The sequence below is a fragment of the Pituophis catenifer genome, unplaced genomic scaffold, assembly GCF_029215685.1.
Source record: "Pituophis catenifer annectens isolate HBS135680 unplaced genomic scaffold, rPitCat1.0.hap2 SCAF_5, whole genome shotgun sequence".
NCBI lineage: Eukaryota > Metazoa > Chordata > Lepidosauria > Squamata > Colubridae > Pituophis > Pituophis catenifer.
The window spans coordinates 3,996,955-4,141,133 of NW_027256885.1; the positions used below are offsets into that span (position 1 = coordinate 3,996,955).

The following is a 144,179-nucleotide window of genomic DNA, read 5'->3' on the forward strand; positions in this document are numbered from 1 at the left end:
TATCTTAATATTTGTTTGGGGTTGGCTTTCTTCCCTTTCATCTTTTTTATTGTACAGCAATCTTTCTCCTCAAACCTACCACCTCTCTCTTTTCTTTCCTTCTTACTTTCTCTTCCTCCCCCTCTTCTTCTCCTCCCTACTTCCTCTTCCTTTCTCCTTCTCCTCCTCTCTTCCTCCCTCTCTTACCCTCACTCCTACTCTAATTTCCCTTCCCTTCCTTCATCCCTCTCAATTGCTGTATCCTTTTATGCATATGGACTACTCAAAGGGCTGAAAAAGTTATTTTTGACTGGTCCTCGCACTTTTGACCAGTCCTCGAATTTACGACTGTCCTCACATTTTACATTTTTTGCCCTATTTTATACCATGTTGAAGAGAAGCAGTTGTGAAATGAGTGACATGGTTGTTAAGAATGCTGCACAGGCATAAATGTGAGGATGGTCATAAGTGTGAGGACCAGTCAAAAGTGTGAGGACCTGTCAGAAATGACTTTTTTCAGCCCTCTGAGTAGTCCCTATACATATAGCCATGGCCACCTGGTCACATGACCAGCTAGCCATGCCCACCCAGTCACATGGCCTCCAAGCCACACCCACAAAATAAGCCACGCCCACAGAACCGGTAGTAAAAAAATTTAGAACCCACCCCTGGTTGGGGGTCACCACAACATGAGGAACTGTATTAAAGGGTCGCGGCATTAGGAAGGTTGAGAACCACTGCTCTAAGACATTCGTGACGCATCTCACTCGTGCCGCATCTGATAAGTAATCCTCCCCCCAGCCCTGCATGTGGTTCCACACTTGGGTCAAGAAAAGCCCCAAGGTCTTCGGGTTCCCATCATATTTTCCGGTTGGGGGGGAATTTTTGGCTTTTTGCATCTGCGGGGTGGGGCCTGCAAGGCTGGGGGTCCCTGGGCTGCTGCCTCCCTCGCTTGAGCTCCAGAAGCCTGAGATGTTTCTTCCCCAGCTTCCTATTCCTCTCCCCCACAGGCTGTCTCTTCTGGATCCAGTCTGGGGTAGTCTCCTCCCTTCCCCACAGGGAATACATAAGACTCACGGTTTTTCCGGCTTTCCTCGGCATCGCGGAGGAGTTGCATCGCCTGAGCAATCATGAGGCTCTCCTTTTGCTCTTGCAGCCACACCGCCTCTCCCTTACGAGGTCTGGAGCTGGTTACTCCTTGTGGGGTCCTCCCCAGGTCCAGCAACCTTCCTACTCCCCACGACCATCTAGCTTCCTCTGGCTCCTCTCAGCCGAATTTTTTCCATCCATTCTGCAGCTTCCTTCTCCGCTTGCAGTGAAGTTATAGTAGAGCCAGCAGCTCCCATCTGGTTTCCTTCACTCTCTTGGTCAGACATATCTTGGGTTCAGCCCCCTCGGTGTTTATCCAGGATGGCTGGAGCAGAGATTCTGCTTAGTGTCAGTTGTGCTTCCTTCAAAGTCCAGGAAAGAATGACCCAAACTCCATTGTTTATAGAGAAAGGTACTTTTACTAGAAGATGAAGTGAACGCAACCAAAGGAACGCAGAATCTAAGGCAATACGCGCAAAAATTGCATATAGAAAGCATCCCCTCCCACTGTCCACCGTAAATCATCCAATCCAAAGGTCTCCCAGGGGTCAGGTGGAAGCACATGTCTGGCAGCGTCATCAATCAGGAATGCCACGACCATTGGCCCGATGGCAGCTTCAAAGTTACAGTCCAGTGGCTTAACTATTGGTTTCGTTTTCCTCCAGCACGCTTCCCCCCCCATGCTACCTGCTCTCCCCCCTCCCGTTACTATGGCAGCCAAAGCAGAAAAGGCGGAGGCTGACAGATCATCCGTATCTCCGGGGGCAATTCATTCCAGAGGGCAGGTGCCCCCACAGAGAAGGCTGTGACCCTGGGGGTCGCCAGTCGACATTGTTTGACCGATGGCACCCTGAGGAGTCCCTCTCTGTGGGAGCGTATTGGCCGGTGGGAGGCTATCGGTAGCAGAAGGCGATCTCATAAGTACCCATGTCCTAAGCCACAGAGTGCTTTAAAGATGGTAACCAACACCTTGAATCGCACCCGGAAGACCACCGGGAGCCAGTGCAGCTCGCACAGGAGAGGTGTTACATGGGTGCGCCGTGTTGCTCCCATAATCACCCACGCGGCCAGATTCTGGACCAGTTGGAGCCTCCGGGTGCTCTTCAAGGGGAGCCCCATGTAGAGAGCATTACAGTAGTCCAGACAGGAGGTGACGAGGGCATGAGTGACTGTGCGCAAGGAGTCCCAGTCCAGAAAGGGACGCAACTGGTAAATCAGGCGAACCTGATAAAAAGCCCCCCTGGCCACAGCCATCACATGATCTTCTAGAGACAGCCGTGCATCCAGGAGGACACCTAAGTTGCGAGCCCTCTCTGAGGGGGCCAAGATCTCACCCCCAATAGTCTGCGATGGAACCAGCTGGCTATACCGGGACGCCGGAAACCACAGCCACTCGGTCTTGGAGGGGTTGAGTCTGAGCTTGTTTCTCCCCATCCAGATCCGCATGGCCTCCAGGGACCAGGACATCACATCAAGGGCATCATTGGGGTGGTCCGGGGTGGAGATGTACAGCTGAGTATCATCAGCGTACTGATGGAACTTCACCCCAAAACCACGGATGATCTCACCCAGCGGCTTCACATAAATGTTGAACAGGAGGGGCGAGAGGACTGACCCTTGTGGCACCCCACAAACAAGGCACCTCGAGGTTGACCTCTGTCCCCCTGCCAACACAAACTGCATACGGTCAGAGAGGAAGGAGGAGAACCACCGCAACACGGTGCCCCCCACTCCTAGCCCTTCCAACCGGTGCAGCATGATACCATGGTTGATGGTATCAAAAGCCGCTGAGAGGTCTAATAAGACCAGAACAGAGAAACAACCCCTGTCCTGAGCCCTCCAGAGATCATCAACCAATGCAACCAATGCCGTTTCCATGCTGTACCCCGGCCTGAAGCCCAACTGGTACGGATCTATATAGACAGCTTCATCCAGGTACCGGGGGAGCTGTCGCGCCACCACACTCTCAACAACCTTCGCCACAAAGCGAAGGTTGGAGACTGGACGATAGTTCACTAATATAGCCGGGTCCAGGGAGGGCTTCTTGAGGAGGAGCCTCACCACTGCCTCTTTCAAGGTGGAGGGGAAGAAACCCTCACTCAAAGAAGCATTAATAATCCTCTGGAGCCAGCCTCGTGTAACCTCCCGGGTGGCCAGCACCAACCAGGAGGGACACGGGTCCAATAAACATGTGGCCGCGTTCAGCCTACCCAGAACCCTGTCCATGTCCTCGGGAGTCACAAGGTCAAACTCCTCCCAGCTAACATTCTCAAGACCCACCTCCACCCCCCTCTCTGAACCTACCCAGTCGGAGTCCAAACCCTCTAGAATCTGAGTGATTTTGTCATGCACATATTGCACAAAGTCCTCAGCCCTACCCTGCAAGGGGTCTTCCCGCGCTCCCTGATGAAGTAGGGAGCAGGTCACCCTAAACAGGGCAGCTGGGTGGTTATCTGCAGATGCAATCAGAGTGTAAAAATAGTTGGATTTTGCCGCTCTAATCGCCACTAGGTAGGTCTTAATATGAGACCTCACCAGTGTTTGGTCAGCTTCGGAATGGCTTGCCCTCCAACCGCTCTCTAGGCATCTTTTCTGGTGCTTCATCTCTCTCAGCTCCTCAGAAAACCAGGGAGCCAATTGAGGTCAGCACCGAGTCAGAGGCCGCAAAGGCACGATGCGATCCAAAGCTCCAGTGGCCGCCCTATCCCAGGCGGCCACTAGTTCTTCAGTCGAGCCATGAGCCAGAGCCTCAGGGAATGGCCCAAGCTCCATCAGGAACCTATCAGGGTCCATCAGGCGCCTGGGACGGAACCATCTAGTCGGTTCTGTCTCCCTGCGGCGAGGGGTAGCAGTTTGAAAGTCCATACAAAGGAGAGAATGATCAGACCATGACAAGGGTTCAGCGACTAAATCCCCTATTTCTAGATCATTCTGCCACTGACCAGAGACAAAAATCAAATCCAGAGTGTGTCCCCCCATGTGGGTAGGGCCTTGAACTAACTGGGTCAGGTCCAAGGCCATCATGGAAGCCTTGAACTCCCGGGCTGCCATTGACGTTTCACCGACAGATGGCAGGTTGAAATCCCTCATAACCATAAGTCTGGGGGTATCAACCACCACCCCGGCTATCACATCAGGCAGTTCGGTCAGGGCCGCTGCCACGCAGCAGGGAGCCAAGTACGTAATCAGCAGGCCCATCTGCACCCCACGACCCCACTTCACAAGGAAGGACTCACATCTGGCTATCTGAGGTACAGTGGCCTCCCTTGGACATAGACTTTCTTTAATAATAACTGCCACCCCCCCCCGCCCCTACCCTGGGCCCTCGGCTGATGAAATGCCCGGAAACCTGGTGGTCACATTTCAACAAGGGGCACCCCCCCTTCCAGACCCAACCAGGTCTCCGTAATACCCTACACCGTATAGTTCAACAGCCGTATAAATTGGCATAGTCTGAGAAAACCCCAAGAGGGAAGCTTAACCGGCTGATGACAAAGTCCAGGGGAACAGTACCGAAGTGATGAAACAATAGCCCTCCCCCATTGCCATCTCACTGCAATGGGGGGATCCGTAGGTCAAGGTCTTCATGAACCGCTCTCTCACACCGGCCATGTTGGGAGCTCTAATATCCCAGTCCTTCAGCCAGGGCAGGCAAGTTCCATCAATCTGGCAACATCATCCCTGGTACCTCCTGGAGGAGGGCAAAACGGAGCGCCCAGAGGGTAGTAAGGGCAGTCCCACGTCAAACGACGGGTCCAGATGGGACTTCCGGTTGGCACCGCAGGCTCCGTGGACGGTCTTTCAAGACCGCCAGCCCTGCGTCTCCGTAAAAGCCGCTTTGACAGCGCAAATCGGCTGTCTAGCGGCTGAAAAACTCTCCTTCGGGAAAAGAAGGAGAGGAGAGCCGGTGGGCGAGAGTAGAGCTCCCCGAAAGTCCTCTGGAACATTTCCAGAGGCTTGGAGGGTGAGAGCTCCCCAGTCAGCCCGACAAGAAGCTCCGGAGCCAGGACGACTCTGCGAAGCAGAGTGAGAAGCCGCGATCCGATCCTGCTTTTAAAAGTGAGTTTGATTGATTGCAAGTGCAGGCAGAGCAGAAAACAGGAGAACAAGCCTTGAAAGTACAGAGCTTAACTCCGAAGTTACTTTGTTTCATCTTGAATCTTATTGAGCTGGAGGCGGAAGATGGCGTCTTTGTTATGGTTTTGAAAGTGAAAGCCAGAAATGAAAGTGCTTGAGAACTTTGCGCTGGGAGAGTGGATTAGCTGCCTATTAACTGCTGGGAACTGAGAGTTTGTGGAGGAAAGAGAAAAAAAAACTACCCTGTTTGGCATTAGAGACTATAAATTACAAACATCTTTAAAGACTTTGTGGCTTTTAAAGAAAAGAGAGGGGGGGAAAGGGAAAAAAATGGCTTCTAGACAAGTGAAACCAGGAGTTGTTAAAGGAGCGGGAGGTTCTCCAGTTGTGTCAGTGGTGACACAGAAAGCACAATTTCCGGCTGATTCACAGAGCCAGACTCAGAGTCAAGATGCAGCACTTAATAACCAAGCCACAGCAATGAATAATTTAACACTACTGGTGGAAGGGAAATTTAAGAAAATTGAGGAAGATATAAGTTCGATCAAGGAAGCGGTTGCAGAGGAACACGATAAAATAACAGATGATATTGTTTTTGCTGTATCAGGATTGTCAAACCTTGTTATCCAGCTTGATGGGAAAGTTGAAGAAATTAATGAAGCTAACTTAAATTTGGAAAGCAAAATGGGTGATGTCATGACCAGAACAGAGAAAGTGGATGATGAATTGGTAATGTTACAATACAGATCCATTGAGTTTGCTCTGAGATTGAGAGGCCTGAAGGAAAATAGTAAAGAAAATTTAAAAGACATTTGTGCTGATGCTATGGCAGAGATAATTAAATCTAAATTGATAAAATTTACAGGGTTAATTCCTGGTTGGCAAAACCAAGACAGCTGCCAAGAGATGTGGTGATTTATTTTACAACTAGGAGGATCAGAAATGAAATCCTACAAGCCTCTTACAAGAATAAAGTTCAGGTGGCTGGGCAAGAGGTGGTGGTTTTGAAAGAGATTCCTCCAAAGATGTTGAGTTGGGAAGAAACCAAGAGTGAAACTGAAAATTATACAGGATATACGTGAGATAGGAGGTCTTAAAATGCCTAATTTAAGATTGTATTATGAAGCAGCAGCTTTATCACAAATTAGTGATTGGTTTAACTTAACTGAAGAAAGAATGTTAAACATAGAAGGTTATGATTTGTTATATGGATGGAATGCTTATTTGTTATATGAAAAAAAAGTGGATAAAGTGTTTAAGGGTCATACACTCAGAAATGCATTGTTGAGGGTTTGGAAAAAGTACCAATATAAGTTGAACTATAAGATACCTATATGGGCAAATCCCAGACATGCAATAGAAAATATAAGTATAGAGCAAAAAATAGAGGTGATTACTTATAAATAGCTTCTTCTTTTGGAAAGGGGTAAGTTGCAACTGAAATCCCTAGATAAATTAAAAGAAGAAGGGATAATTTATACTTGGTTTCAGTATGGTCAGCTTCAAGCTAGATGGAGGGAGGATCAAAAAGTTGGTGTTATGCAAAATGAGGAAAATCTGGTGAAACAGATTAGAGATCAAAGTCAGATGCATATTAAAAGGTTGTATAATGCATTATTGGAAATAGATTCAGAAACGGAATTGGTTAAGGATTGTATGATAAAATGGGCACAAAACTTTCAGGAACCAGTGATGATGGAAACATGGGAAAAGATTTGGGTCAGAAATGTTAAATTTACACAAGCACAAAATTTGAGAGAGAATTTTTATAAAATGTTTTATAGATGGCACTTAGATCCTAAAAAATTATCATGTATGTACTCAAAATTTGCAAGCAAAATGTTGGAGATGTGAATGTAATGATGCAACCTATTATCATATATGGTGGACCTGTAAGAAAATCAAGGCACTTTGGATAAAAATTTGGTGGGTGATGCAGAACATTTTGAAAAGAAGGTTGAAATTTATTCCTCAATTGTTTCTATTGGGTATAACTACGGACTGTACAGTATTAGAGACTAAATTGATTTTGAACTTAATATCAGCAGCTAGGCTGTTGGTAGCTCAATATTGGAAGAAGGACTCTTTGCCTACTATTGAAGAGTGGATATTGAAAGTAACAAACCTAGCAGAAATGGCGAAAATCTTAGCGTACTTGAAGGACCACACGCAAGAAAGATACGTATCGGAATGGAGAAGATGGATTGATTATATTCAAAATAAGTATCAGACAAGAAAATATCAAATAGCTTATGAATGAATGTTAGTATTAGAAGTATTAGGTTATCTATAGTGGAGTTAAGGTTTCAGGGGGGGAGTTAGTACTTTGAGGATAAGTAGATTAATCTATTTTATGACTGATTAAGTGAAATACCTTGTATTTTGCTCTGGGAAGTCTGGGGGGAAGGGTGGGATGAGGGGGGAAAGGGTGGGGGGAACATGGGGGGAAACATTTTTTTGTATTTTTTTTTTGTAAAACTTTTCAATAAAAAAAAAAAAAAAGACGCGTCCAGATGGAACAAAGGTGGAGAACCGGCCTCTCCAACCCCAACCAGCCCCATCCCTGTATAAACACCTGGGTGGGGGTGGCGGGGAGCGGGGCATTGGGAAAGCTCCCCCTGCCATGCTGACCCCACTATCTGGCGGCCCCAACTCCTCAGGCCGCCAGAAGGTCGCACACAGTGTTGGTGGTATCGGCACGGTCTGGGGACGAAGAGGAAGCCACGGGATCTCAAAACGTGGCCCAGCGGGAGTCCAGCGAGTCCAGCGACATCCGCAGCGGCGGCTGCAGCAGCTTCGGCGGCAGCCTCGGAGGCGTCCCACCAGCACAACGAAGTCCTGGGGCAGCCCCATTCAACCACCCTCCAAAGGCCACAGCTTCCTCGGCGCATCCCGGTCCTCCTCACCGGTGTCTTCCCGGCTGCGCCAGCCACGCCGGCCGCACCCTTGCCGCCTATCAGCTGGCCCCCGCCAGCTCCTACCGCATCTCCCTCCGACGATGGCATACACTCCCAGGCAGCCCCATCAAGTCCTTGGGAGCTCCGGCACCCAAATCAGGGCCCCAGAATCAACAACGGGATCCTGAACCCCTCCAGGGAAGCCAGAAGCCTCCCCTCAGGGTAAGCTCAACGGCGTTTTGTGGCCATCTTCAGGCATGTGCAGAAGAGATGCCCCACGGCTTTGAAGCCCCACAGCAAGAGTTTAAACAGTTTTTTCCCCTCTAGTCGATCAGCTGGGACTCAGGAGGCAGCAATAGATTGGGGGTGGGGCCAAATAAAAGGTAAGAATAACGCGGGGGGGCCAGAACCAGTTCAGTGACGTCATATCGTCACCGCTACCGGCTCGGCCGAACCGGGCCGAACCGGGAGGAACCCACGACTGGAAGGCAGGCAAGAAACAAATTCAAGCACAGTGTTCCGAGGCTAGCCTGTTTGAGCTGTAAGAAAAACCCTTTTTATACCCTAAAAAGTATTTTGATTTTTCTATGTGACCGTTTAAAGTCTTTTGAAATTCTTTTGATTTGGCGTGTGAATCCTTTGATTTGTGTGTGTGATTGTTTTATGGTGTTTAAATCCTGCTTTTTTTGTGATTGGGTTCTTCTGTCCTGGATCTGGCAAATAAGTAATTGTTTTATAGTCCAATCTCTGTTTTTCCTAGCCCTTTCCAACTTAGGTGTCTCCCTCTGGCTAGTTCACCTTGCCCCTTCTGATGTCCCTTGCAATGCATCGCCGCTTCTGTCTTTGGTATCTTGACAGCGGCTATGAGCCTCTTGATTAGAAAGGGATGTTTATTTTCTTTTCCTGAGACTGTTGTGTCTTTTTCTATAACTTCGCCAAAATCTTTTAATACTTTTTCTCTCTTACTGTGAACAACTGTACTTTTAGTTTCCAACCCAGCAGGAAATACTCCTTGTAAATGTTGAATCTTTTCCATCAAAGCCTGGAGTTTAGTTTTATATTCAGCTTCATTCTTGTCCTTGCTTTCTTCTAAATCCAATTTTACTTTTAAAAGAGAAGTATAATTTTCTTGGAGTTCTTGGTAATTATGATTAAAATTTATTTCAGCAAGTGAAAAGGAGTTTTTTTGTGTATAAATCTCTTCTTTTTGTTTGATGTCTTGTTGTACAAGTTTTTCATTTTCAGCTATTAATTTGTCTAAGAACTTCTATCTCTTCCTTGAGGTTATTTACCAGAAGCATCATTTCTTCGGAGATAGTAATTACTGTAGGTAAATCTTTTAGTCTTTCTATTTCTAATGTAAGTTGATTCTGATTTTTTTATTTTTTAAGCTGTTTCGAATTGCATAGCTTCTAATTTTTTTTTTGTTCATTTCATTTTGCAAATCATATAATTGCTGTTCAGCTTGCATAGTCATATTATCTTTAAGATTTTCAATATTTATTTTGTGTCCTATTTGTAAATCATCTTTCACTTTTGATAATTCTTCTTCATGACTGAATAAAGGCTGAGTCCTCAATCTCTCTAGTTCTGCTTCCACAGATCTGAGTCATCCATGCAGGGCTAAAAGACATGAGAACGAGGTCCCCTCCCCCTTTCTGGGTGAGGAAAGGCATTGCAGGATTAGAAAAAAAAGAAAAAAGGGGGGATAGATAGCTTACAGGCAAAGTTTGAAAGAACACAACCCATCAGTATTGTAGTTAAGTGAATTTAAAACGTTTCCTCATAAATTTGAGCTTATCTTAAAAGCACATAGAAGGAAAAGTTGAACTCTGTTCTTCATCCCGTCTAGATGGCCAGACCAAACTGGGTGAGTCATTTTCCTTCCTCTTGGCGCCTTCAACTCTTTTCTAATAATTTAAAATTCATATCTCTAGAGATCAGGCATTTAACAATTGCAGTTACCTTGAAGGTACACAACGACTTAGACATACACACTAGGCATTATAGATGCACATCAACAAAATAATTTTTAACAGAAATCACATCAAATTAATCAATTCAAATTATCTGAGTCTTCCCATTTAGACAGGCTTTACCTTTTTATTACCTGCTAAACCCCGGGTGGGAAGAACAATAAACAATTTTCTTCTCTATTCTTTCAGAGTTCTCTGGCTCTTTTAAGAATGGTAAATTATCAGAATCTTTATAACGCTGCAGTATTTCTTTTCTCCCACTCTGGGGTCCTCCTACCGCACATAACAGCATAAACTAACCATATCTTCTTTGGTCAGCCCCAACATCTGAATCATCTTACTGTATGGTGGGGCTTCCCAACTTCTAAATATTTTTCCTTTAAGGACTAGTCGGGTCTTTTTACAGTTTGGGATTCTTTCTAATTGTTTTAGTGAACTTCTCACTTTTTACTCAAGTTACATCCATTGTTCTATCTCCTCAAGCCCTGGATTGTCTCTGCCCTGGGGATGTTCTGTCTAGTTCTTTCTAGCTTGGATCTCCCAGCCGACGCTGGCCTATTTTTAAAGATCCAAACTCTTCTCCATCTATTTTAGATCTCCCAGCAGGCACTGGCCTATTTTTAAAGATCCAAAATGTATAGAGACTTTTGTTTACACATCATTTGCACCTGGCCAGGGCTCTCATGAGCAAGTTTGAACTCCACTTTTTCTTTTAAGGACCTTTATTTATCCAAATTGGTTTTCCTGTGTCATCCCTCAGCAAAGTCCATTTCCTACATCTGTTTTCCTCTCTCTTCTTCAGGCTGGCCAGGACAGGCATCGGCCTCTCGTCCCATGCCTCAAACAAGTTTCCTGAAGAGGGTATCTACCACCCTTCTGGCTGCAACTTCCCATGTTTCTCCTTTCGATGTGGGGTTTTACACTTTGGTTCAGCCGGGCTACACAACATCAGCTCTCCCACTGATTTTCAGACCCCTCTTATAACGGAAATCTGGGAGGACCTGGTGCCCCCAACACAGACTACGGACACCTCCTACACTTCACAGCTTCACAATTTCCTAAAAATCCTGGGGTTTGCTTTTGGGATTTTCACAGGACTTCTTTAAGTCACCTGGATTGGCCTTGGAGTCTTCATAATCCCCACTAAAACCTTTCTTAAAATTCTTCAACATACATTGAAGAGGTGTTCAGGGAACACTCCCTTTTCCACCCATTTTCTAAGACACTGCCACTGACCTACGGTGCCGGATGTTCCAACGGTCACCAATAGGAACTGCAATGGCTTAACCACCCACACAATTCTAGAGTCTCATTAGGACACACCGGTTCCGTTAGGAAGGGACATTTCCTGGACCCAGGGAGGTGATCAGGCTCCCTCTTCCACTCTCAAGGAGTGGGCCTACAATTCCCACAATACTTGCCTGCAGGTGTCTTCTTTTCTCTCAGCCGGCGTTATTTGTTAGCTTGTCTTGATTTCGTCTAGTTCTTGGATCGGTGGAAGCCATCAAGTGTCCAGAGGGGCCATCTGCTTCCTTCCAGAGAAAAACTCTCAGTGGCGCCATAAGGTTGGGCAAGATGGTCTCACCTGGGCACTGACTGGTCCGTTCCGTCCCTTAGCAAAATCTCGCTTCATCTCCTGGCTGGCTCTCCAAAAATGTTTCAGAAAAATAAAAGAGATGAATTTTGAAATCAAGAGAAACTTTATTTTTGGCCAAAAAGGTTCAGACAGATTAATTAATCTGTTAGGTTCTGAACAAAGACTTTGTTTAAGACATGCGTTCTTATAGTTTTCTAAAGTAACAAAACAGGAAGTATGTGAAATCTGCCTCTTTAGCTAGGCCCCCTCCCCTTATTGCTCAGGCAGGAAAGCTGATTCATGCTGCTCTATGTGGTTTAGTTCTGCAAGAGAATTTAGCTAACTTTGCGGTTTGACTTTTTGAACCCAGCAACTGCCTCTTACAATAATAAGTCAAGGGGCCCTTCAGAGATCATTCAGGCCAACCCCGTATCATTTCACTCTTATATCCAAATTTCACTTTACGTCCTACTTTATGCTAGTCTACATTATGGAAAATTACAACTTATTATATTGTATTTATTACCTTATTGGGTCAAACTTTGCTAACTCTTTATAATTCTATTCTGATAATAACTTGAAACCATCCCCACAAGACTTTTATTAAAGAATTACTCATTAGAAAAGCTATTGTACCCCCGACCCTCTTTTCAACAATTATTATCAGCAAACACCTTCCTCCCTCTTCAGTGTTGCAAAAATCCTGCCCCTCCTTCCATCTTTTTTTCCATCCTCAAATATAGAAATCGCGATTTTCCTTTCTTTTTTTCTTCCCTCATTTTCAACCCAAAATCCAGACGGTGCAAAGGGTTTCCCAGCTCTAAAGGCACATATTGCTCAGCCACGTGGGTTTTGCAAAGCCGCTTGGCTTTTCCCTCCCGGAGCCATTTTAATCCCTCGGCGCCCCGGGCTGGCTTCCTTCCTCCTGCCCGCTCCCCCACACCGTAGCCCATGGCCTGCCTGCCTCTCTCCCCACGGCCAGTATATGGGGTCCGCTGGCGTTGCTTGGCCTCGCACGCAGGTTGCCTTTTCCTTCCTGCCTGGTTCCTGCCTTCCTCCAGCCCGTAAAGATGGACCCGCGGTGCCTCTAACAAAAGACCCCGCCAGGCACCCAGCTTTTGCCGCTGCTGCCGCCATTCCTCTTCCAGCTCCTGCTCGCCGGGGTTTGCACATCTGCCAGGGAAGTGGGGTGCTTGGCTCATCTGCGTCCCGGGAATCCCCTTTTGTCTCCGACCGCAACGCCCCCACCCTCGCCCCCATGCCTTGCTGAGACACTGCGAAGCCCACCCGGGTGGGCGGGTGGGGGAAAGACCCCCTTCCACACCATGGGTGCTCCCACCTTCCCCCCCGATGCAGGAGAGGGGCTGGCCTGTAGCTAGGACCCTTCTTGGGGTGAGGATTGGATCACTTTCCCTGCCGGGGAAACAAAAGTTAAGAGCACCCCAAGATCTGTCTCTCAAAGCACCTTTGGGCCTCCCTTTGCTCCTTCTTTATCCCCCCCCACACCTTGCAGTTCCTGAACCCCTAAACTTTACTTCCACTAATGTGGATAAAAGAAAGGAATCATACAGAGTCAGATATATGGGCTCTGGAGGACCCTCTCTATTCACATTATTATAAGATAGAAAAGTGCTTGTTGGAAATTACATTAACAAACAGTTAAACCTCATTAAGTGGTAATATATCTTCTGATGAGACCTAGATGTCATGAAAGGACAGCCATATGGAAAACATCTGAGTGACTTCACTGTGAATGACACAAAGACCTATATGTTACAAAGAGTTACTTAATCCAATAAACTTACCCAAGGACAGCAGTAACTCTCCCATTAACAACTACAAGCACTTAAGAAAAGTTGTGTGGCTAAGATAATTTTATAAACTAAAATTAATGGTTTAAGTAATTAGATGAACATATTATCCAATGTATGTAACCATATAGGGAAAATCGGATGTATGATCTCATGTTAACCATATATGGAAAATGTATGATCTCACTGAATCCTTTGTCTTAGAAATGTATAAAAACCATTGTATCAGAGTTCTTTCTTTGTTCAAAGCTTCAGGTACAAAACTGGCTCTGAACCTTGCGCAATAAAACTGTCTCTGGCTGACCCAGGAATGTTGTTTGGTCTCATCATTCCACAACATTTATGGCACCCCAGATGGGACTAAGGAACAAAGAACTTTTGTTCTGCCAGACAGGCTGCCCCAGCGGGAACCGATGCCTCCCCAAGGAAAATCCACTGGCCGGCCATTAGGACTCCTTTGAAGTCCACGGAATCTTTCGGTGGGGGATGCCGTGAAATCACTGGCGAGCAGACTAGTCAAGGATCCACAGGTTAGCCAGACACAGAGACCTCAACAAAAAATAAAAAGAAAGAAAAAGAAAAAGAAAAAGAAGGAAAACGCCTACAGGTAAGTATAAGTCAGGGAGTTCAAGTCTCTCTGTTAAGAAGTACCCACCAATTTAGTGGTGAAGAGGGGGCCTGATCACCCCCCTAGGAGACAAGGCGTCATCCTAAAGTCTCTAGTAAGGAATTAAGTATTGTGTGGGTGGTTAAACCCTTGCGGTTCTCATTGACGACTGTCGGAACGTCCAGCGTTGTGAGCCAAGGGTAGTGTTGTTAGGATGGGTGGTAGTATTGATCAATGGAAGACTAAAAGAGAGACCCCCCTTGATTACTCAAGTATCAGGCAGAGTTTGCTAGGGTCTGTTTGATGAAATCTAAAGAGAGGGGAGAAAGAAAACCTTATGCAATAAAAGTTAAAAAAAATGTGTGTGATCTTATGTGTGGTAAGAGAAAAGAACTAATTGCAGTGTTATAAACATTCTGATAAATTACCATTCTTAAAAAGCCAGAGAACTCTGAAAGAACTAAGAATAAAGAAGAAATTGTTTACTGTTCTTCCCACCCGGGGTTTAGCAGGTAGTAAAAAGGTAAAGCCTGTCTAAATGGGAAGACTCAGATAATTTGACTTGATCAATTTGGTGTGATTTCTGTTAAAAATTAAAAAAAAAACCAACCTCCACAGGTCTGGAAATGTTTGATGATATGTGTGCATGTGTATGTGTGTAATCATTTCCAAACCTGCAGGGAAGATGAAATCCTCTAATAATAGTGGCTTGTGAAAAAGCTCCCTGAAATAATTTGGTTTGCATGGAGGAAGCATTAAATGAAATTTTTGTATGGGAAATTGGTTTATACAAAAAGTCTGATTGCAGTACAAATGTGAATGTGTGTGTGTGTGAGGTGTCCCGAAGCTCATAAGGAGTGATAAAGTCTAGTGATCTTGAGCCCTGTGAATGCCTGTGTGTTGAGGATGTGGGAGACTAGAGAGAAATGCAGAACGTGTTGCTTTGTTGGAAGAATGCTGAGTGAAGGGGGGAGTGAGGCTTGTCTGCTTGCTTTAAAACATTTTTTTCCTCTCCCCCCACCCCCTTCCTTTGGAGGAGAGAAGCAGGAAAAGGGTGGGCTGAGGGCTTTTGTTTGAGAAAGGAGGGGGACGTGGGTGATCGGCTCATGCAGCTGTTTCGGTCTCTTTAATTTGCATATAAAAGCTATACAGATATATTTTCTTTACTGCTCTGAATACAATTTTGATCTTATATTTTTTCTGGAAATTTTTGAGGTTTAAAACGCTTAATTAAACCTATATATAAGAAATGATTTTGTAAGATTTTTTGAATCTGACTTGCATTTTACTAAAGGCAGAGAATTGATGCTAAAGTTTGATCCAAATATATTTCAGATTTGTTTGTTTGTTTGCTTGTTTGTTTGTTTGTTAGCAGCATAAGTGGTTGCCCTTTTAGAAATTGTTACAGAGATGGGTTACAATAGTAGAAGGGAGAGAGGAAGTTTTAGTGAAAGCCAGGAAGTTGCCTTTAAGTTGGTCTGCACAGACTTGTGCTGACTTGGAAGTCAGGATGGCAGTGGTAGGAGGAATTGAATGTTTTATAAGAAGAAGGAGTTAGAGAAAGTAGAATTGATGGAAGGGAGAAGGTATGTGATTTGTTTTTGGAAGGTTAGGGATGTTGTGGATTGCATAACCTTTGAACGGGGAAGGAAGAAAGGAATGTGAGAGTGGAACCAAGTGATAATGGGAAGAAGTGGTGATATGGGCAGGGAAGACAGCGTTAAAGATTGCCCGATCCAAAGAAGAGGAAGTGGTGTTTTTAATTGACAGAGATCAGATTAAGTGGACAAAGCATTAGAATACACTTAATTAGTGAAGGGAGTAGGGAAATCACTCCTGATAGAATAGAAGGGGTGGCGTCTCAGCCTCTATCTATAAACAAGCAAGAATTAAGGTAATTCTTTAAGTTTGGTTGGATATTACAGACTCTGGATTGATGGGTATGCTGATTTTACCAAACCCCTGTATGCAAAATTAATTGAATCTGGACCTTGGAGTTTGAAATGGGAGGGACATGAAAGAGGAAGCCTTGAAAATTCGAAACAAGCTTTAACCAAGGCTCCTGTATTAAGTTTACCAAATTTGGAAAAGCCATTCCATCTCTTTGTAAACGCAGAAAATTGAATTGCACAAGGGGTGTTGGCTCAGAAAGTAGGAAATTGACCTTTGGGGGAGCCCTTATTGTAAGCACCCCACATCAAGTCAGAACCATCCTTCAGCAAAAAGCGGGGCGGTGGTTAACTGATTCCAGAATTCTAAACAAAAATGAAACAATTTTAATGCAGCAGACAGACTTGATTTTAACTACAGATCACAATTTGAATCAAGCACAGTTCTTAGCCAACACCAGATCAATGGATCAGTTTGGATTAGAACATTATTGTGCTGAAGTAATTGATTTACAAACAAAAATAAGACCTGATTTGGAGGACCACCCCCTGGAGAAAGGAGAAGCAATTTTTCTAGATGGTTCCTCTAGGGTGGAGGAGGGAGTACAGAAAAACGGATATGCTATTATAAAAGGACACACTAAAGAGATCCTGGAAGCAAGGGGTTTGCCTCGAAATTGGTCTGCTCAAACCTTTGAATTGTATGCACTAAATTAAGCTCTATGGATAGGGAGCCTGGATAGCTCAGTAGACAAATGCATTGTAATTTAACTCCAGCTGTCTGTAATTAGTAAGTTCGAATCTCACCAGGCTCAAGGTTGACTCAGCCTTCCATCCTTTCTAAGGTAGGTAAATTGAGGACCCAGTTTGTGGGGACAATAAGCTGACTTTGTAAAATATACAAAAGTATGAAGGCTATTGCTTAACGCATTGTAACCCTGAGTCTCCGGAGAAGGGCGGCACATAAATCAAATTAAAAAAAAAAGGGGGGGGGTGCTCTATGCATCTTAGAAGGAAAAATAGGCAGATTCCAAGTATGCATTTGGGATAGTGCATACATTTGGCAAAATATGGGTGGAGTCATTGGGGAATTCAAGCTATTGTAGATGAACTTTTAAAATGCTATGGTTGTATTGGGATATATCCTTTAGTAACATCAATTATAAACAAATGTTTGATTTGTAAAAAGGTGAATGAACAAGCTGTCAGGGAACAACAGATGGGTGGGAGACCAACAGCTTTAAGACCATTTCAATGTATTCAAGTGGATTTTACAGAATTACCAAAAGTGGGGAGAGTAAAATATTTATTGGTCATAGTGGACCACCTCACAGGGTGGGTTGAAGCTTTTCCCTGCAGTAATGCTACAGCAACAGTGGTGTCAAGAGTTTTATTATACCCAACCTAGAAAGATTATCATCATATGAACTGTTGTTTGGAGTAGTTTTCACTACAGGAAGCATATGCATTGATTCCCTGGAAACCAGAGACAAAGTATTGAAACAATATGTGTATAAACTGTCCAGATATTTTGAAGTTCTTAGGAAACAAGGACTATTAGCCCAAACACCACCTTTGAAGTTTCCAGTCCACAAATTCCACCACGATGATTGGATGTTGATCCGGAGCTGGAAGGAAGTTAAACCCCAAGTGAAAGGGCCCGTGCCAGCCCCAAAGGAGTGGAAGGTGGAATCTCACCAAGGAGATCCATTGAAGTTGATGATCCAAAGAACCCAATGGACTGGTGGGCAGTAACCAGTGGGAATAGCGTTCTTCATCATCTGGACTATTTTTGTATTTTTCCTTCTTAGAACTGAGTGGTTGCCTATGCTGTTTCCCAACTGAAGAGGACTACAACTGATCAGATTCCATTGCACGCTCTCCCAGATGTATTGGTTTTGTAATTGTGCTTTTAAGACCTTAGAAGGAAGATCCTGGATCCACTGGACGAGACTGAAGCCCGCAGACCGGAGTGATCCGGTCACATACCAGGTAATAAAAACTGACAGGCCATTGGTGCTGAAGTTCAAGAAGAATACACCCTGCTGAGTCCTACCGGCAATGGACTCTCAACGCACGGTGGTGATCGTCAGCCTTGCTGAACCACCCCGGAAGCTGGTTCCCCGCGCACGGCCGAAGCTTGGAACGGAGGAAGACAACATTCCATGACTGTAGTTTGTAATGTAAAATCCATTAACTGTAATAGAATCCAGTGTGCACTACTTAAAGACACTCATGCTTGAGGAAGATTGGGTGTGGGGACTCTGGGCAACAGCTACTTTAGCCCTTATGTTGGTATTGTTTTAATACGATTGATATTGCCCTACCCCAAGTTACGCATACCCCTAACCCTCTTCCTGACGTGGTGAATTTATAAACTATGGGTCTTGCTCTCTTAAGGACTTGTGGGTGTAGGAATAAGGTCATTATGATTTATTTATGGCTTTGGGTACTATTAGCTAAAGGTCTAGTGAGTGATACTATCTTGAACAGTAGTTCCCAATGTCGCGTCAGTGTCCAAGAAATCCCCCTTGTCCCTGCAGAAGGATTTGAAGATGTCAAGAATCCCAGGGGACCTAGCAGCATCAGGACACTGAATGGGGACACTTTGGGTCAAGTCCACTCCCGCCAACAACGTGGCATCAGAAGGTGGAGTGGGTACCTTATTCCTAAACCAACCCCTAGACCTAAGGTTAAAAGTTTGACAATCCCAGTAAAGGGAGGAATAGAAAAAGAGAACGGACCCCTACAACAATTGAAAAGAGGAGATTGCATATCAGGGATACTGGAATTGGGTCGAAACCTTGTTAAATCATAGGGTCACCTTCCCTGTGTGTAAAGAGACATCAGAAACCTGGTAGGCCTATAGGATCCCTGACAAAAGAACAATGTCCATCAGAAGTGTACCTTGGTCCTAGAATGAACCTTAGGGATGTAAAACTAACCAAATATCTTTTTCCTTCTGCACACCACTCACTTTCTCATCACCACCAACTGCCATCATCACAAGATGGGGAGGATGGAAGAGGTCCTGGAATGTATCCAAGGAAAGGTGCCCCAGTCTATTCCAGCCCCCTTGCTTCACTATCTGGCTCTCCATTAGGTCCAACACAGGTTTATGTGTCTTCTTTCCCCCTGGGAATACTACCTCCCGGTATCTTTTTGAAGGTCCAATCCTCAGAGATAAGCAAAAGGACCCTTCACTAGAAGTCCCATTACAGCTGCTTGCTGGAATGTTTGTGGCAGGGACTTTGAGGGTCTGGACTAATGAAAAGAACCATCGGACCCATGCTTTCTCCATGAACATAGGCGTACGTGTAAGGAAAAAAGGAGTTTTCTTCTTCTGCGGGAAGGATGTGTATTTATGTTTGCCAACAAATTGGACCGGAACATGCACACTAGTACACCTTTTTCCTAAAATAGGTGTTGTCAGTGGAGAACATACCATCCCTGTTCCTCTCATGAGGCATGTTCAGAAATGGGCACCAATCCTAGTCCCACTATTAGTAATCATGGGGATAGGAACTGCAGATGGAACAGGTATAGGTGGAGTGACACACTCAGTAACACAGTTTCAGCAATTATCAGGGGAGCTCCAAGAAAGCCTGAACCAAATTGCTGGAACCCTGGTAGAAGTCCAAGACCAGATAGATTCATTGGCAGCAGTGGTCCTACAAAATCAACGTGACTTAGACCTCCTAACCGCAGAGAGAGGAGGTATGTGTGTATTTCTGGGAGAAGATTGTTGTTTCTATATGAATAAATCAGGTGTGGTCAGGAAAGTTGCCAAGGATTTGCAGGATAGGGCATCCAAGATAAGTCAGAGGTTACAAACAACTGACAGGTGGTTTTCTTGGTTGCCTGGATCCGGCTGGATTAAACAAATGTTATTCTTGTTGATATGGCTGTGGCAGGCCTAGCTTTTATTCCTTGTGCAATCCCTGTGCTGAAACAGCTATCTATCAGAGCAATGAAAGAGATACAGACTGAGAAGGAATTAGTTTTGACAGAGCGCTTTCTTGAAGATAAAGACTCTGAAACAGACACATATGTAGAAATGGAGTCTGGGAAAAGAATGGAGGGAGTACCTCCAAGGATTAATGGAGTGAAGATCAAGAAATACCTATCTCTTGCCTAGATTAGTCATATTTTGTTAGATATTATATATTAGCTTTGTTTATCCAAAGGAATGGAATAATATTTACTAAAGAGTTGAACATGTAAGGAATGGTGAAAGTTTCTGCATGGAAAAACTTTCAAAGTGGGGAATAATGTGGATAAAAGAAAGGAAACATACAGAGTCAGATATATGGGCTCTGGAGGACCCTCTCTATTCACATTATTATAAGATAGAAAAGTGCTTGTTGGAAATTACATTAACAAACAGTTAAACCTCATTAAGTGGTAATATAACTTCTGATGAGACCTAGATGTCATGAAATGACAGCCATATGGAAAACATCTGAGTGACCTCACTGTGAATGACACAAAGACCTATATGTTACAAAGAGTTACTTAATCCAATAAACTTACCCAAGGACAGCAGTAACTCTCCCATTAACAACTACAAGCACTTAAGAAAAGTTGTGTGGCTAAGATAATTTTATAAACTAAAATTAATGGTTTAAGTAATTAGATGAACATATTATCCAATGTATGTAACCATATAGGGAAAATCGGATGTATGATCTCATGTTAACCATATATGGAAAATGTATGATCTCACTGAATCCTTTGTCTTAGAAATGTATAAAAACCATTGTATCAGAGTTCTTTCTTTGTTCAAAGCTTCAGGTACAAAACTGGCTCTGAACCTTGCGCAATAAAACTGTCTCTGGCTGACCCAGGAATGTTGTTTGGTCTCATCATTCCACAACACCGCAGTTATCCGGGCATCCTTCTTCCAATCTGTTGCCCTTCTTGTTGTGGGTAGAAAGGGGGTTCTTTGATACTTCCAGATTTGATCACAGCTTCCTGAAGCCTAACAGGGCTGGTTGCCAAGATAGCTGCTTTCTCTGAACCCCTCCCTTTTTTTTATTGGGACTGCACCCCCTTTTTTTTATTGTTGAAAAACTTTCCCCAAAGTGCACCTGTGAGTTAAGGCTGTGTGGTTCAGATGGCAGCTCTTCTTGCGTAGTTACACCACATCCTCATTTGAGGTTTTCCATCCAGTTGGAAGGAGATATTTTCGGAACTTTGGGCCTTTTGGGTTACAGAACCCCTTCTAATATTTTGTGGGGAGCACCCCCCCCCCCCACTCACTATAAAGGCAATAGACCTCATTCTTCAATTTGTGAAGTGCTCTTCCCAAACTTACTTCCATTTTTCTTGTTCCAGAGTGCCTCCCTTGTGTCTTGGCCTCTAATTGTAGCTTGTATTTCCTAACGTGTGGATAAGATTCCCCATTTTTTTAGGCCTCTTTATATTTCAGTACAGCCTTCGATTTCCATCCTTATCTTGGTTATATGGTGAGAAAAAATCTCAGTGCTCTGTTCTCTATTCAATATTTTTTAAAATCAACATGATCCCAGAAACCCTGTTTAAATGTCTTGTGGTTCCACAAAGCTCACCTATTAAGAGAAAGATGTTATACAACATTTCTGCTCTTTTCCTATAGATTGTCGAGCCTTCACGTCTATTCTTTAGCCATTCTCCTCTTTTTTGTTTAATGTAAGTACAATATTCCAAATTTTTCTGTGCATTCTGTTGAAAATGCACCTTCTTAGAAATCTTCCCTGATGTCCCCCACATCAGAGATTTGGTTAGAGAACTGATTGTCATCAGTTGCTCAGTTGCTCTGTCCCTCCCACTTTCAGCCAGGGTGTATACAGTCCCTAAAATATATATATATCAAACTATCCCAAAATATAATTTACCCTTTATTGTAATAATCATTTTAAATTTAAAATAAGCCAAGATGCCTCTTTTCTTTTAAAGATTTTTTTAAAACCTTAAGTGGAAAAAAACCTACTGTACTCGTATAAAAACACTCCTTTGCATACAATTTTGCATTCATTTATTTTGCTTGTGAGATTTGCCCTAATAAGCCAGGTATTTTCTGCTGCATATTTCCCAAATCTCCCTTTTGCAAACCACAATTGATTTGAATTCCAGAGGGCTGTTTTGCTCCTCTTCCAATCTTCTTGTGCAAAATCAGTGTCTCTTTCATGCACCTCTGTCCTAATTTGTCAGATGGCTTTCCAAGACTCCAACCAGCCACTTCAAGCTCAGCTTTGTAGCAATGTTTTTGGGGCATTGACGGGGTTAATCCAGCCACCTTTAGCTGATGGGCTAGGTGCGGGCCAGAAATATTATTGCAATAATGGGGTACAGATAGCTCCCCCCCCAGCAACAGCAGACAATGCTTGGCAATGTGATGATGGTGGACCCAGTACCAGATCAACCCATCGGTTATGGTGCTTTTGGTGTGGTATCAGAGGTGGGTTTCAGCAGGTTCTGACCAGTTCTGGAGAACCGGTAGCGGAAATTTTGAGTAGTTCGGAGAACCGGTAGTAAAAATTCTGACTGGCCCCACCCCCATCTATTCTCTGCCTCCCAAGTCACAGCTGATCGGGAGGAAATGGGGATTTTGCAGTAACATTCCCCTGCCACGCCCACCAAGCCACACCCACCAAGCCATGCCACGCCACGCCCACCAAGCCACACCCACAGAACTGGTAGTAAAAAAATTTGAAACCCACCACTGTGTGGTATGGTGAGTGCCGAGTTATTTACTGCTGCATGATGGTAGAGAAAGGATGAAGGTGGAGGCAGGAAAAGGATTGGAAGTACAGGTAGTTATGATCCCAATTTGGACCAGGTTTTCCATTGCTAAGCAAGATGGTCGTTAAGTCAGTCACACCTGATTCAAAAGTTTTTTTGCCCTGGTTGTTAAGCGAATTGCTGCAGTTGTTCAGTGAATCGTGCAGTTGTTAAGCAAATCTGGTTTCCCGCATTGACTTTGCTTATCGGAAGTCAGCAGGGAAAGTTGCATAGGATGATCACATGACCCTGGGACACTGCAAACGTTGTAAATGCAAATTGGTTGCCAGGTGCCTAAAGTTTGATCACATGACCATGGGGATGCTGCAACACTCATAAGCGTGAGGATTGGTCATAAGTAACTTTTTTCAGTGCCCTTGTAACTTCGAAACGGTTCTAAATCGAGGACTAACTGTAAGTCATAATTGGGTGTTTAAAAATAATTTTTATTAAAGAGATTTTTAGGATAAAAACAGTACAGATTTTAGAGAAGAAATAGAGAAAAATTGTGAATCGTAAGAAATAGGGAAAAAAAGAAAATAGAAAAAAAAGTAAAATTATTTTCCAATCTTCTTAAGAGCAGGACTTAAAATGTATTTATCATTTGCCCTCTCTCTTTCTAAAATTACATTGTAATTGCCTCCTTTCTCTAGTCTACCCTTTCTAATCACCAAAAAGTAAATTGTAAATGAAAAGACATTTTTCTTCCTGCAGGTCTGTGACAGATCCTCGGGATGGGTTGCGAGTTGCACTCAAAAAGATGCCCAATGTTTTCCAGAACTTGGTCTCTTGCAAACGGGTCTTCAGAGAATTGAGAATGCTCTGTTACTTCAAGGATGACAATGTGAGTGTGGAACAATGTGCAGAGCTGCTTCGGGGCCAGAGGTGGTCCTTCCATAGCACCCTGGATTTGAGTTAGGTTTCCTCAGATTTTGGAATGTGCACTGTGGAAATATGTTGGCATATATTGATTTTTCAATCATTCTTGCCTCTTTTTAAAAATTTTAACTTTTATATATTGTATTTATCTTCTAATAATTTGTACACTGCCCAGAGTCCCTCTGTGAAGAAAATAGGTGGTTTCAAAATTGTGGGGTCCTTGGTGCTCTCTGAGCTTGGTTGTTTTCTTGCAGACACTTCATTCTGAAATGGTATAAGGTCTCTTGCCTTGGGGGATGGGGGGGGTGTTGGACTAAATGATCTCCAAGGTCCCTTCCAGCGTTATGATTCTAAGACTATGACATTACTCAACTAGGTAACATCATCAGAATGATCTGATAACATCTGATGACGTTACCTAGTTGGGTAATGAACCATCTGCAAGAAAGCATCCAAGCTCAGAGAGCACTATGGACCCCACAGTTCAAGCGTGAGCTACAAATATTTTCTATTGGTTTCAACATTTGATTAAATAAATATAAAATGGTGACTCCAGGCAGATTATAGTGGAGAGGCAGCAACAAGAGCAGTTGATCACACATGTAGTGACTCTGATCTAGAATAGGGTTCCCTGCTGGAATGATCAGATGGATGGATACATTTTTTATTCAAGTCAGTGAAACCATGTGGTTCAACTCATATCTCAAGAGCAACTCCAGAATGTTGGATTTCCACAGGCTTCTTTATTGAGCAATTGACAGGAATGGACAAGAAAGGACAAGAAGAAAAGCATTAGAGCCAGGGGTGAAATGCTCCCGGTTCAGACCGGCTTGGGCGAGTAGGTAGCGATGGCGGTGGGCAGTTCGGAGAACCGGTAGCAAAAATCCCTGCCCCTGCCCCCCATGCCCAGCTGAGCCGCGTGATCATCAGAGCCTTTTTTTTCTTTTAAATGGCTCTGACGAGCCAAGCTCTGATGATCCCAGCTGAGTTGCCTGCTAATCAGATAACTCAGCTTTGATCGCCAGAGCCATGTAAAAGAAAAAACTTTTTTCTTTTAAATGGCTCTGACGATCCAAGCTCTGACGACCCCAGCTGAGTTGCCTGCTAATCGGTAGCAAAAATCCCTCCCCCTCCCCCCCTCAGCTTGCTTACCTTAGCTGCTGGTCGCAACGCCTTGCTGTAATCCCTGCAATCCATTGCATCAGCAAGCAACTGAATCTCCCTGCCTGCAATCAAGCAGGCAGGGAGTTGTGGACTTCAACTCCCAGAATTCCTCAGCCAGCAAAGCAAAGCTGGCTGAGGAATTCTGGAAGTTGAAGTCTACAAGTCTTAAAGTTGCCAAGGTTGGAGAGCCCTGTTCTATTGGGTAAGTTTTTTTCCCCTTTGGGAGCTTTAAAAAAATAGTTAATTGGGTTTTTTTTTAGTTGTTCTTTTTTTAGACCTAGCCATTTAAAGTTTAGGAAGTTTTAAATTTAACTGCTTTTATATAAAAATAAAAATAAAATAAAATAATATTTGTGCAGCTTTCTGAGATTTAGTGTGTTTCTGTAGTGTTTCACTCTAACTACACAAACACACAAAATCTCACAAAGCTGTATGTGGAATTTTGTGTGTGTAAAGTGTGAAAGTTGTTTTTTTGGGCTTTTTGTGGCTGTGTGAGGTTCCTGCTTGTTGCAGGGGCCATTTTGGGTCTACAGTAGCACAGCTGCTTTTATATTGTGGGTGAGCCAGTTGTGTTGTGTTGTGTTTTGTAGGTTAAAAAAGGGCAAAGAAGTGACATTGACTTGGCCATGCCAACCTGACCAACAAGCCACGCCCTCCCAGTCACCTCACCACCAAGCCCCGCCCACTAATTAAGCCCCGCCCACAGAACCGGTAGCAAAAAATTGTAGATTTCACCCCTGATTAGAGCGATATAATTCGGTGCGAAGCAGTAGAAGGAGATGGCTTCTCATGGCCCTCCTGATCCAGGTGGAGGGTGTCACTGCGTTTTTGTATTTACCAGATGAGCTCATATTTTTGGACTTTCAGACTTTCTGTAGCTTGCCAAATTTCTTATCAGTAAGCTAACTACGCATGTCCGCATTCCTTCACTTTCTTACTTCTAACTTTCTTTGTTCTCCTGCCAAGAGGTCCGGCCGCAGAGAGGTGGCCGGCAGGAACGTTGCCAAAATGTAATTATTTAGATAGTGAGATGTTTTATTTTCTTTATAACAAATAAATGAGTTTTTCTTAGAAAAATATATCTTCGGGGTTTATTTTCTTAATGTATACTTCAAGGAAAAGTCTCGATCCATGTCTCTAAATCAAGGTGCGATTACCCAAAAGCAGAATGGGATTAATTAGCACCCTGACAGAGGGAGCCTTGCAACCCAAACTCTGAATGGAGTGGGCCAGAGTTAATGGTGACCTTGCTCCCTGGCACGAAGAAGCTGGTGAAGGGCAGTTTGACCTCAGGGACATTTGGAGGAGATGGGTACAAACTGATGATGTGTAGGCCAGAAGAAAGTTTGATGAAGGGTCTCTTGCATTGACAGAGTCATTGCAGGTGTGAGTGGCAGGGCCAACCGTATTATTAGACAAACTGTGCAGGCTGCTCCTACCAGCTAAGTTTCAGTCCTGTTTCCAAGTAGCTACATTATTAGTTGCTGTTGTCCTATTTTTATTACTAGGAGGGGGCGAGTGGTACATTAGGCTTGATAGGCCTGTCACGCCAAAACACCATATTACAGTATAGCTGTTGGGTTCCATCACTGGTTTCTTGTCTGTGAGGGTATACAGGTAGTCCTCAACTTATGACTACAATTGAGCCCAATATTTATGTCATTAAGTGAGTTTTGCCCCATTTTATGACTTTGCTTGCCACATTTGTTAAGTGAATCACTACAGATGCTAAATTAGTACCACAGTTGTTAAGTGAATCTGGCTTCCCCGTTGACTTTGCTTGTCAGAAGGTTGCAAAAGGCAATCACATGACTCTGGGACACTGCAACCATCATAAATATGAGTCAGTTGTCAAGCATCCGAATGTAAATCACATAACCATGATGATGCTACAAAGGTCGTAAGTGTGAAAAACGGTCATAAGTCACTTTTTTCAGTGATGATGTACCGTATTTTTCGGAGTATAAGATGCACCTTTTTCCCCCCTAAAAGGGGGTGAAAATTTAGGTGCGTCTTATACACTGAATGTAGCCCCGCCCACCCACTGGCCCCCACCCTTTGGCCTCTGCCTTGCAGCAGTTACCTCCTTGCAAGAAAACAGCAAGAAAAACAGCTCCTTTCAGCTTCAGCACAGCCTAATTAGCACAAGTTGATTGGATCGGCCTCCCGACTCTCAGCTGATTTGCTCTCAGCTGTTTTGCGCAGGGCTCTGCTGCTTGCTGCAAAGAGGTAAATTGCTGGAGCAGATTTTTTTTCCTTGTGCTAATCAAGCTATGCTGAAAACGAAAATGAAAGTAAAGCAGGCTGTTTGCTGTTTGCTGCAATGAGGCAAAATTGCGCAGAGGCAGAGGGAGATTTCTTTTTCTTCTTTTCCTCACCAAAAAAGGTAGGTGCATCTTATACTCCAAAAATATGGTAACTTTGAACGGTCACTAAACGAACTGTTTAGAATTGTATTTGCACAAAACTGGAAAAGCGAAGAGATCCCTAGAGATGAAAATGTGATTAAGAAAATATTAGAATGTGCATAAATTAACAGATTAACACTTGCAATTCAAGGAAAGGAAGAATCAGATTATTATATGGGAGTTATGGTTAGAGAATAAATATGAAAGCAATGTATTGTAAAAATAGATAAGTAGAGAAGAGAAATGATAGGTTTACGTTACTTTATCAGTATTATTATTATTTAGTATTAATATAAGAATGAATGTAAGAAATGAATATGGTGGTAAATTTAATTGTTAAGACACAACATTTTTTATACCCAGACGATACACTGTTTAATGAAAGATGGAATGTTTGTATTAAAAGAAAATTATTATTTTTTTAAAAAAAGTAAGTGTGAAAAACGGTCATAAGTCAATTTTTTCAGTGATGATGTAACTTTGAACGGTCACTAAATGAACTGTTGTAAATCGAGGACTACCTGTATTTTCAGAATTTGGTTTCTTTTTCTCCTCAGGTCCTCTCACCACTGGATATCTTCCAATCTCCACAGATTGACTGTTTTGAGGAAATGTATCCTTCATTCCACCTGTAGCTAAGTTATTTTCTTATTATTTCCCCTACTGTTCCAATGCTCCATTTTGTGCTATCTTTATCTTTTGTAGCTTTCCCCCCCTCTATACATGTTACATGTGAGGAGAGGAAGTGAAATATTTATTGATTATTCTTGCTTTTCTTAAGTCTGGTTTGATTCTTTTTTCCCCGTATATTTGTGTTCTGTTTGCTTTGATTTTTCTCTTCTCGCCTTTTTAAAATTTCCTTCTCCAGTGCGCTGCGGGAGACTCCAAGCAAGGGTTAACTCAAATCCTATTGCCAGAGACTGGGTTGATAAAATTCCTTGGCCATGCCTCTCTTGCCTGGCTGAGCTTCAGTTTTTCAACTCAGTCCAGCCAAGAGAGACATGTATTAATTTGCTCTATCAACTTTACTCTAGGACAATAGAATTTTTTGCTTGGAGTCTTCAATCATTGAATTTTTTGCCAAAGAGGGGCCAGCATGCTGCGGGTGAGTGAGCTGGTCTACTCTGGCAAGCCTGGACTGACCGCCACCACCCTGAAGAGATTTACTTTAGGTAAACAGCATATCCAAGGTCAACCCTTGCATGGGGATCCTCCGTGGTGCTGGCCCCTGGATTCTAACCCACCTAGCCGCTGGTGTGTGTGCTGGTGTCTCTGTGAGAGAGGTAAAATCGCCACCACCTATGCTTGTTTTTTCCCCGGGGGGGGGGAGCGGCTCTGGAGTCACTGTCCGGCTGGAGGGACATACTCCGTGTTTATTTGATTTGCGTGGTGCTGGGAGGGCTTTTATCATGCCCTCTCTCCCCTGGCAGCTTTGTTTTAGGTGGGGGGAGGCGTTTTGAGCTGCGACGTTGCTGGGCTCATAGCTCCCGTGTATTGGGCCCTCTGGTGGCCGCCATGTGGGATTTCGGAGCAGAGGCACTGGGAGACCTGGAATTTGCTCTTGCGACTCGTTTTTTTCTATCTGTGAGGCTCTTTGGCCAGCTGCAAGGGGGAGGGGCGCTAGGAGAGCTGAAATTCGCTCTTGCGCTGTTTATTATCAGCTGTGGAGCGGCAGAGCTGTAGGAGCAGCGGCGTTGCTGGGCTCAGCTTGTTTTTGATGATTTTGGAGGCTTGCAGACTTGCAGATTGCCGCGCAGCGCTGGGGGGCAGTTTTTGCCTTCGCTCAGTTTTTCTGATCAGCTGAGAGGCGCGGAGGCACCCCAGCGCATGCGCAGAGCAGCGGCTTGCCTAGGAGCTGCAATTGCGCAGCTGGGGGCTTGTAAGTGGAAACTTTCCACTCCAGCCCCATTTCTAGCCCAGTAGGAGGTGTGGCTGGGCTTTGGAGCAAAGGCATTGTTTCTATTGCTAGCTCCGGAGCTGGAAGTATTGTGCTGGCGCTGATCTCCCAGGGCATGCCACAAGGATCCAGCTTATCCTTTGAGGCTGCAGGGGGACCTGATCAGGTGGACATTCTTTGATCCGGTCTGTATAAATCGTGTGTAAGTGGCAGAATGGCTGACAGAGAGTTATCTCCACCTCTGGAACTCTCTGATCCCCCTAGGCTCCATAGAGCTGATGAATGCAGCCCCGGACTCACCAGGGCTGCCTCCAAAGGGGCATCTCACAAGGAAACCTCCAAGAGGCATCTGTCTAAGGAGGATTATGCTGCCTTGGAAAAAGATGCCAAAAGGCAACAAAAGGCACCTGAGAAGCACGCTTCTAAAAGCCTGAGGCAGGTACAAGAGCCCACTGGGTACCTTGCAGCAGAGGTTTTCCCTGCATCTCTGCAGCCTGATTTGTCTCCTCAATTAAGCGTGGAACAACAGGGCGTGCATTCCACAGAAGGTGCTGGGGAGATTAGGTCTGTTTTTCCTCCTGGACAGGAGGAAGAAAGTCTACCTTTGGCTGCTGTGCCTTCCACTAGTAGGCACTCAAGGCCAGTCCCTACTAGGACATCTGTTTCAGAGGCCACTTTTACTCCCACTGCGGCAGGGCTCCGCCCAGGGATCTGCACTGTCTATGGACATGAAAGCCTTCATTGCTGATGTTATTGCTCAAGGCATTGCTGCAGGTTTCCAGCATAGGGGCTTGTCAAGTATTTGCAAGCCATTGGCACATATATCATACAGACACTAGTGGAGGCAGAAAGTGCCCCCACCCCTATGTGGAGAGGAGGGGCTTACACTGAGTATAAAACCCCCTCTAACCTTTCCACCAAGCTCTCTTTTACGTTTGTTCTCCATGAGACATGATCTTTGATAGGGGTAGTCACACACGCTGTGTGCCCCCTATCCTAATGGATATTAAGACAGCCTTTGTATATAGTTAATATGTTTTGTTATATGAATAAATACATTTATCACATTTATTCATGCATCTGCCTTTGGACTCTTCTATGCTCCTGGGTGTTTCTACGATCCCAATTTCCACAGGGCTTGTCCCATCATCCCTCGCCCCATCAACAGACGCAGCTTCCAGAAGCTTACATTCCAGTGGTTGAGCCATCTGCATCATTCCATGCAGAGTGCGTCTTCCCTCGAGGGGGAGGAAGATCTGGGAGATCAAGAGCTCTCAGATGATGAGGGCATGACCCCTGAAAAGCCTTCCTTCTCAGGCCTGTTTCGCTCTGCCTTGTTTAAGTCTTTGTTGTTCAATATGAAGGCTACCATCAACATGGAGATAGTGGGCACCTCTTTGGAGCAGCCCCAGGCCCTCCAAGATCCTCATGAAGGTCTGTTTTCCGAACCTGTTCCGGAACAGGAGACCATTCCCTCGCCTCAGCTGTTTTTGGATGTTATGCAACGCCAATGGGCACAGCCTGGTGCGATTGCTGCACCTTCTGGCAATGACAGGCGACTTTACTGCACTGCACCAGACCTGGAAGAGCTCCTCCAGGTTCCCACGGTGGATGTTCCTGTGGCAACACTTACCTCCTCAGCCATTCTTCCGGCTGATATTGTGGAAGGTCTGAAGGCTCAGGACAAGAAAGCTGAGATGGCACTTCGCAAAACTCATCAAGCTGCAGCTTGGGCCATCAGATCGGCAAACGCAGCTTCCTTTTTCAATAGGGCCACATTGATCTGGTTGCGCCAGATGCAAGCCAGACTACCACCGGATGAGATCAGGTTGCATCAGGACCTGAATAAGCTCATGGCTGCCACTGAATATTCGGCTGATGCAACCTTAAATGCAACCAAGTTCACGTCCTGGGCATTGGCCTTTACTGTGACATCGCGACGCCTCCTGTGGCTTCACCATTGGCAGGTGGACATGCGATCCAAATGGAGGTTGGCTTCCGCCCCTTACAAAGGGGTACACTTGTTTGGGGAAGCCTTGGACCCCATACTTGTGGAAGGCAAGTACAAGAAGAAGGTCTTGCCCTCCTTGCACTGGAGAGCAGATCGTAGGGCCTTGCCTTACTACCATCAGAGGCCGCAGTTCTGGTCGGCGGACGCCGGGTCCATCTCCACCCAGTTCCAGAGGCGTTCCTACCAGGGGCATGAGCAGTTTCCGGATCGGTCATCTTTTTGTGACAGGGGCAGACGGGAGGCACAGATCAAGCGGCCATTTCGTGGGTCAGGAGGTCGCTCCTTTCGATGTGGGAAATGACTATCCCACCATGTTTCCCATTGGCAGCCGCTTACAACATTTCGTGGGACAATGGGGGGAGACCACGACGGATGCGTGGGTTCTCCAGACAGTGCGATTGGGCCTTGCACTGGAGTTCCTATCCAACCCCCCAAACTGGTTTATTTGTTGCAAAGTACCGGTGAACGCTGAAAAACGTCAGCTGATGGAAACCGAGATCCAGCATCTGTTGGAGATCAACGCCATCGAGCCGGTTCCGGATGGCCAGGAGGGCCAAGGATTTTACTCAATCCTTTTCCTGGTGCCCAAGAGTTTGGGGGGCTGGAGGGGGATTTTGGACTTAAAGAAGCTGAATGCCCACATGGTCTATCACCGATTCAAGATGCAGTCTCTGCAATCCATCCTGGGCTATATCAGGGTGGGCGACATGTTGACCTCCATAGACCTCAAAGAGGCCTATCTGCAAGTGCCAATCTGCCCCTGTCATTGCAGGTTCCTGCGGTTCTCATATGGAGGGCGCCACTTCCAATAACGGGCCCTGCCATTCGGCCTGTCATCGGCCCCAAGAGTCTTCACAAAGGTTCTGGCAGTGGTAGCAGCACACATCAGGGCGCTACCCATTCGTCTACAATGTTACCTGTACCATATTTTGATCCAGTCCAGATCAGCCTCACGGGCAGAACAGGAGGTCCAGACCATGATATGGCTACTCCATGACCATGGCTTCATGGTCAACTTCAAAAAGAGCCACCTGGTGCCATCTACCAGTCTTCTTCACCTGGGCGCGGTGATAGACTCTTCCTCTGGCCAAGTATTTCCTCACCAGACCAACTGGAAAGTCTGAAGTCCTTAGTGGCCGGGATAGTGGCTATGCAGTTGGTGCCTTTAAACCTTCTCTCCCAACTATTGGGGAAGATGATTTCATGCCTATCCATAGTCCCCTGGGCATGGTTGCATGCCCGGGCACTGCAGTGGTTCCTTCTACCACATCAGAAGGCCAGCAAGAGCGACTCACGTCTCAAAGTGAGACTCACCCAAAGGGTGTTGAGATCACTACACTGGTGGGCCTCCCCAGCACTGCGGCGGGGATGCACCTACAGGGTAAGCCAGTGCGTCACGCTAACTTCGGACGCAAGTCTCTTCGATTGGGGAGCCCACCTCCAATCCCAGGTGGTTCAGGGCAGGTGGTCCCTGATGGAGCTCCAGAACAGCATCAACTGGCTGGAGTTGAGGGCGGTTCACCTGGCCTTAGGCCACGTCTGGGAGGCAGTGTCAGGCCAGCACATTCTCATTCTGACGGACAATGTGGCCACAAAAGCCCACATAAATTGGGAGGGAGGCACCCGGTCCAGGTCCCTCATGGCAGAGGCGGAGAGGCTGGGTCTCTGGGCAGAGAGACACGTTCTCTCTGTCAGGGCAGAACACATCTCCGGAGTAATGAACGTGCAGGCGGACTGGCTGAGCAGGACGACCCTGGACCACTCAGAGTGGCGCCTGCACCCAGACCTCTTCAAAGAGGTGTGCGAGAGATTCGGTCAGCCAGTGGTAGATCTGTTTGCCCAGCCATCCAATGCCCAGCTACCGAGGTTCTTCTCCAGGTTCGCGACCCCGGGGGCAGAGGGAACCAATGCTCTCCGCAGTTCCTGGCCTCAGGGGCTGCTTTACGCTTCCCCCCTGATTCCCCTCATTCCGAGGGTCATCTGGAAAATATTGGAGGAGAGGGAAGAGGTCCTGCTTCTGGCTCCACATTGACCCAGGCGTCCCTGGTTCGTGGACCTAGTAAGCCTCTCGGTGTCCCGCCCCTGGCGGATTCCCTGGGACAGGATATCTCTCAGCCAGGGGGTCGTTCTATACCCAGAGCCACAGTGGCTCCAGCTGACCACCTGGCACTTGAGAGGTGTCTCCTGAGGAGAGACAAGCTGTTGGGGAAGGTCATCTGGACCATCCAGGAGTCCAGGTGACCTTCCACGAACCGGATTTATGATGCCACCTGGAGGGCATTTTGCCATTGGTGTTCCTTGCAGCACCTTGACCCCTTGGGAGCCTCAGTTCCTGAGGTGCTGGAATTTCTGCAAACCAGACTAGACAAGGGGCTATCTCCCAACACCCTTAGGAGACAGGTCACAGCACTGGCCACGGTGTTGGCTGGGGAGAACAGACAACCCCTTACCACCCCCGAATACGTAGTTTTCTGAAGGGAGCTGCTAACTTGAGGCCTCCGGTGCTGCATCGCTACCCCACCTGGGACCTGGCCTTAGTGCTTCAGGCTCTCACTTCTACACCTTTTGAGCCCTTAAAGACCTCTAGTCTCTGACATTTGACACTGAAGGTGGCGTTCCTCGTGGCAATAACATCTGCCAGGAGGATATCTGAATTGGCAGCTTTGTCTGTACAGGAGGACCTTTGCATTTTTCATGCAGATTGGGTGGTCCTTTGCTTGGACCCTTCATTCCTGTCAAAGGTGAATTCCTGGTTCCACCGAGCCCAGGAGCTCATCTTGCCTAATTTTTGCCCGGGTCCCCATCATCCTGCGGAGGAACGCTGGCATACCCTGGATGTCAGGAGAGCTCTCCGTAGGTACATCAAACGGACTTCTTCCTTTCGGAAGACAGAATCTCTTTTTGTATCCTTCCAGCCTGCAACCATGGGCAGGAAGGTGACTTCTTCTACCATTGGCCGTTGGTTGAAGGCCTGCATTTCCAAGGCCTATGAGATGCAGGCCTGTCCTGTCCTGAGACGAATTACGGCTCACTCCACTAGGAGTGTGGCCAACACTGCTGCTTGGGCCACACTGTCACTGCGTTATTTTATTTACCAGCTGAGCTCATTATTTCTGGACTGTCAGACTCTCCGTAGCTTTGCCAACTTCTTATCAGTAAGCTACGTGTTTCCGTATCCACCCACATTCCTTCACTTGCTCTTCACACTCTCTTTCCTTTGTTCTCTTGCCAGAGGTCCGGCTCACATAGCCGGCAAGAATTACTTTCAAAAATGTAACAATTAACTTTTCTTAGTTAGTGAGGTGTTTTATTTTCTTTATAACAAATAAATGAGTTTTATTAGAAACCTTCCTTCGCGTTTCTTTTCAGATTATTGCAACTTGGAATAAGCCACGATCCATCTCCTCCAAACCAGGGTAATTAGTCCCAGAGCCAAACATGGGATTAATAAATGCCCTGACATTCTGGTAGCACGAGGATGGTCTGATTTATGGTTTTTTCCTTGTTTTTGTTACTTCTGATAAGAGCGCATAGGCAATTAGTTTTTAGCTACTGAGGTACGCTAATTATATTGCTGAGATGCCGAAACAGAAGTAAAACAAATACAAAATGCATTTTGCTGAGAAGGTGGCAGAAAGGAGGTTTTCAGATTTCCAGCCCCTTACTACAGCCACACGCCTGGAACAAGAAAAAGCCGTGGGAACAGAAATGGAGACAGATAAGACAGAAGCTGTTTTTTGAAGATGATGATTTACGACTGAGGTCAGTAACATTTTCTTCTGGTCTTCCAAGCTCTGAAAAAGTCTCCCCAGAACCTTCTGAATTTGTAACGCTCGATGCAAGGCCAAAGCACACTGCTGAGCAAAATTCCTCCCACGCAGAGAGAGAAACAATTCATTATTCTCCTCGAAGCTCTAAGCTCACCCTGGATGAGCTGACCATGAAAGCTTTTCGTGACCGTATAAAACTCTATGAACAGCAGCTATCCCAGGCAAAAATGGCTATATCTATGCTTGAGCAAGATAAGGGAGATAACTTAAATTTTTCAAAAAGCGCCATATTGTCTTCTTGCTCAGAGCCAAAGACACTCCCCCTGGGGGATCCTGTGTCAGGCCAATTAAGGCAAAGAGCACTGCATACGTCACATGAAAATCTCCCTGATCAAGTTACACATGTCTTACATAACCACTCCTACTCAAAAGCATACAATGCCCCGTATGCAAAGCTGCCCGAAGCCAAAGGTGCAGCACCATCTGCTGGCGAAAGTAATTTACTACAAGAAGCTGAAATGCCACAAGTGTTTCCACAGGCCCAAACTCAAACACCCCCTGGCGGTGTTGGTGTCCTTTTAGATGGAACACAGCAAAGGCAAATGACTGCATCTCCAGCAGGTCATGCCAATATTGCAGATCAAGCACAAATGGCAACTGGAATACAGCAGATTCCAGTGCATCAGCCACAGCAGCTACAAATGCCTGCATATGTGCCCCAGCCACAAGTGCAAAGAGGGCCACCTCCTGGCCCACCTCCAATGGCACAACCAAGACCATTTTTAGGTCCACAACAGGCACAGCAAATACCACAGGCATTCCTGCCAGCACAGCCAGCATACCAAGTGCAGGCTCCTTACCAGGCATTCTCTGTCTCTCCACTAACTGGTGAGTCAAAACTAAAAATGTCAGGACACAATTACAAAGCCTGGGTCAGTGAGATTACACTATTGCTTCTTAGAGAAGGCAGTCACTGTATGGTATTTAACCCACCTGCTCAACCATGGGACTTTGCAATAAGAGATTTAGAGATAAGGGCTCGCACAACATTATTGATGTCCATGGATACGGAACTGCAGGTCACTTTTCCACCAAATACAATGGCCCGACAAATTTGGGCTGAATTGGAAAATTGCTACAGGCCTATCTCAATTGAATCTTCATGTTTACTCATGTCTGAACTCCACGGTTCGAGATTGAAACCTGGTGAACAAATTGGAGGACATTTGACCAAACTGAAAGGTCTGAGAACAGAATTGAGAGAAAGAGGCCATAACATTGAAGATATTCAAATGATCAGCATCATTATTAACTCTTTGAACTATGAATGGAAAGATGCTGTTACAAAGATTAACCAAGTCCCTATTGCTCAACGCACAGTGGACAATGTCTGTAGACTTTTAATTGAAGAAGAGGCATTCATGCTAGCCACACCACACTTGAGAGGACCACCCGCATCAAAAGCTCCAGCTAGGCGCCCCTTCCGAGGAAGGACCTACGCTCCAAGGATGCCAAGATGCAACACCTGCAATCGTGTGGGACATGCCACCCTGGATTGTCCCCAACGAGTTCCAGCTCCCGTCACATACCAGCCCAGAGGAACAGATTCCAGAGGCAGAGACAGAGGCGGAAGACAAGGTCGTCGTGGTCCCCGGCGTGATCCACAAACTCCACTCGCCACATTGGCTTTAACCAATGATCCACAACCTCAACCAGGGTACGACAGACGACTCCTGTGGACTTTGGACAGTGGTGCAGCATTGCATGTTACCTACAGAAAGGAACTTTTCACAGAAATGCACGAGCCTGAACCAGAACTACGTGAACTTTATTCTTTTTCCAATCATCCTTGTCAGGTCAAAGGAAAAGGAACTGTTTATGTTGAAGAGCTCGATGCATTCATTCCTGATGTTTATTACATACCAACAGCAACCAGTAATTTGCTTAGTCAGTATCACTTGTCTAGAATGTTAAAGTTCCAAGTTCACCACCTTGAAAAAGCAAGTTACATAGTTAAAGATGGAGATATTGTTGCTGAAACCATATTAATTGGTGGTGTTTATTACTTAAAGCCAAAGCCTAAAACACAAACACAGGCAAGTATGCAAACTCCAAAAAGGCAGAGCACAGGCCCAGAGAGAGATGCTCCAGTGAGAGATCCTGTTGCTATTCCTAAGGCTCCTAAAGCCAACAAAAATAGAATTGGTAAACAGGTTGCTCAGAGCAAGCCTGAGGTTCCGCATAAAAATGTTAATGTTGAGAATTCACTAACAGGTAAACCTTTGCATTCCAGGTGTATCCATAAATGGCATAGAAGATTGGGGCATGCCAGTTTCCGTGTTCTTAGGAAGATGCCGGAGTTCGCAAAAGGTGTGGATCTAAAGGGGTGTAAGGTGTTTTTGGACTGCGCTGTATGCAAGAAGGCCAAATCCAAAGCAGCAGCCATTCCCAAACACACTACACGCCTGTCAACACACATTTTTGATTTGGTTCACATTGACATAGTTGGTCCATTCCCGCCATCATTTGGTGGTAGAAAATATTTTCTAACAATTGTTGATAATTATTCTAGATATGGATATGTATATCCTATGAAAGAAAAATCAGAGACTTTTCAGATCTTTAAAGACTTTGCAACCCTTGTTTCTACCCAACACCAAGTTCGCATCGCCAGAATCCAGAGTGATCGTGGTGCCGAGTTCATGTCTCAGCGTTTCCAGGACTGGATGCGTAAGAATAGAATTATTCATCAGACTTCACCCCCTGACATACCGGCTCACAACGGAGAGGAACTGCAAACCATGATGCATTGTCTCCTAGAAGACGCCAACCTTGATATGATATACTGGGGTGAAGCTATCAAGTATGCAAATTACATTGTCAACCGTACTTGGAGCAGTGTAACAAATCAGACTCCTTTCTTCATGTTGTATGGCTACAAGCCCAATCTTAAAAACATCCATATTTTTGGTTCATATGCTATGGTGAATATTCCCTTAGCTCAAAGAAGAAAAGGAGGTCCAGCAGCAAAGAGACTGAGATTTATGGGTATTGATGATAACTCAAAGTGGAGCAAATTTATTGACTCTAAACATGTAATTGTGATTTCCCAATCTGCTAATTTTGAAGAAGACATTGACTGGTCCAGGATTCATTCCAATGATCCTGGAGTTTATTTTCCCAGAGATGATACTGCTGATGCCACGCAGATTGATGATCAAGATTCCACTGATTCTTCTCAACCCGATGTTCCGTCTTCGCAAGCCGCGGATGCTGACACTAGCGACGAAAGTGAGGACGAGGACGAAGAAGAAGAAGACTGGACAGTTGTCCCGAGACGTTCCAAGAGGGCCACAAAAGGAATCCCTCCACAACGATATTCTTGGCAACTGACAAAAGCACCCTTGCCTTTGATTTGCAATGTTACACTTCCACCTGATAATTTCACACAAATCAAGCAGCTCCCTGATTCAGAGCAAGACAAATGGTATGAGGCAATGCAGGCTGAAATGGACAGTCTAAAGAAACTTAAAGTATTTACACCTGCAAAACCTCCAGCAAACAAAAAGATCATTGGCACTCGATGGGTCTACAGAATCAAAAAGAAACCAAATGGTGAGTCATTGTACAAAGCCAGACTTGTAGCTCAGGGTTTCGCTCAACGTTATCCTGAGGACTACACAAATACCTACTCACCGACAGTCAGAACTGAGAGTGTAAAAATTGCTTTAGCAACTGCAACTATCCTTGGTTTAGAAGTTTTCCAGTTTGATGTTGACACGGCTTATCTACATGCAGACCTAGACAAAGAGATCTACGTGAGAAGTCCTCCAGGATTCCGACAGCAAGAAGGGGATACCTGGTTCCTAAACAAAAGTCTCTATGGTCTGAAACAATCTGGTTTAATGTGGTATTTATGTCTTATTGACAAACTAAATTCAATGGGCTTTATTAAGTCCGAAACTGATGAGTGCGTGTTCACAAAAAGATCTAACAATGCATATGAGATAGTTCTTGTTTATGTTGATGATATTGTTTATATTGGTCCAAATAAGCAAATGAGTGAAATTTTTGGCAAAGCTTTGCAGAGATACTTCACATTGAAATCATTAGGTCACATTAGCACTTATTTAGGTGTTCAGATTGAAAAAACACAGAAGGGGTTTAGTCTTTCACAAGAAGATAAAATTGAACAAATTTTGCATCATTGCAACATGAAAGATGCTAACACAACAAAGACGCCCATGCAAACAGATTTTCACAACTTGACACAAGAAGCAAGTCCTGAGTTCGAGGATCAAACACTTTATCGTTCAGTCATTGGGTCACTATTGTACATTAGTAGTTGGACCAGACCCGACATTGCACTTAGTGTTAATCTCTTATCACGACACGTAGGTAAGGCAAAACAGTTTCATTGGACATGCATTAAGAAATTATTGAGATACCTAAAATACACCAAACATTTGAAGTTATTGTTAGAACCAACACATACAGATTATGCAGAATTATGTTGTTATGCAGATTCTGATTGGGCAAGTGATAAGAAATCACGTAAAAGTACTTCAGGTTATATGATGTTCTTAAATGGATGTCCTGTTTATTGGCAAGTACGTAAACAGAATTTTGTTTCTTGTTCATCTACTGAAGCTGAATATGCTTGTGTTTCAGATGCATGTAATTCTCTAACTTGGTTTGATGCTTTAGTCACAGATATCTGGACACACCCGATCCGACCGATCACCGTGATGGAAGACAATGAATCGGTGGTTTATATTTCTGAATCTCATTTTACAGGTTCTAGGTCCAGACACATTGACATCCGTTATCAAAACATAAAACATTTAGTGAAAAAAGGTTTTGTCAAAATGCAGTATGTATCTACACATGATCAAATTGCTGATATGCTCAACAAACCACTTCCAGCAGCTCAACACGAGTATCTGCGTGAGAAGATGTGCCTTATTTGATGATGTACTGATATTCGCTCAACTGGCAAAGAAGGGGAATGTCACTGCGTTATTTTATTTACCAGCTGAGCTCATTATTTCTGGACTGTCAGACTCTCCGTAGCTTTGCCAACTTCTTATCAGTAATCTACGTGTTTCCATATCCACCCACATTCCTTCACTTGCTCTTCACACTCTCTTTCCTTTGTTCTCTTGCCAGAGGTCCGGCTCACATAGCCGGCAAGAATTACTTTCAAAAATGTAACAATTAACTTTTCTTAGTTAGTGAGGTGTTTTATTTTCTTTATAACAAATAAATGAGTTTTATTAGAAACCTTCCTTCGCGTTTCTTTTCAGATTATTGCAACTTGGAATAAGCCACGATCCATCTCCTCCAAACCAGGGTAATTAGTCCCAGAGCCAAACATGGGATTAATAAATGCCCTGACACACACAAGCTCCAATAGAAGACATTGCCATCGCCCTTTATTAGACATTATAAACTGGATGTGTATGCCTTGGCTGAGTCGTCCTTTGGGCGTAGAGTTCTGCAGAGAGTGCATGCCACTGCGGGGACCAGGGACCGGCTGGTCTCCCTCCCCTAGTTCAGGCTTGGGTATATCCAGGGGTGAAATCTAAAAATTTTCCCTACCAGTTCTGTGGGCGTGGCTTAATTGGTGGGCTTGGCTTGGTGGTCAGGTGACCCAGTGGGTGTGGCTTGGTGGTCAGGTGATCGGGTAGGCATGGCCAATAATAATAAATAATAAAAATAATAAACAAAGTACACAAAACAATAAGAGGTACCAAAAACCAACTTTCACACTTTACACACACACAACACAACACAACTGACTCACACACAATGTAAAAGCAGCTGCACTTCATCCAAAATGGCCTCTGCAACAAGCAGGAACCTCACACAGCCACAAAAAGCTCAAAAACCAACTTTCACACTTTTTCCACACAAAATGCCACATACCGCTTTGTGAGATTTTGTATGTTTGTGTAGTTAGAGTGAAACACTACAGAAACACACCAAATCTCAGAAAGCTGCACAAATATTTTATTTTATTATTTTATTTTATTTATATTTTTAGATAAAAGCAGCTAAATTTAAAACTTCCTTAACTTTAAATTGCTATGTCTAAAAAAAAAATAAAACTCCTAAAAAAACCCCAATTAGCTAACCCTAGTTAGTTACCAAATTGAAGGCACAAGGCAGGCAGATTCAGTTGCTAGCTGATGCAATCGATTGCAGCAGCCGAAGCAAGGCAGGAAAAGCGAGCGAGCCTGAAAGAAGCAGCAAGTGGCCAAGCAGGCAAGTGGGCGACCAGGCGATTGGGTGGGCATGGGGGGCGGGGACAGGGGTTTTTGCTACCGGTTCTCTGAACTACCCACCTCCATCGCTAACGGATCGGCTGATCTAGTCCGAACAGGGAGCATTTCACCCCTGGTTCAACCCCCGCGTGCATGCTCGCTTCGTGCGTGTCTGGTTCGTGTGCATGCCTGCCTTTTACACATGTGCCCGGTCTCAAAAACGTGCCTAAATAGGATGGCATAGAGATGGGGCAGGGGGGCAGGGGGGCAGGGGGGCAGGGGGGAGGGCCCACCCGCAATTTCCGCTACTGGTTCGGGTGAACCAGTCCAAACCAGCTGAATACCACCTCTGCCCATAAACCATGTTTCATCTCACATTTACACAGCTAGAAATGTGGTTGGTTGATTATCTAGATTAGAAGTTGTATAAAATACATCAGGACAGAAAAAGAGGTGTTCTGTTAATTTTTATTTCTGAATACAGACGGTTCTCAACTTACAACCAAAATTGAGTCCAAGATTTCCTTTGGTAAGCAAGGCAGTTGTTAAATGAGTTTTGCCTCATTTTACCTTTTTGCCACAGTTGTTAATTGTATCTGGATTCCCCCATTCACTTTGCTAATCAGAAGCTAGCTGCAAAGATGATAAATTGTTAGGTGTTTTGTGCCAGCCATGGCAGTCTCTTCAAAGGCCACCAGATGGGGGCAAAGAGGCACCTTTGATCCCACTGGTGGGTCAAGGGGCTCCAGCCCCTGCAGCCCCATTGGGGAGAGTTAATGGCCCTCCAGCCCCCTCACACACATGGGTAAGGGAGGGGCCAGGGGCCCCTATAAGAACCCCTGCACAGGGGCTGCTCCCTGACTTTTGCTTTTTCCTTTTCCCTTTTTCCCTGCTCTTGTTCTAGTCTCCTATGGGACTGACCCATGGGCTCAATCCAGGCATGGATGCCCCCATGCCTGGGAACTTATTTTACTCTACTTTTACTTCTAAATAAAGACTTAATTTGATTGCATCCTTGCGTGCTGACCTTTTCTTGGAAGCGCCCTCAACGAACCATCGTTCTTCGTGAGATCCCTCACATAAATGATGACCACATGACCTGGCATAGTGCAATTGTGGTAACAACATACCAGTTGCCTTGCCTGAATTTTAATCACATGACCATGGGGATGCTGCAAGTCTGAAAAATGGTCATAAATCACTGTTTTCAGTGCTATTTTAACTTCAAATGGTCACTGAACAAATGGTTATAAGTCAAGGACTACCTGTATTATATCACCATTGTTGTGACCATCTGCCTTTAAGGCTTGGGGCACTTTCTGTCCTTTGACATCCGCAAGGGCTGAAATATGACAATTTGCTCCAGAAACGCCATTGATTTCTATGCAACTTCAAGATATTAAGATCCTTACTCATCTCACAAGATACCTGCATCACAGGTAGCTAATCATGTCTGGGCTTCTATTATCTAGGCCAGGGTAAGGAGGAAGGACAGAATTAAAACCAAAAACCATAGTTTCAAAAGAAAAAAAAATATCGAGAGCTCTTGAATATGGCAAAGTCTGAATATGAATCAGGAAGAAGAGAACTGAATGAGGTTAGTAAGTACCTTGTGATGTTTAACTCTTTATCAACTTATTGCCAAGAGGCAATCAAGCACTGGACCACATCCGTACAAAATGTTCAAAGATGTTTAAAAGGAGAAAAACCATCTTATAACCTTCCTTGAACTTGGCCGCTGCTTTCTCTTTACAATTTGAGAAAAGATGCTGCGGAGAAATTGAAGGGAAATCTATTTTATGCAACAAAAGAACAAAAATAAAAATAAAAATAGAAAGAAAGAGTTTCTTTTCTGTTTGCCCTTTAATGATTCAACCTTGAGATATGACTATCCAATATAGGTAAGTTTAATATATATATTGCTTCGTGCCTTTCTAGTCTTTTATGTTAAAATGTCCTTCTTTTCTCTAAATGATTAAATATTTTTCAAGAGCAGGGACCACCTGGGTTTAATTCCTTTTCAAATAATGTTCCTTGGAGACTTCTCTTGGCTATGGAGAAATAGAATAACTTTGGAGCTTTTTATAAATGACAAGCTCTGTTCCAAACTTCTGATTTTTTTAATGGTTCTGATAGGAACAGTGATAATTGAATACAAGATATATAACATTAAAATGAATCCATGGGCCTAATTTAAAAATATGACAATGACACTTTGTCAGAGGAAAAGCCTCTGAGCATTTTACTGCAACTAATTGGTTGTTTAGTTTACGTGGTTTAAATGAACCAATCAGAGCACAGCTTCCTGGCTCTGAGTTTCCTGTGCTTTCCAACGGCCAGTTGGCCAGTTGGCCAGTATGTAAGTAGCAGCAGGAGCAGAGCTACGGCAGAGCTGCCACAGAGCTGAAGCAAGCAGAGAGCTGAGAGATCCTCAAAGAGAGCCTCTCATGCAGACTCTCTGAGAGACGCTGAGAAGCAGAGAGAGAGAGCAGCTGTGAGCTGAGCAGTTGAGAACAGCCGAGAGCCTCCAGAGCCGAGTCACTGCAAAGAGCTGAGTCATTGCCTTGCTCCTGAGGAGACTTGCAGGAGAGGACTGGCAAACAACACAGAGGACCTCCCAGTTTTTGGGAAGAAGACTAGAGCAAATGGACTTTGTTGCTAGTTTGGTTATCCTGGTTAGGCCCATATATAAGAGACTGTAGACTTTCTTGTAATAGTAATATTTATTTCTTTTCTTCCTCAGGGACACAATTAGACAAGCACTAATCTGGGAGGAGCGAGAACTTATATACAGAGAAGGCGGGGCTAATGGTAAATACTAACCAATGGTAAGTGACACAATGACATCACACAATGACATATACACAAGCACACATATTTACAGGTATCAGGTTAGGTATTTTCATCTGTAACAAATCCCCCTCTAAAATACCTAACTAATGGTGGGTTATTAAGATTATATATGTACATCAAGTTTGGAAGTCAAATACATATGTTGTTTGGTTGGCAATGGCTTAGTGAGGATATCAGCAATTTGTTCACTAGTATTGCAATGGACAGCTTTAATAAATCCTATACTTGACAGTTGTCTCACATGTTTATATTTTATATCGATATGTCGGGATCGTTGACCTATTGCTTCGGAAGCTGATATATCAATTGCTGCCTTATTGTCCTCATTGATAATAATTGGATAAACAGGTTCATCCCACACATTGGTTAACAAGTCATCGAACCAAGTTAGATTGTTGACCGCTTTGGATAAACAAACATATTCGGCTTCCGCTGTGGAAGTGGCAATTAAATTCTGTTTGCCTGTGTACCAGTGCACCGCACAGCCATTTATAAGAAAAACATATCCAGAAGTGCTTTTTCTGGTTTTTGAATCAGTAGCCCAATCAGCATCAGCGTAGCAGGTCAAAGTTGGTTTTTCAGAAATGAATGGTTCTAAGAATAAGCACATATCAATGCTAGACTTTAGATATTTTAGAATCCTCTTAATTCCTTCCCAGTGGTATGAGTTAGGATTGCTTACATGTCTTGACAACAAATTTACAGCAAGGGTGATATCAGGCCTGGTCCAATTAGATATGTATAATAAGGACCCAATAATTGATCGATATAACGTGTTATCCTTGAATGGTTCGTACTCATTATACACATTCCTATAAAAATCAGTTGACATAGGAGTATCACAAATTTTTGAGTTAATTAAGTTACATTTTTGTATGAGTTCCATAATCTTGTCTTTCTGAGATAATTTGAACCCCTTATCTGTTTTGTCAATTTGGACTCCTAGATACTTATTTACCTTTCCTAATATTTTTAAGTTGAAATTTTTGCCTAGTTGTTCAGCGAAATTATCACATTTAATTTTGTCGTGTCCAAAATACAATATATCATCAACATAAATCAAAACATATTCAATAGAATCATTATTTTTTTTGTGAAAAAACAAAAATCAGATGAAGTAGCTACAAAACCCATATTTTTAAGTATCTTTGATAAGCACTCATACCACCGCTTACCGGACTGTTTTAGTCCATAAAGGCTCTTGTTTAATAGCCAAATTTCTCCCTTTTTTGTATCCTTTCCTGGGGGTGCTTTCACATAAATTTCTTTATCTAGATCAGCGTGTAGATAGGCTGTCTGCACGTCAAATTGATATACTTCCAGATTTAAGATAGAAGCTAACACTAGTGCTGTCTTCACGCTTTCTGATCTAACGGTTGGGGAGTAAGTGTCTTCATAGTCATCCGGAAATCTTTGGGCAAAGCCTTGAGCCACCAACCTGGCTTTGTATAGGAATTTACCATCCTCTAGCTCCTTGATTTTATAGATCCACCTAGTGCCAATAGGGGATTTCTCAGTGGGCAGGTCTGTTGGTGTATATACATTTAGTTCTCTCAAACTGTCCATCTCTTTTTTCATTGCTTCCTCCCACTTACTTTTTTCTTCTAGGGGTAGCTTAAGTATGTCATCATATGTGTTAGGAGTCAGGTGTTTAGCTTGGATAGACAGTACGTAATCATCTAATCTTTTAGGAATTATGCCCCTATTGGATCTAATGGGCCTATTCTGGGGATGTTCATCGCTATGCATATACTTAGCTTCTTTTTCGGTTAATTGATCTACCTTCAAAGTGGGGTGTCCTTTTTTCCATTCATCATTAACTATTACTGGGCATTTGATTCTGTTAGTAGATGTGGATTTGGGGTTCGTATCTGATGTGTGATGTTTTGCGTGCGTGTGTGTAATATTTTTTGATTCTGGGTAAATTTCATTGAGATGTAATTTTGACCAGTTCATGTGTTCATGAAACACGGCAGATCTGGATACAATGAAGTGATTATTTTTATCAATGAAGCGATATCCCTTGGTTCCTGATTCGTACCCCATAAATATCAGTCTTTTGGATACTTTCTCTCCTTTGCGCCTTAACTGTGAGGGCACATATACATCAGCAGATACACCAAATACGTGTAAATGCCCAATTTTTGGTTTCCTTCCATACATGAGTTCGTATGGGGTCTTGTTGATTGTACTGGACCATAAGCGATTTATAGTGTAATTGGAATAATTAAGGGCTTCAGCCCAGAATGACTGGTTTAAGCCAGCATCATCTAACACACATTTAACCATGGTTTGTAGCAAACCATTTTTCCTTTCAGAAACTCCATTTTGGAATGGGGAAAATGGACAAGATTTAAAGTGCAATATTCCTTGTGATTTTAGCCAAGTTGAAAATTCGTTGGATAGGAATTCCGACCCCCTGTCGGTCATTATTTGTTTAATTTTGGTATTGTGTTGCGTTTCTACCATTTTAAAGAACTCCTTAAATTTTTTGAAAACCTCACTTTTGTGATTAAGGGTGTATACAAAACCAAATCTACTATAGTCATCGACTATGGTCAGGAAGTATCTTTTTTTATATTTAATTGAAGGTTTTAATGGGCCTACTACATCCATATGAATTAGTTGAAAGGTTGATTGTGTGGTGCGAGTGGCTTTTTTGGGTTTTGGCTTGTTTTTAATTTTGGATGAATTGCACACAGAGCATTCTAAGTAATTTTTACAGTTCTTTATTTTTAAATCTTCGGAACACTCTAACATTTTTCGTATGACTGGAAAGCTCGCGTGTCCTAGCTTTCTGTGGAGTAAGTGACTACAATTATCGTGAATAGGTTTTCCATTGTTTAAATTTTCAGACATATTAGTATCAGTGTTTGATGCATTCTTATCATTATTTTCATCATGGCTATCTGAATTTGGTTTTTCGTTTCTTAATTGATAGTTTGCATAGACTAGTTCGTTATCTTGTGGCAGTAGGTATGTTAGTCCATCATTTGTAAATAGTTTACCTATGTTTCTGTTATTCTTAGTCATGAATACCTTTCCACCTCTGAAAGTGGTTTCTATTGCATTCTCTATGCTTAATTTTAGGGTTGCCAATATGTTATTTGGAATTTCGGGCACAAATAGTACCCCCTCTATTTTTCCTATACCTTTTATATGCGTGTCTCCTATTCCTCTCACTAGGACTTTATTTTGGTTTGCTACTTTAATATAATATTTCTTTTCAGTGAAGTTACTTAATATTTCTCTATTATGAGTTGTATGGCATGTGGCTCCTGAATCTATGAGCCAGGTGTTGAGTGAATCAGATATCAAAGTGTTATTATTTCTTATTCCATATAGTGATCCTTTCTTATTTTCTTTAGGGTTATTTCTGTATGTTTGTCTTTCTCTAGAGTGTGGTGATTCTCTTCTCTTATACCTGTAATCTGGGGAAGTTCTGTCTAAAAAGTGTATTCTTCTATCCTTGTGTTTATATGAGTCACTGTATCCTATATTCTTGGGGCAGTCTCTACTCTGATGTCTTTCAGATCCACATGTGAGACATTCATGTGGGTATCTGTCTCTGGCCCTGAAATCAGTCCTTCTTTGATTTCTACCTTCTCTTTGTTGTGTATATCACTCTCTTCTAAGTCTATCTTCAGTAATAAGCTTATTGGTAAGGTTTTCTAAAGTAATTTGCTCTATACTTAGGTTATCTATTAAGGTAATGTAGTTATCCCAGCTGTGATCTAGTGAGTTAATTATAATGCTTTTCATGGTGTTGTCAGAAATGGTTTCTCCCCTTTGAATAAGGTCTGCTCTTACAGCGTTTAAATTCAAGATATGTTCACTCATGGATGTATCATGTTTTAGTTTGGCAGAATAGAATTCCCTAGAGATTTTTGTGGTGGTGGCTACATTTTTGCTATAGAACAGTCTGAATAATTTTTGATATACTTCAAATACAGTTAAATTATGCTCTATACTGGGGAGTATACTTGGGGAAATAGAAACAATTAATATATAGTATGCTTTGTGATGGAGGCAGTCTATTTCATAGGTCCAAGGCTTATTTGGTGGGTTATCAATAAAAAATAAAACATTTTCTTTCAAATATACAATCTGTAAACACTGATCCCATTCCATTAAGTTGCTTCCATCTAATTTCAATTTTATAAAGTCTGGAGGTATTGTCCCTGAGTGTAGTGAGGTGTTATTCATGTTTAGTAGCTGTCCATGGTTTAAGACCTTAGCATACTCACAATAAGGTCTGGGGATGGTAGATGTATGTCTGTATTTACTTATCTCTATGTTGTCTTGACTTGTATCTATGTTTCCTTTTTCCTTTTCTGCAGGCTCTTTCTGGGCATGCTCAGTCTTCATTTTCTTCCAGCAGTCGGCAAGGGAGGTTCCTTTGTTTGCAGCTTCCGGGGTGATGTCCCAGACGGCCTTCCGTTGTTCTGTTTTGTCTCCGGAGGGCCTCTGGTGGCTGGAAAATGCCTGGGATGCTGCTCTGCTCGTCGTGGAGTCTCCGGAGTCGCGAGGATCGGGGGAGAAGACACTGGAGGCTTGTCGGCCATTTTCTCTGCCGCTGTTGCCGATGGAGCCGGGTTGCTCTGCGAGTCGCTCTTCGGTAGGTGAGTATGATTGCCAGCGCGTCTTTCTTCGGGTGGCTAGGTCTTTGTTTAGGCAGTCTGTTTCTTTTTGGCTTTTTGCTGATGGTAGTTTAGAATTTTCTAATTTATTTTCTGATAGTTCGTTTGGTATTTTTAGTTTAGTCCCGAGTGCTGCAGTCAGCACTTGTATAGCGTTGTCTATTTCTACTTCAGTAGGTTGAGCTTTGCTTTGTTTAAATAATTGTTTTTTATTTGTTTTTGGGCTCAGGTAGTCATCTTCTTGGTAGTTTTTGTTTTTCATTTCGTATTTTGAGGTTTGGGATTCTTTTAGTAATTGGTCAGGCATTTTAGAGGTATTAGGTGGGTAAGATGGCTGCCATAAAAAAGGCGGGAAGCTGTCGCCATCTTTGGTGTCGTTTTTGAAGTTAGGGGTTGAGTTTCTTACCTCGTAGTTTTCTTGTTTGTTATTTTCGTTATCTGCTGCTGTTCCGTGGTCTTTTATCATGCTGCGGATTTTCACAAGCAGATTTGATTCAGTTGTAGTTGTTTCTATTAATTGTAGTATTTTTCTTTTTACTTCATCTTCTTTGTTTGGTGTTGAGAAGGGTTCTTCTGCTTCAGCTAGTGGTTGTTCATTTTGCGTTAGCTGTTCATATTCTTGTGATTGCGTTTGTTTCTTCATGTTTTCAATTGGTGTATATATGTCAGGAGTCAGCTGGGCTGCCATTCTTTTTGTTGTGTATCTGGTGGCAGGTCTTCTTTTTTCTTTTTGTGAGTCTTGCATCTTTATGTTTGGTTGGGCCTACCAAACCATCCTCTTGCTACCAATTTGTTGCTAGTTTGGTTATCCTGGTTAGGCCCATATATAAGAGACTGTAGACTTTCTTGTAATAGTAATATTTATTTCTTTTCTTCCTCAGGGACACAATTAGACAAGCACTAATCTGGGAGGAGCGAGAACTTATATACAGAGAAGGCGGGGCTAATGGTAAATACTAACCAATGGTAAGTGACACAATGACATCACACAATGACATATACACAAGCACACATATTTACAGGTATCAGGTTAGGTATTTTCATCTGTAACAGACTTTGCTAAGAGGAGAATCTTTTAGGCTGTTGATGCCTTTTTTGTAGGTTTGTTTTTATGTGTTTTTGTATTATTAAACTATTTACCTTTTTAAGACTCCTCTCTCAACTTGCATGCTTTTGTGCGTTTGTGTGCGTGGCCATGGTTCATTCGAACCCAGAACCTCCTTCACACACTTTACAGGTTGTTCTCTACTTATGACTGGTCACTTAGCAACTGATCAAAGTTGCAAAAGATGCCCTTTGCCCAAAGGTTATATTTATAAGTGTCAGCAGCTGTCCTATCCCCTGTGGTCAAGTGATCACATTTTGGGTGCTCAGTAACCGGCTTGTATTTATGGATATTTGCAGTGATATTTACTGCAATATCACTCATTGCTGACAATTAATTTAAAATATCACTCATTGCTGACAATTAATTTGCTTAATGACCATAGTGTTTGTTAACAACCATGGAGTTTGCTTTATGACCAAATAAGGTGTGTCTTATACTCCGGTGCATCTTATACTCCGAAAAATATGGTATGCTTGTGAGGGAAGAACAAGATTTAACAAGAATGAGTAGGAGAGAACTGGAAAGGAACAGAGAGACTGAACACAAGAATTTGAGTCTGATGTGGTTCTCAAGAGAGCTTCATACCCAGAGGCCACTGAATTCAAGCAGTGCTGTTGTCAGCCCTACAAGGTAGACCAAACTGAGAAATCAACATTATTTAAGTCAGAATTACTTTTACTGTTAACAGTTACCCGTATACTCACAGAATCTTACAAGTGTGCTTTCCATCTCCTTTTATCTCGTGATTGAAATAAGGAGGAACTTATCTGACATGTTTTCTCACATTACTTTCTTGATCTGGGCTCAGGCCTCTCTTATCTAACCATTGGCTTGATAGTGGTTCTTTTTTCCTTCTTTCAGCCATTCTCTGCCCTCTACATCTGTCTGGAATAGAAAAAGATATAAAGAATCAATTTGGTCTAGTGATTAAAGTACCAGTTTAGAAACCAGGAGATGGTGAGTTCTAATCCTACTTTAGGCATAAAAGCTGTCTGGGTGAACTTGGACTAATTACCAGGCGACAGTGAGTTCTAGTCCTTCCTTAGGCATGAAAACCAGCTGAGTGACTTTGGGCCAGTCACTCTCTCTCTCAGCCCAACCCACCTCACAGTTGTTGTTGTTGTGGGGAAAATAGGAGGAAGGAACATTACGTATATTTGGTGCTGCCTGGAGTTATTTACAAAAATAATAAAGGCTGGATATAAACAAATAAACAAAAATAAGAAGCTTTCAGTGGTAACTATCTTATGTCAATTGGCCTCTCAAGAGTAAAGCCCTTTGATGGAGCCTTGTAGAAGAAGAAGACAGAGCCTGGGGGCAGAGTTAAGAGAGTAATCAGTCTGGAGTCATTACATTGTCACAAACAATCCAAGTCAGCCTCTCTCTTGAATTATGTTCACTCTTTATCTACCATAGCACTCATTTAATATTGTTGACTAGAATCTTGCATAAAGGTTTGAGAAATAAATATTCTGAACTGGAACTTAGTGTGTAGTCCTGATTCCTTGTGCCAGACCAGGCTTTTTCTGACTCTGCTTTTAGTTTGACACCCCCAGTATCTGGAAAGAACCTACAGCTGTCCCGTAGCTTCCTCCAGTGCAAAGTCACACAAATGCTTGAAGAGAAAGAACATTAGCATCCTAGCAAAGTACGGTGAGGCTAAACCTAGAAAGTGGGTTTTCTCCTGTTCCTACATTCCCATTTTAGGTACCCCGAAACCAGTGGTGAAATCTAAAATTTGTTACTACCAGTTCTGTGGGCGTGGCTTGGTGGTGGTGGGGTAATGTGACTGGGTGGGTGTGGCCATTTTTTACAAGAGGTTGTAAAAAAATGCTTTAAAAAGGCTCTGACGATCCCAGCTGAGCTCGTCAGAGGCTTTTTTAAAAAGCCTCTGCCGATCAGGCAACTCAGCTTGGATCGTCAGAGGCATTTAAAAGAAAAAAAGTTTCTTTTAAATGCCTCTGACGATCCAAGCTGAGTTGCCTGATTGTGAGAAATATAAGAATTATTCCTGTAAAAGCATAACCTGAGTTACGCCATTTTAAAATCATGTTAAGGCTTTATTTTACTTTGTATAACCTGATTATATAATTTAGCTGACATTTACGAACATGAGAAAGGAACTGTGTAATTCCTGTGTTCTTGAGAATATGTTTATCTTGCAGGAAATATGCTCTTGGGTCAGCTTGCCCTCATTAATAAGGGGAAGTACACATATGCTGATATCACACGTATAAGCAATATTTTTAAGTGGGGTATTTTTATACTGTAAATATGGGGACTTTCCAAAAGGGGCAAAACATGTGTTTAACTTGTTATATAAGATCTGAAATTGTACTCAAGGGACATGCTTGTATCCTGTACGATGTAACCTGAAATTGTATAAAAGACGGTAAGAAAGAACCTATAATCCGCCCTTTCACTTTGAGAGGGACCTTTGCAAAGAATAAAATTATTCTTGTCTTGTCTATCAACTCTCTGTCATTATGTTTAAGGTAACAGGCATTTCCTGTGTATCACACTGATCATCAGAGGCTTTTTTTTTTTTACTTTTAAAAGCATTTTTTCTACAACCTCTTCGGCTGAAAAAATGCTTTTAAAAGTAAAAAAAAAAAAAAGCCTCTGATGATTGTGCAGCTCAGCTGGGCATGGGGGGGGGCCAGGGATTTTTGCTACCGGTTCTCCGAACCACCCGCCTCCATCGCTACCGGATCAGGCGATCCAGTCTGAACCAGGAGCATTTCACCCCTGGGTATATCCCTTGCTTGGAGTCTCCAAGCAGCACAGTGGAGAAAGGACGTTGGTCTTACCTGACACGTCTCTTCTCAGTGCGCTGCGGGAGACTCCAAGACCCGCCCTGCCGACTGTCCGGGTCCAGGGGGCATTTATCTCTCTACAGGTGCTGGTCTGCTGCTCTGACGTGACTTCGTCAAAAAATTGAAGCTCAGCTGGGCAAGAGAGGCGTGGCCAAGGAATTCTATCAACCCAGTCTCTGGCAATAGGATTTGAGTTAACCCTTGCTTGGAGTCTCCCGCAGCGCACTGAGAAGAGACGTGTCAAGTAAGACCAACGTCCTATTTACGGTACTGTTTTAGATTTTCCCCCATTATTTTTTCATGCAATTGTTTTGATCTTCGAGGTTGTCCTTGCCACCATTCCTTGCCACGTTTCTCAGCCTGTGTCAGTTATGTTCAAATGATCCAATTTGTATGCAAAATTTACTCACCTGAAAATTATTGAATCAGTCACTAGCTTTGCTCCAGTCTTTGGATTTTGAGATCAACTGCAGCATAGTATTCAAGATAGGTTCTCTATGAGATTGAGAATGCTAGGGAATCTGAATGCTCAATCCTCTAATCCAGATGTCCACAGCCTTTGGACACCAATAAGTACAGTTGCTATTTTAAGTCTTTCAATAGCTGGCATAGATGGCCCTCATTTACACAAAGGTAAGCTGGGGAAACTGCTCTCCATCATTCCTTCAAAACTCTGAAGAAGTTCTATACCAGTCTAAGTTCCCCTGTTGTTTCTGGGCAGCTGAACAATCTTCCCATAAAGCATTAGACTGAAGTCTTCCTCCACTATAAGGAATGGAAATTCAAAAGGAAGAATACAAATTGCAAGCATTTGCAGATGACCTGGTTTTTATTCTTGAAGATCCATTAGAATCAGCAATTAAATTGGTAGACAAGATAGGAGAATATGGAAAAGTAACAGGTTTGAAAATAAATAAAGACAAAACGAAGATTTTGCCAAAAAATATGTTAATAAAACAAAAAGAAGAATGGCGGAAGTATTGAAGATGCAGGTCACAAATAAGGTTAAGTACTTGGGGATATACTTGACAGCAAGATGTAGTACACTTAAAGAGAACAATTATAATAAACTCAAACAACAGATAGTGACAGACTTGGCAAAGTGGGAAAACTTACAACTATCATTAATAGGTAGAATATCAACGATCAAGATGAATATATTACCTAGAATCCTATATTTGTTCCAGACAATTCCAATTAGGTTAGGGAAAGAGTATTTTGAGGATTTAAATAAAATAATGTTGAAATACATTTGGCAGGGCAAAAAAGCAAGAATAAAACGAAAATTGTTGCAAGATGCTAGAATACGAGGAGGTTTTGGCTTGCCTAATTGGGAATTATACTATCAAGCGACAACTTTGATGTGGATCAAAGAATGGATAATGCTAAGAAATACTAAACTATTGACTTTAGAAGGACATGATTTGTTGTTGGGATGGCACGCTTTTTTATGGTATAAGGGAAGAAAAACGCAGGGGTATTTTAGAAGACATTTCATACAAGAGGCCTTGCTATTAAACTGGGAGAGGATCAAAAGACAACATTATTTAAAAATTCCAGTCTGGTTATCAACTATTGAAGCATTCTCATATTCAATAACATTTAGAAAGGAACAAATTGTTAGATATAGTGAATTATTGAATGAAAAGGGTGAACTTAAATCTATGCAAGAATTAGAAGAACAAGGTTTAAACATGAATTGGTTTTCTTATTTGCAAATACAATCTAGATACGATAAAGATTTTAAGACAGAAGGTTTTTATAATAATTTGACTAACTTAGATAAAATTTTAACAGGTACTGATGAAAACGTAATTTAAAAATTATATGGATATTTATTAGAGGTTAAGTTGGAAGAAGAACAAGTTAAAGAAACAATGATTGCTTGGGGGGAAAATTTTGGACATGGAATTGATTTAGAGAAATGGTAAAAATTGTGGTCGCAAAATTATAAAATGACAATGTCAACTGCATACAAAGAAAATTTGTATAAGATGTTTTACAGGTGGCATCTACCCCCGATGAGAATAGCCAGAATGTTCAAGAATAAATCCAAAAAATGTTGGAAATGTCATCAGATACCGGGTTCATATTACCATATGTGGGGGACATGTGCAGAAGCCAAAAGATACTGGACTAATATCCACACATGGTTGGAAAAAATGACAAAAAAACACATAGATTTTAAACCAGAGATTTTTTTATTGGGGATTATACCTGAAATATATAATAAAGAACTGAGATATTTGATTGTGAATGTATTAACAGCGGCCAGGATTGTGTTTGCTAAAAATTGGAAGAATGAGAAAATACCAACGCAGGATGAAGTTATTAAGAAAATAACGGCACAAAAGACTTGTAACCAACTGACACACTGTTTGCAATTGAAGATGGTTTTATGTATGTTTGTTTAAAAATAAAAAATCTTTTCAAAAAAAAATGTCTTCCTCCACTATGAGTTTCTTGGGGTCTGGTAGGACCCAGAGGCTTTCTTAAAAATTATGGTAGGACTTTGTTCTGGAGCCTGCTATTTATTTATTTATTGGTTCGATTTATTGGTTCGATTTATATGTGTTGTTTCGATGAAGAAAGACGCGTAGGCAGGATGATGGTTCACGGGAAGGCCCCTCGGGTGGAAGGCACCTTGATCAAGGCACCTCGGTGTGAGATACCTTGGGGAAGGCACCCTGACTCCATCCAGAAGGCTTCCTTTTATTGTCATTTTACAACTATCATGGCAAAACATCAATCAACGTTTACTTGTCCTGATTGGCTAAAGAAAGCTCGTGAAGTCCATATGGATCCCTCGTGTTTCCCTCATGTTATTTCCTGTGACAAACAATGCCTACGTGTTGGGCCCCCATGCCTTGTATATCTTGATATAGGGCAGTGGTTCTCAACCTTCCTAATGCCGCGACCCTTTAATACAGTTCCTCATGTTGTGGTGACCCCCAACCAGGTGTGGGTTCTAAATTTTTTTACTACCAGTTCTGTTGGTGTGGCTTATTTTGTGGGCGTGGCTTGGAGGTCATGTGACTGGGTGGGCGTGGCTAGCTGGTCATGTGACCGGGTGGCCATGGCTATGTGTATAGGGACTACTCAGAGGGCTGAAAAAAGTCATTTCTGACAGGTCCTCGCACTTTTGACTGGTCCTCACACTTATGACCATCCTCACATTTATGCCCGTGCAGCATTCTTAACAACCATGTCACTCATTTCACAACTGCTTCTTTTCACCATGGTGATAAGATAGGGCAAAAAACGTAAAATGTGAGGATAGTCGTAAATTTGAGATCTGGTCAAAAGTGCGAGGACCAGTCAAAAATAACTTTTTCAGCCCTCTGAGTAGTCCATGTGCACAAAAGGACTACCCAGAGGGCTGAAAAAAGTCATTTCTGACAGGTCCTCGCACTTTTGACCGGTCTTCGCACTTATGACTGGTCATCATTTATGCCCATTGTAGCATTCTTAACAACCGTGTCACTCATTTCACAACTGCTTCTCTTCACCATGGTGACAAGATAGGGCAAAAACGTAAAATGTGAGGACCGTCGTAAGTTCGAGGACTGGTCAAAAGTGCGAGGACCAGTCAGAAATAACTTTTTCAGCCCTCTGAGTAGTCCATATGCATAAAAGGATACAGCAATAGAGAGGGATGAAGGAAGGGAAGGGAAATTAGAGTAGGAGTGAGGGTAAGAGAGGGAGGAAGAGAGGAGGAGAAGGAGAAAGGAAGAGGAAGTAGGGAGGAGAAGAAGAGGGGGAGGAAGAGAAAGTAAGAAGGAAAGAAAAGAGAGAGGTGGTAGGTTTGAGGAGAAAGATTGCTGTACAATAAAAAAGATGAAAGGGAAGAAAGCCAACCCCAAACAAATATAAAGATATTAAGATAAAAAATGAATTGTTAAACTTTAAAGAATAAAAGAGAACAAATATGAATAAATAACAATAATTAGAAACACACATACAAACATACAATGTATTTTCTTTGAACAGAGTATTTGGCCGGTTGACAAATTTAAACAGTGTTTAGTCATTTCAATTAAATTTACAATTTCTATATTTCCTTTTTGCCATATTTATTCCTCATCTATTTTTGTAAAAAACCAATATTACCCTTCATCCTCATCTCTAATCTTAATCAAATTCAATTTTTCCCTTCTATTCTATTTTATACCCCTTCCCATTGTCATCTATTTTTATATCCATCCTCACATTGGTTAATTATGTAATATTACAGTTGTTTAATATAAATTCAACATTTTAATATAAATCAATTAGTTATATAACTACCTTTTTATATATTAATCAATATGAACATGAATATTCCAATTATTTCCATGCAATCCAATTTCTTACAAATCAATTAATTATATTTACCAATAATAATAAACCAAATAATTTCCCCCATATATTCCTCCAAACCACAACTTAACCATTTCTGCTTTCAACACAATATACAATTAATAGTATCTCAATTATTACAATTCCCTAGTTAAATAGAGCTTTTTTTCTTTTGTGTTTTAAAATCTTGAACTCTCCTCTTTTTCCCTAAATTTCCCATTGTTTGCACCTACCTTTTTTGGTGAGGAAAAAGAAAAGAAATCTGCCTGCCTAATTTTCCAACGTTGCAGCAACAGCAAAGCCAACAGCCTGCTTTACTTTCGGTTTCGTTTTTCAGCATAGCTAGGGGGAAAAAAAACTGCTCCAGCAAGCAAACAAGCAGCAGAGCCCTGAGCAAAACAGCTGAGAGCAAATCAGCTGAGAGTCGGGAGCCGATCTAATCAAGGGCTAATTAGCCTATGCTGAAGCTCCGCGGGCCAATAAAATTACAAAAAAACACCGAACCATTTGTTAAATTGCTGGCTCGCCCGCCCCTCGCCCACCACTATTTATTGGCAATAAATAGTGGTGCAGAGGGGCGGGGCAAGCCAGCAATTTAACAAACGGTTCGGCCAAACCCCCTAGAACCAGCAGAATCCCACCACTGGCTATAGGGCGGCCCTTTGAAGCCCCGCGGCAAGAATTTAAACAGTTTTTTTTCCTCTAGCCATCAGCTGGGACTCCGGAGGCAGCAATAGATTGGGAGTGGGTGGGGTAAGCGAACGGCCGGCGATCCAACAGAGCAGAGAGTGAGGGTGAGTGAAGGCGTGGGGGGGGGTGAGAGAGGGCTTTGGCGATCCCTGTGAAATGGCCATTCGACCCCCAAAGGGGTCGCGACCCCCAGGTTGAGAACCGCTGATATAGGGTCTCTGCCAGACATCCTGTTTCTACATTCCTGATAAGATTAGGACTTTGTGGTAATGTTGTTTACTCAGCACGGTTTGCCGATGACTGAGGTCACACCATCCCCACATGTCCTCCTTTTTTATTTTATTTTTTATTTTTTAATATTTTGCAAGCATACATAATTTCAGATTTGGAAGGCCGAATTCTTGGACGAAATATTGCTAATAACCCAGGCAAACACTGTATGCAACAGCAACAACAAATTAAAGCAATGATGACTATTATAACGATGGATACTATTTGTCGCACCCATCCAAAATCTGGGAGGCAAGACCATAACCATTCCCATGGGGATTGTAGAATAGTGAAGCCAATTGGATTATCTGCAATCATGTTTTCCATGTGCTCAATTGTAGCTGAAATATTTGCTTTATAATCAGTAATATACATACAACAATGTGAATGAATCAAAGCACATACACCACCCTTGGCTGCTAAAGTAACATCTAAAGCATAACTAAATAGGATAATTAACATTTTCATTTCGTAGCGTTCCAGGGATCCAAAGATGTTGATTCCATCCGATTTCATGAAAAGGAATAGCATGTATTAAAAGTCCTTCTCTTGCATGTGTGGGAACGTGCATGCAGATCCAACAGTCTGTCCTGTTTACTAATCAAGAGACATTTTGCATATCCCATATATAGGAATTTTGATCCCAAAGTCCTTGCTCTGGAATTCCATGTTGCAAAGTCACTGTAGCCATGCAAGGAGGGAAAATACACATAAAAATAATACACATTATAATAGTTACAAAATTAGCATTTAAACAAGCAAAAGCCGCTACTAAAAAGTTCTCTGGTGTTTGTGGTATGTTCTTTTCCTGTAGCAATTTTGTAGATTGAGTAGAGAAGCTTTAATCTGTCCCCAGGTCACTTGATGAGCCTGGCGAGGTGCTCGATCCCGATCCTGCTGAGGGTTCTGCAGGCTGAGTGAGAAGTTTAGGATTGGGTTTTTCAGTCCTTGGTGCCACGCCATCCTTCCACGGTTTCACACACCTAGCAGGGATCCACACCTGGACCTGTAGGCATAAGCACAGCAGCATATCCCCTTCCTGTCACAAGTAAATGCCCTACCTGCACCAGAGCCTGCAGAGGGTATAGTACTGCAGGGGTTAACACAAGCACACACACAACCAGCCCCCTTCCCAAACCACTCCTTACCTGAGACTCTGCCCCATGGGTATATAAGGACGCCCCTCACTATTCCAGTTGCTTCTCCCAGATGTTACTAGACTTGTATGGATAAACCTGTAAATAAAAGAGATTTAATTGAATGACTTGCTTATGTCCATTATTGGGCCTGATCCACGGATCCTGTAACAAGATGGTAGCAGAGGATGGTTTAATGGCCCAATAAATCCAGGACATACAAAGGAAATCTGATTGCACGCCAAAAAGATGGCGACACTGCAAAAGCAACGCGGTGACAGCACAACGGGATCGCCAGAGAGGGCAGAGGCCACGGTCGATCCCAAGACCAGCACGATGGAAGAAGGAAAGGAAACTGAGGAAGGAAGCAACTTAGACCCCGATGATCAAGAAGACGAGAGCCTGTGGCTCGACGTCCTACAACTGCTGAAAGAGCGGGCTAACGACAAGAACCTCCTCGCGGACCTCCAAAGCTTCATACTGGACCGCGAGGTGGCAATAAGTGAGGCCGACCCGGACCTGGAGCTCGAAGAACTGGACTCAGTGAGTGGATCACCCCAAACCGACCCCACAGCGACCACCGAGCCCCATGGCCCCGCGCAAAATTTCAAACGGTGGCCATCTTTGACCATGGGGCCGGCCAAAATGGCCGACTTCCGACCAATCGGAAGCCAGGATTTAAAATGGCCGGCGCGCGAAAAGTGCTCAGCCCTAAGTGACAGGGAAAGTGACCGGGGTGAGGGGCCAGGGTCCGATCCAGATTCCGAATGCCCCCCGACCGAGCGGCAAGTCGACAAGGCCATGAAGACCCTCGCCGCCGCTTTCGGCCCAGGCCTAAGGATCACCAGGGAGGAACCGAAGGGAATCAAGCGAGCAGGGAGCTGAGGAGGGGGACACCGGGACGCCCACCCAGGGGATGCCGACATCACCGCCAGCGTGTCAACCCTCCTGAGCATGCCAGGAACGCCGCGCCCTAGATCGACTAGGCCGCAAACCCCAGAGCGCAGAGACTGGAGCGGCTACTTACCACCATCGCCGGGCCTTCCAAGCCACCTGGATCTCCACGCCAACGAGATCGCCGCGAGCCAGCCCCGCCAGAGACACCGCTGGACTCCCAAGGTCGAGACCGAGGCCTACCTGACCATGAGAGACCTCTACGCGGGAGCAGCGATGAATAGGTCCTTCCACGATGACTTCAGGGCCGAAATGGACTTCGCGCATGCGCAGCTCCACCTAGAGGAAGAAAGAAAAAAAAAACACAGAGAGGGCTTTTTAAACTCCCAGCAAGCGTCCCCATGCCGTATTGCTGTTACAAGCACCTGCAGAACCATGGACAGCAGCCTGCTGTAAGTAACTTAGCAAATAGTGCTGGGAACTTACCAAAGGACTTTCCAAAGTTGAGGATGGATGGGGGTAACATCTTAGAGTGGTCACAGCAACTTCAGGTGGTGTTCCTAAAAGAAAATATGTCACACTTTATCAATGACCCCCCAGAAAAACCATGGACTTTAGAGTTGGACTGTATGCATCATAGGGCTTTTTACCTGTTAATCTCTAGCATATCACCAACCATATATCATAGCATTGGCCACCACCTCACAGTGTCAGAGATCATACAAAAAATGTTTGGGTTATTTTACAGTGAGAGTGTGGCCACCACCACCCAGATCTCTAAGGATTTTTTCTCTGCCAGAGTTAGGCCAGGGACTCCCATAAGCGAACACCTGGTGTCCCTGAATGCCACCAGGGCCGAACTACACCTTAGGGGGGAGGTCATATCAGACCAGACCATGAAGAGTGTAATAATTAACTCTTTAGACCACACATGGGATAGTTTCATCGCACACCTGGATACAATTAGCTTAGGACATCTATCCATCGAGAGACTGTCCAACAAACTGATAGCCAAAGATAATTTGAAAAGGAGCCGCCATGACACAGCTAGGGAACACAAACACATAAAGAAGGTAGCATTCCAAGACAGGCAACATGACACAACCGAATGCTACAACTGCGGATCTAGGGGGCACCACAAGCGAGATTGTCCCAAAGGCTACAGAGAGAGAAGCAGACCAGAACACAGACTCAGACAGGCAGAGAGACACACTCCCGAAGACAGATACAGGTGCAGGGATTCCCCCAATGCATGGGACAGAAGGGGAAATAGAGACAGCTCCCGTGACAGCAGGACAGGGCCACTATACGAGATAGGGGAACGCACACACTCAACATGTCAGGATAGGGAGGTCAACTCATGGCTCCTGGACTCTGGGGCCTCTAACCACACAACCTGTAACAGACAATTGCTCTCCTCTTTTACAGAGGAGAACTTCTTGATCAAGGTTGCCAACCAAAGTGAGGTTAAGGTAACTGGAAAGGGAGTAGTAATACTGCCGGGCATGGGGAAAATGGAGGGGGTACTGCTAGTCCCAGAGATACCCCACAACATTCTAGCTGCATTAAAACTTAGTAAGGACTCGGGAATCAAAGTGACTTTCGCCGAAGGGAAGGCCCACATAAGTAAGGACGGAGAAAGCATAGGGAGGGTGTTAGTCAAACAGGGGCTGCCCTACCTAACATTCAATGAGAGCAACACCCCCAGCGTAAACACCAGCTCGGCCCCCATAAGCAGCGCGAACCAAGACAAAAATGAGGAGAGTCATGAAAGTGAGAGGGGGACACAAAGCGAAGAAGACACTGCACAGGAAGCGAACGCAACCAAACACACACAGGGAAAGCTATCAATAGGCAGACCCATGCACGATGAATGTGCCCACCTGCTGCACCGAAAATTAGGGCACGCTAGTTTCCCCGTGATTCAAAAAATGTCCAATTGTACCGAGGGTATCAAAATAAAGAATTGCGAAAACTACCTTGAGTGCTCGGTGTGCAAATGTTCAAAGTTAAAGGTCAAGCCCAGGCCAAAGAAATCCTCACGCACTACCAGCCAAGCTTTCAACTTAGTACACATGGACTTGGTGGGGCCCCTAAGGCCATCCATCAAATACAAAAAGAGATACTTTCTCACCATCGTAGATGACTATAGTCGCTACGGCTTCGTCTATACACTAAGGCAAAAGAGCGAAGCTTTCCAAAAATTTAAGGAGTTCTATAAAAGGGTAGAGACTCAAAACAACACACAGATTAAACAAATTATGACAGATAGAGGGTCCGAATTCCTATCGAGGGAATTCTCCCATTGGCTCAAATCCAGGGGCGTGCTTCACTTTACGTCGACTCCGTTTTCGGCCTTCCAGAACGGTGTCGTAGAACGACGAAACTCCACCCTGCAGACCATGGTCAGGTGCGCACTAGAGGATGCAGGGATTGGCCAACACTTTTGGTCTGAGGCCTTAGTCTACTCCAATTACACGCTGAATAGAACCTGGTCCAGTGTAATAGATAAGACACCTTACAAACTCATGTATAATAAGAAACCACAAATAGCGCACCTGCACGTGTTTGGGGTCATTGCTGATGTACACATACCAAAGCAGCTGCGCAGGAAGGGGGACAAAATATCCAGAAGGTTAAGGTTTATGGGATACGAACCGGGCACCAAAGGGTTCAGGTTTGTAGACAATAATGACAAGTTTGTAGTATCTAGGACGGCAGTTTTCCATGAACAGGCCAACTGGTCCAGGATACACCTCAACGATGTATACTCTAGGCAGGAAACGAGACTAGACAATCAGGAACAAGACAAGCAAGGCATGCTAGACAGCGTAGAAAGGAAGGAACCCAAACCCAAACACCAGGAGGTCAGGGTCAGGGAATGGAAAGGAGACCACCCCAAGATAAGTGTAGACTCACTGACACAAAAGGAAGCCAGGTACCTACACGATAACGAACACACGACAGACAGGCCGGTTAGAACAACCAGAAACCAGTTACCCAAAAGATTTGATGACTACATAATGCACATACACACATCTCCCATCACACCCAACTCCTACGAAGAGGTATTGAGACTGCCACACGAGGAGAGGTCAAGGTGGGAGTCAGCCATGACTAAGGAGATGGACAGTCTAAAGGAACTAGAAGTTTTCACCCCAACCGAGGTCCCAGAAGGAAAAAACACAATAGGTACCAAGTGGATCTTCAAGATCAAGAACTTAGAGGGGGGCAAAAACCTATACAAGGCCAGGTTAGTTGCTCAAGGTTTCGCCCAGTGGTTCCCGGAAGATTACACCGACACATACTCCCCTACCGTGAGGGCAGAAAGCATCAAGAGCGCACTCGTAATTGCCTCCATACTAGGGCTAGAAGTACATCAATTCGACGTGCAGACGGCCTACTTACACGCCAAGCTAGATAAGGAAATATACGTCAGAGCGCCGCACAGTAAAGAGACCAACAAAGGGGACACCTGGCTGCTCAACAAGAGCCTCTATGGACTGAAACAATCCGGTAAACGCTGGTACGAGTGCTTAGTCGAAGTACTGAAGTCGATGGGATTTACTGCAACCACAGCTGACAACTGTTTCTTCACCAGAAGTGGAGAAGAATCCCCTGAATACATCCTAGTCTACGTGGACGACATTCTATATATCAGCAAACACAAGGACAAGCGTGAAGCATTTGCCCACAGGTTGAACACACACTTCACATTGAAATATTTAGGAAGAATAAACAAGTACTTAGGGGTGCAGATCGATAAAACCTCTAAGGGGTTCTGGCTGTCTCAGAAAGAGAAAATAAATGAACTATTGCACAAGTGCAACATGGCAGATGCCAAAGGGTGTGAGACCCCCATGCAACCAGACTTCTTAAAGAATACACATGGCGAGTCCCCTGAATTCAAGGACAATACCCTATACAGATCCACCATAGGCTCACTTCTGTACATCGCCAACTGGACAAGACCAGACATCACCCTGCCGGTTAATCTACTGTCCAGGCACGTAGGTAGACCCACAATGTACCACTGGGACGCTGTAAAGAGAGTGCTGAGATACCTAAAGTACAGCGCCGATGCCTGCCTGCTCCTAGAGCCAAGCACATCTAGCGAGCCAGTCCTCACCTGCTACGCCGATGCTGATTGGGCCGGAGACACCAAGAGCAGGAAAAGCACCTCGGGGTACGTATTCTACCTAAACGATAGCCCAGTGCACTGGTACACGGGCAAACAAAATTTGGTAGCCACCTCGACCACGGAGGCGGAGTACATATGCCTATCCAAGGCTGCCAACAATCTCATATGGCTCGATGACCTGCTCACCAGCATCTGGGCCGATCCCACGTATCCGATAACTATTCACGAAGACAACAGAGCTGCCATAGAAATATCCAAGGCCGATGCGGTGGGTCAAAGGTCCAGGCACATTGATATAAAACACAAGCATGTGAGGCAGCTCTCAAAAATTGGATTCATAAAAGCCGTCCACTGTGACACAGAAGAACAGACTGCTGACATCCTAACGAAACCACTACTAAGCAAACAACACTCATACCTGGTATCCAAATTATGCATCAGGCCTTATATTTCCCACGAAGAACCCAACTCGCAATCACAGGCTAGGCATTTAGAGGGGGATTTGTCACAAGTAAATGCCCTACCTGCACCAGAGCCTGCAGAGGGTATAGTACTGCAGGGGTTAACACAAGCACACACACAGCCAGCCCCCTTCCCAAACCACTCCTTACCTGAGACTCCGCCCCATGGGTATATAAGGTCGCCCCTCACTATTCCAGTTGCTTCTCCCAGATGTTACTAGACCTGTATGGATAAACCTGTAAATAAAAGAGATTTAATTGAATGACTTGCTTATGTCCATTATTGGGACTGATCCACGGATCCTGTAACACTTCCCCATGTCAATAAGGGAACAAGTCCATGCCATTCAGGATTAGGCAATAAACTATACATTACCTGTGGCTGGGGATGACTTATTCTACTTCCAAAATGATCATCTACTGGAGTTGATAAATTTGTGATATTAAGATGATTCAGAGTAAACAAAACTTTATTTAACCATTCCTGTTTACCAGGAAGACCTATAGGAATTCCCCCTGTTTGTTTTTGTTTATTCAAAGCAGACTTTAATGTAAAATGTGCATGCTCCACTATGGCTTGTCCTATAGAGTTAAAAAATATGCCAAAAAGATGTTTAATTTGCCATGTGCCACAACATTCAGCAAAGGAGCGACTACAATATGCAAGACCATTGTCTATTTTTAATGTAGAAGGTAGGCCTATGACAGCAAATGTTTGAATACAATGATTAACAACATGTTTAGTAGCTTCTCCTTTCTGAGGAGTAGCCCATATAAAATAAGAAAAAGTAGCCAAAGTTGTTTGCTTTAAGCCCTCTCAGATTCACCCCAATGGAAAGAGATGGGGTGATTTGAGAACATTGAGGACATTGTTGTATGATTGCTCTAGCATGATCTAGAGGAATGTGAAATTGTTTTATTTATTATTTATTTATTTATTAAATTTTTATACCGCCCCCTCTCCCGAAGGACTCGGGGCGGTGAACAGCCAAAATTAAAACACACAATACAAATATTAAAATGCAATTAAAAACAAAATTAAATTATCTTTGGCTTCTCCAATTTAAAACCCCTTACCCATAAAATACACCCAATTAAAATTTTTAACCCAGTCCGGCTTGCTGAAATAAAAAAGTCTTCAGGGCCCGGCGGAAGGTACGGAGGTCCGGGATTAGTCATATCCCTGGGGGTAGCTCATTCCAGAGGGCGGGTGCCCCCACAGAGAAGGCTCTTCCCCGGGGGGTCACCAGCCGACATTGCCTGACAGACGGCACCCTGAGGAGACCCTCTCTGTGGGAGCGTGTTGGCCGGTGGGAGGTTATCGGAGGCAGAAGGTGGTCTCGTAAATAACCGGGTCCTAAGCCATGGAGCGCTTTGAAGATGAGAACCAGCACCTTGAAGCGCACTCGGAAGACCACCGGAAGCCAATGCAGCTCGCGCAGGAGAGGTGTCACGTGGGAGCGCCATGCAAAAGCCTTGGCATTTTGATGAAACATAGAATTACTTCCCCATGGAGTAACAGATAAAACATGTTTCTTCGTTGTCTGCAACAGCATTTCCTTCTGATAACATACCTGGGAAAGACTGATGACTTCTAATATATGCAATGTAAATTTGATTCTTTCTAATTTGCAAAACTTGCTGTAATGTCAAAAAGAGACAGAAGATCCTTATTCAAAGAAAGTGTAACATATGCACTAGGGAGATTAAAAATCAGTTGACACACATACTGAGAGTCAGAGATCAGATTAAAAAGTTGTTTGAGAAAAAATGTGGAAAGCTAAAATAACAACAGACAATTCTGAACATTGAGAAGAAACTTTCCAGATGTTGTCATGAGGATCTTTATAAGCAATCACTCCTCTCGTTCCTCCCCCATCAGAAAAACAAAGAGCTTGTGATCAATAGATGAATAGAAAATGAGGAAATCATTAAGCAAATAAACCTAGGATCTGTAGACAGATGATATGAAATACATCCTACATAGTCAATTAAAACACATTGAAGAAATAAATTATTCTGAAAATAAAGTGAAAGTCAGATTTTAAGATAGAAAGAACAATATTTATTAAATCAGTTCCATTTCTTTGACAGGCTCAAGTACACCCCAAGGTTATAATTTTAGCAGTAGTTTAAATAAAAGTTGTTGAAAAGAAAAAGAAGCCTTTCCCTTTAAGGATTGCTGAGAGGCAGAGCTTTCCCTTCCTGAATTTAAAAACTCCCAGCTGTGAGATTGCTTCAAAATGATTGGAGGTCAGCTGCTTGAGACTGCAACATCAAATCTCTCCCCCACAGATTTACATGAATGGGGAGAATAACAGGCTTTAATTGGGCTGTGCGTTTGTCATCAAGAGCTGTTACCGTAAGCCATTTGGTGCTGCGTCGAGCTGCTTGAGAGTAGAATCAATTTATTGTTTATAGGAAAGCAGGCAAGAAATAAATCAAGCACAGTGTTTCGAGGATCGCCTGTTTAAACTGTAAGAGTAACCCTTTTTTATATCCTAAAATGTCTTTTGATTTTCTATGTGACCCTTTAAAGTCTTTTAAAATTCTTAATAAATAATTGTTTTATAGTCCACTCTCTGTTTTTCCTAGCCCTTTGTAGTTGTTCGTTCCCTATAATTATTCAGCTTGCTATTTCTGTGTTTTTCTCCTTTCCTCATGTGTTAAAAATTCTAGTTACTTTGACTTAATTTCTTTTCCTTCTTTGGTGTTTGCTTTTCTTTCCTGTGTCCCATATCTGCTTTAATGTTGCTGGCCCCTGTAATTTTTCCCTTCCTTTGTTGTGGAAAATAAGGTGGCTTCAGCTTCTTAATGACCCATTGAGAAAGGTGGGGGCTGAAACTCTGCCTAAGTTTCTGCTTTAGTCTCATATCTTTCAACAAGGGTAAAACATTTTTCTTGATGGTAATGAGGCAAATAAAGCCATTCAATACAATATACTTTTTGCTGTTCTAAAACGCCCAATATTTTTATATAGTTTACTGGTAGGAAATATTAAGAAATAATTGACAATCTCTATGAGAGATTCAATCCACAAATTAAATACTCAAGATGTTATTAATTTTCTCAACTGTAGCACATACTACAGATGAAACTATAATTAAATCTCCTGGCTTTTCTTTTTTTTTAGTCAATAATTCAAATAATGGATTAAGTAAATGCGTAGGTAACAAAAAATATGAGCAGACCCAATTAATAGTACCCAGCAATTGTTACAAATTTACTAAAGAAATAACTTTAGGTAACTTTAAATGAGGAAAAGCCGGAGTAGAAAAAAAACTTCAAAAGTTTTATGTCCTAAATACAGATAAGAAACGTGCAGATGTATTTATTCTGGGCAATTTACAATCCATAGACACATAAATCATTTTATATTTCAGAAAGCCAATTAAGTTATATTTTTTGAGCTCCAATTAAAATATCATCCATACGATGATATACCAAATAAAATTTAGCAATAGATCAAGGTAAGATAAGACCCACTAAACCAGAGCCTCCAAAGTAAATTTAAATTTCACAGACTCCTGAGTGATTAAATCAAGCCCAGCATTATCTGCTGTGCAAATAAGAGACTGGAAGAGGAGACATGACTATAGGAAAGAAACTCTTTTAGCTCTATCCCAAACAACATATTGCATTGAAGTCAAAATCATTAGAAAAACTTGCTTCCAATCTTCAGGAATCAAAATATATTCATTAGATATACCCTCCACCATCCCAGCATTATAGGTGAAACACAAGCCTGTCTCTGTGATACCTTTCCTCAGCTCTCTCAAAACTTTATATGGCAAAGGATTCCACTGATATTGATCTTGTCCCTGGGGATTAACCGTCTGTATGACAAGAAAAGCTTGGAAACCCTCTGTTATTTCTACCCCAGTGAGAGTTCCTTTTTGTTGCTTTTCCTGAAACCCTGCTCTGACAGCTGAAAGTGTCTCCTGTAAAGGAGGAACCAATAAGGGAGCTGTCGGGGAGCTAATTTCTACTGGCTGTATAGCCAGCAAAGTTAGCTGAAAATAAGAAGAAGGGGGAGCAGACCCCTGATCAGAAGACAGAGAGAGAGATGGAGATGGTGCCTTGAGTTTATGAGTCCCCATAACCTCTACTGCTTCCTTACATTTTTGCCACAGCAACAAATGCTTTATTTCTGCTTGTGGCGGTGAGTCTAACTCACTTAACTTAATTCCTGCCATTCCATTATCTCTAAGTATTGTCTGCAGCTTTTTTGCATGAAGCCTCTGCTGAGCTGAGAGTTCCCCCCCCCCCATACTCACGAATTTTTGGGAGCGAAGTTCGCTGAGGTGCACCTGGGCTCGTCCGGCCGAGTAAGCATAGGAGGAATCAGGTCGGGGTCACCAGATGTTGTTTCGATGAAGAAAGACGCGTAGGCAGGATGATGGTTCACGGGAAGGCCCCTCGGGTGGAAGGCACCTTGATCAAGGCACCTCGGTGTGAGATACCTTGGGGAAGGCACCCTGACTCCATCCAGAAGGCTTCCTTTTATTGTCATTTTACAACTATCATGGCAAAACATCAATCAACGTTTACTTGTCCTGATTGGCTAAAGAAAGCTCGTGAAGTCCATATGGATCCCTCGTGTTTCCCTCATGTTATTTCCTGTGACAAACAATGCCTACGTGTTGGGCCCCCATGCCTTGTATATCTTGATATAGGGTCTCTGCCAGACATCCTGTTTCTACATTCCTGATAAGATTAGGATTTTGTGGTAATGTTGTTTACTCAGCACGGTTTGCCGATGACTGAGGTCACACCATCCCCACAATATGCCACCCTTTTCCGGAGACTCAGGGTGGCTTACAATGCATTAAGCAATAGCCTTCATACTTTTGTACATACCTGCTTAGTAGGGCTTTTGCCCCCCGCCCCAAGCACCCCCCCCCAGCTTCCAGTTTAACTTCTTTGGACAATAAGTACATGAATCTAACAGAATATGAGGTGGCCATGGAACCTGGTGGACATCAGGATCTGTGGGGTCTGGATACCATATTGGAGACTGAGATGCCAGAGTCCTTGCTGGAGACAGTGGCTTTCTATATATGAAGAGTAATGAGAATGGATGGTCAGGGATGGTCTGACAGTGGAATCCTTGGTGTTGTTTGAGCTTGGTTATTTGCTCAGAGAGCACCAAGCTCTGTTTTCAAGCTCAGAGAGCATCAATGATTCCATGATTCAATTCTGAGCTACATATATTCTCTTTTAATGGTCTTATTATTCCTGCCTCTTCTCTTTATATGTCAATGTTGCAGCACCTAGATAGGGCTATCATATCTTACATGTAATGTTTCTGTCCAACTTCACCTCCTCTCTCCTTTGCTATTTATTACTAAAAGTTATGATACTATTCTTTTAACCTCAGCAGTCAACAACACAATTTTATTTATTAAAATTGTTTATTACTTTATATGCTGCCCATCTCATTAACAAGCAACTCTGGCTTACAAACATCAATGCTCACAGAAGCCACTGCATCAGATATCGCTGCTTGGTTGGTTTTTTTTTTAAATTGTTAAAAATACTCTTAATCTTTTCACAATCCCTCATTAGAGTATGTGGTAAGATTGTCAAAATTTCATGAAATTTGAGTGGCATTTGTGGGCAGGAAATACCTCATCTTGAGATTGTGCAGTGGTGTCTAATATTAGAAAAGATTGCTTACGCTTATTTTACCTTCATTTTTGTCTTCTTTTATTTTCCTTGCAACTAAGATAAAGAGTTTCCATACTGATTTTTTTAAATTCTTAGTAATAGTTACAGTTAGTCCATTCTCACATGCATTTCTTATCTCAATTACCTTAACTGCATTGTTCTGTTTTGGAGATGCTTTTCATGATCTATAGTTCTTTTTGATTTATGCCAGTCTTTCCTTAGTTTTGTGTCCTCCAAAATTGATGGAAGCTGGCATCCCAGCCCATGTACAGAGTATCAGGTTAGGGATGGCTGATCTGTATAATAGTTTTATTTCTAAGTTTTCTTGGTTTTTTTATCTTACTTTGTCCATGCCCTTTGATATTTGTGCCTCCTAATTCTGTTGGAACCTGTTGGTTTTACAAAATGGTGGAAAAGTAATTTTTCTTTTTACTTACAATGGGAAGAGCTGGGTATTCAGATGACCTCCATTCTTTGCTCCATTCCCCATCACCCTCCTTGACAATGACCATCAGTTATGTTATCACTGAATTGATGCAAAGTGACCTTCACAAAGTCATAGTTTCTCCACAACCGTTCAGTTCCGATCATATCAAGGACTTTTTGTATCATATCCTCAGGGGTAAGTCTGACACGCAAATGCCATAAATTGGGAACTATCCATTTAGGCAAAGTTCTTTATTTAGATTCTATATGAATGTAGAAGAGAGGAGCTATCTGGCTTGGCAGCCATATAACATGACAGGGATTGTAATCATTCAGAAGAAGAATGTGAACAAGTAGGACAATGTCTATATAGAGTTGACAGACTGATGCTTAGCCTGTAATTGTAGAATCACCGATTCCAAGTTGCAAGATTCCATAGCTCCACTGATGATAAAGTTGTGGGTGCCAGAACTTAATCAAGACTAGGAATAATTGAAGGGGATGAGAAGCGAGGATGAGAATAATCAGAAGTATGGAAGATAAGTCTTATGAAGAATCAAAGACAGTAAAGGGTATTCTACATTGTCTCAAAGGGGAGACTGGAACTCAGGGGCTTCAAGTCCCATGAAGAAGTAGGTACAATTCATTGATAGTAGGCTATCTAGCTAATGCTTTGACAGTTGAGTGGTTGGCCAAATGAAGTGGTTGGAGGAGTGTTGAGATCTTCCTTGCTGCATGTCCTTGAATTGGGATGGAGAGCCATGGGGGCGGACATTCAGCGGGGGTTTGATGAGATGACCAAACAAGTTGTATTTCTGTTGTCCCTCGTGAAGGATCTCTTCCATATGTCCTTTTATATTTTCTCCTGTCATGTTGACCCAATTTCTTATGCCCTTTTCTCCTGCCCCTTTCCTTTGCTGCCGTCCTTCTTAACTGTCCTGTTGTACTTCATTCACTTTAATAGTTTTCCTCCCCTTTTTCCTTCTTTTCTGACATTTCTGGCACAGTTGCAATTCCGTAAAATAAATCTGAGAAAGTTGATCATCTGAGTAATCTATCAAGGAGGAAACAGCAGTCAGGAATGGGTTAACTCCGTCTGTTAACTGCTTGGACTGAGTCTGCGAATTGTTAAGCCATACCTCTTCCTGTTGCTTGCCAGCTTTTTAGACTCAGTCTAACTGGACAGACGTGGTTTCTCTGAGCTGTCCATTCACTGACTGTTTTTTCCTTGGAAAAATTTTTTTTATTTGTATTTTCTACTTGCTGAGGTTTGACTTCCTATCAGGTAAACCTTTAGTTTCTTTCCAGCGTGAAGGGCAATTCAGCCTGAGTCCGCTGAGGGCTGTGGGGGTGGCAAGAGGTCACCCATAATTCTATGCGCCCTGCCCCCCCCCTCCTGGCACTCCTCTCTAGGAGTCTCTGGAGGCTGGGGACAGCAAAAAAGTCACTTCCTGTCCAACCGTTTCTGGCCTCTGGAGGGCCACCGAGAGGGTGGGGAAGGCTGTTTTCGCCCTCCATAGACTCATAGAGAGGATCTGGAGCCAGGTGAGAAAGAAAAACAGGCCTTCCCCACCCAACCCAGGCCCTCCGGAGGCAGGAAACAGCCTGTTTCCCTGCTTCTGGTAGGCCCAGAAGGCCTGAAAATCAGCTGGTGGAGCTAAGCTCACGTGCCCACTGATATGGCTACGTGTGCCACCGGTGGCACGCGTGCCATAGGTTCGCCATCATGGCCCTAGACCCTATTCTGGTGGAGTCTCAGGACAAACGCAAGATTATGCCTAATTTGACCAGACGGGCGGCGGTCCACCTGAGTCTGTATTTTCGTCCCTCTTCCTTTTGGGGAGAGGACAGTGATTTTGGGGGGCAATGATCGCAGAGACAATTTGCCTTCAGACAGGGTCAGGACAGGCAGGGCAGACAGGGACACTGTTTTCCACCAGAACGTTCCTTTCAGGGCGGGAGGGGGTTGCCCCTATCGACGGTCCAAATGACTGCTCTTCCAAGCCTCCCATAGGGGGCCGGCTCGCTCTCTTTGCCGACCAGTGGGAGGCTTCCACTTCAGACTCTTGGGTCAGGGAGACAGTAAGGTCAGGCCTCTCCCTGGAATTCCTGTCCAACCCTCTGAGGTTCTTCGTCCGCTGTCCCGTGTTGCAGGATCGAGTAAAGCGGTGCCTCATGGATTCGGCCATAACACACTTATTGGCCATTCAAGCCATTCAGCCAGTTCTGGAGGCGCACCACGGTCAGGGATTTTATTCCAGAATGTTCCTGGTTCCGAAGTCCTTGGGGGGTTGGAGGGCAATTCTCGATCTCAAGACCTTGAACCATTATATAATGTATCGCAGGTTCAAGATGCAGTCTCTTCACTCCATTCTGGAGGGCATCAGGAAAGGGTGATCTCCTCATGTTGGTGGATCTCATGGCGGCCTACCTGCATGTCCCCATTCATCCAGATTACAGACAATTTCTCCGTTTTCAATATGCGGGGAAACATTATCAGTACCAGGCGTTGCCTTTCGGCCTGTCCTCTGCCCCAAGGGTGTTTATCAAGTTGATGGCTGCCTTGGTGGGCCATCTCTGGACTCTACCTGTCCGTATACAGTTCTACCTGGATGACATCCTCATCCAGTCCAGTTCAGTATCCCGAGCCAGACAGGACCTAGATACCACCATACAGGTCCTCCAATGTTATGGCTTCTCAGTGAACTGTTCCAAAAGTCATCTGATCCCTACAACACGTTTGTTCCATCTAGGGGCAATAATAGACACAGTGGAGTCAAGGATGTATCTTTCACCGGACCATCAATCCAGCCTGAAGGACCTGGCAGTCAGAGTCCGGTCGGATTGTGCCTCTTCCCTGCTGCTTCTCTCTCAGCTGCTGGGAAAGATGGTGTCGTGTTTCGGCATCACACCTTGGGCTCGTCTCCACAGCAGGGCCCTGCAGTGGTTTCTCCTTCCAGTCCAACGAGCTTGGCGCAGCACATCTCCAGTACAAGTGGAGGTTCCACCAGTGGTCCGGTCTTCCCTCACATGGTCTTCTGATGCCATTGCCCAGGGTTGCAGTTTCCGGGAGCCTCATCATCTCACCCTGACGACCGACGCCAGCCTCTTCGGCTGGGGTGCTCATCTTGGATCCCACATGGCTCAAGGTCAGTGGTCCCCGGAGGATCTTCCACACAACATCAACTGGGTGGAACTGCGGGCCGTCCACCTGGCTCTCAAGAGTTTCAAGTCCCTTGTGTTGGGGTCGGACATATTAGTGCTGATGGACAACATGGCCGCCAAGGCTCACATAAATCGTCAAGGGGGGAACCCAATCCTTAGCTCTGATGCAAGAGTCAGAACAGCTGATTCTTTGGGCAGAGTCTCATCTGTCTTCCATCCAAGTGGACCACATATTGGGAGTGGCGAACGTCCAGGTGGATTGGCTCAGTCGAACTTCGGTCGACCAGGCGGAGTGGCGTTTGGATCTGTCTCTGTTCAGGGCTCTGACAGATCACTTCAGACTCCCAGTGGTGGATCTGTTCGCCACACGGGACAACCGTCAAGTACCGAGGTTCTTCTCCCGGTTCCCATCTCCGGAGGCGGAAGCAGTGGATGCCTTGCGGAGCCCGTGGCCGTCAGGGCTTCTGTATGCCTTTCCTACTCTTCCTCTGATTCCCAGAGTCATCTGGAAGCTCTTGGAGGAGAAGGCGGAACTTTTACTTCTGGCTCCTCATTGGCCCAGGAGACCTTGGTTTGCAGATCTAGTGGCTCTCTCAGTGGTCCGACCCTGGAGGTTGCCTTGGGACAGAATCTCCCTCAGCCGGGGGCGTTAGTACACCGAGACCCACAGTGGTTGCAACTAACCGCTTGGTGCTTGAGCGGGGCCTACTGAGGAAGGACAAATTCTCTTCCAAGGTTATCACTACTTTCCAGGCATCCTGCAGGGATTCCACCAACCGTATCTATAATGCTACATGGTCGTTTTGTACCTGGTGCAAGAAAGGGAATCTAGTTCCCACTGAAGTTTCTGTGGCTCAGGTTTTGGACTTTTTTCAAGTCGGTTTGGATGCTGGGTTGGCCCCTAATACTCTTTGGAGACAGGTGGCAGCCCTTTCTTCCATTCTTACTTGTGGAAACAGGGATTCCCTGTCGAGGCATCCAGTATTTTAACAGTTCCTCAGGGGGGCCTCCAACCTTTGACCACCCGTGGTTCACCGCTTTCCCACGTGGGACTTAAACAAAGTCTTAACTGCCTTTACCCGGGGTCCCTTTGAACCCCTACAGGAGGTTAGTTTGAAATTTCTTTCCTATAAAGTGGCATTTTTGGTGGCTATCACCTCTGATAGGTGCATATCTGAGCTGGCAGCTCTGTCCACTGGGGGGAATCTCTGTGTTTTCCACGCTGACAGAGTAGTTTTACGCCTCGACCCTATGTTCCTTCCAAAGGACAACAGTTGGTTTCATAGGGCTCAGGAGTTGATTCTGCCCAATTTTTGCCCTGAGCCTTCACACCGTTGGGAACGTATTTGGCATACATTGGATGTACGGAGGGCTCTCCGCATATATGTTAAACGGACCTCTTCTCTGCGGAGGACAGAGTCCCTTTTTGTTTCTTTTCAGCCTGCCACTCTCGGCGGCAGGGTCACTTCCTCCACCTTGGGTCATTGGATCAGGGCTTGTATATCTATGGCATATGAAGCCCAGGCCTTAGCTGTGCCCAGGCGTATCACAGCTCATTCAACCCGAAGTGCTGCGACTTCTGCAGCTTGGGCTACCCAGGCCTCTCTGGAGGAGGTCTGCAGAGCAGGTACTTGGTCTTCCCCTTCCCCTTTTATACATCATTACAAGCTTGACTCTTATGCCTTGGCTGAGGCTGCTTTTGGCAGACAGGTTCTCTAGTGGGTTCATTCAGACCTAGGACCACAGGCCCGGACTTCTCCCTCCCAATAGGACACGGCTTTGTTATGTCCCATTCCTGACTGCTGTTTCCTCCTTGATGGAGAATGGGTGTTGGTTATTACCTGATATGCCCTTTCTCAGCTTAGAGAAAAGAGCAGTCAGCCCTGCCCGGTTTATTCATCCAGCCCTGGCATTGGGAGGGTAGGGTTTTGTTCTTTTGTCTTTATAGCTCAACACATCAGTCTGCGTTGACGCCTTTGTCAAAAAGCTGGCAAGCAACAGGAAAAGGCGTGGCTTAACAATTCACAGACTCAGTCCAGGCAGTTAACAGATGGAGTTAACCCATTCCTGACTGCTGTTTCCTCTAAGATGAGAAAGGGCGTATCAGGTAATAACCAATGCCCATTCACTGTTGTTACAGAATTGGTAACAACAGCTCTGAAGCAAAGAGCTTCTTTTTGGGGTTTCAGAATCATGTGATTTAGCAGGCTAATCTCTTAGAAGTGATAAGGAGTGTCCCTTTTAAAATTTTGTCAGTTATCAAATGTTAAGGAAATGTATTTAGAGTCAAGCTTAACCCCAAGCTCAGCACTTTGGCAATAATACAGAACTTACATAGAAGTTTAATTTTGAAAACTATGTTGATAATGCATAGCTAAATGTCTATGGAGATTCTCAGTCATCCAGGTCATGGTTGTCCCAAAGGTGCTTTTTCAAGAGGCAGCTGGACTTTCAAGGCAGCTGGACTTTCTGTTTTTTCTTTGAAGACGTTTCACTTCTCATCCAAGAAGAAGCTTCTTGGATGAGAAGCGAAACATCTTCAAGGAAAAACAAAGAAAGTCCAGCTGCCTCTTGAAAAAGCACCTTTGGGATATGTTGATAATGGAAGGAAGGGTTTAATTTTAGTTTTAATTTTTATTTATTTTATTTATTTATTTAATAGTCCAATTTATATGCCGCCCTTCTCCGTAGACTCAGGGCGGCTTACAATGCATTATAGCAATAGCCTGCATACTTTTTTGTATATACCTGCTTATTAGGGCTTTCAGCCCCCCCTTCAATTAAGTTTGGGAATACCCAATGTGTTTTTTCTCTCTCCTCAATTCTGCAGGGCTAAAATATTTGCACTCTGCTGGTGTCCTTCATCGGGACATCAAGCCTGGGAATCTGCTGGTCAATAGCAACTGTGTCCTCAAGGTAATTCATCCTTGTAGACAACCCAGGAAGCTTTCAAGATAGCCACCTCTTGAAAGGTGACTCTGACGTCCAGCTGTTTTAGCTATGACAGCCAAAGATTAAATGTTTTCTTGCCCCCCCCTTTCCAGTCACTGATTCATACTACTACACTAAGAATAGAGATGCTGGGTGTATAAATATGTGTATGGGTGTGACAAATCTATAAGATGTTGGGTGTGGTGTTGTGCTCAAAGCCATCAGTGGTGACACTGCCCACCATGCTGCAGATTTTAACACATATCTTCAATAATTCCCTGTCTCAAAGTCTTGCAGCTGATACAGCCACAGCCACCAAATTGCTCTTTTTGATGTGACAAAAGAAGGAAATTATTAACCATGCAAAAAGAGATCAAATGGGTTATATTTAATTTAATGTGATGTGCTAGAATTTCAGATATAAAAACGTGTGTATAGGTAGTCTTTGACCTACAACTGCCTGCCCATTACAGTCATTGTCACTGCGTTATTTTATTTGCCAGCTGAGCTCATTATTTCTGGACTATCAGACTTTCTGTACCTTGCCAAGAATTGTTATCAAAAGTTACTACGCATGTCTGCATTCCTTCACTTGCTTCACACACTCTTTCCTTTGTTCTCTTGCCAGAAAGGTCCGGCTGAGAAATAGCCGGCAAAAGCTATTTCAAAATGTAACAATTACTTTTCTTAGTTAGTGAGGTGTTTTATTTTCTTTATAACAAATAAATGAGTTTTATTAGAGAACTTTTCTTCGCGTTTCTTTTCAGAATATTGCAACAAGGAGGAGCCACGATCCATCCTCTAATTAAATCAGGGTGATTTGTCCCAGAGCCAAACATGGGATTAATCAATGCCCTGAAGTTGTGATGGTCATTTAAATGAGGCAGCCATGTGATCTTGCTTAAAGATCCCACCTCTGCTCTCCTTCATGTAGTCATTAAATGGGTCACTGGGTGCCTCAGGTGGGGGAGACCTTGGGAAACCTAGCACAGGCCCAGGCCCACCTACCCCAGCCTTGTAGGTCCTCCCTCATCTTCTGAGACATCCTATGCTCTGCTTCCCACCCCTTGGTATCCCCGTAGGCCTTGGGCCTGCTTCCCCCACCCCTACTGGGCCTTACAGGCCTCTCCCCCCCCCCCCCGTTCCTCACAAGCATTGTGAGGTTCCCTATTGCTGGTCAGGGAATTCTGGGAGTTGAAGTTGCCAGGGTTGAGAAACATTAGCCTAGAGCCACCCACCCAGCTCCCATTTTAGAATGCACCTGAATTAATATCTGTGAGGGATCTCACGAAGAACAATGGTTCGTTGAGGGCGCTTCCAAGAAAGGGTCAGCACGCAAGGATGCAATCAAATTAAGTCTTTATTTAGAAGTAAAAGTAGAGTAAAATAAGTTCCCAGGCATGGAGGCATCCATGCCTGGATTGAGCCCATGGATCAGTCCCATAGGAGACTAGAACAAGAGCAGGGAAAAGGAAAAAGGAAAAAACAAAAAGGGCAAAAAGGGGCAAAAGGAAAAAGCAAAAGTCAGGGAGCAGCCCCTGTGCAGGGGTTCTTATAGGGGCCCCTGGCCCCTCCCTTACAAGGTGTGTGAGGGGGCCGGAGGGCCATTAACTCTTCCCAATGGGGCTGCAGGGGCTGGAGCCCCTTGACCCACCAGTGGGATCAAAGGTGCCTCTTTGCCCCCATCTGGTGGCCTTTGAAGAGACTGCCATGGCTGGCACAAAACACCTAACAATATCATTCAGTGGCATTAAAAGAATATTGATTCCCAGAAGGAGCAGCAGATAGTAGAGAAAGCTAGGTCTGAAAGTTTTGTTTCTCCAGAAGCTTCCTCTGGTTGACCACACCTTCTCATCTTTCTTTTGGATCTGCGATTTTGGTTTGGCTCGGGTAGAGGAACTGGATGAGTGAGTACATGAGCCACATGAGCACATGACTCAAGAGGTGGTTACTCAATATTACCAGGCCCCTGAAATCCTGATGGGCAGCAGGCATTATGGATGTCCAATTGATATTTGGTCTGTGGGCTGCATTTTCACCAAACTCCTTGGCAGGTGCATCCTCTTTCAGGCCCAGAGCCCAATTCAGCAGGTATCTCAGCAGGCTTTGAAGAAAGAGTTGTGAGAGTGTGCAGTTGCAGAAGGCATGAAGGAACGTTTCAGCTTGTGGTTTCACAAAATGTCCACTACTTGACACCGAAGAAGCAACTTACCTTTCTTCTTTTCCTTCTCTCTCTCTCTGCTTCTTCTTCTCTTCTTCCTTCGATTTACGGGGGGGGGGGGGGCAGTTGGACCTGATTATGGATCTCCTGGGGACTCCTCCTGTGGCTGCCCTCCATTCGGCCTGCAAGGGGGCCCATGCCCACATCCTGTGTGGCAGTTACAAGCCAGTGAGTACCACCAGGGCTGGCAAGGTAAGAGCCGTGGGAGTGAAGGAAGCCTCTTAACCACTTTGCATCTTTTTTCTAGCCATCGTTGTCTGTCCTTTACATGCTCTCTGGAGAAGCAACTCACGAAGCTGTGCATTTGCTCTGCCAGATGTTGGTCTTTGATCCAGTGAGTTGGCAATTTTTTGTATATCTAATTGTGAATACTTTGAAGTACTTTGTTTTGAGATTCGCTGGTGGAAAAGTGAAAAGCTTTTGTTTTTTCTTTCTCTTTTATGGATTTTTTTTTTCAAGATGCTTTTTTGTCACTGAACTTAATAGAATTAGATTGGCAAGAATTTGGATTATGACTTGAAGAGTCAGAAGATTTTTTTTTTCCTTTTGGTTGTTGCTGTTTGGATTTTTATTTTGAATTTTTACTTTTTTGTAGTTGAATTGTTTTTTTGTTTTTTTCCTCTCTTTTTCCTTCCTTTTTTTTGATGGGATATTTGGAGTTTTGATTTTTGAGGGAGGTGGTTGATTGGGATTTTTTTTTTTAACTAATCCAACCATCGGGTTGGATTAGATACTTGGATTATAAATAAATCATAAGTGGATTACAAATTATTTGAAAAGTGGAAATGAAGAAATTTACAGCTCATTTACATTCAACAGCAAATTCCTCATTGACAGAAACACAGAAAACCTCGGAGATGATGGAGTTAAAAAATTTGATGCAATCGCTTCATGGTGACTTGAAGAAGGATTTAAAAGAAATGAAAGATATGATGGGGAAAAATGAAGAGAGAATCCAGAAAGTAGAAGAAAAAGTGGAAATGACAGAAAAGAAAGTTGAAGAATTAGAAGAAAAACTTGTGTTAACTGACAAATTGCAAGAAAAAACAATTATCCTGTTGGAAATGGAACGTTCTGATTTTTACTTAAGATTTCAAAATGTAGAGGAAGAAAAAGGAGAAAATTTACCTGAGGTGATTGCTGAGATATTGACAGAAGTTTTGGAACAATCCAAGGAAAAGATTTTAAATGAGATTGATGAAGCTTTTAGAGTATACACAAGATATGCAACAAGAAATAAACTGCCGAGAGAAGTACATGTAAGATTTACGAAGAAGGCAGTGAAAACAGAGATATCACAAGCAGCAAGAAATACAGCATTGAAACATAAAGATAAAGAAATAGTGGTATTAAGACAAATACCTAGAAGAGTTAGGGATTTGAGGAGAGAATACCAGTTCCTAACAAAATTTTTAATATCCAAAGGAGTGAGTTTCAGATGGTTAATACCTGAAGGAATCTTGGTGACATAGCAAGAACAAAGATATAGACTTGATTCTATTGAAAAAGCAAAATTATTCTATGAACAATTTTGTGGACCATTAGAAGAAGATTTGGCAGCAGTAGGCGAGACAAAGCAAAAAGATGAAGAGAAAGACAAAGATGAAAGAGCAAAGGAAGAAAGAGCATTAAGAGAAGGAGCAACTTCCAAGGATCCAATGGAACAAAGAGAGACAAGGGCAATGAAGCTAAAAACTAGTAACAAGTAAAACATGGAAGAAGAAATCAAAGCAATATCAATAAATGTAAATGAACTAAATGTGGCGATAAAAAGAAACAGAACTTTAACCAAACTAAATAGTTTGAAGATGGACATTTTGTTTACAAGAAGTACATATTAGAAAACAACATTTAAAATTACTACAATACCCAAAATTAGGAGTCTTATTTACATCATTGATACAACAAAGTAAAAGAGGAATAGTGTTGTATATTAAAGAAAAATTAGAACCTAAATTACTTTTTGAGGATGAAGAAGGCAGGATTCTAATGGTGGAAATAAAAATGAACTTTAAACAAATACTTTTGATAGCAATATATGCACCAAATGAAAAGCAAGAAGAATTTTATGGGAGATTACACAGGAAAATTTTAGAACTGTATTATGAATACATATGTATAATGGGTGATTTCAATGCTGTAATAGATGTGGACTTGGACTATAAAACAATGAAGACAAACAAAAAATCTAGAAGAATACTGCTGAAATCCTTTTTTACAATGATAGAAGAATTGAGTATTCAAGATATTTGGAGACAAAAACACTTGAAAGAAAAACAATATACTTTCTATTCAAATAGACACTTATCGTGGTCAAGGATAGATATGATACGGATGTCAACAGAACTTATAGACAATATACAAGAAGTAAATATTGGTTCAAATATTTGGGCGGATCATAACCCAATGACAATAATATGGAAAGGACAAAAGAAAAAGGAAAGATGGACTTTGAATGCAACAATATTAAATGAAAAGGACTTTCAGCAGTTTATGGTAAAAGAATTAGAATTTTTCTTTAAAATAAATTTAAAAAAGGATACATCACTTCAGAATGTGTTATACGATGAATGCATATATTAGAGGTCTGGCAATAACGTATTTGGGAAAAAAGAATAAAAAGGAAAGGCAAAAACAGATAAGATTGGAAGAGGATTATAAGAATTTAGAGAAAGCGTTCCAAAAAGATATTCAAAATAAAAAAATTAAGAAGCTGATGGAATTGAAAAAACATGAAATAAATTTAAATGAACAGGAATCATTAGCAAATAAACTAAGAGCATCTAAACATAACTTTTTTGAAAATGCAAACAAACCAGGAAGGTGGTTAGCATATAAATTAAAAAAAGAGAAGGAGAAGAAAATAATAAAACACCTACAAGATGAAGAGGGGAAATTACATTATAGGAATGAAGAAAAGAAGATAATAATTCAAAAATACTATGAAAAACTTTACTCTCAAGAGAAAATTCCGGAGGAAGATATAACAAAATATTTGGAAAAATCAGATTTACCTAAAATAACAGAACAATATAAAGGAATGTTAGAAGAAAGAATAACAATGATGGAATTAACAGAAGTGATAAAAAGACAAAAAAATGGGAAAGCACCAGGACTGGATGGTTTACCAGCTGGATTATATAAAACTTTACAAGAAGTGATGAGCAATGCAATGTTGGAATTATTTAATGAACTTTTAATGAAGGCAAGAATGCCAGACTCATGGAGGGAGGCTTATGTAACACTTATACCTAAAGAAGACACAGATCCACAATTGATAAAAAATTATAGACCGATTTCGTTGTTAAATGTGGATTATAAGATTTTTGCCTCAATAATGGTGAATAGGTTAAAAAAAACTATTAAATGAATTTATTCATATGGACCAAAATGGATTTTTACCTAAAAGGCAAATTAGAGACAATATGAGGATAATTTTGAATACGTTGGAGTATTATGAGATACACTCAGAAAAACGAATGGCGATGATGTTTTTAGATTCTCAAAAAGCCTTTGATAACGTGAATTGGCAATTTATGATAGAACAATTGCAGAGAATGGATTTTGGGGAGAGATTTATAAACACTATAAAAACGATTTATGATAGACAATCTGCTAAGATAATGATGAATGGAGAAATGACAGAAAATGTTAGCATTATGAAGGGCACTAGACAAGGATGTCCTCTATCACCATTGCTGTTTATTTTGAACTTAGAAGTTTTAAATAGAAATATTAGGCGAAGTGAAGAGATAAAAGGGATGAAAATTAAAAAAGAAGATTATAAACTACAAGCTTTTGTGGATGATTTAGTATTCATCTTAGAGGAACCACAAACAACAGGCCCTAAATTACTAGAACAAATAGAGAGTTATGGAAAGGTGTCTGGCCTAAAAATAAAGAAAGAAAAAATGAAAATCTTGGTGAAAAATATCACAGAAAAACAAAAAAGAGAGATAAAAGAGAAATTAGACATACAAGTGGTGAAAAAAGTTAAATACTTAGGAGTATACTTAACTTCAAGATGTGTAACGATAAAAGAGGATAATTATTATAGATTAAAACAACAAATCGAGAAAGATTTGGAGAAATGGAAGAATCTTCAACTATCACTTATGGGAAGGATTGCAATAATAAAGATGAATATATTACCAAGTTTACTATTTCTATTCCAGACAGTACCGATAAAAATTGAAAAGACTTACTTTCAACATCTTAATAAGATAATAAGGAAATTTATTTGGCAAGGGAAAAAAGCAAGGATAAGTATAAAAATGTTACAGGATACGAGACTACGTGGAGGATTTGGACTGCCGAATTGGGAATTATATTACCAGGCAGTAGCATTGACTTTTGGATGAAGGAATGGGATGAATTAAGAAATATAAGACTATTAACACTGGAAGGTCATGATTTACAACTGGGATGGCATGCATTCTTATGGTATGGTAGAAATAAGATACATACGTACTTTCATAGACATTATATAAGGAATGCACTGTTATTGGTATGGGAGAAGGTTAGAGATAAATATTATGTGAAAATACCAATATGGTTATCAACAATGGAAGCTTTAATACACCCAAATGTTTTTAATTTTGGAAATATTGTTAGATACAAGGACTTATTAACAGATAAGGGGGAATTGAAAGGGAAACGAGAATTGGAAGAACAGGGGATTGAGATGGATTGGTATATGTACATGCAAATACAAACAAGATATGAGAAAGATGCTAAATTATATGGTTTTTACTCAGAAAAGACAGAGATGGATAGATGATAGATAGATAGATAGATAGATAGATAGATAGATAGATAGATAGATAGATAGATAGATAGATAGAATACTCACAGGAACAGAGAATAAATTAATTTTAAAAATTCTACAATTTCTTACTTGGCATTGAATTGGAGGAAGAGCAAGTAAAGGAAACAATGATAGCCTGGGCAAAGAATTTTGGACATTCAATTGATTTAGATAAATGGCAACAGTTATGGGAAAGGAATTATAAACTAACAATGTCCACTGCATATAAGGAAAATCAATATAAAATGTTTTACGGATGGCATATGCCCCCTGAGAAACTGGCAAAAATGTTTAAAGATAAATCAGCTAAATGTTGGAAATGTCACCAGTTACCAGGTTCTTATTATCATATGTGGTGAACATGCTCAGAAGCTAAAAACTATTGGAATAAAATTAAGATATGGTTGGAAGAAATGATACAACGTATTGATTTAAAACCAGAGCTGTTCCTACTGGGTATCCTTCCAGAGAAAATTAGTAAAGAAAATATCTATTTGATTATACATGTAATAACAGCTGCATGGATTGTTTATGCACAAAATTGGAAAGCAGAGAAAATACCTTTGGAAGGAGAAGTAATTAAAAATTTTTTAGATTGTACAGAAATGAATAGATTAACTTTGATGATTAAAGAAAGAGAAGATTCAGACTATTTTAAGATATGGAATCAATTTTACTATTGGTTAGAAAAGAGATACAAATAAGTAAATTAATAGTTATGTATAAAAATGTTACAATTAGAATATTGTGTTAGTGATGAATTGTTGTAATGGACTTGGTGAGAATGAAGATAGAAGAAATAACAAAAAGAAGAAGTTTTGGAGACAACACCGAGATGTCACATGGAAGGAATGACTGATCTATTAGATGTTTGTTTGTCTATAAAATAAAAAACTTTTATAAAAAAAAATAAAAATTCAGACGCTTGGCAACTGACTCATACCTGATGTTTGCAGTGTTCCAGGGTTATGTGATCCCCTTTTGCAACCTTCTGACAAGCAAAGTCAATGGGGAAGCCAGATTCACTTAAAAAAACTGTGTTACCAACTTAACTTCAGTGATTCACTTAACAAATGTGGCAAGAAAGGTCGTAAAATGGGGCAAAATTCACTTAACAAATGTCTCACTTAGCAACAGAGATGTTGGGTTCAATTGTGTTCGTAAATGGAGGACTACCTGTATATCTACTCCTCATTTAGTGGCATTCTCAGTTAGCAACCTTTTGCCAATATGATAGCATTAAAAATTTCAGACCATCTCACGCATTTATGATCAAATTTTGTGTGCCTTAGGATAGAGTACACTGAAATGAGAGTAACACTGGCTATCTCTCTCTTTATAAATGTAAATAATTACTTTGTTTGCTGAAGATGTTGCGCCGGCTGGAGGGACTGGGAGTGGGGGGCACCGTTTTGCGGTGGTTCTCCTCCTATCTCTCCGACCGGTCGCAATCCGTGTTGACAGGGGGGCAGCGGTCGACCCTGAGGCGCCTTGTTTGTGGGGTGCCACAAGGGTCGGTCCTCTCACCCCTCCTGTTCAACATTTATGTGAAGCCGCTGGGTGAGATCATCCGTGGTTTTGGGGTGGAGTTCCATCAGTACGCTGATGATACTCAGCTGTACATCTCCACCCCAGACCATCCCAACGATGCCTTGGAAGTGATGTCCCAGTGCCTGGAGGCCATGCGGGTCTGGATGGGGAGAAACAGGCTTCGACTCAACCCTTCCAAGACCGAGTGGCTGTGGCTGCCGGCGTCCCGGTATAGCCAGCTGACGCCATCGCTGGTTATTGGGGGCGAATCATTGGCCCCCACGGAAAGGGCCCGCAACTTGGGCATCCTCCTGGATGCACGGCTGTCTTTAGAAGGGCATATGATGGCCGTGGCCAGGGGGGCTTTTTATCAGGTTCGCCTGATACGCCAGTTGCGCCCCTTTCTGGATCGGGACTCCCTATGCACAGTCACTCAAGCACTCGTCACCTCTCGTCTGGACTATTGTAACGCTCTCTACATGGGGCTCCCCTTGGGGTACACCCAGAGGCTCCAACTGGTGCAGAATGCGGCCGCGCGGGAGATTATGGGAGCGACTGGGCGCTCCCATGTGACTCCTCTCCTGCGTGAGCTGCATTGGCTTTCGGTGGACTTCCGGGTGTGCTTCAAGGTGTTGGTGATCACCTTTAAAGCGCTCCATGGCTTAGGGCCAGGGTACTTATGGGACCGCCTTCTGCCACCAATAGCCTCCCACCGGCCAGTTCGCTCCCACAGAGAGGGCCTCCTCAGGGTGCCGTCGGCTAGACAATGCCGGCTGGCGACCCCCAGGAGGAGAGCCTTCTCTGTGGTGGCACCTACCCTTTGGAACAATCTACCCCCAGAGATACGAGTGATCTCCGACCTCCGGACTTTTCGTCGGGCCCTAAAAACTCATCTCTTTCAGTTAGCCGGTCTGTCTTGATTTTATGATTTTATGGTTGGTTTTAAATTTTGATATGGATTTTAAATTGATAAATTTTAAACTATGGGCCAAATTTAATTATTTTAAATCTATTTTTAATCGTACTTTATGTATAAATGTTTTTATTTTGGCTGTTCACCGCCCTGAGTCCGAAAGGAGAAGGGCGGTATAGAAATTCGAATAATAAATAAATAAATAAATAAATAAATAAATAAATAAATAAATAAATAAATAAATAAATAAATAAATAAAGAAGCTTCTTGGATGAGAAGCAAAATGTCTTCAAAGAAAAACAAAGTCCAGTTGCCTCTTTAAAAAGCACCTTTGGGATAACCATGACCTGGATGACTGAGAATCTCTACAAACTTTTAGGACCAGTCACTTAGCAACCGTTCAAAGCTATGACCTACCAGAAAAAGGGGACTTAGGACCCGGATCTGAAATTCCGATGGTTCCTCACTGCCACCACTGTCATGTGACTGCACTTTGGGCACTCAGCAACATGGCCACATTTACCGCCGTTTGCATTGTCCCATGGTCACATGACTGCACATTATTATGGTTTTGTCACGGCACTTGCTTTTCAGTTTTCTGCACAGCCATGCCATACTGAACAATGGATTCACTCAAAGATCATGGTGTTCGCTTAATAACTGCCACAAAACGTTGTAAAAGGCTGGTCAGGTGATTGGCCCATTTTAAAACCGTTAAGACTTATGACTGTAATTGGAAGGCTCCAATAACAGTCATAACTCGAGGACTACCTGTATACAAGAGTTCTCTCAGCGGGACTTTTTGGGTGATGCTTCCTTTCCTTCCTTCCGCAGGCCAAGCGAATCTCTGCCAAGGATGCCCTTTCTCATCCTTACTTAGATGATCATGATCAGATCATGAGGGGCGACTGAGATACCACACCTGTATGTGCACTTGCTGCTTTTCAGTCTCCTCCGGCTGCATTTATACCAGTGACTTTGAACCCCGGGCTGACCCCAAATTTGATGGCTCTTACGAAAAGAACCTTGCTTCTGTCTGGCAGGTCAAAGGTAATAGATTGAGTCCAAACCTCCTCACAAATCCTGGGGTTTTCAGAAAGCTCCATTCTTAACATAGTGGTGGCGCACTGGTTAGAACGCAACATTGTAGGCTAATTCTGCCGACTGTCAACAGTTTGATCCTGACTGGCTCAAGGTTGACTCAACCTTCCATCCTTCCAAGGTCAGTAAAATGAGGACCCAGATTGTTGGGGGCAATATGCTGACTCTGTAAACTGCTGTTCTGTCCCCGTACCACGCACACACACCCACAGACAGCCCGGAGTTAATAAGCCACATGACAAAACTCTTTGATGATAAAGCTGGCAGCAACCCAGTGGCTAGCTGCCAATTCAGAATTTACTCACACAAAACAAAGATTAATCCAAATGCAGTCCGATAAAGCAGGCAAAGTCCAGTAAAGCAGATATCATGGAGTATTTCCAGTTTTTGCTCGTCACAAACTGAACCGGCCACCACACCCACATTTATACCCTGTGGGGTGTGGTCCAGTGACTCAGCTAATCTCTGGCATGCCTTCCCCTCTGCTGCGCACGCTTCTCCCTGCGCCTCTGCCGAGGGTCCAGCCAGCACTTATCTTCTTCGTCACTGTCCACCTGTGGCTGTGGGGACGTGCTTGGCTCTGAGCCTATTGTTTGGCCTTCGGTGTCCTCCGGAGGCATTGCCAGAGAGGAGGGTCCTGGAGAGGGAGGCCTTGCCAACTCCTCTCCCTCACTCTCAGAGTCTGCATCTGTTGATAGCCCAGGCTCAGGCAACGGAGCCACAACAACTGCTTGGAAAGGGCTGTAAAGCAAGGGTGAAATCTAAAATTTGTTACTACCGGTTCTGTGGGCGTGGCTTGGTGGGGGGGTAATGTGACTGGGTGGGCGTGGCCAACTTTTTTTAAAAAACTTTTAAAAGCATTTTTTCTGCAACCTCTTTGGCCGAAGAGGTTGCAGAAAAAAATGCTTTTAGAAGCCTCTGACGATCAGGCAACTCAGCTGGGATCGCCAGAGGCTTTTAAAGGCATTTTTTTTCTACAGCCTCTTCGGCCAAAGAGGTTGTAGAAGAAATGCTTTTAAAAGCCTCTAATGATCCCAGCTGAGCCGCGTGATCATCAGAGGCTTTTTTTTACTTTTAAAAGCATTTTTTCGGCTGAGAGGTTGTATAAAAAATGCTTTTAAAAGTAAAAAAAATAGCCTCTGATGATCGCGTGGCTCAGCTGGGCATGGGGGGGGGCGCAGGGATTTTTGCTACCTGTTCTCCGAACCACCCGCCGCCATCGCTACTGGATTGGGAGATCCGGTCCGAACCGGGAGCATTTCACCCCTGCTGTAAAGCACTATGAAACGATATATAAGTACAAGGGCTATTGCTATTCCTAGTTGCTAATTTAGGATATAAATATTGATCTTAACCGTCCTACACTAAGTACATGAGGGCAATTAATGCATGTAATTCCATGAATTCCACCAGACTTTGGGATTTAAACCTTTGATCTGATTTTTTTTTTTATTGTCTCAGTTCTTCTCCATCCTCTGTGTTTTTGGTATCATCTTATATAATTATGGAGAAGTCAAAAGGTTAACCCATTGTTTTGTGTCACCTCATCCTAAGAAGCACATCCCATGTGGGTTGTTGAATCCCCCAATTCCCCTGTGCAACCATATAGCACTAATGGCATTGATTGATTTTGGAGGAGGAAGAGATCTCCAAAGAGGTGATGAAGATTTTGCAGTAGTAGGGATTCCTCCGAATCTGCAGGTTAAGTTTTAAGTGTACACGGGGCAAGTCACTTGGATGGCAAGCTGTCCAAATGTGTGATAGTTGTGATTCACTGCTGCTATTATCCCAAATAGTTGTGATAGCCTTGGCTTGCCAGAGTTAGGAGAGGCAGAATGAAAATACATAGAAAAATAGAGGAGAAGAAAAGAGAGACATATATTATGTAAATATAGGAGTACAAATTTGGGCTGTAAAAATTGGGATTTTTGTGGCCCTGATGGTGACCAAATAAAAATGAACTCTTTGTTTTTCAGAACTGATGCACAGGTTTATCTTGGAACAGCAGCATGGGAAATGGGTCCCCCTCTGTATCAACCCCCAGTCAGGTGCCTTCAAAACCTTCACTCAGTAAGTCTCTGAAATTGGTGGCTCGTTGTACCATCCCCTAACCAGCAAGTTTGTGGTTCTGTCTTTAACAGAAGGAGAAAGAGGAGGTAATACAGGCAGTCCCCGACTTACAACAGTTTGTTTAGTGACCATTCAAAGTTACAACGGCACTGAAAAATGTGACTTATAGCCATTTTTCACAGTTATGACCTTTGCAGCATCCCATGATCATGTGATCAAAATTTGGATGCCTGGTAATCAGTTCATATTTATGACCACTGCTGTGTCCCAAGGTCTTTTGTGACTTTCTAACATGCAAAGTCAATGGGGAAGCCAGATGCACTCAACAACCGGCTTAGTAACTTATCAACTCCAACGATTCACTTAACAACTATGGCAAGAAAGGTCGTAAAATGGGGCAAAACTCACTTAACAAATGTCTCACTTAACAGCAGAAATTTGGGGCTCAATTGTGGCCATAAGACGAGGACTGCCTGTCATATTTTTTTCCCCTCCCACCTGGCAGCTCCACAGCATGGCATTCTTCCGAGGTGTCCAAAAAGGAAGAGAGATGAAGCTGCTCCTTGGATGGTCATGATGGAAAAAGAAAAGAAAGAAGAGGGACAGAAGACACAAGGGGTTGGCATTGCTGCTGGCAGCTGAGAGAATAAAAGAAGATGGAGGTGCTGCTCTTCATCCTGCACTCTTGAATATTTTGACTCATGGACAGATGCGTTTGGGAAAGGGCAGGGAGGAGGAATGTCTGGGTCATTATTATAGTACTGATATTTGGAAGTGGACAAGTTGGGGAAGGGATTTTTTCCCCCACTGGTGGATGTCTTTTTCTTTCCCCCATTCCTGTACTGCACTGGAAAACTGTGTTGTAGGCACTGTCTTTGTGGATTCTTTCCCTTCTTCCCTGGCTCTGCACCAATATTTCCCCCTCCTTATACATATGGGGTCTTTATCTGGCTTCCTCCAAAAAGGGATGGCCAGGTTAGAATGAAGAGAAGTTTGTTCTTGAAATGAGGGGTGTCTGTTCTTTCTGTTTCAAAGAATCTCGCACTACACAAAGACTCTGACCGGTGTTTCTCAGCATTGCCCACTTTAAGATGTCTGGATTTCAACTCCAATTCCCCAGCCAGCATAGCTGGCTAAGGAATTCTGGGAGTTGAAATCTAGCCATTTTAAAGTGGACAAGGTTAAGAAACACTGCCTTAGACTAAGGATAGATGTGTTTTCCCACAAATCCCCTTCCCCTTAAAATACTTCCTTTTTTTATTTTTTTTTATTTTAAATATTTTATTGTTAAGAAATTATAATAATACAGTTTTTATCCATCCGGTTACATGGTATAGGAAAAGGAAATAAATAAGAGTACAGATGTATGTACATATAGATAATCTTTGCTACTCAATTACATGGTATATATACAGTACTTATATCATTCTTAATGTATATATATCTAGTGGGTCTTTAAAGGTAGATTAATAAATACATGAGTCATATCTTTTGCTTACCTAAGTAACCTTTCCTTACCTCATTTTACTTTCTACCATCTGCAGTACATCTTCTCTTACTATATCATTTAACTATTTCTTGTACTCAATCTAGTCTCTTTCATTTTTTTTATTTCATTTTCCTCTTCTCTAACCACCCGTACCACTTATCCCACACGCTATAATAATCAGAATCTTCTCTGTCATTGATTTCCAGCGTTAATTTATTCATCTCAGCACATTCCATTATTTTACCGATTACTTGTTCCTTGGTTGGTATTTTTTTCTCTTTCCATTGTTGAGCAAAAGAGATTCTTGCTGCTGTTGTTATATGCACTGCTAGGTATTTCTTCTTTTTTGCCATTTCCATCTTGAGAATTCCCAGGAGGAATATTTTAGGATCTAATTTAAAAGTTTCACCTATTATTTCTGAAAGCCAATTGCCAATCATCTTCCAATATTTTTTTGCTTGAGGGCAGGTCCACCAGCAATGGTAAAAAGTGCCTTGCTGATGCCCGCACTTCCAACACTTTGGACTTAAGTTGGGATAAATTTTGGCAATCCTAGCTGGTGCTAGGTGCCACCTGTAGATCATCTTATACTGGTTCTCCTTGTAGGTGGTTGCCTTAGTGAGTCTTACATTGTTATTCCATATTTGGTCCCATTCTTCCAAATTTATATTTTTCCCAATATTTTTGGCCCATGCTAACATTGGGTCTTTAACCACCTCCTCCATCAGGTCGTATTCTACCAAATAATTATACAATTTAGCCAGTAATTTATTGTCCGTGCTCATCCAAATCTTATCAAAATCTTTGCTACCCATTTCTATACCGTATTGTTCTTTATCTTTTTTGTACCTTGATTTTATCTGTGCGTATGTCCACCATTCTATATGAGTGCCTTGTTCTTTTAACTGTTCTATTGTTTTAAGATTCCCTACCTCGTCTAATATTTCTTTATATTTCACCGTTTTACCAAGTTCCAGAACGTTTGGGTATATTATCGCCTCCATAGTTGAGAGCCAACTGGGGATTTTAGTATAGTGTTTTCGTCTTATTTCTTCCCAGGTTGACTTCAGTATATCCCTCAATTTGTGTTTATTAAAGTGTGTTTTTGTTTTTTTCCCTGTTTCCCATAGGTAGGCATGCCAGCCTTTCTGAAGATCATGCCCTTCTAACGTTAAAATTCTTTTGTTCACCAAGGTTGCCCAATCTTTTAGCCAAACTAGAATTGCTGCTTTATGATAAGTTTCCCAAATAGGTAGTCCAAGCCCTCCTCTATCTTTTTTATCTTGTAAACTCCTAATTGCTATTCTTGGCTTTTTTCCTCCCCAAATAAATTTCCTAATGATGGCATTGAATTCTCTGAAATTTTTTTTTTTTTAAGTGTTTTATTGTAAGAAGTTATAATAATACAATTTTTTCTCCATCCGGTTACATAGTATGGAAAAAGAAATAAATGCAAATTACATATTGAACATAAGTGAGTGATTTTTCCAGCCCAGATACATAGTAGTGCATAGCAGTAAATAAAGAAAAAGTGGAGAATTGTGTTCTCATATCATTTAGGTCGTATATTATGTATCTATAATAATCTTCTACTATACATTAATGAATACATAGATTTTTGTCTCCTACTTATCCGAGTATCCTCTCCTTGCCATCTTATCTTTCCTACCATCCTCTCTACATCTTCTCTTACTATTTCGTTTTGCTATTTCTTGTTCTGGTCTCTTCCCTTTTTATTTCAATTTCCTCTTCTCTAGCCACCCGTACCACTTGTCCCATACGCTGTAATAATCCGAATCATCTCTGTCATTGATTTCTAATGTTAATTTGTTCATCTCGGCACACTCCATTATTTTGCCGATTACTTGTTCCTCATTCGGGATTTTTTTCTCTTTCCATTGTTGGGCGAAGGCAATTCTTGCTGCTGTTATTATATGCAATGCCAAATATTTCTTCTTTTTTGTCATTTCCTTCTGAAGAATTCCCAGGAGAAGTATTTTAGGATCTAATTCGAAAGTTTCACCTATTATTTCTGAGAGCCAATTACAAATCGTCTTCCAGTACTTTTTTGCTTGGGAGCACGTCCACCAGCAATGGTAAAAGGAACCTTGCTGGTGTGCACACTTCCAACACCTTGGGTTAGAGTTAGGGAAGATCTTAGCAATTCTAGCCGGTGCTAGATGCCACCTATAAATCATCTTGTACTGGTTTTCCTTATAAGTGGTTGCCTTGGTGAGTTTTATGTTAATATTCCATAATTGATCCCATTCTTCCAAATTTATATTTTTCCCAATATTTTTTGCCCATGCTAACATTGGGCCTTTAACTACTTCTTCCATCAGATCATATTCTACTAAGTAGTTATATATTTTAGCTAATAATTTATTGTCTGTACCCATCCAGATTTTGTCAAAATCTTTGCTCCCCATTTCTATGCCATATTGTACTTTATCTTTTTTGTGTCTTGATTTTATCTGCGCATATGTCCACCATTCAATACAAATGCCTTGTTCTTTTAATTGTTCTAATGTTTTGAGGTTCCCTGCCTCATCTAGAATTTCTTTGTATTTTACAGTTTTACCATAGTCCAGAACGTTTGGGTAGATTATCGCCTCCATGGTTGAGAGCCAGCTGGGAATTTTAGTGTAATGTTTCCGTCTTATTTCGTCCCACGTAGATTTTAGTATGTCCCTCAGTTTATGTTTATTGAAATATGTTTTGGTTTTTTTCCCGGTTTCCCATAGATAGGCATGCCATCCCATCTGAAGCTCATGCCCTTCTAATGTTAGAATTCTTTTGTTCGCTAACGTCGCCCATTCTTTTAACCATACAAGGATTGCTGCCTTGTGATAAGTTTCCCAAATAGGTAATCCTAGCCCTCCCCTATTTTTTTTATCTTGTAAACTCCTGATTGCTATTCTTGGTTTTTTCCCTCCCCATATAAACTTCCTGATAATGGCATTAAGTTCATTGAAAAAATTTTTATCCAATTTGATTGGCGCTGTTTGAAACAAGAACAGCAATTTGGGTAGGATACTCATTTTAATGGTCGCTATCCTCCCGAGGAAGGAAATTTGCAACTTCCCCCACTTCTCCAAATCTTGTTTTATACTTTTTACCAGGGGTATATAATTGTCTTCTTTAAGGGCCGAATATTTTGTTGAGATCCATACTCCCAAATATTTTACTTTTTTCGCAATTTGGATTCCCATAGATTCCTCCAGGACTTCTTTTTGATTTTTCGTCATATTTTTAGTGAGCATTTTAGTTTTAGATTTGTTTAATTTAAGTCCTGCTACTTCTCCATATTTATCAAGTGTTTCCAATATATGTGTACCTGTTTCAACCGGTTCTTCCATGATTAGGACGACGTCATCCGCAAACGCTTGAACTTTATATATTTCCTTCCTTATTTTGAGCCCTTTAATTTGACCGCTCTCTCTAATCTTTTTCAATAGCACTTCTAGTGCCAGTATGTACAAAAGTGGTGACATTGGGCATCCCTGTCTTACTCCTTTACTGATCTGAAATGTTTTGGTGAGTTCCCCATTTACTAGAATGTTGGCCCTTTGTTTCTCATAGATCGTCTTTATTGTATTTGTAAAATTTTGTCCAAATCCCATTATGTTCAATTGTTGCTTTATAAACTCCCAATTCAAATTGTCGAAGGCCTTCTGTGCATCTAAAAAGACTAGTGCTACCTCTTTTTCCGGATGTTCCTCATAATATTCTAGCACATCCAGGATCGTCCTAGTGTTATTCCTTATATGCCTCCCTGGGAGGAATCCATTCTGATCACTATGTATTATCTTATTTAGAATTTTTTTTAGTCTTTCCGCTAATATGTTCATATATATTTTATAATCCGTGTTAAGAAGTGAAATTGGCCGGTAATTCTGTATCAATTTGGTGTTCGATCCCTCTTTTGGTAAAAGTATAATATAGGCCTCTCTCCAGGATTCTGGTATTTTGTTTTTCATTAGGGCCTCATTAAAAATTTGTAGCATTCTTGGGAGTAGGATATCTTCTAATTCTAAATTTTTGTATAGTTCCCCTGGGAATCCATCCGGGCCCGGGGATTTGTTCTTTTTCAGTTTGGCAATTGCAGTCTTTACCTCTGTTAGTGTAATCTCTTTATTTAATATTTCTTTTTCCTCCTCTCCAATCTGTGGCATTCCCTCCTCCAATAAATATTGTTTTACTTTCTCTTTGGATATATCCTCTTCCTTATATAAAGACGCATAAAAATTGTATGCTATCTCCAATTTTTTTTCTTCCTTAGTTGTGGTATGACCTTCGGTGTCTTCAAGTTGAAAAATGATTCCTTTCTCTTTCTCCTTTTTAATTCTGTAAGATAACCACCTTCCTGGCTTGTTGGCATTCTCGAAGTAATATTGTTTTGTTCTCTTAATGTTAAATGCAAGTTTTTCTTGATCCATTATATTTAATTTATGACGAATATTCATCCAATTTGCTTTTATTACTTCATTGTCAGGGTTTATTTGGGCCTCTTTCTCTGCCTTTGCCAGTTCTTCTAGTAATATTCTTAGAGATTCTCTCCTCTCTTTATTTCTGAACGCTCCATAAGATATCATTAGGCCTCTTAAATAGGCCTTCATCGTATCCCAGATTATCCCCGGGTTCGTTGGTTCTTTTTCATTTTCTTCAAAAAAGATTTCTAATTCCCTCTTGACTTTGTCGATATTTTTTTTGTCTCGTAAAAATTGTGTGTTCATTCTCCACCTTGTGTTTTTTCTCTTATATGTACTCTTCCATCTAATTTCCAGTGGATTATGATCTGCCCAGGTGTTAGGTAGAATTTCCACTGACTCAATGTCCATACCCAAGTTCCTGCTTGCCCACATCATGTCTATTCTGGACCATGATTTGTTGGGATTAGAGTAGAAGGTATACTGTCTCTTGTTGGGGTGTAGTATTCGCCAAATATCCACAAGATTTAATTCATCGACTAAGTCGAAAAAGGTTTTTGGTAGATTTTTCCTCATTTTCTTTCGACCTCTGGGTCTTTTGTGATCTTTATGCGCATCGACCACTCCATTAAAATCTCCAATGATGCAAACATTATTATTGTCCAATCCTCTTATTATATCTCTTGTTTTACTATAAAACTCTTTCAAATTTTTATTTGGGGCATAGATCGCTACTATTAAAATTGTTGTATTGCCTCTCTCGATTTCGACAATTAGTAATCTCCCTTTGGGGTCTGCATACTTCAATTTCGTCTTCATCTCCTTTCTAATATATAGTACCACCCCTCTCTTTTTCTTCGTAGCTAAAGAGGTATACAGATTTCTCAGTTTTTTATTATCCAAATATTTTATGTGTTCTTGTTTAATATGTACCTCCTGGAGGCATACAATATCAGCATTTTGTATAACTAATTTGTTAAAGAAAATTTTTCTTTTTTTATGATCGTTAAGTCCGTTTACATTAATTGATATAGTTTTCCAGTCGTCCATTCTTTTTACTTTCTGTTGATTTACTTAAATTTGATGTTAGTATTAGCTCGAACTGCTCTTTGGGGCCTTTGTTTCTTTCCTGCTTCTCTTCTTTCTTTCTCTTCCTTTTCTTTCTCGCCTAAACTCTCTTTCCCCGTCAAAGCCTCTTCTTGGGAGCTTTTCTGGGTGAGTTCTTCTTCTGTAGTGCCAGCTTCCAGTTCCTCTTTACTACTTTGTTCGTCTTCTGACCCTCTCAGATAGTCAAGGAATTCTTGTGCCTCCACCAAGCTGTTTATTTTAATCCTCCTTCCTTGCCAGGTGATCAGCATCCCCTCCGGCAAGGTCCATCTAAAAAGTATATTCCTTTTATTTAGCTGTGAGGCCAGAAATCTGTAGTCTCTCCTTTGTTCTCTCACCCTCCTCGGCACTTGCTTCAAGACAATCACTTCTTTTTCCTTGTAGTTAATCGGTTCTTCTTTTACCATTTTATAAAAGATATCCCTCACTTTCTTACGTGCGAACCTTATATGCACCTCTCTGGGTAGATTGTTCCGTCTAGCATAGTTAGTTTGTATTCTATACACCTCGTCCAGCTCTTTTATTATGTCATTTGAATCCTGTTGGAGCACCTCCGCTATTATTTCGGCCATTACTTGGCCTAGATTTTCGTCCTTGTCCTCTATCACGTTTTGGAAGCGCAAGTAGAAAGAGGCCTTGTCCATTTCCAATTGTATAATCGCTTCCTCCAGATCCCTATTCTGGGCCATTAATTTTTGATCCACTGTTTCTAGGTCTTTCTCTTGTTGTTCGACTTTAGATTCTATCTTACCTATTCTCTGTTCGTTATTTGAAATGGCTTGTTGTATGTCACCTATTTTCTGGTCAATGCCTTGTATGTCTATTTTGATTTCCTGGTGGTTGTTGGTCATTTTTTCTTGCATTAGAAGCATTGTTTCTTGAATCGTTACTAGTGATGCCTGCATCGCTTGCATTGTTGGGATCACTGATGCCTTCTCCGTTTTTGATAGCCCTTCCATCGATTTCTGAGTTGCAGGAGACGACATTGTAATTGTAGGGCTTGAAACGCTAGGAGTTATTTTCTTTCCTGTTTTCGCCACAGTGGATGCAAAACTTGTCATCTCCCTGAGGACCTTCACCTGTTCTTTGACTATCCTTTCTATGTTCCTCCACACTGTCATCCACTAGTTACCTTCCCTTGTTTGGTTAACAATACTGAGGAGGAAAGAGTTTTTGAGGCTATTCCCAATTCACCAGACAGGTAGAGATGAGGTTTTGACCTTTCCTCCACTATGCTACCCACAACTTGGCTTTATTAACTATTCCTTATTTGGAAGCAGCGTTTCTAGTTTAGCTCAATTCTTAATTAGCAATTAATTGGGTTCTCGAATCTTAAAGGCCTTTCAATACCAATACATATGCTCGTTAGAATAATACTTAATATCCAGTCATTAAGCACTTAATTAATTGGTGTTATAAATTAAATCACTGTTTTATAAAAAATTTGTCCTTAAGAATATTAGTAATCTTAGACACCATAATCAATCAATAACCATAGAAGAAAAAAAAAATAGCTAATAACTAAGTGATAGATATATAAATAAGTAAATAGGTAAATGATTAGATAGGTATATATATAAATGAGTCAATAGATAAATAAGTAAGAAATAAAAAATAGTGCGTTCTAATATAGCTATGCTAATATTTATATATATTAATAGAATATATTATATATATTAATTAATTCGTTTTTTTTTTATATTACTACTTCTGATACCCTAAACTTCTATATGCTTTAAATACTTTGAATCCTTAAAATACTTATATAAATATTATACATACTTTAAATGCATAAAGAGAAAAAGAAGAGAAAAAAAAAAAAAGAGAAAGAGAAAAAGAAAAAAGAGAATTCTCTGAAAAAATTTTTATCTAATTTAATTGGTGCTGTTTGGAACAGATACAACAATTTAGGTAAGACGCTCATTTTAATTGTCGCTATTCTCTCTAAGAAGGAAATCTGGAGCTTCCCCCACTTCTCTAAGTCTTGTTTTATGCTTTTTACCAAAGGGCCATAATTATCCTCTTTGAGGGCCGCATATTTTGTTGAGATCCACACTCCCAGGTATTTAACTTTCTTCACAATTTGTATTACCATGGATTCCTCCAGGGCTTCTTTCTGATTTTTCGTCATATTTTTGGTGAGCATTTTGGTTTTAGATTTGTTTAATTTGAGCCCCGCTACTTCTCCATATTTGTCAAGTACTTCCAATATTTGTATGCCTGTTTCCACCGGTTCTTCCATGATTAAAACGACATCATCCGCGAACGCTTGAACTTTATATGTTTCCTTCCTGATTTTGAGCCCTTTAATTTGATCACTCTCTCTAATCTTCTTTAATAGCACTTCTAGTGCCAATATATACAGAAGTGGTGACATTGGGCATCCCTGTCTTACTCCTTTACTGATCTGAAATGTTTTAGTGAGTTCGCCGTTTACTAGGATGTTAGCCCTTTGCTTCTCATAAATTGTGTTTATTGTGTTTGCAAAATTTTGTCCAAATCCCATTATATTAATTTGTTGCTTTATAAATTCCCAATTCAAATTGTCGAAGGCCTTCTGGGCGTCTAAAAAAACTAAAGCCACCTCTTTGTCCGGGTGTTCCTCATAATTTTCTATCACATCCAGAATCGTCCTTGTATTATTCCTAATTTGCCTCCCTGGGAGGAATCCATTCTGGTCACTATGTATTATCTTATTGAGGATTCTTTTTAGTCTTTCCACTAATATGCTCATGTATATTTTATAATCAATATTGAGAAGAGAGATTGGCCTATAATTCTGTATCAATTTGGTGTCCGATCCTTCTTTTGGTAAGAGTGTAATATAAGCCTCTCTCCAAGATTCTGGTATTTTATTTTTCAGTAGGGCCTCATTAAAAATTTCAAGCATTCTTGGAAGCAGAATGTCTTCTAATTCTAAGTTTTTATATAATTCCCCTGGGAATCCATCCGGGCCCGGAGATTTATTCTTTTTCAGTTTGGCAATTGCTGTTTTTAACTCTGTTAATGTAATCTCTTTATTCAACATCTCTTTTTCCTCCTCTCCAATCTGTGGCATTCCCTCCTCCAATAGATATTGTTTTACTTTCTCTTTGGGAATATCTTCTTCTTTATATAAAGACGCATAGTATTTGCGTGCTATTTCCAGTTTTTCTTCCTCCTTAGTTACAATATGACCTTCCGGATCCTCTAATTGGAAAATAATTCCTTTCTCTCTCTCTTTTTTAATTCTATAGGACAGCCACCTGCCTGGCTTATTGGCGTTCTCAAAATAATATTGTTTTGTTCTCTTAATTTCATATGCTAATTTTTCTTGATCCATTATATTTAATTTATGACGGATGGTCATCCAATTTTCTTTTATTGTTTCATTGTCAGGGTTTTGTTGTGCCTCTTTCTCTGCCTTTGCCAGTTCTTCTAGCAATGTTCTTTGAGCTTCTCTCCTCTCTTTATTTCTGTATGCTCCGTATGCTATCATTAGGCCTCTTAAATAGGCCTTCATCGTATCCCAGATTATTCCCCGGTCCATTGGTTCTTTTTCATTTTCTTCAAAAAAAATTGTTAGCTCCCCTCTAACTTTATCGATATTTTTTTTGTCTCGTAGGAATTGTGTGTTCATTCTCCATCTCGTATTCTTTCTCTTGTATCTACTCTTCCATCTAATTTCCAGTGGGTTATGGTCTGCCCAGGTGTTGGGTAAGATCTCTGCTGATACAATGTCCATTCCCATATTCCTGCTCACCCACATCATATCTATTCTAGACCATGATTTATTAGGATTAGAATAGAAAGTGTACTGTTTTTTATTGGGGTGTAATGTTCGCCAAATGTCTACAAGATTTAGTTCATCCACTAAGTCGAAGAAGGTTTTTGGTAGATTTTTCCTTTTTTTCTTTTGGCCTCTGGGTCTTTTATGATCTTTATTTGCGTCTACCACTCCATTGAAGTCTCCAATGATGCAAATATTATTATTATCCATTCTCCTTATTATTTCTCGCGTTTTATTATAAAACTTTCAAATTTTTGTTTGGAGCATAGATCGCTGCTATTAATATTGGAGAGTTGCCTCTCTTGATTTCAACTATTAGTAGTCTACCTTTTGGGTCTGCATATTTCAATTCTGTTTTTATCTCTTTTTTGATATATAATGCCACCCCTGTCTTCTTCTTCATGGCTAAGGAGGTATAAAGATTCCCCAATTTTTTATATTCCAAATATTTTTTGTCTTCTTGTTTAATGTGTACCTCCTGGAGACAGACTATGTCTACATTTTGTGTGACTAATTTGTTAAAGAAAGTTTTTCTTTTTTTATAATCGTTAAGTCCATTTACATTAATCGATAGGATTTTCCAATCATCCATCCTTTTTGCCTTGTGTTGTTTTACTTGAATTTAAGGTTGGTGTTTGCTCGGACCGCTCTTTGTGGTCTTTGTTTCTTCCCTGCTTCTCTGCTTTCTTTCTCTTCCTTCTCTTTCTCCTCTAAACTCTCTTTCCCCTCCGGGGTCCCTTCTTTGGATCTTCTTTGGGTGAGTTCCTCTTCTGTGGTAGCTGCTTCCAATTCCTCTTTGCTACTCTGTTCATCTTCTGACCCTCTCAGTTGATCAAGGAATTCTTGAGCCTCCACCAGACTGTTTATTTTAATTTTCCTCCCTTGCCATGTAATCAGCATACCCTCTGGCAAGGTCCATCTGAAGAGTATATTCCTTTTGTTCAACTGTATGGCGAGGAATCTATAGTCTCTTCGTTGTTCTCTCACCCTCCTCAGCACTTGCTTCATAACAATCACCTCCCTTTCCTTATAGTTGATTGGTTCTTCCTTTACCATTTTATAAAAGATGTCTTTAACTTTCTTCCGTGCGAATCTTATGTGTACCTCTCTAGGTAGTTTGTTCCATCTAGCGTAGTTCGTCTGTACCCTGTACACCTCGTCCAGTTCTTTTATTATGTCGTCTGTATCCTGTTGAAGAACCTCCGCTATTAATTCTGCCATTACTTGGCCCAAGTTTTTGTCCTTATCTTCTGCAATATTTTGGAAACGCAGATAGAAAGAAGCTCTATCCATTTCCAGCTGCGTAATCGAGTCTTCCAGATCCCTATTCTGGGCCATTAATTTTTGAACTACTGTCTCTAGGTTCTTCTCTTGTTGTTCAATCTTAGATTCCATTTTTTGTATTCTCTGTTCGTTCTTTTGTATAGCTTGTTGTATGTCACTCATTTTCTGGTCAATGCCTTGGATGTCTGTTTTCAATTCTTGGTGATTGCTAGACATCTTCTCTTGCATTAAAAGCATTGTCTCTTGAATCGTTGCTAATGACAACTGCATCGCTTGCATTGTTGGAATCACTGATGATTTCTCGATTTTTGATAGCCCTTCTATCGACTTTTGGGTTGCAGGGGACGACATTGTAATTGTGGGGTTTGAGAAGCTGGAGGTTACTTTCTTTCCTGTTTTTGCCACAGTGGATGCCAGACTTGTCATCTCCCTCAACACTTTCGCCTGTTCTCTGACTATCTTTTCTATGTTCCTCCAAATAATCATCCACTAATTGTCTTTCCCTTTACTTAGATTAACAGGACTAGGAATTATTTTAAAATATTCCCAATTTGCAGGACAGATATTAAATAGCACAATCAAACAGTTTCTCCACTGTGCTACCAACTAATTAGCTTTGGTAGCTAATCAATATTTGGAAACAATATTTCTTACTTAGCTTAAGTCCTATTTATCAATTAATTAAATTCTCAATTCATAAAAAAAAAAGCTCTCAGTACACATATATATAGTCAGCAGGAGGCCAGTAAATTAATGCTCAATAGCCAATCAATAAACAATTAATTAATTAATATTATAAGATAAATCACTGTTTTAAAAAATTAATCCTTAATAATATTAGGCAATATAGTCAATCTATGCACATAACAAAAAAAGAAGGAAAACAAGAAAAGAGAGTAGATCCTAATATGACTATGCAGATATTTAACCTTATAATATACTGGTTATTTGATGCAATAAGAGTTGTATTCAACTTTATAAATATATTAATTAGCTACGTTATATTGATACTTTTAATACTTTAAATATATAAATATTGCTGAGCACATTGTAAGCCGCCCTGAGTCTTCGGAGAAGGGCGGCATATAAATCAAATTAAAAAAAAAAATACTTTAAATACTTTGAATGCTTATATAAATACTTTAAATACTTTAAATATATGAAGAAGAGAAAAATAGATATAAATATATTGTAAATTTAAACTAATTTTAAACTAATAATAATCTATGTAGGTACAAATTTTTATTCAGTTCTTCTTAGTCCCTTCAGAAACCACACTTATTAGAGTCTGTGCAGGAAAGTATAATAATTTAATATCACCCGTTTTATTTCTCACTTCTTCAGAGTCTTATGAAAATGAGTTTAATTATTCCGTTTATCTCTTCCTGGTGCTCCTTCTTTCCTCTCTAGCTCTTCGTTATTCTTCTCATTGGTATCAAGTATGGTTGCACTTCCGGTCCTAATTTCCGGTCGTTCTCCTTTCCAATCAGCAAAATCTCTTTCCTACATCTTCAGAGCTCTCTTGATCGATCTATACAGCAAATTACATCCAAATCAGGTAGCGCCACTGTTCCGCTTGCCAATCTCTCCTTCTTGTTTCTTGCCAGCCTGTCTGCGATCCTTTCAGCTGTCAAATCCTCCTCTTTCTTTCAGTCGCCGCTTTTTCCTCCTATGAGACCTTTCAATCCGACCCAGCCGGCGAAGCTCTTGCCGATCTCAGGCGTGCTCTAGAAGAAGTGGTTGCGAGTGCATTCCGCCTCTCTTTCCTGGAATTCTTGCTTCCCGTCTTGTTAGCTATCGTGGCTTCGGGTCTGCCATTAACAGGCAGATGCGCCCCGTTGGTTTGACAGTAGATATTGGTCCCGCCAGGTGGGTTTGCGCTCCACCACTCGACTCACCGAAGCCCCACTATTGTCCACGAAGCCCTCCAGGCTTCCACGCCTCGAAGGGTCCCCAAAACGTAGCGTTAAGTGGCAGTGGGAAGGAGCGATCGCTCTTACCATGCCATGTCGCCACGAATCACCAACCGGTGATTTACGCGCACTCCCCTTAAAATACTTCCTAAACAGGGTGTCAGCTTTGGAAGCCATATTAGGCCGGAAGTTCCAATGCTGCCACCTTCTCATGTGTGGGAAAGTAGGAGGGGGGATTTAGGAGAGGGGGTTAGTAGACATAATAGCATTCTTCCTGTCGGTCAAGGTCAGGGCGATCCAGCATCTGGAGAAGGAGTGGTCAGGGGACTTGCTTGGGATGGAATGGATGTTGATTGGAGCATGTGACCGACTGGGTGGAAAAGGGGATGGTTTTGGGGGCTTTGACTTACTGAAGGAAAACCCGTGCTTTTCAGTTTCGGGTTTCCCCAGATGTGCCAGTTTGCCTATTCTAGTAAAGAGAACTTTGGAAAATGCTTGCTTCCGCATCTTTACTTGGAGTTGGGTTTTTTTCTGGAATGCTGACACAGGGATAGGTGGAAGAAATAAATAAGGCTCAATTTTCCGAATCTACCACAAAGTTCAGACATTTTTTGCAACCAGGGATCGCATTTTGAGTCCTTGTCTTTGGTCTCCAGGAGCTTCTGGGAAACCATGTGGCTTCCTTAAACCTGTCTTAGACAGCTGGAAAAAAAACACAATTTATTTTGGGATAAGATGCTAAATACTTCTTTGGTGTGTACCTTTGGCCTACCTGCTATCCAGGTTTCCCTTGTTCCCAGCATGGACACCTCCAAGCGGTTGGAGGCCCTGACACATTTCTGCTGTATTTTCAGAAAGTGTTTCTTTTCTTTTAAAATATGTGGTGTTTTCTGAAAAATTGAGGTTTTGGCCTTGATGCGGGATGTGGAATGCCTGTTAAGTTCTCCCCTGGCCCCTCCACCTTTCCTGCCTGCAGCCAGCTCAACCTCCTTCCTTGATTCAAAGTATTCCTCCATTAATTTCACACACACCCCTTCAAAAATCTACCTCTTTTCTCCTAGTGGGTTTCATGTGTGCATGTGTTTGGGACACTTGTGTTATTAATTTTGTATTTTTATTTTGTTGGTGGTTAATGATTTCTTTACTTGGCTGGTGTTTCATCTCTTTTTGTCAATCACCTATTATTAATTTATGATCAGAGCAGTTTATCTACTAGCTTAAATCCCGAATGTGTGCGTATATTTCTTCCTTGTGTCTGTGGGAAAAATGCATGGGGGGGGGGGGGACACCAATAACATAGAACCAATAACCTGGAAACTTGAACTGTCGTCTTTACACCCCCTCCTTAATTTAACTGTGCTCCATAATAGCTGAATTAAATTTATGCTGTATATTTTTCTCTTGTAGTGGGTTTGGTTTGTCTCCTAGTCTTTTTTTCCTTTGGACGGGACCAGTTGTTCTCACTGCTGAGCAGTGGACAAGCTGCCACCTGAGTTAAAAGATAAGTCTGATAGGAGGAAGTTCTTTGCTCTCAGCCGACAACTCCGAATGGGTGCGCCCAGGAAGTGATGTGAGTCACCATGTATCCCACATCCTTTTCTCCACTGTTGTCAAAGGCAAGTCAAGGGTATGACACTTTTTGGAGGCCAATGTGCTTGAACATTGAAGACAGAGAAATCTAGCACAATTTCCAACATCTGAGGTTAGAATTTTTTTCCCCTCCCCTTCTTCCAGCTTCTCCTTTTGCCTCCCTTTCTTCCACCTCCCTCCCACTCACTACAAGAAGTGTAGCCCCTTCTTCTGTGCCTCTGAGCTGAAACCAAACCTCACATTTCTTCCCTGGTATCCTATGTTGGGCTGGGATTATGGCATCAGACTTCTCAGATATCATTTGAAGGGAAAGTAGCATACCTTTACAGAGAAGAAAACCGAGAGGGCTAGCTTAGACCCTGTCTTAATGTTGTTCTTTTGGACTTTTATTGTTATGGTGATTAATTCCCCCTTTCCTTTGAAAAACTCTCCATTTAGCCTTGTTTGATAAATTAAGGACAATCTACTTTATCCAAGGCTAATTGAGGATGGGCCTTCCTAATCATTCTTCAGTTTTTTAATGCTACCATGGCAAGTTTGGACATAAAGTAATATGGAAAAAGATACAACAGCTTTCTTCAACCTTGTGTTCAGATATTTTGGCCTACATATTCCTGGTGTAGAGTACAACTATACAGCAACTTGGAGTTGATTTCAAAAAGAACTTTGGAGAACATTTGCGGGCACGAATATAGTCCTTGTCTGCAACTCTTAAAGCAGCCATGTCATCAGGAACTTACAACTGCCCTCTGCAGCTGATATGACATTCTAGGAAAAGATACAGCTGCTTTAAAGAGTTACAGATGCGCTATATTTGGTATATACATCCAAAGCCAGGGGTCCTCAAACTACGGCCTGCGGGCCGGATATGGCCCACTGATGCAATGTATCCAGCCCGCACAGTGGTGGGATTCGCTGCTGGACCCCCGATGATGTGCCTCCTTCACTGGGGCTGCTCGGCAGGGACAGCCGAGCCCCACCCTGCCCTGCAATGATGCAACTCCTTCAAACAGAGCCCCCGAGGCTGCAGTCCCTTCCCTGGACTGAAGGCAGCTTTCTGCCCCCCCCCCCCCGCATCTCTGTTCTGAGCTGATGGTTGCAGCCAAATTCCCCGCTCGGCCGGCGTTCCAGGAAGGCATGACTCAGAGGTAGCGGGGCTTCCCTCCCCGCAAGCAGGCGAGTCGGCAGGGCACTGCTCGAACTGGTGCCTGGGGCTCAAAGGCCCTCTTCCTCCAGCCTTGGGACAAGTGCCATTTCCTACCTGGCCCCCCTTCGGGTAATCCCGTCTGGGCACCGCATGTTGGGTCTGGTAGCAGACAGGGAAATGCTGTGCCCTCCCCCACTTCCTGCAGGGCCTGCTGGTGAAGTGCCCCTCTCGTGCACCTGGCAGTGCAGTCGGGTGCGCAAGGGGAACATGCTTCACATGCAGGCCAAGGGCAAGACCCGCAAGGGGGCTGAGGAGAAGATGACCAGCGGCGACCTGCTGTCCAACCACAAGCCAAAAAACTGGGACGCGCATCCAGCGGTCTGCATTACATTTCTATCTACCGCCTCCACTTGCTGCTTGGACGGCCAGTCCGGTGCTGGCAACAGGCTCCAGAGCTGCAGTGTGTGCCAGCTGAGGGGGCAGCAGGCTGTGTCTACAGCTGGAAACCATTCCCCCCCACACACAAAAGGCGGCAAGTGCATGGTGGCCGATGGGTTTCCGGCTGTAGCTGCCCCGCCCCCTGCCTTGCCTCACCTCATCCTGCAGGACAAGCCTCCTGCCCACTGCCCCACCCACTGGAGACCCCTGGATTCCCTCCCCAAGCCCACCCAAACCCACAGGCACCAGCCATTTGAGTGATGTCAAGCGGGCCATGCCCCCTGGCCACACCCAGTCAGTCATGATCACCATGGCCATGCCCCTCCTCCCTAAATTGGCCAGTCACATGACCACCTAACCACGCCCACCCAACCGGTCATTAGTCAAATCAAACTATAGTTTGGCCCCCCAACAGTCTGAGGGACCGTGAATTGGCCCCCTGTTTAAAAAGTTTGAGGACCCCTGTCCAAAGCAATACACAGCCCTAGTATTGAAATAGTACAAACTGGAGCAAACTGTCCCGGGAGAAGATACAATCAGGGCTTAGAAGAACTGTAAAAATGGTTGGGATTTGCAAGGCAGAGTTCATGTTTTATTGTAGCCTTTCTCAGTCATGTGTCTTTCAAATATCTTTAGGCTACAATTCACAGAATTTCTAGCCGATGATAATTATAAAGGCTGAGCATTTGGAGATCTCATCCTACACATCTGGAGGGCACCAAGTTAGTACTGGTATAAGCCATGGCATTTAAGAGAGTTTTGTTGGGCTGCCAATTATGAGCTGTTTTTGAGTTGTTAGGCTAAGTTTGCACAACTCTCTCACATCCCTCAGTTGTGTCAAAGATTGCTAACTCTTTTACATACAGTTTTCTGACCCGTCTCCTCCCATTTTCTTCTCCATCCAGCTTTTTTTTCCTAACAAAAGTAATATTGGCTCCAGATGCAGCCACTTTGATCTGGCTTGGTTCTTGTCCATTCGCAGTCATATTGGGTCCCCCAACAAGTGTTGAGATGTCGCCTCCTTCCACTGCTGCCTTGCTAAGTGATTGTGGTAACTGCTTGCTGATCATGGTAAGCCTGGCGACCATCGCAGCTGTGTTCATTGTGGCCTCAGCCGTCCTCTGTGAATGGGTTTTCAGGGGGTCCGTGCCCCAAGAAACAGGAGCTGTGCTGACCGTGTGAAGTCAAGGAGGGACACTGTGGACTGAGCCCCCACACAATAATAGATAAACAGATGTCCTCTCAAGGCCATCAGCTACAGTCCTACTTTGGATTCAGCATTTGAATGACTGGTTTCTAGATGTTTCTCCTGTCATGGTAAATGTCTAACTACTACATCTCCCTGATCACTCGGACCTGCAAGGGTTAACTGACCACATATCCCATAACCCCTGTAACCACTCCTTACCTCTTTGCCCCTCCTCCTGGGTATAAAAGCTCCAACCACGTGGTCCACAGAGTATTCCAGATGTATACCTGAAAGAGAAAGGTACAAGGTCAGTGACCTCCAGTACCATCAAATCTATAATAAAGCTACAGAAAAGAATTGGAGTCTGTCTTTGAGTTATTGGGCTAGATCCAGCTTTTAACAAGATGGTAGCAGAGGTCGGTTGCCCATAACTCCAGACAATGACTGAACCCAACACCTACCCTGAAGAAGCAAACAGAGCACAGACCAGAGCTCTTACCAAGAAGATGGCTGAGAAACTTGCAACCAAAGCCACAGCCATGGAGGAGACAGAAGCTGGAAGCGAGCAGAACTCCAGCCTGGACTCACAATCAGATGAAGAGGAGCCATCCAAGGAAATCACCGCCCTGGAAGAAGAAACAGCACAGAAAATGAATAAATTCAAACTCTCCATCCTGAAACTGATGGAGGCAAGCAGCAACAAAGAAAACCTCATCGCGGACCTTCAAAGCCTCTTCGAGCAACAAGAAGCAGCGATTGAGGCCCCAAAGACCACCGAGAAAGAAAAGCCAGCAAAAAAGGGTAAGCCACCCCAACCCGATGATCCTGAGCTGACAGAATCCATTTTCGCGCCCCCTTCCCGGCGGCCATCTTGGGACGAGCACCAGCCAATGGGAAGCCAGGATTTGAATCCCTTGGCGCGAAAATGCCCGAACCCCGAAACAGACGAGGGGGACTCAGAAAGCGACTACAAAGAGCCCGACTCTGAAAGCGACCACGAAGAAACCACAATCACTCAGAGAAAGACACCTACCGATCTCGAGTTGCAAAAGGCAATCGAGACCATCACCGCTGCCCTAGGCTCCGCTTTCGAGCCTCCTGCGGCACTCAATAAATCAAAGAAAAATCCTGGAAAACACAAGAAGGCCAGGACAACCAACAAAGACCAGGCAACCGAGTCACAGCTAACTAAAAACACCGCGCACACCAACAACCGGCACAAAAGACCGCCCACCTGCAGGAAGAATCAACCGCAGGACTCGAACTCGCCACCCGCTACACCAACAACGTGAGGCCCGAGGGAGAAGAAAAGAACCGGCTACTCACCAACGCCACGACATCCACCAGGCCGATCCACGCGACCAGGGACCAGCGACCACGAGGGAGGATCCGCCGCCGCCATTACTGCCGAGCCGCTGGGTGCAGGGAATCCTCAACCTACGACCTCCGCTGCTGCCACGCCGCCAACCCGCGAAAGTCCTCGACTTACGACGGCGTCGCCTCCTCACCTTCTGCCCTTCTTCGCCGGGGATCTGGCCATCCAGCAGTGGTGTCCACCTTCAGGAGGAATCTTCGGACCCACCGGGGGCGGGTCCAGCCTCCCACCGACAGGCCTAGGCCTAGGCCTGGGAGCTCCAGCAACAGGAACCTCACCCGATGGACTCCAGCGCGGAATGAGTTTCGCGCATGCTCAGTACCTGCCTGTAACAAGAGAAGCAAGTTACATAGATCCAAGCAAGTACAGAATGGCCACAGACATCCCAAAGCCTTATTGTGAGTTCAATCACATTTTGGACCATGGACAGCTTCCCCCAGTAAGTAACCTTACTAACATTTCTGGGGCAAATTATGCCAATTTGCCAAAATTGCAGTTAGATGGGGGTAATGTTATAGAATGGAGTCAACAATTAAGAGTTGCTCTCATGAGAGAGAATGCACTGTTCCTAGCTAACAGACCTCCCCAAAAGCCCTGGTCACTGGAAATTGACTGCATTCATCACAGGGCATTTTGTATCATGTTAACCTCCATTCCATCTGCTATGTATCCATCTATTGAGGACAATCTAACTGTTTATGATGTTATGCAGAAACAATGTAACCTGTTTTATAGCCAGAGCAGAGCCACTACCACTAGACTATCTAGGGAGTTCCACTCCACCAAGCACAAGGCAGGGGTCCCCATGAGTGAGCACATTTTAAAGATGAATGCTGCAAGGGCAGAGCTCATGCAGAGGGGGGAAATCATCACTGAAGAGAGCATGATAAGCATAATCATAAACTCTCTTGATAGCAGTTGGGACAGCTTCATTACCCAACTAAATAGCCTCAGCTTGCAATACCTAACACTAGGCGCACTGAACAGTCAGCTCGTTGCAGAGGACACTCTGAGGAGGGAACGCCAACTATCCAAAAGGGATCCTAGACCCACAAAGAGGGTGGATTTCCAGGATAGGGCCAGGGATACCTCAGAATGTTATTCTTGTGGGTCAAGGAACCACCTAAAGAGGGATTGCCCCAGGAACCATAGGGACAGGGGACAGCACGACAGTAGAGGGGGAAGGTCACCTGAACGCAGGTACCCAAGGGAAAGAGGGCGAGGGTGGTCACCCAACCCCAGGAAACACCACGAGCGCAGAGACCACTCCAGGGACAGTAACTCTGGCTCCATGTACGGGATCAGGCACGATGACCCAAATGACAAACATAAGATAGAGAGAAACACATGGCTTCTGGACTCAGGGGCCACAAGTCACACTACTTGTAACCCAGAGCTGCTAGACTCACTCACAGAAGTAGACTCAGAAATAAAGGTGGCAAACCAAAACAAGGTCAAAGTAGTGGGGAAAGGAAACGTACACATCACACAGATAGGGGATTTAAAAGGGGTACTGTACGTACCAGAGATTCCCCACAACGTGCTAGCCATCACAAAGCTGACACGGGACACAAACATAGAGATAAAATTTAAAGATGGAAAGGCACACTTGATCAAGCAAGGGAAAGAGATAGGAAAGGTAACCATACACGAGGGACTTCCCTACTTCACACCCAACGCAAGGGAGGAAGAAGGCATTGATACCAACATGAACCACAAAGTAGATAAGTATCCAGAAATAGAGGGGGTGCAGCAAGAGGCAGGATGTGGCCATGAGAAGGCAAACAAGTCTGTATCTATCGGCAAGCCATTGCATGATAACTGCGCCCACCTCCTCCACAGGAGGCTGGGACACATAAGCTTCCCAATTGTAAAGAAAATGACGGAATGTACCGAGGGTCTCAAAGTAAAGAACTGTGAAAACTACTTGGAGTGTTCGGTCTGTAAGCGTTCTAAGATCAAGGTTAAGGCCATCCCCAGGGGATCCAAACGAACCACGGAATACCCCTTCCAATTGGTGCATATGGACTTGGTAGGGCCAATGAAACCCTCTGTAGGGCATAGGAAGCGATTCTTCCTCACGATTGTGGATGACTACACCAGATACGGGTATGTCTACTCCCTCAGACACAAAAACGAAGTGTTCCAAAGGTTTAAAGAATTCCACAGAAGAGTAGATATGCAACATAACATGAGAATAAGGCAGATAATGACAGATAGGGGCTCAGAATTCATGGCCAAAGAATTCACAAGGTGGCTGAGGGAACAGGGCATAGCGCATTACACCTCTTCACCTTTCTCCCCCTTCCAAAATGGAGTCTCAGAGAGAAAGAACGGAGTATTGCAAACCATGATGAGGTGCGCCCTGGAGGATGCTGGGATGGGGCAGCATTTCTGGTCAGAGGCACTACACTACGCTAATTACACCCTGAATAGACTGTGGTAAAGCTCTATCAATAAGACACCATACGAGATGCTATACAACAGAAAGCCCAACATCGCACACTTACACATATTTGGCGCCCCAGCCGATGTCCACATCCCCAGACAATTAAGAAAGAAAGGGGATAAATTATCAAAAAGACTGAGATTCGTGGGTTACGAACCGGGCACAAAGGGCTACAGATTTGTCGACAACAACAACCGTTTTGTGGTTTCCAGATCAGCCAGTTTCCACGAAAATGCAAACTGGTCGAGGGTACACTCCAACGACATTCCCACCAATAGGGTCACATTCGAACATGGCCAAGGGGAAAGGGAGGTCAGAGAGGTCGCAGGGCACAAAGCCAACAATCGCAAGACGAGCATCAAAGAGTGGAAAGAAGGGCATCCTTCCCTGAAGATAGATGACCTGACAGACAAAGAGGCAGACAACATGCAGGAAACCGAGCCAACCCCCAGCAGGCCAATCAGAGAAACCAGAAACAAGCTACCAAGGAAGCTAGAGGACTACGTTATGGCCATCCACAACACCCATTTCACGCCCAGCTCATATGAGGACATCCTCGGGCTCCCCCAGAAAGAGAAAGAAAAATGGATGTCTGCCATGGAGAAGGAGATGGAGAGCCTAAGGAACCTCCAGGTATACTCACCTGCCCAAATTCCAGAGGACAAAAAACCAATAGGAACCAAATGGGTTTTCAGGGTTAAGACATTAGAGGACAACAAGGTCCTATACAAGGCAAGACTAGTCGCGCAGGGTTTCGCCCAAAGATACCCCGAAGACTATACAGACACCTACTCGCCAACCGTCAGGGCGGAGAGCGTCAAAAGCGCCCTGGTGGTGGCCACCATCCTGGGCTTGGAGGTTTTCCAATTCGACGTACAAACAGCGTACCTGCACGCCGAGTTGGACAAAGAGATATACGTTAAAGCACCGCCTGGGTACAACAAGGGCGAGAACCAAACCTGGCTGCTGAACAAAAGCCTGTACGGGCTCAAGCAGTCGGGCAAAAGGTGGTATGACTGCCTAGCCAAGGCTCTCAGATCCATGGGCTTCAAGGCCACCTCAGCCGACAAATGCTTCTTCACAAAGAGAGAAAACAACACATTCGAAGGTGTGCTCGTTTACGTGGACGACATCTTGTACATCAGCAAGCACAAGGACAGATGTGACAAGTTCGCCACTGAGCTGGGTAGCCACTTCTCCCTAAAGTCACTTGGAAAGATTGATAGATACCTAGGGGTCCAAGTGATAAAAACCAACAAGGGTTTCCGCCTCTCCCAGAGAGAAAAGATCATCGAGCTGCTGTCCAAATGCAACATGTCCGAAGCAAAACCCAGCGAGACCCCCATGCAACCAGAGTTCCTGAAGACCATGTACGAGGAATCTGAACCTTTCACAGACAATAAGTTGTATAGATCAACGATAGGGTCACTGCTGTATATATCCAACTGGACCAGGCCCGACATTGCCTTAGCCGTCAATCTGCTGTCCAGGCATGTAAGCAAACCCACGGTAACACACTGGAACGCCATCAAAAGACTACTTAGATACTTAAAATTCAGTGCGGATGCCCTACTCTGCCTAGAACCAGAAACATCCGAGAAACCAAAGCTAACCTGCTATGCTGACGCTGACTGGGCTGGGGACATAGAGTGCAGAAAAAGCACCTCCGGCTACGTGCTACTACTCAACAATTGCCCCATCCATTGGTACACTGGAAAGCAAAAACTGGTGGCCACATCAACTACGGAAGCAGAATTTGTTTGCCTATCAAAGGCCGCAAACAACTTAGTATGGTTCGATGACCTGCTCTGCAACATCTGGGCTGAACCCTCATATCCAATAGTTATCCACGAAGACAACAAGGCAGCGATAGAGATCTCAAAGGCCGATGCCATAGGTCAGCGGTCTAGGCACATTGACATTAAATACAAACACATCAGGCAGTTTTCAGAAATAGGTTTCATTAAGGCAGTACACTGTGACACAGAGGAGCAAACAGCAGATATTCTCACTAAACCCCTACCACATAAACAGCATGCGTACCTCATGTCTAAAATGCATGTTTACATGTAATTCGTGCCTGTGCCTGTATATTCTCTGTATGTATACAACCACTTCCCCAGGTACCCAGTTAGACATTTAGAGGGGTTTTTGTCATGGTAAATGTCTAACTACTACATCTCCCTGATCACCCGGACCTGCAAGGGTTAACTGACCACATATCCCATAACCCCTGTAACCACTCCTTACCTCTTTGCCCCTCTTCCTGGGTATAAAAGCTCCAACCACGTGGTCCACAGAGTATTCCAGATGTATACCTGAAAGAGAAAGGTACAAGGTCAGTGACCTCCAGTACCATCAAATCTATAATAAAGCTACAGAAAAGAATCGGAGTCTGTCTTTGAGTTATTGGGCTAGATCCAGCTTTTAACATCTCCTGCAGGACTGGAGAGCTACGATTCCACTGAGGACCTCCAGAGAGAGCACCTCAGTCCTAGCAGCACTAGTCCTCTCTGGAGCCACAGCGAGCCCTCCTGGGCTATCCAGCTGCATGTAACACTGCTAGACATAGATAATTTATTCCAAAATAGTAGCCCATGTTACTTATAGTTCTCAGCACTTGGTTTAATTGAGGGTGTCTAGAGAAAAAGGCCCTGATAGTCTTCCCTCTTGAGTCCAAGGTTCAAAGATCTGAGAGTAGCTTACCTGATGGCTAATCAACAATATCTTCTACTTCAAAACATACAAAAAATGCTTTGATATGTATGAGTGTATGAGTGAGAAAACACAAACTTTGTTCCAGGAGACTCTCCTACTTAGGAGCAAGGGAGGAGAATGGAAAACGGGCCCTGAAAAAGTTCTAGATCATTGTCAACCTGGTGACTGGGACAAGTATTTAAAGGCTGGGATGAAAGGAGACCAAAACTGGAGTTTTGGAACTAGAAGTGTGTTCCTTGGTAAAAGATGGTAAATCATAACGACAATTAAAAACAACAAGGAAACTGATACAATAGTCCTCAACTTATGACCACTATTGAGCCCAAAATTTCTGTTGCTGAGATAGTTGTTAAGTGAGTTTTGCTCCATTTTATGACCTTTCTTGCCACTTGTTAACTAAATCACTTCAGTTGTCAAGTTAGTAACGAGGTTGTTAAATGAATCTGGCTTCCCCATTTAGTTTGCTTTTCAGAAGGTCGCAAAATATGTTCACATGACACTAGGACATGGTTGCCAAGCATTGAATTTTGATCACGTGACCACAGGGAGGCTGCAATGGTCTTAAGTGTGAAAAATAGTCACGATTCACTTTTTTCAGTGCCATTTTAACTTAGAACAGTCACTAAATGAATGGTTGTAAGTCAAGGACTACCTGTAACTGTTTATATTAACTATAGGTACTCTTCGACTTATGAACAGTCACTTAGTGACTGTGCAAAGTCGTGACAGACCTCCATGGAGGTACTTCTGACTTAGTTCCAAGTTCTGACTTTTTCCCTCCCCTGCATGGTTTGCGTCACCACATTTTGGGTACTCAGCAACTGGCCCATCCCTATGGCCATTTGCAATATCCTATGGCCACATCACTGCGTTTTAGAACGTTTTTACTAAAAACCTAAATATAGCAAACAGTGGCCACTTATCCACTTCTGCATTTGCTTTACAACTGCAACAAAAAAGTATCCTAAAATTGGGTTCATTGCGGTCATAAATCTAGGACTACAGGTAGTCCTCTACTTACAACAGTTCGTTTACTGACCGTTCGAAGTTACAAGGGCACTGAAAAAAGTGACTTGTGACCATTGTTCACCATTGAAGCATCCTCATGGTCACATGATCAAAATTTAGCCGTTTGGCAACTGACTCATATTTATAACAATTGCAGTGTCCCGCGGTCACGTGATCATCTTTTGCAACCTTCTGCCAAGCAAAGTCAATGGAGAAGCCAGATTCACTTAACAACCGTACTACTAACTTAACAACTGCAGTCATTCACTTAAGAATTGTGGCAAGAAAAGTCGTAAAATGGGGCAAAACTCACTTAACAAATTTTTCACTTAGCAACATAAATTTTGGGCTCAATTGTGGTTGTAAATTGAGAATTACATGTACCTGTATCCCCCTTTTTTTAAAAAAAAATGCATGCTAAACTTTTATGTACCACTCATCTCTCTTCCATGATTTTTCTACACCTTCAATCCCTAAATTCCCTTAGATATATCTATTTTTAATCGTCTGCTGCCCAAATGCTAGCTGGCATAAAAGGAAGGGACTGGTACCCTTGGGGGTTTTTTGTGTGCTGTTCAGAATAAGGCTGGTAATGACCACTAAATTTGCATTTTCTCCTGTGGAGATTGTTCTCCACAGTGACTGTTCAGGTCCAACCCCAGGGTCTTTGTGGTGCCTAATTAAGACCTTATATTTTCCTGGGCTAAGGTGGAAGGGATGTGGTGGCTCAGTGGCTAAGATGCTGAGCTTCTCGATCGAAAGGTCAGCAGTTCAGTGGTTCGAATCCCTAGTGCCGCGTAATGGGGTGAGCTCCTGTTACTTGTCCCAGCTTCTGCCAACCTAGCAGTTCGAAAGCATGTAAAAAATGCAAGTAGAAAAATAGGGACCACCTTTGGTGGGAAGGTAACAGCGTTACATGTGCCTTTGGCATTTAGTCATGCTGGCCACATGACCACAGAGACGTCTTCGGACAGCGCTGGCTCTTCGGCTTTGAAACAGAGATGAGCACTGCCCCCTAGAGTTGGGAACGACTAGCACATATGTGCGAGGGGAACCTTTACCTTTTTAAGGTGGAATAGGAATATTTTAGAACTGCCTGTTCTTAAGGACAGAGGGTATGAACGTTAATTTAAATAATTTTGCATTTCTGGAGCAAGGCACCAGAACTATGTTCTAAATTTCCAATCCTTTAACCTTTATAGTTCAAAGGAGTGAACTGCAATTCTTAAAAAGCATGAATGTTACAGAAATGTCTACCTGAAAAGGCAAACATGATTTAAAAAAACAACAGTAAAAAGTGAGCCAAATACATCACACTGGGAAAAGTTGTATGCAAAAACTATTCACCCAAAACAGTTGGCACTGTTTGAAGGAAAACTGATGTATGCTCTTGATTTCTCTAACTTTCTGCTTTTGGCCCTCATGGCTAATTTGTGTGATTGGTCCACCATCACACAGGAAGGGACATGTGAGAATAGCTCTGTTTATGGAAGATGGCAATATCCCTCAGATGTCATTTGAAGGACAACAGAACTGCAAACTCTGATGCCAAATGCATCGTTCCATTGGTTGCGCTGCCAAGGCTTTTATCATGTTTATTTTTATGGGTTCGTGTTTTATTGTTAGAATAATATTAGTATGATTACTTGCTCTGAACACCTTGCACTAACAGTAAAGAATAAAGACAGTTGTCTGTAACAAAGACACTGATAAACTACCTCCTCAAAAGTTTGTTTGTGTTCTTTTGTGGTCTTGAGTCATGACTGGCTCTGGAGAGTGGAGGGAAACCGTACAGAAAGGCCTGCACCATCTTGAGACCAATCTGAAATGTGAAACCAACCTGGAGAGCTGAGTCAGTAACCATTAAAAAGCTTTTTGCATCACACTCCTTGCTTTTCTGCATGAACTGAATTAGACCTACTGTGGCCAAAACGGCTGCCCAAGTGCAGAAGACTAGAAACTCAAGTTAACACTGGAAAACATGTGACACTCCAGAGGTTCCTGGCACAAACCTCCCCATTGAGGCAGACCAAATTCTGATATTTGCTAAACTTCAAATATTAAAGGCCCAAAACTTTGGCCAAGGCTGACTTTCCTCTTCTGTGCCGATAAAAGGTTGCTGGATTGATGAAGGTATTTGACGAAGGTACTTATCTGTAAAAGGGTAAATTAACCCAAAACAAATGCATCCTGTTATTCACTGTTTATTGCACCCCAAATGTCATGTATATCCCCAGATAACAAATGCTGCTTCCTTTATTACCCTTGAGGCATCTTCCTGTCCCTTATCTTCTTATGTTTTGTCTTGAGACACTGACCAGAGAACATGAATGTGTTAGTGGGTGTTTATTATTTCCTCTCCTCTTTGATCCTTGCAAACTGATGGGAGTTAGTTCCTACGTGTTAAATGTAATGTTCCCTGATATGCATATGTAGTTGGATTGTATAAATACTTGTCACAAAGGACCCCTCGGGGTTCAAACTTTTGTTTGCCTTTGGGCTATTTGAACCGTGCACAATAAACTCTTTCCTGCATTGAAGAGCTTGGCCTGGTCCCGTTTCTTTTTCTGCAACACCATAATCCGAGCTATTCTGGGAGTTGTACAGGTAATCCTTGATTTACAACAGTTCGTTTAGTGACCATTCAAAGTTACAACTGTACTGAAAAATGTGAATTAAGACAGTTTTTCGTAGTTACAACCATTGCAGCATCCCCATGGTCACATGATCAAAATTCAGAAGCTTGGCATCTGGTTCATATTTATGACAGTTGCTGTGCCCTGAGGTCGTGTTTGCAGGACCCTTTTGCAACCTTCTGACAAAGTCAGTGGGGAAGCCAGATTCACTTAACAACCATGGCAAGAAAAGTCGTAAAATAGGGAAAAACTCACTTAACAAATGCCTCACTTAACAACAGAAATTTTCCACTCAATTTGTGGTCATAAGTCGATGATTACCTGTATAGGCTACCTGTATACTACCTGCAAGCAGTATAAATCCTTCCATTCCCTACCATCCAGTCAGATCATCTTCAAAGAAAAACCAGAAAGTCCAGTTGCCTCTTGAAAAAGCACCTTTGGGACTATCTGTATATCATCCTAGCTATCTTTAAGGTGGCAAGAATTTTGTTTCATTAACTCGGGTCATCAGTTTCTTGCCACATTTGCTCCTTACTGGTTAAATTGTCCTGTAGATGTTTGCTTATTTGTTTAATAGGCTTAAATGCCCCCAATTTATGGTACATACCCAACCACCATATGTAAGATCAAAAGTATACAGGTAGTTCTCACTTAACCTTTCAGTTAGTGACCAAAGATACAACGGACCCTGGTTCCAGAGCACTTGGCAATCAGCTCATCTTTATAGCTACTTGCAGTATTCCACAGTCATGTGACCATTTACGCCACTCTTTTTGCCAGTTTCTGGCAAAAAAACATCCATAGGAATACATTGATTCACTTAACAACTACAATGTTCACTTAAAATCATGGCATTCACTTAATGATGCTACAAAAAAAGTCATAAAGTCAGGTCCAGTCATGTGAGTGCCTTGACTTGTCATGGTCATGAGTTAACAATGGACTTCTGGGCTCCATTATAGTTGTGAGTTGTGGACTACCTGTATGGAACATGATAAATTATCTGTTGTGGCCCGCCAGACTTGGACAGTGAGGAGGTTGGGGAGGAACATGGGCCAGTCCTGGAGTCTGGGGAAGGCTCTGATGAGTGCTCTGCGCCAGAGGCAGAGATGGGGCGATAGTTATCAGCTACCTTCGGAGTCAGAGATAAGTGGGGCTGAAGAACAGCTGGAGCCTGTTCCCAATGTGCACATGCGCAGAGCTGCCAGGAGAAGTGAACAGTTAAGGAACAAGGGCTGACTCGGGAGTAAAGGCACAGGTGGATGGTAAATGGCCCCTCCCATAGGGAATAAAGAGGAGTGAAAGGAGAGTGGAGTTTGCAGGAGAAAATTAGTTCATTTAATTAGTGTGAAGATCTGTTCGTGACTATCAGAGACTCCTTGCCAAGCATTGTATGTCGAAGCGTGAATCAGCCCTGTTCCACCCCCTGGGGAAACTGTAATTAATTAGAGGTGAATGGATCTTATTTTCCATGGTGTATACTTTCAAAGAAAGAAAACCTGAATGTATTCTAAGAAACATTTTATTATAAAAACAAACAAAACTAGATAACTACATCTTTACCGGACAAAGGAAAGATCAGGAAGTTAGAAAAAAAAATGTAGACATGCGCAGTAGTCCAATGTCTCACAAGACCAGTCTTATCTCTATTGCTACAGATAAATTCTCTGGCAGACTACCGTAAATCTTAGGATGGAAGCTCAGCTGGCAAACACTTAACGCAGTGACAACCCCTTCTTTGTCAGTTGAGTGGACATCAGGTACTGTTATCAGTTAATTAATTAATTAATTTGATTTCTATACTGCCCTACTCCCGAAGGACTCAGGGCGGTGCACAGCCAAACAATAAAAACATAGGGACTTCCGGTGGCTTCGCGGACGACGAGGACGGTCTCCATAGACCGCCAGCCACCCGATCTGTAAAAACCGCCCTGACAGCGCTAAACAGCTGTCCGGCGGTTTGAAAAAACTCTCCTTCGGGCAAAGAAGGAGAGGAGAGTTGGAGGGGGTGGGTAGAGCTCCCCGAAAGTCACTGGATTAATTCCAGGGACTCGGAGGGTGAGAGCTCCCCAGTTCACCCCTCCCATTGCTCCGGATCGCTGGTGCCTCTGTTAATCAGAGCAAGACGTCTGCGTCCAATTCTGCCGGCAAACAGTGAGTTTTAATGATTTCTAACAAGGCAGACAGAGCGGAAGCAAGAGTGCAAGCTTTCTAAAAGAAACAGAACTTAACTCCGTGAATACATTGTTGCAAACGGAGCTCTCTTGAGCTGGAGGCTGGAGAGGAAGCCTTTGTTATGGGCGGAAGGAAAAGTGAAAGTTAAAGGGAAACTGCTTGTTAAGAGCCCTCTGCCTGAAGAGTAAACTGCTGGGGATTGAGTATAGCTTGAAGAGAGGATTGTTTATTTTGGAAAAACTTTGAAATATACTTTGTAAGACTGTTTATAAGATTCTGTGGCTGTAAAAGGAAAAAACTTTTTTTAAAATAAAATGGCTGCTAAACAACTAAAGCCACCAACTTCTAAAGGGGGAGGAGGTTCCCCTGTAGTGACTCAAAAACAACTTCCGGCTGATACACAGTCACAAGACCTTAAAGAATTTATAATGGGTGCCCTGAACAATCAGACAGAAATGATGAAAGAATTTTCAGAGGAGCTAAAGAAACTTACAAGTGTGGTGGAGGAAAAACATGATGAAATAAGAGATGACATTGTTTATGCAGTTTCAGGACTGGCTACTCATATGTTAAAGATTGAGGAGAGAGTACGGGAAATTGATGATGCTAACTTGGAGCTTGCAACTAAAGTAGGAGAGGTTATGATACAAACAGAGAAAGTGGATGACGAAATGGTTATGTTACAATACAGATCAATGGAATTTGCCCTGAGGCTGAGAGGTTTGAAAGAAAAGAGTGGTGAAAATTTAAAAGATGTTTGCTCCAATGCTTTAGCAGAGCTGATCTCAGAAAGGCCAGAAGATGTGGCAATTCAAATGGACAAAATTTACAGGGTCAATTCCTGGCTGGCAAAACAAAAGCAGCTACCAAGAGATGTGGTGATTTATTTTACAACAAGGAGAGTTAGAAATGACATTTTGCAAGCTTCTTACAGAAACAAGACTAAAGTGGAGGGACAAGAGCTGGTGGTCCTGAAAGAGCTTCCTCCTAAAATGTTAAGAGACAGAAAGCAGTTTGGTTTTTTGGTGAATGAACTAAGAAACCAGCAGCTCCAGTACAGATGGGATGTCCCATTTGGGATAATAGTGACATACGCTGGGCAAAGACATCGTTTAAACACAGTTGGAAAGGCAAAAGATTTTTATGCCAATGTTTTAAAGGCTGGAAGGCCACCCTCACCAGGGGGTGCTAGAAAGCAATTGGAAATGACACAACAAGAGAAAGATGGAGGGCAACCACAAACTTATGCTCAAGCACTAGCTGGAGGAGCCAATCTGGAAGAAGATCCACTATTGAGTGGGGGTCCACCACCAACCCTTGAGTCATTAACGATGATACAGCTGCCAAAAGATCAACGATTGACAAGAGCTACTTACAAACAACATCTGGCACAACAGCCTCAAGATTCAACCCAACAAGCCCAAAAAACACAAGCAGTGGGAGGAGCTAGGCCGAAGTCTAAAATGGCAGAGGAGGTTCAGCTGATGCTCTCAAAGCTTGGAACGCCCAGAGATGGCAAATAAATTTTTATCTTGGAATGTTAACGGTTTAAATTCTCCACAAAAAAGAAAGAAAATATTTCACTATTTGAAGCAATTTCAGAACGATGTCATTTGTTTGCAAGAAATGCATATTAAATCCTCAGATCAAAAGTACTTGATAAATTCGAAATTAGGTACACATTTTGTGGCATCAGCACCAGAAAAGAAAAATGGCCTAGTTATATACGTTAAAAGAGGCTTAGTGGCCAATTTAATTGAGGCTGACACTCAAGGTAGATATATTGCAATCGAATTAACAACACAGAATGGGAAGCTGCTTGTAATTGGAGTATACGCACCTAATCAACAACAACATAAATTTTACAAACTTTTACATACCAAAATATTACAATGGGATTATAGATCTTTACTTCTAATGGGTGATTGGAATGGGGTATTAAATACCCAGAAAGATAAAAAAAGTCTTTCCAAGATTTCCATGCGTGCTAAGTTGCCTAAATCTTTTTTTGATATTTTGGAGGATATGGAGCTCAGAGACATTTGGAGAGAAAGGAACGTATTGGAGAGTGATTTTACTTTTTTTTCAGATAGGCATCAATCTTTTTCTAGGATTGATTTTATATTAACTACAAATGATCTTTTTTCTAGGGTGAAGAGTACGAAGATATGTCCAAGAACTTTAACTGATCACAGCCCGGTTTGGGTGGAACTAGAGCAGGAAAGAGGGGAAAGGAGGTCTTGGAGGTTAAATGAGAATTTATTTAGATATGAAGATAACTTGTGTGAGCTTAAAAAACAAATGAAAGAATTTTTTATTAACAATATGAATAAAGGAACTTCGATGGAGATGGTATGGGATGCGTGTAAGGCATATATGAGAGGAACATTGATTTTTTTGAATAATAAATATAGATTAAAACAACAAAACAGACGGAAAGAGATAGAGGAGGAAATTAAAAAGAAAGAACAATTGCTTATAATTAACCCGGGAGATTAAAAGGCAAAAGATATGATTAATATTTTAAGAGAGCAATTTAATATGTTAATGGCTGGGCAAGTAGCAACCAGCATACAATATGCCAGACATAATACATTTTGTAATGCTAATAAACCTGGGAGATGGTTGGCTTACACGATGAGGAAAAAACAGAAATCACGTGTTATAGACAAGATAGAATTTAGAGGTAAAGAGATTTATCAACAGAATTTAATAAAAAAGGCTTTTTTGGAGTTCTATACAAAGTTATATGCTAAAGATGCAATTCAAGATGTTGATATTGATAGATATTTAAAGATGGAGATTCCTGAATTAACGCTGGAACAGAGAGAGAGATTGAATCAGCCAATAACTTCCGAGGAAATTGTTGGGGCAATTAAACAATTAAAAATAGGTAAGGCTCCGGGAACAGATGGACTAACAGCTGTTTATTATAAACATTTACAATCTGAAATGTTAGAACCACTCAAAATTTTATTTAATAAAATACAAGTAGGAGGAGGAGTACCACCTTCTTGGAAAACAGCCTTTGTCTCACTAATTCCAAAGGAGGACCAAAATTCCATTAAACCTGAGAATTTCAGGCCAATTTCACTTTTGAATACTGATTATAAGATTTTTGCTAAAATATTAGCTAATAGATTAATGCCAGTTATGCAACAAATAATTCACAATGATCAATCAGGGTTTATAAAAGGGAGACAAATGAGATATAATGTTAGACAAATTGTAAACTTACTGGAATATTTGGAAAAAAATAATCAAGTCCCTGCAGCGTTTATATTTTTGGATGCAGAGAAGGCATTTGATCGTTTGAACTGGCAATTTTTGTTCAAAATAATAGAGATAATGCACTTTGGGGAATATTTTACACAATCAATTAGAGCGATATACCAGCAGCAAACAGCACAAATTATAGTTAATGGAGGTTTAACAGAGGCTTTTAAAATTGAGAAAGGAACAAGGCAGGGGTGTCCTCTGTCCCCACTATTATTTATTTTGACTTTGGAGGTACTATTGAACAAGATACGTGATTCAGAAAAATTGAAGGGTATTGTAATTAGACAACAAGATTATAGATTAAGAGCATTTGCAGATGACTTGGTTATTACTTTATCCCAACCTATAGAGTCGGCTCCATATATATTGGATATAATTGATCAATACGGGAAAGTATCAGGATTTAAAGTTAATTCACATAAAACAAAGATGATAGTTAAAAATATGACTATACTTGAAAGAGATAAACTAGCAAGATTAACAGATTTTGAAATAGTTAAAAAGGTTAAATATCTAGGGGTATACATAGCAGCTTCAAATACAAAATTATACAAAAACAATTATGAGGTACTTTGGCAGAAGGTACAGAAGGATATGGAAAATTGGAAAAAATTACAGTTGTCTTTATTGGGAAGAATTGCAGCAATTAAAATGAATGTTTTACCTAGATTTTTATTTTTGTTCCAAATGATACCTGTGCTTAAGAAAGATGAAAATCTGAGAGAATGGCAGAAAGGTGTTAATACTTTTATTTGGGCTGGGAAAAAACCCAGAATAAAAATGAAAATTATACAAGATACACGTGAAAGAGGGGGTCTTAAAATGCCTAATTTAAGATTATATTATGAAGCAGCGGTTTTATCACAAATTAGTGATTGGTTTAATTTAACTGAGGGGAGAATTTTGAATTTAGAAGGTTATGATTTGTTATATGGATGGCATGCCTATTTGTTATATGACAAAAAAGTGGATAAAGTATTTAAGGTTCATATATTAAGAAATGCTTTGTTAAGGGTTTGGAAAAAATATCAATATAAGTTAAATTATAAGATACCTTTATGGGCAAATCCTAGACATGCAATAGAAAATATAAGTATAGAACAAAAACAGGAGGTGATTACCTATAAAGAGCTTCTTATTATGGAAAGGGGGGTAATGTATTTGAAATCTTTAGATATACTGAGAGAAGAAGGTATAATTTATACATGGTTTCAGTACGGTCAACTTCAAGCTAGATGGAAGGAAGATCAAAAAACTGGCTTTGTGCAAAATGAGGAGAATTTGGTAAAACAAATTAGAGATCAAAAACAAATGCATATTAAAAGGTTGTATAATGTTTTATTGGAAATAGATTCTGAGACGGAATTGGTTAAAGACTGTATGATTAAATGGGCACAAAATTTTCAAGAGCCAGTAATGATGGAGACTTGGGAAAAGATTTGGATTAGAAATGTGAAATTTACACAAGCACAAAATCTAAGAGAAAATTTTTATAAAATGTTTTATAGATGGCATTTAGATCCTAAAAAATTATCATGTATGTATTCTAATGTGCAAGCTAAATGTTGGAGATGTGACTGTGATGATGCAACTTATTATCATATATGGTGAACTTGTAGAAAAATCAAAGCATTTTGGATAAAGATTTGGTGGGTGATGCAGAATATTCTTAAAAAGAGACTGAAATTTACTCCACAGTTGTTCTTACTGGGTATAACTACGGACTGTACAGTTGCAGAGACTAAATTGATTTTGAACTTGATAACAGCAGCAAGATTGTTGGTAGCACAACACTGGAAGAAGGACTTTTTGCCTACTATTGATGACTGGATATTGAAAGTAACTAATTTAGCTGAAATGGCTAAAATTTCAGCATATCTGAAGGATCACACACAAGAAAGGTACATACAGGACTGGAGAAGATGGATTGATTATATACAAAATAAGTATCAGACCAAAAAATATCAAATAGCTTATGAATGATTTCTTTTATTTGTATAAGCGTTATATAAGTGATATTAGAAGTATTATGTTTAAGAAATAGGATTTTATATATGGGGGGGTTAAGAAATTTTTTTTAGGGGTGTTAGTTTAATGATTGGTTATGCAATTTAGTTTATTGTTAAAGGTCAATAGAAATACCTTGTGTTCTGCTCTGGGAAGTCGGGGAGGCGGAGGGGGGTTGGGAGGGGGGGTTGTGGGGAAATTGTGTTTGTTTTAAAACTTTTTCAATAAAAAAAAAATAAAAAAAAATAAAAACATACATATAAAATTTAAAAGTAGAATAAAATCAAATTAAATAATTTTGGCCCCGACAAATTTAAAACCCCAATCTATTTAAAACCAATTTTAAAATTGAATATATAAAATACTAAAAAATGTTTAAAAATTAAAAATCTTCTATAAAAGAGGGAGAAAATTAGGCCAGGCCCGCCTGGTGAAATAATAAGGTCTTTAAAGCGCGGCGGAAGGTGCGCAGATCCGGGATCCTCCGTATCTCTGGGGGGAGCTCGTTCCAGATAGTAGGTGCCCCCACAGAGAAGGCTCTCCCCCTGGGGTCCGCCAGTCAGCATTGTTGGCCGATGGCACCCGGAGGAGCCCCTCTCTATGGGAGCGTACCGGCCGGTGGGAGGCTATTGGTGGTAGTAGGCGGTCCCGCAAGTACCCAGGTCCTAAGCCATGGAGCGCTTTAAAGGTGGTAACCAAAACCTTGAAGCGCACCCAGAAGACCACCGGGAGCCAGTGCAGCTCGCGCAGGAGAGGTGTTACATGGGAGCGCCATGTCACTCCCATTACCACCCGCGCGGCCGCATTCTGCGCCATTTGGAGCCTCCGGGTGCTCCTCAAGGGGAGCCCCATGTAGAGAGCGTTGCAATAGTCCAGGTGGGAGGTGACAAGGGCATGAGTGACCGTGCGTAACGAGTCCCGATCCAGAAAGGGACGCAACTGGCGAATCAGGCGAACCTGATGAAAAATCCTCCCGGTCATGGCCGTCAAGTGCTCTTCTAAAGACAGCCGTGAATCCAAGAGGGCACCCAAGTTGCGCACCCTCTCCGTGGGGGCCAATGATTCACCCCCAATAGTCAGTGATGGCACCAACTGACTATATCGGGACGTCGGAAACCATAGCCACTCGGTCTTGGATGGGTTGAGCCTGAGCCTATTCCTCCCCATCCAGATCCGCACGGCCTCCAGGCACCGGGACATCACTTCAAGGGCATTGTTGGGGTGGTCTGGGGTGGAGATGTACAGCTGGGTGTCGTCAGCGTACTGGTGGTACTTCACCCCAAAACCACGGATGATCTCGCCCAGCGGCGAGGGACAAGAGGAGGGGCAAGAGGACCGACCCTTGTGGCACCCCACATATGAGGGGCCTCGGGGTTGACCTCTGCCCCCCCTGTCAACACAGACTGCGACCGGTCAGAGAGAAAGGAGGAGAACCACCGCAACACAGTGCCTCCCACCCCTAACTCTTCCAGCCGGTGCAGCATGATACCATGGTCGATGGTATCAAAAGCCACTGAGAGATCTAACAGGACCAGGACAGAGGAGCATCCCCTGTCCCGAGCCCTCCAGAGATCATCTACCAACGCGACCGATGCCGTTTCCGTGCTGTACCCGGGCCTGAAGCCCGACTGGAATGGATCTAGATACGTCGTTTCATCCAGGTGCTGGGGGAGCTGTTGCGCGACCACACTCTCAACAACCTTCACCATGAAGCGAAGGTTGGAGACCGGACGATAATTTACCAACATTGCCGGGTCCAGGGAAGGCTTCTTGAGGAGAGGCCTCACCACCGCCTCTTTCAAGGTGGTGGGAAAGTCACCCTCACCCAGCGAAGCATTTATAATTCCCTGGAGCCAGCCTGGTGTCACTTCCCGGGAAGCCAGTACTAACCAGGAAGGACACGGGTCCAATAAACAAGTGGTCGCGTTCAGTCTACCCAGAATCCTGTCCACGTCCTCAGGGGTCACAGGATCAAACTCATCCCAGATAACATTCTCAAGACCTGCCCCTGTCTCTCCCCCTGAGACTACCCAGTCAGAGTCCAAATCTTCCTGAATCTGAGTGATTTTGTCATACAGATACTGAACAAAATCCTCGGCTCTACCCTCCAAGGGGTCCTCCCGCGCTTCCTGATGGAGCAGGGAGTGGGTCACCCTAAAGAGGGCAGCCGGGCGGTTATCTGATGATGCAATAAGAGCAGCAAAATAGCTACATTTCGCTGCTTTTATCGCCACTAGGTAATTCCTGATGTGGGATCTTACTAGTGTCCAGTCAGATTCAGAAAGACTGGCCCTCCAACTACTCTCTAGGCATCTTTTCTGGCGCTTCAACTCCCTCAGCTCCTCGGTAAACCAAGGAGCCAATTGAGATCGGCGCCGGGTCAGAGGCCACAAAGGCACGACCCGATCCAGAGCTCCAGCAGCCGCCCTATCCCAGGCGGCCACCAGGTCTCCAGTCGAGGCGTGTGCCAGAGCCTCAGGAAATGGCCCAAGCTCCGTCTGGAATCTGTCAGGTTCCATCAGGCGCCTGGGGCAGAACCATCTTACCGGCTCCACCTCCCTGCGGCGGGGTGCAGCGGTTTGAAAGTCGAGACGAAGGAGAGAGTGATCTGACCATGACAAGGGTTCAGTAACTATATCCCCTATCTCAAGATCCCTCAACCACTGTCCAGAGACAAAAACCAGATCCAGCGTGTTTCCCCCTGTGTGGGTAGGGCCATGAATTAACTGGGTCAGGTCCATAGCTGTCATGGAAGCCATGAACTCCCGAGCCATCTCCGACATCTCACCCACGGACGGCAGGTTGAAATCCCCCATGACCATAAGCCTAGGGGTATCAACCGCCACCGCGGCAATGACGTTGAGTACCTCGGGCAGGGCTGTTGCCACGTGGCAGGGAGCCAGGTACATGATCAGCAAACCCATCTGAACCCCATAACCCCATTTCACAAAAAGGGATTCACAGCCGGCCATCTGAGGAACAGTGGCCTCCCTCGGTCTCAGACCTTCTTTAATGATAACCGCTACCCCCCGCCCCTCCCCTGTGACCTCGGCTGATGGAATGCTTGGAAACCTGGCGGGCACATTTCAACGAGGGGAACCCCCCCTCATGGCCCAACCAGGTCTCCGTAACACCTGCCAGGTCCGCACCCTGTTCCTGAACAAGATCACAAATGAGGGCACATCTTCTTACGCAGATACTCGTGCTGAGCTGCTGGAAGTGGTTTGTTGAGCATGTCAGCAATCTGATCATGTGTAGGCACATACTGCAATTTTACAAAACCTTGTTTCACTAATTGTTTTATATTTTTGTAACGGATATCAATGTGTCTGGACCTAGAACCCGTGAAATGTGATTCAGAAATATAAACCACAGATTCATTGTCTTCCATCATGGTGATTGGTCAGCTCGGGTGTGTCCAGATATCTGTGACCAAAGCATCAAACCAAGTTAGAGAATTACATGCATCTGAAACACAAGCATATTCAGCTTCAGTAGATGAACAAGAAACAAAATTCTGTTTACGTACTTGCCAATAAACAGGACATCCATTTAAGAACATCATATAACCTGAAGTACTTTTATGTGTTTTCTTGTCACTCGCCCAATCAGAATCTGCATAACAACATAATTCTGCATGATCAGTATGTGTCGGTTCTAACAATAACTTCATATGTTTAGTGTGTTTTAGGTATTTCACTAATTTCTTAACACATGTCCAATGAAACTGTTTTGCCTTACCTACGTGTCGGGACAAGAGATTAACACTAAGTGCAATGTCGGGTCTAGTCCAACTACTAATATACAACAGTGACCCAATAACTAAACGATAAAGTGTTTGATCCTCGAACTCAGGACTTGGTTCATGTGCCAGGTTGTGAAAATCTGTTTGCATGGGTATGCGTACTGTATTAGCATCTTTCATGTTGCAATGATGCAAAATTTGTTTTCTTTCTTGTGAAAGACTAAACCCCTTCTGAGTTTTGTCAATCTGAACACCTAAATAAGTGCTAACATGACCTAAAGATTTCAATGTGAAATATCTCTGCAAAGCTTTAGCAAAATTCTCACTCATCTGCTCATTTGGACCAATATAAACAATATCATCAACATAAACAAGAACTATCTCATATATATTATCAGATCTTTTTGTAAACACGCATTCATCCGTTTCGGACTTAATAAAGCCCATTGAATTTAGTTTGTCAGTAAGACATAAGTACCACATTAAACCAGACTGTTTCAGACCATAAAGACTTTTGTGTAGAAACCAAGTATCCCCTTCTTGCTGTCGGAACCCTGGAGGACCTTTTACGTAGATCTCCTCATCCAGGTCAGCATGTAGATAAGCCGTGTCAACATCGAACTGGAAAGCTTCTAAACCAAGGATAGTGACGGTGGCTAAAGCAATTTTTACACTTTCAGTCCGGACTGTCGGTGAGTAGGTATTTGTATAGTCCTCAGGATAACATTGAGCGAAACCCTGAGCTACAAGTCTGGCTTTGTACAATGACTCACCATTTGGCTTCTTTTTGATTCTGTAGACCCATCGAGTGCCAATAACTTTTTTGTTTGCTGGAGGTTTTGCAGGCATAAACACCTTAAGTTTCTTTAGACTGTCCATTTCAGCCTGCATTGCCTCATACCACTTCTCTTGCTCTGAGTCAGGAAGATGCGTGTGTCAGCGTTCCAAATTAGGCTCTCTTCCAGCGCTGACATGAACAAAATGAAGCAGAGAGCAGAAGCGTTGATTTATTGCTGAGATGAACTTTTACCTAGTTTTCTGCATGCAACAGATAGTGTTACCTGGGTGACGCAGGGTGGGGGGCACATTCCTGTGAAAAGAACGTGCCGGGACTGAGAAGTAAGTTTTCCAAGGATCTTGCCCAATAATCACAGACACGATAGGCTTTGAGTTCAATGTATTTATTTACTCCATTTCTTTCTTTTCAGGTACTCATTTGGAACTGGAACTGGACTTCTGTGCACAGCCTTATATATGGAGGAGGTGGAGTCAAGTTAAGGAGGGGTCATGGGAGGGGCTAGGTGAGGGAGGAGGGGTCAGTGGGTCAGTCTATGCAATGGTATATACACAGTTAGGTATTTACTCGTAACAAATCCCCCTCTAAATGCCTAACATTCGGGGTTGATTCTGTGCCCGGCATGGTCACCCCTAGTTTTGATGTGAGATATGTGTGTTGCTTGTTTGGTAATGGTTTCGTTAGAATGTCCGCGACTTGCTCAGAGGTTTCACAATGTACGGCCCTAATGAAACCTACATTTGATAACTGCCTGACATGCTTATGCTTGATGTCGATATGTCTGGACCTCTGACCCACTGCTTCTGCGTTGGAGATGTCTATGGCTGCTTTATTGTCCTCGTGGATAGTTATAGGGTAAGCCGGTTCGGTCCATATTTCAGAGAGCAGGTCATCAAACCACACTAAATTGTTAGCTGCCTTTGATAGGCAACTGTACTCTGCTTCTGCCGTGGATGTGGCAACCAGGTTCTGTTTGCCGGTATACCAGTGTACCGGGCAGTTATTGATGAGGAACACGTAACCTGATGTGCTTTTCCTGCTCTTGGTATCACCTGCCCAGTCAGCGTCCGCATAGCAGGTCAGCGCCGGTTCTTTGGATTTGGATGGTTCCAGGCATAGGTACGCGTCTATGCTATGTTTCAGGTACCTGATTACTCGCTTCACCCCTTCCCAGTGGTATACCTTGGGTTCACTGACATGTCTGGATAATAAATTAACAGCTAAGCTGATATCGGGCCTTGTCCAATTGGCAATATACAGGAGGGATCCAATGACAGATCTATACAAGGTGTTGTCCTTAAATGACTCCCCCTCTTCGTGCATATGTTTCAAGAAGTCTGTTTGCATGGGGGTTTCGCATGGCTTAGCGTCCCTCATGTTGCATCTATGTATAAGTTCTAATATTTTCTCCTTTTGAGAAACCTTGAACCCGTTCTCTGTTTTCTCGATTTGTACTCCTAGATACTTATTGACTTTCCCTAGGGTCTTGAGTGTGAATTGTTTCCCCAGTTCTCTGGCGAATTTATCGCAATTTTGCTTGTGCTGCCCCATGTACAGGATGTCGTCTACGTAAACGAGTGCGTATTCGACCGATGTGCCCTCCCTCTTGGCGAAGAGGCAGAGGTCTGCTGATGTGGCGGTAAAACCCATGTCCCTGAGTGTTTTGGCTAGGCATTCATACCATCTTTTCCCGGACTGTCTTAAACCGTACAAACTTTTGTTTAGTAGCCAAGTGACTCCCTCTTTCCCGCCTTTCCCTGGGGGTGCCCTGACATATATTTCTTTGTCTAACTTCGCATGGAGGTATGCGGTTTGAACGTCAAATTGGTAGACTTCTAGGCCTAAGATAGATGCAACTACTAGGGCGCTTTTGACACTTTCTGCCCTAACTGTGGGTGAGTAGGTATCCGTGTAGTCGTCTGGATACCTTTGGGCGAACCCCTGAGCTACGAGTCTAGCCTTGTAGAGGGCCTTGTTGTCTTCGAGTTCCTTGATTTTGAAAACCCACTTTGTGCCTATGAGTGTCTTATCGGCTGGGACCTCAGAGGGGGTGTACACGTTCAGTTCGCACAGGCTAGCCATCTCCCTTTCCATAGCTTGCTCCCACCTATCTCTCTCTACCTGCGGCAGGCTAATGATTTCTTCGTATGAGTTGGGTGTTGTTCTATTTGGGTGAATGGACATGACATAATCTTCAAATCTCTTGGGCATTTTGTTTCTGTTGGGTCTGATAGGTCTCATGGGTCTTGTGTCGGTGTCGTGCATGTATTTGGCCTCCTTCTCTGTGACCGTGTCTACCTTGATGATGGGGTGGTCTTCCTTCCACCCCTTGGTGGCTACCTCATGGTGTCTTGGTCTTTGTCTGTCTTGTGTATTCACTTCTAATGTGATGGGTTTGCTTTTGTCCCTTGATTCGTTTGTGTCTTCCTGTCTGATGAGTGTCTCGTTGAGGTGTATCTTAGACCAGTTGGCGTTCTCGTGGAACACCGCTGTTCTGGATACGATGAACCTGTTGTCCCTGTCAATGAATCTATAGCCTTTTGTGCCTGGTTCATACCCCATGAACCTTAATCTCCTGGAGACCTTGTCTCCTTTTCGCCTCAGTTGCCTGGGGATGTGCACATATGTGCAAATATGTGCAGGTGCGCAATCTTTGGTTTTCAGTCGTACATCACCTCATAAGGTGTTTTCCCTATTACGCTAGACCACAGTCTGTTCAGCGTATAATTTGAGTAGTTGAGAGCTTCCGCCCAGAATGGCTGTCCTAACCCCGCATCCTCTAGGGCACATCTCATCATTGTTTGTAGGACTCCATTCCTCTTCTCTGCGACTCCATTTTGGAACGCGGAAAAGGGAGAAGTCTTGTAGTGTATTATCCCGTGCATCTTTGACCAGTTCGAGAATTCCCTCGATAAGAACTCAGACCCCCTATCTGTCATTATTTGCCTTATCTTTGTGTTGTGTTGCGTTTCCACTCTCTTATAAAACTCTTTCAATTTTTGGAATACCTCGTCTTTATGATTAATGGTATACACAAAGCCATAGCGGCTGTAGTCGTCTACTATTGTCAGAAAATATCTCCTTTTGTATTTTATAGAGGGCTTCATGGGGCCCACAATGTCCATATGTACCAGGTGGAAGATAGAATTGGTGGTACGGGTGGCTTTTCTAGGTCTGGGTTTGGTTTTTAACTTAGATGATTTACATACAGAACACTCTAAGTAGTTTTTGCAGTTTTTTATTTTCAAATCACTGGTACATTCTGTCATTTTTTGGATGACTGGGAAGCTGGCATGGCCCAATTTTCTATGTAGCAAATGGGCGCAGTCATCGTGAATGGGTTTGCCTATTAACAATTTCCCTCTGTGTGTTGTGTTGCCTTCGGTGGGGTCGTCTTCCCTGCCCCCCTCTGCCTCAACATGTGTGTTGAATTTATTCTCAGTGTTTTCTAGTTGGGCGATAACTTGGGTCTGGTTATTCTTTTTAGGGTGGAGGTATGTTAGCCCTCCATTAATGACTATTTTGCCAATGCTTTCCCTGTCTCTGGTCAGGTAGGCTTCTCCCTCTTTGAAGGTGGTCTCTATGCCCATGTCCTTGCTCAGTTTAAGCGGTGCTAAAATGTTGTGGGGTATTTCGGGTATGAGTAATACCCCCACTACTTTGCCTATTCCGCTTATGAACGTGTTTCCTCTCCCTGTCACTAGGACCTTGTTTTGATTGGCCACCTTAATGTGGTAGTTTTCCTCTGTGAATGAGGTCAGTAACTTTATGTCATGAGTTGTGTGGTTGGTGGCTCCCGAGTCGATGAGCCATGCTTCTCCTTCTCTGGTTTGTGAGTGTGTCTGTGTGTTCTCCCCGATCCCATACATGGACCCTGATCGGCTCTCCCTAGAGCTGTCCCTACTTCCCCTTCTGTTCCTTGGGTCAGGGGAGTCTCTGCACCTGTATCTGTTGTCTGATGGAGATCTATCGGGGAGCCCCGGCTTCCTGCCTTCCCTTTCCCTTTGGTAGGTGTGGTCCCTTCCCCTTGAGTTTTTTGGGCAATCCCGTTTGTAGTGGTTCTTTGAGCCACAAGTGAAGCATTCTGGGTAGTCTAGGTTCCTGGTTTGGAACTCAACTTTCTTAGTTGGCCTGCTGTCCCTGCAGCTGATGGAGCGGTCCCTCCTTAAGCTATCTTCTGCTATTATCCTATTTGTCAGTGACTCGAGTGTGAGGTGGCCTAAGCCTATGCTATCCAGCTGCATTATAAAATTGTCCCAGCTGGAGTCCAGGGAGTTGATGACAATGCTCTTCATGCTCTCTTCGGATATATCCTCCCCCCTTTGTATCAGTTCAGTTCTTGTGGCATTCAGGTTCAGTATATGTTCACCCATGGGAGTCCCTGCTTTATGCCTGACAGAGTGGAATTCCCTGGATATCCTTGCTGTGGTGGCAGCGCTTTTACTATAGAACAGATTAAATATTCTCTGCTGTATCTCGGACACAGTCAGATAATGGCTTAGGCTGGGGTATACACCTGGTGGGATACTTGCTATAATTAAATAGTAAGCCCTGTGATGCAAGCAATCTGTTTCTAAAGTCCAAGGTTTTGTGGGGGGGTCATCAACTAAAAACAGTAGATCCTCTTTTAAAAATAAAACCTGGAGTTGGTGATTCCACTGCATGAGGTTTGATCCATCTAATTTAAGAGTGGGAAAGTTAGCTGGTAAATTCCCTGAGTTGTGTGATGAATTACTCACAGTCTGTTGCTGCCCATGGTGTCTCAGGTGAGGGAACTCACAATATGTAGTGTAGTGTGGGGGGGTCATCAACTAAAAACAGTAGATCCTCTTTTAAAAATAAAACCTGGAGTTGGTGATTCCACTGCATGAGGTTTGATCCATCTAATTTAAGAGTGGGAAAGTTAGCTGGTAAATTCCCTGAGTTGTGTGATGAATTACTCACAGTCTGTTGCTGCCCATGGTGTCTCAGGTGAGGGAACTCACAATATGGCTTGGGTATGCAGTTTGCAGCTCTGTACAGACTTGGATTTATGTTCTCTCCTTCTTCTCTTCTCTTCTTGCAGGAGCCGACTGAGCATATGCGAAGGCCATTTCGCATCTGTAGCCGATGGGAGAGTAGCTGGCTGTTGCTGCTCTTAGGCCTCGGCCTAGGCCTCCAGTTGGGGGTCCCATCTCACTCCTGGGGTGTCCGGCTTCATCTCTGGAGGCAGGCATCCATCGCTGGGCATCCGGATCCATGCAGGAGGCTGGAGAGAGTCGAGGAGGCGAGGCGGTCGTAAGTCGAGGACTTCTGGGGTTCTGCGGCATGGCGGCTGCGGTGGGTCCTGTCAAATATTTGCAAGCCATTGGCACATATATCATACAGACACTAGTGGAGGCAGAAAGTGCCCCCACCCCTATGTGGAGAGGAGGGGCTTACACTGAGTATAAAACCCCCTCTAACCTTTCCACCTTGCTCTCTTTTACGTTTGTTCTCCATGAGACATGATCGTTGATAGGGGTAGTCACACACGCTGTGTGCCCCCTATCCTAATGGATATTAAGACAGCCTTTGTATATAGTTAATATGTTTTGTTATATGAATAAATACATTTATCACATTTATTCATGCATCTGCCTTTGGACTCTTCTATGCTCCTGGGTGTTTTCTACGATCCCAATTTCCACAGAATGGTAGCAGAGGGAATGGTAGCAGAACTCCATTCCAGGAGCTGTTGAAAAGGCGAGATGCCCTCCAAAATAACCTGTGAGAGAAGCTCCCCTGTTGTGACCAGAGGCCTTCAACGGAGGAGAACTTCACAGCAGCCCCAGACTGAATCAACGATGGAAAACATTGAAGGGGGTTTCCATCCAGCTACACCCTGGCAGCCAGAGGCCACCCAGATGCAGCAAGAGATCCCAGGGGCCGAGCCAGGCAATGTTGGAGAAGGCTTCTTCAGCACTGACGAAGAGGGGGCAGAAGGACCAGATGAAAGCCTGGACAGGCAAGTGGCTGAGATGTCAGAAGAGGAGTGCAGAGCAGCGCTCGCCTGCCTCCTGAAGACAAGGGCAGCAGCCAGAGAGAGGCCTGAGGAGGCAGCACCAGAGATGCCTGCCATCCCGGTAAGGACTCCCCTGCCTGATCTCTCCAAGATGGCGCCTGCCTCCAGAGAGACTGCCCCCCCACCCAGTTTCCCGCCAAACAAAATGGCCGCCAGGCCACTTCCGGAGGCAACTTCCTCCAAGATGGCTGCTCCCCTGGGCACTTTGCCAGAACCACGAGCCAGGCCCTCCCCAGCTCCACAGCCCAGGCCTACAACGCCAGCCAGTCAGTTCAGCCTTCCAGCGGCCCAGAGGACCACTCCGAGCCCACAAGGCCCTTGCCAGGCCCCGCCTGCCATGGCAAACATCAAAGAGGCCATAGAGGCCCTGGTCGCTGCCCTGCAACTAATGGAGCAACCACCCACCGGCCCCCCCGAGGCCCCAGACCCAGCTGCCCACTCAAGGAGGGCCCCAAATCCAACCTCCCACCCCCGGAGGAACCCAGATGGACCTGCAGCCTCCCACCCCCCACTGCAGAGGCGCTCACCATTCACTGAATGCTCCAGGGAGGCCCAGGCTGAGGCCTCCGCACCTTTCCGGCCCTGCTGGGATGATCCGGAGCTGCAATCCTGCTCCTCTGATGGAGAAGAGGAGATCCAGAGACATTTCCAGGCCTACCCAGCCCATGGACCTCATCTGATGGGCCTCCAGTCTCCAGAAAGACCTCCAGGCCTTCTTCCCACTCCTCCAAGGCTTCCCCACCACATCGCTGATGTCCGGGCCTACCCTGAAGCTCCAGCCAGACCTGACTTCAGAGCTCAGAGAGGGAGATCGGAGCTCCAACAAGAAAAGGCTTTGGAGCATGCTCCATTTCCTGCACGTGCCCAGTTGCTTCAAACTACAGAAGGACTACAAAAAGGAGCCAGACCTAAGCAATCGATCCCAGGCTTAGGGATCCCAATGCCATTCACATCAGGATCTTTTCAGCCATTTGAACAACTCCCCATGCAGTTTAATGGCAATAATTTTGTAACTTTGCCAAATAATTTTGAAAAATTACATTTAAGTGGTCAGAATTTTAAAAAATGGTGTAAAGAGATTCAGATAATTCTCTTAAGAGAAAATACTCTGGACATGATCAAAAGACCACCCCCTTTACCTTGGAGCCCTGAAATTGAGTTCCTGCATAAAAGAGCTTACACAACCCTGTTAAGTTCTATAGACACAGCTCTGTATGCCAGTCTTTCAGATGGCCTCACAGCTCAGGAAGTTTGGACTGCCCTATATAATTTGTTCCATAGTGACAATATGGCTGCAACCAGCAGATTGTCAAGAATGTTCCACAACTATAAACTCAGACCTGGTGTCAAAATGGGGGAACATTTGGCAACGCTTAAAGCCATGAGGGATGAGCTTATACAGAGGGGGGAGCCTGTTTCTGAATCCACTTTAATTAGTGTGATGTTGAACTCCCTAGACAAATCCTGGAGTCCCTTTATTATTTCTCTAGAAGGGGTTTCTAGGGAACAAAGAAATATAGAATACTTTTCTGGCCGCTTTATTGAGGAAGATTTAAGACGCAGAGATGAGGAACAACAAGAAATGAAGGAGGCATATCACAGGCCTAGGCCTCAGAGGAGGCGCCAGGACACAAGTGAAAGGATTAATACCCTTCCCACCTGCTTTGACTGTGGCATACAAGGTCACTTTAAAAGGGAGTGCCCTCGCTCTAGGGCCAACACGGCTGGACTTAAGCACAGTAAAAATAAAAGAGGCCGTGGAAGAGGGGGAGGTGGTCATAAAGGATACCAATACTGTAGTGTCACTAGTAACAATCACACCTCCCAGATAAAGGATGCTGAGGGGCTGTGGCTTCTTGATTCAGGTGCATCAATGCATATAGCCAACACGAAGCAACGATTTAAGGTTTTACACCCACTTAAGTCCTCAGTAAAAGTTGCCACTGGGGACAAGGCAGAGGTAACTGGGGAAGGCGTGATCAATGTGCCTGGTATAGGAGATGTCACAGAGGCACTGTATGTTCCCTCAATCAAGAACAACCTTTTAAGCATCTTAAAATTGACTGAGGATAAAAATGTAAAACTGGTTTTTGAGAAGGGTGGAGGTTATGTTTCCGAAAATGGAAGTGTTGTTGGCGATATTGTAAAAATCAACAATTTGCCTTATTTTTCCCCAAAAGCACAGGTCAAAAGGCACAAGAAACCTAACAAGAGGGCTCAGGGAGCTAACGCCCAGATAGAGCAGAAAGCTTCTGTGCCAGCCCCCAGGTTGTCCAAACTCAAGGACCCTGGACCTAAAACCAATGAAGCTTTTAAACCAGCTCCTAGGACATCCAAAGCCATTAAGGCTGAGCCCATTAAGGCCACAACTCCTCAGCCAACCCTGAGGAACTCTAAGGTGACCATTAATCCAGTGCCTACTCTCATTACTGAACAGACCAAAGCTTGTAATGGTAAGATACATAAGGTTGACAAAGTATGCATGGGTAAACCTTTACATTTGGATTGTGCTCATATATTACACCGCAGGCTCGGCCATGCCAGCTTCCCGGTTATTAAGAAAATGCAAGATTTTTCTGATGGGCTTAAGATAAAGAATTGTAATACCTATTTGGAATGTGCCATCTGTAAGGCAGCAAAATCTAAAACTGCTGCTATACCTAAGGTCTCTTCCCGTCGTGCAAGGTACCCTTATCAGCTGGTACACATGGATTTGGTTGGTCCTTTTAGACCCTCCCTTGGTAGGGGGCGTTATTTTTTAACGGTAGTAGATGATTACTCTCGTTATGGCCATGTATTTATTTTAAAGGACAAAACTGAAGTCTTTACCAACTTCAAATATCTTTACAACCAGATCCAAACGCAACACAAGGTGTGCATCGCTCAGGTGCAGAGTGATAGGGGGACTGAGTTTACATCCAAGATTTTCGAAAAGTGGATGAAGGAGAGAGGCATCCTCCATTTTAAATCATCCCCTCGAACTCCGTCCGAGAATGGTATTTCAGAAAGGAGAAATGGAGTGCTGCAGAATGTCATGAACTGCCTACTTGCAGATGCTGACATGAGCCAAGTTTTTTGGGCAGAAGCGGTCAAAATGGCTAATTATCTAGTCAACAGGACGTGGAGTAGTGCCATTAACCAAACCCCATACTTCCTGGTCCATGGAAGGAAACCTAGTCTCTCACACTTGAGAATTTTTGGTTCCTATGCCTGGGTCCATATTCCCAAGCACCTCAGAAGAAAGGGGGGCAAGGCATCAAGGAGGCTCAGATTTATAGGTTATGCAACTGGCACCAAGGCCTCTAGGTTTGTAGACAAAAATAACCTTGTCATTGTCTCTAGATCAGCTTCCTTTGAGGAGGGGTCAAATTGGTCAAAAATTCATTCCAATGAACCCGGTTATTCCCCTATTAGAAGCGACACTGAACAAGCAGCACCACCTGAAGAGGATGAACCAACAAACTCCAAGCAACTGACCAGCGAAGATCCAGATGGTGATGAATCCCTACCTGACTCTGACGATTCAGACAAGGAATCCCTGGGTGACTTCACACCTCCTGCCTCACCTAAACGACCATATCTTCGCAGCGCCTGGGACAGAGGCCCGCCCCATTTTGATTGGAAAGATACTTCCGGCAGCTCCAATTCTGACACCGATGCTCCGGATGACAATGATGATGGTGAGTGGCAATTTCCCAGACGGTCAAAACGCTCCAATAAAGGGGTGCCACCCAAAAGGTTGGACATTGGCTGTGTTGCCTCGGTCAACAGCGTTACCATGGCCCCTAAAACGTACTCAGATGTCCTCCAACTTCCCGAGGAAGAACAGCGCAGGTGGAGGGTGGCAATGGAGCGGGAAATGGACAGTCTCAAAAAATTGAAAGTCTTCATCCCCATGGAAGTCCCCAAAAAGAGGAAAGCAATTGGCACCCGTTGGGTCTACAAGGTCAAGCCAATGCCCAACAACAAACTCTATAAGGCCCGGCTGGTAGCACAAGGCTACGCACAGCGCTACTTGCAGGACTTTGATGAAACATACTCCCCCACCGTGAGAGCGGAAAGTGTGAGGGCTGCTTTGGTCACCGCAGCAGCACATGGGGAACACATTTTTCAATTTGATGTGCAAACTGCTTATTTACACGCACATCTAAAACAAGAAATTTACGTCAGAGGTGCCCCCGGATTTCAACGGCAGGAAGGCCACACCTGGCTTCTGAAGAAAAGTTTGTACGGCCTCAAACAATCAGGCAGACTGTGGTACAAATGCCTGACTAAAACTCTCAAATCACTGGGTTTCCATCCATCTCCAGCTGATAAATGTACCTTCACAAGGGATACCAAAGGGGGGCTGGAGAAAGTCCTAGTGTATGTCGATGATCTTTTATATATAGGGCCTGACAAGGGGGGAAGTATTATATTTGCCAGGACCCTACAAAAAAAGTTCACTCTAAAGTCTTTAGGATATGTGGACAAGTACCTAGGCGTACAAATCATCACTACACCAAAAGGTTTTGCTCTCTCCCAAAAGGAAAAGATAGAGGAACTCTTGGTGAAATGTAAAATGGAAGATAGCAAGCCAACGGCTATCCCAATGCAGACCGACTATTATGGGTTGGCACACAAGGATAGCCCAGAGTTCCAAAATAATACTCTATTTAGGTCAGTGATTGGCTCATTACTATATATAAGTAACTGGAGCCGTCCAGATATTGCCCTGGCCATAAACCTGCTATCTAGACAAGTGGAACATCCTACCCAGTTCCACTGGTTGGCCATTAAAAAGCTATTAAGGTATCTCAAGACCACAGCAGATTACGTGCTTCGCTTGGAACCTGAGAATAGAGACAAGGCCCAATTAAAATGCTTCGCAGATGCGGACTGGGCCGGAGATACCAAGACACGTAGGAGTACTTCGGGCTTCTTGGTACTATTAAATGAGGCACCCATCCATTGGCATGTGGGGCAACAGAAATTTGTTTCGTGCTCCACCGCTGAGGCCGAATATGCATGCTTATCAGAGGCAGGGAACGATCTGATATGGTTTGATGCCTTAATTTCTAGCATCTGGACACCACCGACTTTGCCCATCCAAATTATAGAAGACAACACCGGGGCCATAGGCATTGCCAAAGCCTATGCGGTGGGAAAAAGGTCCAGACATATCGATATCCGCTATCAAAATGTTAGGCAACTAGTAGAGATGGGGTTTATATCTTTATCACATTGTCAGACCAAATATCAAACAGCTGATATTTTCACAAAACCTCTACCAGCAGATAGGCACAAAGATCTGTGTAAAAAGTTATGTCTCACAGGGTAAAATCTGTTGTGCATTGCATTCGTATGTTTGCATGCCATTGGCTCGCAAGGAGGGGAACTGTCAAATATTTGCAAGCCATTGGCACATATATCATACAGACACTAGTGGAGGCAGAAAGTGCCCCCACCCCTATGTGGAGAGGAGGGGCTTACACTGAGTATAAAACCCCCTCTAACCTTTCCACCTTGCTCTCTTTTACGTTTGTTCTCCATGAGACATGATCGTTGATAGGGGTAGTCACACACGCTGTGTGCCCCCTATCCTAATGGATATTAAGACAGCCTTTGTATATAGTTAATATGTTTTGTTATATGAATAAATACATTTATCACATTTATTCATGCATCTGCCTTTGGACTCTTCTATGCTCCTGGGTGTTTTCTACGATCCCAATTTCCACAGGTCCCGATCCTTGATTGCTGGTCCCTGGGCACGTGAGTAGGCCGGGCGGAGGCCGCATGGGGGTTGAGTAGCTGGTGTGGCCTCTTCCCCTCGGGCCTCTTATGCTTGGTGCTGCGGGTGCTGGGTTCGAGTCCTGCCATCTGCATGATTCAAGCGTAGTTGGTGCCCTGTGGTTGTCTTCGTGGGGGTTGGTCATCGGGTGGAGTATCTGGGGTGTGTGTGCTATCATCGATGGCCCCCCCGTAGCCCCCTCGGTTCGCAGCGGTGTGTCTGAGGTGCGTGGCTGGCGTGAAGGGGTTGCGTGCAGGGCCTATCGCGGCTGCTGGGGCCCCGGGTGTCTTTCTGGCTTCGAGCTCGGGAGGCGAGCTCCAGATGCCTTGGTGTGTCCCTTCTGGGGTGCCTTTGGCTGTTCCCCCATTTGTTCTGGGGTTTCTTTCATTTCGCGCCATTGGATTTGAATCCTGGCTCCCTATTGGTTGGTGGCCATCCCAAGATGGCCGCCGGGAGCATGGCGCAAAACTGGAACCGCTTGGGTCTTGGGTCTCTGCCAGGGGGTATCTCTGTCTTACTGGTCTGGCAGCCTCGTGGTCTTGCTCCTGGGGGCTCATCGCTGCTCCCTGGTCATCTAGAAGGTCCCGGAGCTTCGCGATGAGTTCATCCTTACTTATGGAGGCGTCTATCATTTTCTGTATGATGTCCTTTAGTTCATCTCTCTCGGGTGATCTGTCTCTGGCGTGCCTGGCTGCACTTTCTTTTGGCCTCACGCTTCTGTTTGTTTGGTCCAGGTCCTCCATCTCCAAGGCAGTTGGGATTCTGGTACCTTCAGGTTCCCTCAGCTCTGCCATCAGCCTGGTGGTGGACCTTGTGTTCATCCTTCCTTCCATTTTCGATTTTAGTTCTGTTTATTGGGCATAACCGTCCTCTGCTACCATATTGAGAAGTAAGTTTTCCAAGGATCTTGCCCAATAATCACAGACACGATAGGCTTTGAGTTCAATGTATTTATTTACTCCATTTCTTCCTTTTCAGGTACTCATTTGGAACTGGAACTGGACTTCTGTGCACAGCCTTATATATGGAGGAGGTGGAGTCAAGTTAAGGAGGGGTCATGGGAGGGGCTAGGTGAGGGAGGAGGGGTCAGTGGGTCAGTCTATGCAATGGTGTATACACAGTTAGGCATTTACTCGTAACAGGGACGTAGAGATGGATCTGCATGATGGCCAATGGGACATTGGCGCTGGAGAGCGGAAGAGGAGGGGGTTGGAAGGAGGGGCCAGTTTGGCTGCAACCAGAGTTCAGGAATGTCGGATTTTTTCTATTCTTAAATAAAAGTGATTCATTAGAGACTTTGCGTTTGAGAATGAAGTTTATTTAAGATAGCACCGAAGCCTGACAGACAGCCAAACTCCGTCAAAGCCAGGCTGGCTGAGTTTAAATCATCCCGTTCCCTCCCAGACGTATGGTCGGACTGGAGGTTATCCCCCGACATTATAGCTGAAGCGAAGCTCTCGGAGTAAAGCCTGCTTCAAGCAACGAGTGGAGGAGAAGCGGTCGTGATCCCAGCCAGTTTGGAAACTATGAAGGCTCAACTCTCCCCACCTTCCTCCTCGGCAAAACTTCAAACAAAGAAGCCTGAACCAGATAAGTACCCGGGGACTGTGCCAAAAGCCTCCGAGGCGGAATTTCCCTTTCCAAACGTGAAAGACAAGGGAAAACCCCTAAGTGAATTGGGCAGAGCATCCTGGCTATGGGAATGGGAACAAGCCAGAAAACAAACTAAGCCCCAAGAAATTCTAAGGAAGCCACTCGAAAGCCCCATAGATGAGTTGAAAGAGAAATTTGACCGTGCCACCCTTCAGGGGGAGGGGCCATCCTGCAGACCCAAAGAAAAGAGAGAACCAGTCTGGACTGTTGACCCAAGAGGCCGTAGGCCAAGGCGCAGCCCTTCCCCCCTCCACAGCAGGAGGAGAAGGAGCCCAACGACGCATCCATGGGTCCCCCCCCCCAGAAAGCAGCAAAGCCTAGATGAGGCAGCACCTCCCTACCCCAGGAAGAGAGACGAGGCAGAGGACTATCAACACCAAGGCCGGCCCTACAGAGCTCAGCACAGAGAGGAGAGGGCAGAAAGGGAGTAGCCACCCCAGTTCAGAGGGAAGTTCGATGGTGACCCAGACAACCTCGCCCAATTCCTCGATTCAGCTGAGATATACATAGAGCGTTTTGGACACCTTTACCCTTTCCCCAGAGCCCTAGTGAATGCCATTTCGGAAGGGCTGGAGGGAGAAGCAAAGAGGTGGTCAGCATCCCTCTATAAAAACAGGGCCCCCCAGCTGCAAGATGCGGATGGGTTCTTGCAACTATTGAGAGCCCGTTATGAGGAGGAGGAGGAGGACCCCTATGTGGAAGACGAGCTCAGAAACCTAATGCAGAAGGGGAAGCCCATCAGAGAGCATATCCGTGAATTCAGGAGAGTCATTGGGACACTGCCTCCCCTACCAGAGCGATTGCTGGTGTATTTTTTTAGAACAAGCCTAGATAAGAGAATTTCCCAAGTGACTGCTTATCGTGACATCCCAAACCGACTCTCTGAATGGTTCCGGGTAGCGATAAAAGTCGACAGAGGGTTGC

General features: G+C 43.3%; 1 pseudogene; it reads left to right on the top strand.

The window, feature by feature from the left end:
* Positions 1-22,081: 22,081 nt before the first annotated feature.
* On the top strand, positions 22,082-89,829 carry LOC139317390 (serine/threonine-protein kinase NLK2-like; annotated as a pseudogene).
* Positions 89,830-144,179: the final 54,350 nt, after the last annotated feature.